The sequence below is a fragment of the Hippichthys cyanospilos genome, chromosome 18 (assembly GCF_059441005.1).
Source record: "Hippichthys cyanospilos isolate Australia breed blue-spotted pipefish chromosome 18, RoL_Hcya_1.0, whole genome shotgun sequence".
NCBI classification, from domain to species: Eukaryota; Metazoa; Chordata; class Actinopteri; order Syngnathiformes; family Syngnathidae; genus Hippichthys; species Hippichthys cyanospilos.
This window is the reverse complement of record NC_142386.1, coordinates 6,549,521-6,653,256: the sequence shown is the minus strand read 5'-3', so window position 1 is coordinate 6,653,256 and position 103,736 is coordinate 6,549,521. Positions and strand designations below refer to the sequence as shown.

Genomic DNA, 103,736 nt, shown 5'->3' with positions numbered 1-103,736 from the left:
TTTAAAACGGCAGCGCCATCATGTGGCAACATAGCAAAATGCACTCGATTTGCAACACTTCAAAGGGTAGACCGGTTTAAAAACAAAAAGGTTCTCTCAAGCGCCACAATCAAGATCTTTTAAAAAGTGTATTTTTTTAAGTAAAAACATTAAAATAAAAATAAACTACCGTAACAGACCCAAAAATTTAAAAAAAATATTTGAACGTTAATTAGTTCGAGTCACCTGAATTTGAGAATCTGTTGATGTAGTCCCGATTCGGGAGATGGTTCCAACTAGTCTTTTGTAGGTGTTTTAGCATGTCATTTATTGTTTAAAAAATGTACACAACCTTTTTAATGTTTAGTTTAAACCAAGTACATTTGAACTTTTACCCAATGGCTGTGTTTACTTCCGCTTTTTCCATGTTGCGTGTTTTACACATTTTTTAGGCAATATTCTGTTCTTTTCTAGCTCTAAAAAACGAAAAAGAACCCATAACACAATAAAAATGAAAACGTCTTACAGCTTATCTATTCTCACTATTCCGAACATCTGAAAATGCTGTGATATGGCGCCTAACATCATACTCCACCGTGGTGATACTTTTGCATACCACGAGAGGGCGCCCACAGTTAGAATTACCGCAGCATCGTATAGTACAGTATTTTCCATTACATGCTTAGGCATCACTTTGGGACAGTCAGTGGAAGGCAGAACAAGCTTCAGTAGGCAATACAATGAGATGAAGACATTTTTATTCTGTTATTAGACATGAACACAATCTTGTCAAACTTCTAAAGAGCTTATGAAATACACTCTGGAGTTAACCTCTCACAAATAAGAAACACTGGCAAATTAAAACACTGCATTGTTTACTGCCATTAAAATAATAAAAAAAGAACATTCAGAGTTAAAAAGCGTCGAGTTGTTGGACTGTACGAGGAAAGATTTGCTCGTGAAGACGCCGAGCTTGCTTTCATACACTTCTGTGTGGAACTCAAAGGCAACCCAGATTGACTGTCACTGATTGTGAAAAGCGAACAGAAAAGCCAGAATACCTCAAGTTAAAAAAAAAAAAAGATGAAAAAATTATCTAAAGCAAAATAATCATCTTAAACAACCATAATGAGTGCGTGATTCATTATGACTGGGCTAAATACTTCCTGAAGCCACATTCAGATGAACTGAGCAAACGCTTGTACAGTATTGCTTTTTCTTACATTATTTTGTGCGTCCGCAATCAATCTCGCCGCCTGCTTTTGAAGGCTCTTAGCTAAGAAATTGAAGCCACATGGAGCAAGCACGTTTACGTCATTAATTAAGTGCTATAAAACCACATCATACCTCGACTAGAGCGATGAACTCATTCAATCCCAAATACTTTCTAGAGACCAGACATTCAATCCCTGGTATATCTTTTCAAGCGGGATTTCATGAGGTATTAAAGTACTAAAGTAACCAATTACTTTTGTGCTTATTACCAAAAATATTTGATTACTTCATGAACTAAAGTAATCAATTGCTTAAGTACTTATTGACAATTACCTTAAGTAATTGATGACTTTAGTACTGAATTCCCTTAATACCATTTTTAGGGGGGGGGGGGGGGGCATAAAAAAAAAAAAAACAACTGTGGTCTGTGATTGAATGAGATCAAATGAAGTCAGATACGATATGGTACGAGCCGCACGCGAGCCGATCAAGTAGCGGTTTGTTTGAGGCCCCGCCTCCGGAGCTGACCGGGGGAAGATGATCCGCGTGTAGATTTCAAGTTGCAAAGCAAAGAGCCTTGCCGGGGCGAGCCAAGAGCCCGCTTCACAGCGAGCGAGCCTTCCCTCATCAGAATCGGCGCCAACAAGCGTGTGTCCTATCATTCCAAAAACTCCAAAAATATACCATCGCACACATTGTGCTTTGACTACACACTGTGTTCGACGCAAATACAAATCTCTCGGTACATTCACGGTTATTTCTCAAGACAAATTTACATGTGCTTTTTTTTTTTGTCTTTTTCATAAAATACTTGTGTAAATATAGCGGGTCACTACATGACGCGAGCGACATGGAAGGGTAAGCGGCCGCTTGATCCACGTGCAAGGGGACGCCACCAGACACTTGCCGCGTATGGCTTTGCTCGACCGACGCCAGCTCCCGCTTCACTCTTTTATTTGGCTTCTTTCTTTCATGAGATTCCATTCTCTGTTATTGCCAATTTTTGAATCTATACCCATCATGGATGAGTCCTGTTTATGTGCATGTCAATTGGCATTTCAATGCTTTAAGGGCACTTTAAGGGGCAGATAGACAATCAATAGCAATCCCAAAGACATACTGCTGGCACACAGCTAACTTGCTGAGTGCAAACCAATGAAAAAAATGAAGCCTACTTCAAACCAAGCACATTACTTACTTTTACTAAGCTAATTTTAATCAATTAGCAGACAAAATGTCATTTCCAATTATTTCAAACCAAATTTATCGGATTTTTCAAAATGGGTCTCAATTGACAGCTGGAACCGTATATATTAGGAATTAGGTGAGAAACTCAACACCATTTTACACTGGTAAATAATATATCATGGTGAGAAAAGCAGAAGCTTTTGTCATGCAAACGTGGGAAACATTGCCCCCTGGTGGTAGGTTGACAAAGTGCTTGATTTCACATGTTCGGTAGCAGGCTTTTTAAATGTTAATGTCGCCGAGGATCAGCTTAATTAATCGTGACCATGATTAAAATTCGATTCATTGTGCAGCCCTAATGAACACGGATGCTTGTTTTTTCTTGACACAAAAGTCTTTATTTTGAAGTTGTTACCGGAAGGTGTTGCGTGCCAACCGCTGGCTTTATACCACACAAGCAGTCTCAATCGCCAATTCAGTGTGTTTGATTGTATGCTGCCTGCTGCCAGCATTCAGTGCAGTTTCTAGCATATATTCTCAAAACTCTCAAAAATGAAGTCCGAATATGTCTTTGGGATTGAAGGAGCTAATAAGAAAGTGGGGGGGTAGAGGCTTTATCCCATTCAATAGCTTCTAACATTGTCGTCCCAACTCCAAGGCACTGCTTAAACTGTAAACATGGCAGATTGATTAAAATAAGCGCAAACACACACACGCCAACAGCCCTGTTGGAAAGGTAGGCCGCGGGCGGCGCACCACAACTAATCAAGACAATCTCTAAAAAGGGGAAAACACTCTTGAAATGGCTTCCATGCACGCTCGAGCTATAGTACATTTCTATTATTTGTACATCTATCGCTTTTGGCTTGACAAGACATAAACATGTTTTCAGCGTCATCGCTCCATCCTTTCAAGACGAAGAATACCCGCCAACCTTTGTGCATGACAAGTGCCGTAAGAGCACCAAAGCTTCCTGCAGTGTTTCTATTTCGAACCAGTGTCTCACAATACAAAGAAGAGAGAAGATCTCGGGACTTTTCTGGGGAGGTTGAGAGTCTTCTCAAGCGACCCAAGTGCCCGTCTTAATCCCCCACGTAGCAGTGTACACAGACAGTCGGTCCCGTTACCTTCGGCCATCCATCAAGAAGCGGAGACGGCGTAAAACCACATCTGGATGTCGCCGGACAAATACTGCAATTCCCCAAATATAAGAAGCGCTTATATTCACACCATTCGAGGAAGATTGATCTGTCACCCACATGAGCAAAAGTTCACGCACACGTGCGTTTTTATAAAATACTAAATACTTACATACAATAACTACCGTAACGACACGAGCTAATGAGCAGACAGGTGGCTGTTAGCAGCAAGTGCATGTTGCAACTAACAGAGGCTAGTCTTAGCCGAGGTTGTCACTGTATTATTTTCAGTAAAAGAAGCGATCATACTGAACCACCGTCCGAGTCCATCCTTGGTCACACACAGGAACATTATTGAATTATTACTGTCGCCAGCTGATTCAATTAAGAGTGGCAAGCTATGCAGCCGTGTGCTCGGGTTAGAGTACACAGATATTCCATTTGACGTATTAATCAGCGGAACACAAAGCGTGCGCGACTTCAAGTATTCATGGTAAAACAAACTCGAGCTGCAGCGCGAGGAAAAGGAAAAACAACTGCTTCGAGCGCATTCAATGTTCCACTGGCGAGGCGTTGACTGACCGCTCACAAATCTGAAATTCTGTTTTGCTATAGTTTTTACATTGTTTCCAAACTCTTGGTGCGTCTAACATAGAAAATACCAGCATTTGACCCTACAATTAAGCGTGCATCCTATATTTGGGGAATTTTGGTATTAGCCGTGACTCCCAGCGGATCTACTCCACAGCTGGAGGATACGTCTGCACTCATCTGAAGTTTATTACATCATCGAGCCGGGCTAGCGCCAGCGTCGGCCACGTGGACCGGTGCGCTTTCCTCAGACAAAGACCGCACAATAACAGCATATATTGCAATGACAGTAGAGCAAAAATCAACAAGACCAGTAATTCAGAATAACTACAACATACAAATATCACATTTCTTGTAAATCTCTGAAAAATGCTCCGTAAATCTCTGAAGAGGCCGACCGAAGAAGAAAGCTAGAAGTTTGACGGTACCGAGCGCTACGCAGTCGGGACGGGTTCGCGCTTTATCAACGGCCAATCCAGACGCAGCTTCCGGCCGGCTGCCAACATTTTCCCCGTAAGCCACTGTGAAATCCTGGCGAGCGCCAAAAAGCCGCACGGCCACGATGGGGCCCGCCGCAATTCACTCCGGCCGGGAACGTACCGTACTCGGCGATGGCGCGACGAGCACTTACGGCTGAGTACGCGTTACCAAGCGCGGGTAATCGAGACAAAGAATAGAAAGGGGGACAGGCGATTTGGAGATGGGGGAGACCTTTTCGTCACGGGGACGGTGAGAAAGGCTTTTTTGGATGGCGGCGCTGATCCGACAGGGTTTTTGGCAATTTTCAAATCGGGGCGTGTGTGCATTTTCAAATGGGCGCCTATCTGGATGTCTGCGTGCGTGTAAACGGCGTGCGAGCGCGTGGGGGAAACTGTCGGCCGCGCTCGGCCTGCCGAGAGGCTTCACCAGTTCATGATGCAGTTTCTGTTCAAGGTCATGAAGTAGACCTGGCTGCTGCCTCCCGATCGCACTGAGGCAAAGAACACCTGAGGACGACACACGCGGGAAAACCTTTGTTGGTATTTTTCATTCACACTTCAACGGAAAATCAAATACAAAAAAATATATATATCTTTATAAGAACTTTCATTGCTGCCTACAAATCTAAATATTATATATGTGCTGGCGACTGAAAATCCAGCTCGGCTAACCACCAATCATCTTTTAGTGGAAGTACACAAGTATATATGTAAAAAAAAAGTTAAAAAAAAAAAAAAATCAAAATAGCCATCAAATTGTGTGTGAGAAACCGTTATCAATCGTACGAGTGCAAAATAATTTGCTCATAGTGAGAAAATACAAACTAATTTAGCTGCTGAAAACGGCGGAAAAATAAAGCTATACTTAAAGCATTTAAGTGACGTATTTCTTGCCTTGTCGTTCCTCTCACAAAGGAACTTGAGCCTCTGAGCTCTCTTGTGCATGAAGACGCCATCCAGATGCCCGGTCTCCACGGAACGGATCTCAATGGCTTTTTCTCCCCAGCCCATGATCTGATTGGAGCAGATGTGAGCTGCGGATCAAAAGGACAGCACGAACTTAGCGACTGGTCAAGCGCAGCTGCTTTGAGTCCACTTTTGCTTTTCGGAGCCATACCGACGGATGTGGGCATTTCTCCCCACTGCAGGACCACGTCCTTGATGATGCGTCCATACGTGTTGACATAGACGCCCTCATCCTCGTAGCACAGAAGCATCTCCATGCCGTCGGATGTGGGCAAGAACACGATGGCGTGCGGGGTCACTTGGCTCTGGATCTGTTTGGGATCCCGAGGCATTTGGCTTTCAAGTCAGCCAAGATGACTCACGCGATGACTCGGCGAGCACTCACGTGGACCGGGACGTAAATGTCGTAGTTGTTTCCAGAGTCCACGTCGATGGCGTGGAAGCCGGCGCAGGAGCCGTAGATGACCTTCAACCTCTGACCCTCCTCCACCGTCAGGTCCACTAGGACGGGCCTGTGCGGCAGATCTGCGAAGGACTGGTGCGCCCGGCGCGGCAAAGCGTAAGTCGCCACAGAGAGATAAACAGGCGACGGACGGCGTGCGAGCGGCTACCTTGAAGGCCATGAATTTGTGATAAGGCTTGGGCGCCCAAGCGTACACTTCCACAGCATTCTTCAGAGCAATCACCAGGAACTTTATCCGCTCGTATTTCACTGGAGGGAACAGGCGCGTTACGGGCGGCGGGATATGGCGCAATCGGTCAAACAAGGCCGCCTTACAACTTGTCGTCGTCACAAGTCAGAAATAAGTTGTGCGGCTCACCGACTTTGTAGTGCACGCAGCCCTCCATCTCCCCCACCGTGGTCCAGCCTTGCTTCTTCTCCACTTCGGGGTCATTGTGGAGGATCTTGTTCCTCAGCCAGGCCAGGTAGTAGACGCGCACCTTGTTTTTCTTGCCTTTGGGTGGAACGGGCGCAGCGTCAGATTTTTTTCTCAAGTCAGTCACATTTGATGAATACTGATAGCACTTATGACTGCAACCTAAGTCCAGGGGGAAAAGAAAAAAACTCTACAAGGCTGGGGGGAAGCCAAATGCATATGTAGTAGCTGTTCTGACACAGTACAAAACATATAAACAAATATTTGATTTGAGAGAAAAAAAAGCACAAATTACTGAAAACACTTTAGAATGCAAAACACTGTCCACGCTCCCAAAATAAAACTAAATTAAAATCAGTCATGTTATGAAATATTGACAGGCCCTAATATAATCATACAACCACACCACTTGGAAAGGTTATTGGGCAAAGTATTACAAAAAAAAGCTTGTATTTTTCATTTTCTCGTGGGGAATGGTTACCAAATGTTAGAAAATGTTATAAATCACAAATTTAGGAAAATTGAGCAGCGTTTCTTAGAGGAGGCGGCCACATTTTCATGTCCTCTCGCATGCAAAAGCAAACGTGGCGAGCCACCTGAAATAGTGATGAGCAGGTTCAGGCCCTCCAAAACGTCCATCTGCTGGAACCTGCGCGAGTTGATGAGCGGATAAACTTTGCCCTGTCCGCTGCGGTCCAGCAACTTCAAACCATTCTCTGTCCCCACCAACAGGTTCACACCTACACACACACACGCACACAAACACACGCACAAATTATAGTTGGCCTTAATGCCATTCGAGGCTACTAAACTATGATGTAAATGTCATCGGAATAAAGCGGCTGTGCATTTGCTGCGTCTTATCAGACCATGAACAATCCTAATCAGGCATCGTCGCCGAGAGAGATGATATTTACGCTAAATGGCTTTTGAGGAAAAAAGGTCAAAAGAGCTTGAATAGATTCGAATGAAAACGTTTGACAATACAAGCTGATGCGCTTTGTTCTCTCAACAAGCGTTTGTTCTTTGTGTCACAGGAGCAGCCACCTAAGATCTCCATTTTTCCAGCTTTGGTTTTTGGTTGCTTTGTGAGCGCCCGCACTAGTGGAGTGATTCCCGCAAAACTTACATATACATATTTTTTTGTATTTATTGAAGGTTTAGGCTTAGCCTTACCCCAAAGAGCCGCACACAGGATCTCAGAGTTGAATCTCTTCTTGTACTTTCGGATCTCGGGTGTGTCTGTAGGAGGGCGTGTGTTGGTGGGATTCACGTTCACCATGGATCCTTTCCTCACCTCCATCTTCAGCTGTTCAAACCTTGAGCCTAAGCATAATTAACAAACAGTGCCTGACTAAGAAACCATTTTGCACTACAGTCGACGGTCTTAAAATGGGGAAAAACATTCGGACTCACTGGCGACAGAGATGTTATCCCCGGTACCTGCCGGTGCCTGGTACATTCCAAGGTCCACAAAGGTGGTGAAGGAGGATTTGCCGGGTGCCTTCACCAAACATCTGGACTGATACTGGAAGGAGAGAGAGCTTGGATGAGTGCTAAAAAAGCATTTTTGTGTAAGTTAACAACATGGACATTATTGTAAGGCCATTTTGCACAAGTCGCATCAAGGTGCACAATTTGTAGAACGTTTGCATTGATAAAGCTCAAATTACCAGCTGTAACCATCAAACTTGCAGGCATTATAGTCTACAGTATGTGAGTGACACGCAAGTATACTGCACAAACAGGCGTCGTACTTACATCGTACATGGAGTCCTTGCCGGGGGAGGAGCGAGCGGCCGAATCCGTGGGGGAGGGGGAGTGGGAGGGCTGGACCACATCTGGTAAATTCGTGTAGCCGTTGTGGCTCCGCTTCTCCGGGCTCTTTAAGATACAAGAAGAATCACCCGCACGTAGCAGAAAAGCAAAACACTAACCCAACATATTGATGCGGAAGACATCTTATTTCCTTGTTAGTCAAGAGGCCTTCTGGCCACCTGGCTCACTTCTGCTTGGCGACTCACCCTTTGTACCAACATGGTCTGATCCCCGTAACCTTCGGCTTGCTCTCCTTCTGCCTCCTCGCCTTCGTCTTCGTGGACCACCATGGTGTTGACCGAATCCGTGTCTGCGTCCCTGTGACCCCTGCGAAAGCCAACGAGGGTGAAGCAAATCTTTTCCCGCGTTGCCCGCGTATTGACCATATTACCGATCGGTGGGGCTCTCCTCCTCTTCTGCTCCCTCTCCGTTGTCGCTCTCCTCACTACTCTCGCTACTCTCCGAGGACGACGAGTAATCATTGGCCTTGACTGGTGGCCTGGGCTGCTCGTCGGCGCGCTCTTTGGCAAAAAGCCCGTGATCCTGCAATACATAAAAAATTATTTGCGCCACATATTTGGTCACTGAAAATTTTGGGAATCATTTGGCAATCATGCTATCATTTTATGACATGGCGCATGCTTCCAGCGGTAGCTGGCAACTAGGTATGTGATCCATGCAGTGAATTTAAACGCAGTGGAAAGAGATACCAAGAAAAAAGTTTCAGTGCATGAAAAATGTTAACAAATGCCTTAGGGTGGGCCTCTTATCAATCTATAAAATCTAATTTATAAAGAATGAATGGGGTGTACAGACAGCTATTTTATTGAATTAAAATGTATGGCCGACCAAGCCACTTGTTTACAAGGTTTAGGCTTCTGTCTTCCATTCTCGCGGTTGCTATATCAACAAATCAAAATGAGTGAAGCTGCCTTGTGTAGAAACATTCTAAGATTTAGCACAAAAAAGGGTGCAGATAAAAATGAGCTCCTTTTAAACTTATGTTATAACACTGAACAAGTATAATATTCTAAGTCATCATTTGCAGTTTCATTTTATTTTCATCAACGCATTGTGACGTTAAAGTCCTTTCCTCAAGTCGATTGTCGGGGCCATGGGCTAAAAAGTCAACGCGTTTCGGACAAACGTTTTGCTTGGTGGTTTCATCCCATTGGCGTATCCCTAATTATTAATAGACTAGTGCAAACATAAAACGATCGCCTGGTATTTCATGATGACATTGAAAACCCCTTTTTTGAAATGTTGAAAGCAACATCATTCAAACACATAAAAACTTCCTTGAAAGTGAGCCAACATGCAAGGCATGCAACTCAATCTTTGCACATTTCCTTCAAGTCAATGCAGATGAATGAAGCCTGAAGACGTCCAGACACCCACACATACACAGTTGATACTGACCTCTCCTATAGCTCTCTTGTAACTCTACAATTGTCAACACACATTTAGGAAGCGGGAGAGCATGATGGGGAACAAGTGGAAAAGGAACGTGAGAGTAAGGAGAAAATATAAGTGTTAATAGGCAGGGCAATTGTGATCAAACGCAAGACATGCAAGTTACTGATCATAATTGTAACATGTTAGAAATGGTATCCCGGCACCAGTGTTAAAAGTAGCGGATTACACCACGACACTTACGGCGGGCCGGCCCGGGCGAGACGACGTGCGAGACTCCCCCGGCTTCTGACGACTATCGCGCGACAGTACGGGCGAATCCATTTTGGAGGAACCTGAAAAGCGTCATGTGCTCAGGACTTGATGAGGTTATGGCTCAAACGCCCTAGTGGAGCTAAGGGGAGTCGGGCCTTCGGGACACGAGTACTGACCGAGGATGCGATGCCTCTCCAACGAGCCCGTCTGCGGCAGATTGGAGACGACGCTGACGCTATCACCTCGTTCCCAGCGATCGTTTCGGCTCAGGTCTGGATTACTGCGCAGAGGACGCCATTTGAGTCATTAACAACCTCTGTTAAATTGCGCATGAATGCGGCTTCACCATCCGAGGCGCGAAAGGTACCTGGCTCTCACTGGATGGCGAATGCCGGACGTCAGGTTGCTGTTGAGCGCCGTAGCGATCGATGCTGTTCTCTGGGGAATCTGAGGGTCGATGTTTAGTCAGAACTTTGACAATTCTTTGGCCTCCTTCAGCAAGAAACAAGAGGAACGCAAGTCACCTTGGGTGGGAGTTCCACATCCGGCAGACGGATCCAGGGGCCGCGCTCCTCCCTGATTGGGTGCCCCAGCGGCCCGGGGGTCTCGGACGTGGGGTCAGAGTTCTGACGCACCAGATCCCTGGAGCGGACGGCTCGGGGCGCGGGGGCCAGGGAGGGCTCCTGGGTAGGGAATGCGGACATGGTCTTAGTGGGCTGGTCGCAGAGAGACTGGGAGCGTGGGACGGGAGCGGCGTAAGGCTTCAGCGGAACCAAGTGAGCCATCTGGAACTTTACGGTGGCGGCGGCGCCAGCGGGAGCGCGGGACGACGGAGAAGGCCCAGAAAGAGAGTGCAAATTCCCAGCGCGGAGGAAAGAAGGAAAACGCGTGTTAAAAGGTAGCAGGAGGCAGGTGGCGGCGGCGCGTTCGGACGCAATCGCCGGCACAGACCTTGCCCTGTCCTCCTTGACGTTCCACGGGCCTCTGCATCGGGGGCGTCTGAGCAGGCTGCGCGGCTCCGGGCTGACCCGCCGAGTCCGAGCGCGACTGGATGGCCGTGTCCGAGACGGCGGTGCAGATTTTGGGAGAGCCCTGTCTGTTGAGCTTACTTCGCTCCTCCACCTGGGGCGCGCGTATGACGGCCAAAGTTAAGGCTATGTTTATTGCGACCTTTGCTCTCTATACTCACTTACACTCTGTTAACCCAAGTGTAGTATTTTGACCATTTGGGGGTTATTTTCTTCAGCATCATTCTCCTTGTATTTTAGCCAAGGGATGGCGTACTCCTGCTAGTGTGAGAATAACTATAAGCGCTCGTGCCATGTGGTCAACACCCGGGTGAAGTTTCAGCTCCCTAGCGTCTTCTGTCAATGCTTTCCCTTTGATGTAAAACGCCGCTGATGCAAAGATCAAAGGATTGGACCAAATACCGCACAAGGGTTAAGTCAAGATATGCAGATTGATTTTGTCGTGCCTGTACCTCACGGGCCCATGTGGGTTTGTTGTTGGGCTCCAAGTTCTTGTTATAGTGGTAGAGTTGGGGCTTCTTTTCCTGTTGCTGTTGCTGCAGAGACACCAGGTAAGCGTGCTCCTGTTGGAGCTGCCTCTGCAGCCGCTCCGACTGACGCTGCTCCTCCAGCTGCTTACGCTTGTACTCCTGGGCCCAGAAATGCAGCGCAGTCAGCATGCCGCCGGACCAAAAACAGCCAATGACACAAACTTCCTATTTTCAATCTACCCGCGCCAGATTTTTACGTGATCATCCAGTATGGATGGTCACACAGTCAATGGGAAGGGGGGAAAAAAAATTAATTGGTTTCACAAGAGCGTAACTGCTTCATATTGGTACTTGACCGTTCATTAGAAGCTTACATGCATCACTCCTATGTTTGACGTCCGTTTCCGCTCGAGAGAAAATGCCAAAGGAATGGAAATGGATTCAACCATGAGGATAATCACATTCATATGCATCCAAAATGCACATGCAATGATTGATATAGGTGACATATTTGAACAATATGCACAACAGCCTTCTTGGTATTTGAACGTCAACTGTCTCATATGGGCCTTGGACATAGTGAGAATACAGGGTAACTTGAGCCATCTACTTTTGGCAACACTAACAACTGCCACCCAACTGCTTTTTTTTTCTTAATGCCCCAGTCTACCCAGCGTTTGCATGCAGGCAAAAAGCATGTGCACTCAATAGTCACCTCTTGATTGTACAAGGTGACGTCAAATTCAAGAGCTGAAGAAAAATTCTGCGTTGGCGACTAGAATCCATCTCAGTTGACAAAAGTGGCCCTTTTTTTAAACAATGTTTGATTGTAGTGTTTAGCTGGCAATGTTGTATAACTGCATTGCATCTTAATGAGATCTATTTCTACCGCCTATGTCAGTAAAAAGGGAGCCGGAATTTAAAACAATATCTTGTCATTTGTAAAAGAATGATTCCTAGTTTGTGTGTAGACTCACAGTAGGAGCCATGCAGGGTTGAAACCAGTATGATCCCGGCGCCCGCTTAATAGGGTACGCGTCAGAAAAAAATGGAAAAGCTAATGGCAGCAACCATTATTATCGCTCAGCATGACAGTTAAAGGCCCCGAAACGGGACAAGAAGGCCAACTTCAAAATAAACCTTTGGGAGTGACAAGGATGGAAAGGCTTAGGAATGAATACGGCACATGTTAGAGGTTTTAGAGGCCAGACTGAGATTGTTCCGACATGTCCACAGGAGTGATTAGCGTACATAGGTAGAAGGATGCTGAGTTTTGACTTGCCAGGCAAAAGGCAGAGAGGAAAAGCAAAGCAGAGGTTTCCAGATGTAGTAAAAGAGGACATGAAGGTAGGTGATGTGAGAGACAATACCAGAGACAAGCTTAGATGGAGGATATCGATCGGCAGCGGGAAAGCATTAGACCAAATATGCAGTATATGGACACGAATCTCGTGTATTTTGAAGTTGTTCCAGACAGCGTGTTACGGCCACAGAGCATGAATTAGCCGCTAGCTAGCATCGCTTGAGAGCTCCATTTGGCTGGACGCATATGACTCAGTCGCCGTTGCTCTTGAAACCATGCCAACTTAAACACACTTTTCACGCTGGCTAATTCATCTCAAAGACCAAAGTTTACGGCGAGAGATTTGGAGGAGCAAGTTAGTGTGCTGCAGGTACTTGACATTTTGATATGAATTTTCTGTAAGCTATCCAAATAGACAAAACGAGGCGTCCGGCGAGTCTGAGGTCTGCTGTACTTGCGACATTGGAAGACCATGAAAAAAAAAAAAAAAAAAAAAGAAAAGCCAATAATAAGGGCAATTTACCATGAGCAGTGCCTGCTCCTGAAGCAGCTGCTGCTGAAGGATTTCGAGCTGCCGCTGCTCTTCTTCTAACTTATGTCTTATAAACTCCTGAGAAAAGGCAAGGAGGCCGGGAGGACAGGAATAAAGGTGTGAAAGGAGAAACAACATGTATGAGAGGAGGGGGGAGGACGCAATCATAGTTATGTAACGTCCATACACTAAGCAAGAAAAGCCACAAGATACGCTATAACAAATTCAACAAATACAAAATCAGCACAATTGCTACTTGGGAATCAAATGAGAAAAACAACATTAAAAAAAAAAAAACATTCGATATGTGATCGTGGCAAAAAACTGAGTCTCAGTTAAAAAAATTAATAAATAAATGAGCAGGATGTGCTAGTGACTGTGATCTGATAGCAGACAGGATCAGACTGGAGACAGGAAACGGCAAGGGGGAAAAAAAAAAACAGGGAGCTCACCCACGGAAAACTCATCTCTGAATAAATAGACTAATTTGAAGCCTTGCTGCTATGGCAACCCACTCATGGAATTTCACCACTTGCAGAGTGCTGCTGTTGGACACGCCCACACTTCACCCCAATTGGCTGAGTGGGCCGCTTCTCCCGCGCGGTTGGTTACCTGCTCTCTTTCAGCCAACCTTCTATCTTCCTCCCGTCTCATATCGTCCAGTCTCCGATGGGGACCTTTTTCTTGCTGCCTCACCATCTCCCTCTCCTTTCTCTGTTGCTGGGATGACGGCAGAGAGAGAAATGAGCGCTTGCACCAGACAATTTATAACACAGGGCCTGCCTATGAGAGAAAGCACCTGCAGACTTGAGAAAGCAACTGAAGAGAACGCAAGAAAGAACACTACAGCTGCACAAAAAAAAAAGACAAAGCGCATTCACCATCTTTGAAACCTCAAAACAAGATCCGTTTTGGACCTGCAGGAAATTTTATGCCGGCAAAACTGTTTATTGCCGACCGTCGGCTATGAGCACCCGGGCCAGACTCGGGTGTCTCGAAAGGCCTGGCTCCCACAGTGTTGCTTTTACCAGAACGCCATCATTTGGAATGTACTCCACTCCTGTGAATGGCGCTCCCCAACTGCGCAAGTACTGTTTCAGTTGCATTTGTTTCCTCCCGGGGCGGTAAGGAAAGAAAAAGGGAGCGCTCGTCACCTCTTCCAGTCGTCGTCGCTGCTCTTTTTGCTCCTCGATGCGTTTCTGTCTGTCATGGAGCAGTTGCCTCTTGTGCTCTTCGGGGTCCCTGCGTTGAGCGGCCAGCTGGGCCTGCTGCCTCTTGTGAGCCTCCGACCGCTCCTTGTTCTCTTGCTGCAGACGCTGGAAGTCCCGGCGCAGGGTGGACTCCCCGGGCACGTTGAGGATTGAGCTGCCGATCCGTCAATGATCAAAATGTCAAATGAGATTGTTTCATTCGCAAACGGGGATGGAATCGTCTTCCATTATGGAAGGCGGGCATCTTGAATGGGAAAATCGCATTGGAGAAGGAAAGAAAAAAAGCCAGAAAACAGAAACCGTCCATAGACGCGTTTGACCCCAAATTCTTTGCCTTGGGCCATTTCACATTATATGTGAAAGGATCTGACAAAAGGGTCAGAAAATGAGCTCTTCATACATTCTAATCCTATATGGAATTTCCTTTAACCCTTTACTGGGCACAGCGCCTGCTTTGGCTCACAGTCTAAACAGGCAAAAACATTATTGGGGACACGTTTTTCTATTAAGTACTAAACGGGCAAGAATTTTCAGGATTTTAGGGCTGCATTGGAATTCAAGCAATGACCGTTAAGGATGCTTTCGGACGTTTTGCCTTTTCAGATTCGGCCGTCCCCGGATAGGTTGAAAATGATATATCATATGTAAAAGTATCTCAAAAACGGATGATGTTACAGCCATTAAAATGTTGCTACTTTTGAGAAAAACACAATTTCAAGTGTTTCAAAGTTCTACAGCAACCGGTACCGTCACAAAAGGAGATTGGCCTCAAACTTTCAGGGACTGTAGATAGACCGCTGAAAAGTCCATTTCAATAGCAGGAAGCCTTTAAAAAGTGAAGTTTGACCGCTCAAAGGAAGATATTGGGCAAAAATGGTGATTTGGCTTCCATCCCAAAACAACTTTGAAGATCCCATTAAGCGCTCGTTTCATCTTCTAATGAACTTAGATCGATACAATCTACCGCTCTCGTAAGGACGACTTACGAGCAGGCAGAAAAAAATGCAATTCAACAACCGCTTAGTGAAAGCTCAACATTTTTTTTCAAATGCCACCACCAAAATCCCATTGATGTTAAATTGAGGAAAAAGGAATACCTTGACTCTCTGTCATCGCTCCGATTTTCATCGTCTTCATCACTGCCGCTGTACTCATATTCTGTCTCCTCTGTGTGGAAAATCACAATAAGGGATAAGAATACATGTGGAATGAAGCCTGTGATTCTGGGCTGTTCCCCATTTGATCGACTGACCTTTCTCCCCCCTTTTTTTGCGCGTGCGGTCAATGTGGTCTTTGAGTTGGATGCGGACCTGCCGCTCTGTCGGCTGGTCCCTGATAAAGGCGTGCTTGAGCAGTTGCTCCGTGGATGGCCGACTGGGATATGTCTTCACAAGGCAGGCCTCGATAAAGTCAATAAATTTCTTGGACCTGGGAGAAATGTCAGTAACAGGCTAAGAGTTAGTTGCGCAAAATGCTGGTACAAGTGGTTCCCAAGTCAATAGCTGCCAAATATGTGTCTTTTTTTTGGCAGAAACATGCAACAAGCAACGAGGTATTTCGCAATTACATAGCTTCCATTCCATGACCATAAGGCTTGCAGAATTATTGCATGACGTACTATGAACTATGTGCTCTTAGCAACCAATCATTTTTTTCCCCTTTTTCCATGTCAAATCCAGTGTTCCTTTGATACCGAACCGAGCCGTTCTTCCCGGCCACAGGTACGACATGCCGACTTTTAAAATGAAAACCATAACATTTCACTCACCACTTTTTGGATTTAAGTTTGGGAGGCGGGTTTCTGGGAATCAGGAAGAGGGCTCTCATTGGATGCATGTCACACAGCGCTACGGAAAGCGAGACAACCCGATTTAAGTTTTATGACGTCATCAATTTGCACGTAAAGTCAAGACAAGGCAAATCAGAATCAATCATTTCTAGCAGACAGCGGCTTGGAAACAATACCGATACTCAATGCAAACATTTCTTTTCGTATCCTCAAACATGGGCACTGGCGGTGTTATCCAATCTTTCCCAATGCCTCAGGCCTATTGTTATAGCGAATGTAAGAGCAAGGCACATGAGTCATGTTCCCAGCGTAGGTAGCTTGCTAAACCTGACTGGTTAGCTTTCAAGTTTCGCAGTAGAGTACAGAAGCTATTATGAGGCAAGAAACGTGCTTGCTGCACAACAGTTCAAGCTAAAGACCAAAGGAAACATTCATTTATGCAATTCAGTGAGACACATTAAAGCTCAGGGATGCGCGCTTGCGAATGTTACACACTGGAATAATTTTAAAACGATTCAGTAGAGCTAGCCCTACTTAACATTAATAGCATGTGCAAAAAACAAAACAAAACTGTTCATACGGTGGCTTGTGTATAGCTTAAAAGTCACAAATGAGTAGTTATCGACTTTGACCTGTCATCCGGCCACATTTTGCCTTTTCAAACTGTCCTTTTTTTCAAATGACAAATTGGAATCAATCGCACGACGTTTGGCGTGAAACGGCAGCCGACTCAAGCGGGCGCGCGCATGCGAAGCAACGGACTCCGACTTTGACGTACGCGGCGCTCCTTCGGCCATTTCGATGGCGGTGATTCCCAGGGACCAGATGTCACTCTGAAAAAGAGGCGGGGCCGCGCTTGAGTCTCGGCCTTTGGCAGAGGGAGCACGCAACCATAAAGAAGCTGGGCGGCCTTACCCTGTAGTCGTAGGTGGAGTCGGGGTTCTCGTCGCAGGCGATGACTTCCGGCGCCATCCAGTAAGGCGTCCCGATGAAGGTGTTTCTGCGCCCCACCGTCCTGTCTAACTGAGCGCTCACTCCAAAATCCACTGGGCACACGCAAGGTGAAGCAAGCGCACTTAAAGGGGAAAACTTTCATTCAGCAGAACCCAGCGCACGCCATTTTGCGCTTTCACGCATACCGAGTTTGACCTCGGCATTCTCCGTGAGCAGAACGTTCTGGCCCTTGATGTCTCGATGGATGACTTTATGGGCGTGGAGGTGGGAAAGGCCCTGAACAAAGACAAGATATAATACAATCACTTTTAATACACGTAGACAACCAACATCAATTCATGTGGAATTGCAATGTGCAATTGACCAAATTATTTTATCTTTATTTGTAAGTGTCAGGACACTTGTGTAAAGAAGTGAAATAAATGTTTGCTATTAAAACAATACCGTAATCCTATCTATAGAATGTAGTGTTTAAAGGGAGTACTGTTTTTGTAATTTTTCGCATGCACCCACGAGGGGTTCAGGGGCATTATGGTAAATGCAGCAATACACACTCCTACAGCTGTCCGTGGCGAGAACAGACACTGTGCCCTCCGGAGGAGTGCCAGGCCCTATGTAATATTATTTAAGGATAAGTAGACCTACGATTATATTTAAAATTAGGTTATTGAAATTCATAATAATTTAATGCATCATTTTTAATGAAAAAAATCTTAGATATTGTCTTTAAGTGTGTTTCTAGATCCTGTTAAAATACTTTTTTCATTTAGGAAGAAAACAAGTCAGACAATGTTGCAGAGTGCATGTTTGACTGCTGCAATAGTCCGGTTCTTGGCCCCTCACCCTTAGGATTTCTCTGCAGATGTACGCTATCCAGTCTTCTTTGAGCGAGCTGCCCTTTGTGTTTTTCACCAAGTCGGTGACTGAGCCAGCCCCGCAGAACTCCATCACCAACTGGAAGCAAAAGCAAGCGTTTCATCGAGCCTGCTCCAATAACAACGCCGCGCAAAAGGGGCAAAGGACGGACCCAAAGCTGGTCATCGTGTCCCGGCGGGCTCTTCTTGACAAAGGCACCGTAATACGTGGCGATGTTGCGGTGGTGGCTGTATTTCTTCAGCATGTTGATTTCGGCTTTGATCTCCTCCTCTTCCTCCTCTGTGACATCCATCACCTTGATGGCCGCTAGCTGGCCCGTCTTCACGTGGCGGCCCTGATTTCAACGGCCAATTTAACGTCACATCTTTTGTTTCTTCTTTTTAACAGTATGATCAATCTATGTCTGTCTGTCAATGGATGTAAACTACCTCTGCTGTTGAAAAGGCGACCTCTAACAATCCGATCTCACCTTGTACACCTGCCCATACGTCCCATTGCCGACCACCTCTACCAGCTCGAAGATTCCGGCGGGATCCTGACAAACGCACAAACACATTCGCATGTCAGGAACCGTTCACAAACGCCAAGACGCTCAAGCATCATTACGGTCACAAATCAAAAGCTCGGGTGTTATTTTGCTTTGGATTTGAATGTGCCTGTTTTATTAAAACGATTCATATGATGGAAAATGGGCTTTATAATTGCCCGTATACAGTCGCGCCTGCTGAGTGCTTGCCTAACCGTGTAGTGTGAAATTAAACAAGCAAGAAAAACATCTATTGTTAGCAGCCAATTTGTGAAAATGAGCCATTTAGAAATTTGCAGCTCATGTCATTGCCATTCAGGGAGGGGGTTACGGTTCAAAATAGGGCCTGACTGGTCCATGTCCATTTAGCGCAAAGAAATTAATGGGGCAATTTATTTTAAAAATGATAACATAGCATTTGTTTCCTCCTAGTGCATTTCAATAGGAGTCAGTTATAGTGAAATTTTCTCACCATTCATCCTGCTACCAGAGTAGCAGGGTTAAAAAAAAACAAAAAACAAAAAAAACACTTTCCTTTTTTGTTCACAAAATGCATTGTGTGGTACTGCAACTCAAGGACATTATTTTTCGTTATGTGGTTGTGTTAATAGTATTTGAATGGGTGTCCTACTTAACACATTTCCTCAATTTATGTTGCAGAATGTATCTTATAAGATCATCAACAAATTTTATTATATACACCATTATTCACGGTTATGGTACGGATTTCTACGTAATGAATAAAGACACCTGTGTCACTTGTATACAATTGCTGTAAACCGTTTACATAATTAGTACATAAAGTTAAAATAATCTGCAAATATCAGCCATCTGAGGCATTATTTTTGGCCAATGCTCGAAGGGCCATCATCAGCCAATAAATTCTTTGGTGGGGTCCTTGTTAAAATGGCTGACGGTGGCTTTCCACAAGCGCCATTTGTTTCTTTTACTTTTCTAGTCATCATCAAATATGTTAAAAAAAAAAAAAAACCCTCACACATCTCTGGAATATTTTTTTTCTGATGACCGCTTACATGGTTGCGGTTGGCTCATAATTATAAAGCTTAACAAATCTCCCTTTGATCGCTTTGTAAAATGGAAATTTAAAAAAAAAGCTGTATCATAATCAGCAATCGGCAAAACGGTTATTTTCGACATCAGCAAGGGTCTAGAAATTCATGGTGCATTTGATGTCAATTTCCTCACCGCCCACCAGCATCGTCCAACCTCCCATCGCTTTAAATAGAGGAGCGCGGCGACAGCACACATCCTAAGTATTGACACATACTACGGTGGCACCCACCCGACATTTTCATGTTCGCTACGTGCAAATTTAAGCGCAAGCGCATCCACTTTCCCATATAAGATGTGTGGGTGCTGAGACTGCTTCTTTCGTCCTATTCCAATGACGACCTCTCTGCTACAACAAGGAAGGTGGGAAAGGGGACAGGAAACATTCATGGGAAAAAAATCCTTTGACAGGCAGCAGGAGAGAAGTGGCGTGACTGACCAACGTGCGACAGCTACAAAGAGGAGGAAGCGCGCAGTCGTAGGTAGAGCGGAGCGACAATTCCAAGCAAAACAGAACGTACTGATTATGGAGTGGGTGGCCAAAGGCAGAGGCGCCGCTCACCCACGTCCGGCACACGGAGAAGAGGAAGGCCTGCACTCACATTCGCACTCAGATGCAAGCAAATGGTGGGCACATACAAAGCGCAATCCTGGAGCTTGATGATCTTAATTTTTGATTTTAATATTTTGAAAATGTGAATTTAGCGCTGCAACTAGTGGGTGACCAAGTCAGGTAGGTCAACTTTAAAAAAACAGGTCAGCGCATTTTTGCTATTTGCCCCCCCCCCCCCCCCCCCAAATTCCAAAAACATGCGATTGATGGACGTTCTCAACGTCATTGTGGACTACAGGCATTAGATCAGGGGCCCCCCGACGTGCTTCCTGGGGGGCCCCAGGTACCACAAAGTTCATTTCGGTATGTATGGTATATTACTTTATTATTTTTGGGACATTTTGTTTGCTGGTGGGTTGTGACATTTTCTTTTTCTGAATGTAACAGTACCTTGGCTCACTTAAAGAAAAGGTTGGCAAACACTTGTCTACATTTAAAAAATGCCATCTGTAAAATTGAAATGTCAGAAGTGCATTTATAACCACATTGTAATATACTAAAATCGGACACACAACCACAGAATTGTGCTTGGTCTTAACATAGTTAACTTATTAATATTGCTGTAGCTTGACTTAAATTTATGGAAAGAAGCATTACATTTATTAAACGAAAGTAAGTAAGAAAGTATTGTGTTGAAAAGGATGCACCCCCAGTTTTTTTGACTCTATAAACAAAGTGCTAGTGCTGCAGCAATGCAAGATGATGATTGGTAAACAACTGTCCTACATGAGAGGTAGAGCTGTTAGACACTGCTTAGTTGTTTTTAGACTGATACCATGAATATAGGACTTTATTCCTGAGTAGTCACTAATACCAAGTGCCAATACAACTAGTACTTTGCTAAATCCATTTCTAGGGGGTGCCCCAAAGCACGTATGATACCAGTATGTATACACAACTCATTAGCCACCCATACCAAGTAAGAATATCACTTTGAGCCCAAATTCCACACATTTTTCTTATAACTTCATCAAATGCATGCAAATTTTGTTTTCTTTTTACTTGTTCTTTCTAGTTAATTATTGTAAAATTGCTCATTGACAATGGTCAATACTTGTATCGGCTGCCAGGTCCAATACTAGGCATATTGATACTTCCCCTTCATCAAAATTAAATAAAACATGTTATCAAATCTAATTATTTGTACTGCCCCAATTCTGATATCGGCTTCGATTGAGGGTAGCGATAGCTTGAAATAAGGCTGCTATCAGTACTCGCTTTTCCCTAATAAGAAATCATGAAGCGTTCCTGGGGAAACAATCCATTTTTCCTCATCACTATCAGTACTATAGCTTGTTCAGCAATCTATGGCAATGACATATATTGGCAGGCGGAATAACTCCAACAGGGCGCCAAGCCTTGCATTATTCTAGGAAGGAGCAACAGAACTTTGTTGCGTGGGCGTGTACTATTTGCGCACTAAAGGTTGTGCTCTGCCTGGGCCTGGCGACCCGGACCATGGCTCAAGCGAACCGTGGTGGAGACAAGTTGCCAGCCTTCCTGCCTGCCTGCCTCCCTCGCCCACTCACTCAGTCAGTCAGTCACCAACTCACCCTCAGGGCTGCCAGGTCGATGTCGTCCAGGCTTCGCGCGGGGGCGTTGTCAGACATGGCCGGTCCAACTCGCAACTTAACCAGATTCAGTTGTCCACAAGACGCACTTTGCGCCTACCGAGGCCGCACCTGCGCTTTTCTCCAACGGCCGCGATCGGCACGTCTCACGCCAGCCGACTCATGGCACTTTGGCTGGACGGAGCACGCCACTCGCGACTCCCTAATGTACCGTCGGAGAGAATACAGCAGCGAAGCGGCGGTCGACGCCGACGACAACACGGATCGGAGACAAACTTTTACGCCTCCGCCGCGGAACGCCTTGCCGCTTTCATTATAGCAAGACGACTTGACTTCAACGTCGTAAACATCCCAGCTGCCTTGTACAATCCATCTCGTGGTCAAAGGGGGTAAATCCTAATCAAATATCACTGATATGTTGTTGTTGATGATGATGACGAAGTAAAAAGAAGGGGGAATGCGCAACGTTTTTAAGCGAACGCAATGACGTGATGGCGCCCGAGTCTTGTCGGAACCGCACTGAATCAAACGCGCAACAGTAGCCAAACGCAAATACCCCCGAGAGTGCCCTCAATTGAGTCCGTGGTTGTTAAACTTCCAAAATAAGGCCACATTCAGTAGGCGCGGCTTTTAGCTATCGCGGCTAAAACAGAGGGCTTAAAACGCTCTCTCCTAGCACGAACTTTCCTCCGCCTTCCATTTACGTGTTGACAGTCGAGCCCAGCGATGCCAGCCAGCCTTTCCGGAAAACCCAAGAAAAAAAAAACTAACAAGACCAAAGACTGGTTAACCCTAACCCTACGCGGGCCCTCGTCGACTCTTTCAAGTTGCGCGTCGCCTTCGAGTGCAGCGTCCAGATTGCAGCAATCGCTAGCTGTAAATCCAACACTGCGGTAAAATCGCGTGGGACGGGGCCCACTTGTTATCTGGCCGCGTTTTGCCGGCAGCCTGCTTGGCGTTCAGCGCAGCCCGAGCATTTGGAGCGTTCGCGAGCTTGTGTCGACGATTGGCTGCGGACGAAACTCCTCCAGGGTTTGTTTGCGTCTCTGTGGGCGGCTACGGCAACTTAGCAGGGACATATGAGGCCCCCCCGCAATCGTCATTCCGGACTTTTATAACGCGTTTATATGACGTCATCACGTCACGCCATTAACTAAACAAATCTTTTACAGGAGTCATTACAGTCTTTTGAGAATTGCAGTCTACTCGAAATCGCGAGTGTTTAGTGACAAACAAGATATTCATTTGGAAAACCAACTATACATTTCATTAACATGCACATAGATGTGCTCCATAACCTCAACGTTTTATACATATGTATGCATATTATTGCATGGAGTGTGCTGCTCAAACAGTAGGCCGCCATGGTTTGCTACCATATTTTAGCTGGTCAGCCAAAGAAGGAAAACTTGGCAAATGGGATTCAAAACCACTTGGAAAGTCATTCGTGTCTTTAGTGTAACAAAGTTTCCCGTTTGTATGAAAATATCAAATACGGTTTTCTTAAACTTAAAATGTGGCACGCACCCTTGTATTTTACCTTATCAGAGCACACCACCAAAATTACAAAAAAAGTTCCAAAAAGTATATCTAGTCCCTAAAAGTAGTTGGAATAGAGGCCGCAGCTGTTCAGCAAGAGTTCATGGAAAAATTCATGTTGATGGGGTGGTTTTCGCTGCTTTGTTAAACATTTGAATTCACCCAACAATGATAATGTTTTACATTCAAAATGCAGGTTTATTAGGTAAAAGGTTAACATACAGTAAGATAATTCATACAGTATATGTGTGAAACCCTGAGCATTAGTGACAATTCATTAGAAGGAATGACCTAAACGTTGGAGATATAAATCCATTAAACACATAAGTACAGTAGTGATACATTTATGAAGTCTATCAGAAAAATTGTGGTTAGTGCAAGAAAATATTCATCACAGAAAACATTTGATAAGGTCACTTGTCAGTACAGTATATCAACAGGCATGTAATGGGGTAGTGTAGACGTATTGTAGACTGAAAGACCGGCGCTTCAGAAACTACGGTTAGTGCGCACCCACTCGAGTCAAAATACGCGCACGCATATTTGGTAAATGATGAAAGGACACGCAAGGGGCAAGTTTGTTTGCTTGAGCTTAACTTTAAGCGGGAAGCAGGCCAGCCCGAGGCATCCGCGTGGACATTGTTGACAAAATCAAGGACAAATACCGTATTTTCCGCACTATAAGGTGCACCTAAAAGCCTTCTGTTTTCTCAAAAACTGACAATGCCCCTTATAATCCGGTGCGCCTTATACAATGAATAAACCTTAAATTTTCATTTTTGACGGATGAAAAAATAAAGTAACTTAATCACCACGTAAATTCTTACATTATGAAAATGAAAATACGTTATGAAAATAGGACATTCAATGGAGGTGCAATTTATAACCCGGTGCGTATTATAGTGCAAAAAATACGGTAAGTTAACCATGATCTTATGATGGACAAAATGAAACAAATAAAAGAAAATGTCTGCTTCTACTGTCATTTTAAAAAGGAGTGGTCAGTTCCATCACAACGATCAAAGCATCACCGAGTGTACCCTCAGTGGAAAGAAGTATTAGTGCTTCAAAACCATCGACTGGAATTTCTCTTGAACTAATGCTGCAAAACATTTGGCCTATGATAGTGTTAAAATAATATGTCAATAACAGGCTTTTGTCTGGCGAAACTTGCATTTTTTAAAAATATTTTTTTGAAGAGCTGTTCACTTTTTTTTTCCCCCAGTCCAGTTATCAGTACCACTAGTGCTTTTGATGGACAACCCCCAGTCCTGAATCATTTTAAAAACCTACCCATTCCAATAAAAATATTCCCCAAAATCTCATGAAATGAATGGCAATTTTCTAGTCTTCTAATTTCTAGTTTGTTATTGTAAAAATGTTCCAAAAGAGTAGTCTCGGCTGCTGTCGTGATTACCAAGTCCGATACATGGTATTGACACCAACCTGGCCTTAACTAATTATCCACCATACAAACGGAAAGTTACTTACAAAGAATATTTACGGCAGTTTAATTGTAATTGTGATTATGACACACTAAACCTCTACTATATGCTGTCACTATCAAAACTCTACAAAGAGTGGTGTGCAGTCAACGTAATGCCCCTACTGTACATACGATATAACATGTCTTCCTACATTGTGCTCAGAGTTCAAAATGGAGATGACACCAAGGCCAAAATGAATTCAACATTTCGGTTAGGGCCCGCGGCCCCTTGGAACACATACAAGTCAATCTGCAAACACCGTAATGAAAATATGATGCCATAAAATGTGCTTGCATAAATGGACATGTCTTATTCCCACTTGTATCACCCAGACTATTTCTCAGTTAATAACCTGCCATTTCTTTGTGTCCGTCACCATAACGACCACACATTTTCTGACAGATTTGCTGGCACCGCAGTGAGAGGCGAAGCCTCAGAGGGAGAGAGAGAGACGGAGAGAAAGAGCCACCCATTGAAGAAACGCGCTCAAATACATGTACAGTACACCGTGTACCCAAATCATGTGAGATGAATGAAGAACAAAGTAAGAACAATGCAAAAGAAACTGGCCAGTTTGCGTCACTCGTCTCACATTGTGTCAGTCATAAAATGAACATTTCGGCGGCTAATTTGAACATTGGATTTTCCTCATCACTGAATTGCAAAGGCTGCCGACCTTCAGCGAGTCTGCTGAAGAGAATGCTGGCGTTACCTCCTAGCGGGAAGGGGCCGCGCTGCGGCTATGTCCACAGGCCGACGGGGGCGATGCCCTCTCGGGTGGCCAGCGGAGGCAGCAGGTTTTCTTCACACAAGAATTTCAAAGGGAAGTGGACCAACAGCCCTCGGACGGCCCCGAGCTCCTCCCTGGCCTTTTCGGGCTCTGTGTCACACAGGCGCGGCTTGCTGGTGTACTCCTTCAGCTCTTGCATATTGTGGACGGAATCGCAAGGTAGGCAGCAGAAGACCTGTAGCCCAGCCGACAATGTTAAGAAGAAGAAGAAAAAAAAAATGTGCCTAGCTCTATTTTTGTACCACAAAATAGTCAATTTGTATGAATAATACTACTGGTTCAATGTAAAGTGTTTCATAAAAATAATCATTCAGCAATGTGTTTTTGATGGCGGTATATTGATATTGCTTCATCAATACCTTGTTGTAAATCGTGGCATTCAGTTTGGCACTCGAATTCCACAGCAAGAAGAAGAGATCATCGCTGACTGGATCGTCAATATTGATGCTGGGGCCTGAAGCAGCTCCAAGAAGAACACTGAACGGAAAGGAAGTACAACTTGGCCGAAGAGCTACAGCTTGTCGTTCGAGCGTTCAAGCACAAGCCGAAAAACTATTGGGCCCCCATCTACTGGGAAAACGGATTGCGACTGACGGCATCAAATCATCAGACCAAGAATGTGAGTGCGCCTAAGCCGACTGACTCCAAACAGTTTTCAGTGCAGGTGTCAAGCTCCCTGCCGCACGGGTGTGTTAACCACGTACTTGTAAAAGGGAAACGGTGATTTGAATTTGGATAAAACTCCAGGAGCATGAAAAAGTGTCCTTACCCGAAGCACTCTTTGCGCAGAGCTAGCGCGAGGGGTCCTGCTTGGTACTCCTCCCCTCCCATGACGGAGGGGATCCTCTCTTCATCCTCCACAAAGACGGCCAGCTCGCTGTCTCGGCTCCCCAGCATGCTGCGATCGTTGATGTTGGCCGATCCTGGCGTACGAGACGCGTTGGGGCGTCAGCGGGTTCCGAGTGCGAAGCGGCCGGTTTCTAGTTGAGCTGCCGACTCGGCCGTCGGGTGCGCGCTTCGCCACGATGTCAAAACGAAGCCCTGACTTCGACTCACCAATGATATAGCAGCGGTCGTCTGCAATGAGGGCCTTGCTGTGAACATAGATGAGCTCGGTGACCAGCGAGCGGGATAGCTCCGCCTTGGTTCTCAGGCCACAGACTGTGATGTACTCTGTCCACCGGTCCTCCACTGGCAAAGCGCCACAAAAGCACATTGACTATTTGACAGGACGTTCAAGCAAATTCCCGCTTGAATACATACTGTATTTAAAAGCCGGTGAAGAATGAAAATGGAGATAGACTGGGCAGATAGCCAAGATCGGTAGAGCCTTCGTTTAAAGGGGGCAAAACCAAAGGAAGCGAGAGAAGGAGGTTACGAGCAGGACAGGTGCACTTTGATGACATGAGACGGATTGAAGAAACCGGAACATAAGATGACAGGAACACTCACGTTCACTGAGTCTCGACAGGATGGACTGCTCGCCTCGGCATATCGTCCTACGACATTCAAGGAGAAGTCAACCCATTTTCATTTTCTATACAACAATATCTTCTATGCGGCAGCACGGTGGAAGAGTGATTAGCATCCCAGCTAGCGTCGGCCTTCCTGAGCACCATTCAGAATGTCGTGTTAAGACTAGCGGGAGTGCATATAACAATCATGTATAGAAGAAGCTGTGGGTTGACATCCCCTTTATGAAGCAGTTCAAAGTAGTGTGGGAATAATCTAAGATGTTAATTGCCCGACTGAGCAAACATTTTTCTCCTCCTTCCACGCGTAGGCTAGATTTACAGGACAATTACAGCAGCATAAGCATAATACTCGATATTTATATGCTATGAAATAAGCATGAAATTTTTAGAACTACTAATTGTAGGCCATATATTACAGGACAGGCTTGAGCTGTTGACTTTAACAATAAACGCGAAGAACGAAAACATCCCTTGCGCGTCATAATTTCCTAAAACGAGCATGTCTGCGAGCGAGTCGAGTGTAGAATTTAAAAGTGAACAAGAGATGACGAGGCTCTTACCTGTAAGTGAAGTGAAGAATGGCTTGGATGGCATTTCCGCTGCCAGTACTGAGGTCTCCCTCAAACCCAGGTAAAAGCGGGATCACCACAAACACTCTATATTTCTTCTGCTCTCTGGTGTAAAAAACAAAACAAGAGTTTCTGCTATCTATGCTTCTTTTATTCAGTAAAACATTGACAAAATACTCCAATTTTTGTGACAGCGGTCAGACCTGAAAGCCCGGAGGATTCTGTTGACAATGGCATCGCCGATTCCATTGTAGACCGTCTTGCCGTCGGCGCAGCTGATGAAGAACTGGTTCTAACGGCAGCGACAAGCAGACGGTGGCTTAGTACGAGGTAGCCACGACCAAAACAGGCAGCGCTAGCTTGCCTTACATTCATAGTCGGAACGTGTCATTATTGGACTCACACGATGTGGCGCTACCATAAAACGAATGAGTAGCAACATTGTGAGCCCGAACAACACGCTTGCACTTCCTAAGGGCCAGCTTCGTGTCAACTAACATGACACGGGAATACCAAAACGCATGCCGTTGGGTTGCGTGAAATATCTGGACAAGTACGACACCCGGCACACATTCCAACAGTGTTGATTCAGCGGTAACAGGAAATTCTTTGTTACCTCAATGTAAACGTAGTGCTGGCTGTTCTCAATGGTATGGATGTAGGCGTTGAGGATTGAGTTCTCACAAGTACCAGTAGACCAACGATCGGCAGAGCGCAACACCTGGCAAAATGAGTTGTCATCATTACACTTTCAAAATATTTCAGTGAAAACATCCAAATGTCTCGCTAATCATCAATTTGAGGAGCAAGAACCTGAGGGCAAGATACAACAGTATGGCAATACAAAGAATTATAATTATTGTTATTACAGTTATTAAGGTTCAATGCATCGATTGTCATTTTTCTGTATGACTTTGAAATGTCAAACTGCACTTGAATGCGCCACACGCCTCGTCCTCATGTCAGCGTCTACGAGCGATTTGGGTGTGTCAAGCGAAATGAAACGCAAGCAGTGCTCAACGGAAAAATGTCAAAATAAAAGCCAAGTAAGGCTATTGCATTGGTGTGTTTATTTTGAACTTGGCTTAGGCAGGCAATTTGGTAGCGTGTTACGTTATGTTGCGTGACGGCTCCTCCTACTCTTTCTCCTCGTTCCCTGACAGCGGATGTGCAACGTCAGCTGAAAACGCAGCATTCACGAGCGCGCAATTTATTTTCTCATGAGCAATAAGCGAACCATGTGCAGCTTGCCGTTTGTTCTGTACCAACGTGGATCAAGTCTAACGAAAGCTGGCACTCTTGAACACAAAATGAAGTGTCTCTTCCAAAACCATTCAAGACTGTTGGCGGGTGCTTGATTCTCAATTTAGCTAGCCCGTTATTTTACATGAGGCGCAAAGTCCAACATTTACAGAGCAAACCTGCTTATTTTGAACCTTGATATACTGGAATTCACATGTTTTCTTCCAGATGATGAAAACTGGAAAATACGAGTGCACCTGAACTGAAGAGCTGAAGGTGCGTTTCTAATGATTGTACTTTCCATTTCCTTCTTCTAACATGAATCGGTTACCGAGCGTTGTTATGTATTGCTGCTGTTATTGCTGTCAGGTTATTTGTTGGCAAGTGTGCAAACAAGCCCTAGCTCAGGGTTACCCAGTCCTGAAAAAAGGTGAAACATTAGCCGAAACCTGTGCCCGATACGCTGCTGCATAATGCGCTTCAAGTTACATACAAAGGCAAACAACGCAATTAGTAACTGACACATGGTGAGCGGCCTATTCTTTTATGGCTACCTGCCTAATTTGGCTGCGAGCGTTACTAAAAAAGTTTCCCATGAACTCGATAGCACGTACAGCAAATCCTGTTGAAAAGTAGATCTACTTCTGGGGCTGATTTTGCGACTGGTCAAACTTTGTTAAGTTCCATTAACTCTGTCACAGCCAGCTCAATTAAAAGTGATCCTTGAATTATATACCGTCAATGGTGGAGAATGAGTTAAATTATTCACCACTGCCTCTTAAAAATAGGATCTTTGACGCAAATTCAAAGTTGCCATACTTGGGACTGTACATTGAAAAATTCCGGTGTGGGAACAAGCTTCACCACATGGCTCCAAGTGATTGTGTGCAGGATAAAGTATGGATTTGTGAGGGCTTAAAAAGCGCAATGCAAAAATAACTGACGCCGGCAGTGATGGGGAGTTACATGTATTAAAAAAAAAAAAAAACGGATGGAGACCCCTTCAACAAAGAGGCCGCTTTGCTTCATTGCTATAAAACATGACACAGCGAGTTTTGTCTTCCAATCCGCTTCAGCTTTCTCAAAAGTTAATATGTGCCTGCAAATACTATACCTGTACTTTGGCCTTCTTGGATCCAGGCACAGTGAAAGGCAGCGTATCAGCAGAACAATGAGATTTGGGCAGAAGGTAGGGGTAAAAATCGTCCTTGTACTTGTTTTTGAAGGTCTGAAAAGACAAAGAAAATACAAAAAATAGCCAGGTCATTTTGACCTTCCTCTCAATCGGGAAGTCAACCCAAAACTGTTCAATGTTTCAATGCGGGCCCACTTCTGATGAGGGGGGCACACAAATAAAAACAGGTGAATTCTATGCTTAAAACATATTGCACACGCAATATTCGTTAGTAAAATTAGTGATGTGTTTTTCCGCCGCTACACATTTTAGCAAACATAATATCTTGCTTACTAGAAATATTCGCAATTATTGCACACAAACTAGGATGAACCTCCTGTATATCATTAAATACATGCTATACCTTCATAAAAAAGTGCAGGATCAAATCCTGTGCAGTGCAACAAAAAGTGCCAGTGCAAAAGGTAGTGTGGAGCTCTGATCATGAGAAAAAATAAATAACTATTGCAGGGGTTGTCTTCCCTTTTCAAATAAGCAACCAAAAGTTGTCTATGTGTACTGAATAGTTAAACAATTATGCACATGATTTGTGCCGCTTCATTGTCAACACTGAACTATTTTCACAACCTTAAGGTCCTAAAAAAAGCACGCATCTCATAATGACTAAAAATGTGTCAGCAACTGAGCTGGGTCACCTGAATATAAAGTGTTCAGTTTATCAAGATGTTTGATAGGGGCGAAGTAAGGTGTCCTAAATCAGACCTTAGTGAAATTCCAACGCTGGATGAAATGGCGAGCCACATCTCTGGCAGCCTTGCCGTGAAGAGCAGCGGACAGATCGCGCCACGGCATGCGGGGAACTGTCGTCCGGTCGATGTTATCTTAAAATGTAAAAACTTCGTTTTATTTTTTTTTCTAGTTCCAGGGAACCACTGTATGTTTCGATTGAGTTTGTAACTTTACCCTCAAACGGTTTGTCCAGCTGGACCCAGTCTTTCTGAATGAAGTTGCTGTAGTCTTTGCCTAGCCACAGTTTGGTGTTGCCTGTCAGGTCCACAACCGCTTGTGTTTGAACGTCAGATGGTTTTGGACCAGTCGAACCATTTTTCTGGAGAACGCGGTCAGAACGGAACGTGCAAAGTCATGCAAGAATCAGAACGGTAAGACCAATCACTACTGAAGCACCAAAGAAGACTCGAAACATTCTTACATCCGTCTCTGCTTGCGGCTCCGGATCCGTCATCTTTTCAGCAGCGTCTGTGGAGCCAAGGTCAACCAGCCGGTACTGGCTGTCGTCCCAGCGCCCAAACGCCAGGTCGATCCCCCCGACAAAGGCTACGCTTTGGTCGATGGCCACCATCTTTTCATGGTGGGCCCAAAGAAACACCACCGATGACACGTGATCGGGATGCCTCATAACCTGTTGGGTAGGGGTAAACAAAACATACATTAAAAACTGTCTTTTAGCTCTTTTTTTCTGAAGTAGACTTGAGCCATTATCGGTTCACAGCGGTTTTAAAAAGTCAAGGTTTCAACAACTATTGATACAGTGTGTTACCACTCGAGCACTTTTCGGAGCGGACATCTAAACAGGGCACAATATAATTCAGTTGTGTAATGATAATGACATGCCAGTCGCCTTTTTTCTCTCTCATTGTTGGCGCACGGAGGAGGAGGACAGGCAGGTTTTAAATACAGCTCACTAGAGATGTGAAACTGTGACTTATTAAAAATCAAAACAACAGAAAAGGGTTGAAATTTATTTACATATATATTTAAACACAACATGGTCAATGGTTCTTCATGTACCACATATTCAATGTTGTGTTTAAAAATAAAATACATGGTGTTCAATGGGAACGGAGTTGTTTTTATGAAGATTGCAAAAACGGACAGTCATGACTTTAATATAGCGATATTTTTGCTCACTATTATTATACCATAAGATTCCAATACTTTTGGAACCCAAGTTTTTTTTGGTAACATAATTAGAGAAAGGGCTAACAGACCTTGATGTTTGGGTGCATATCCATAAGAGTCCTCTTACTGTGCTCGCTGTTGATGCCAAGTGCGAGCTCCACCTCTTTGTAAAGCAGAACACACACTTTGACTCCTTGTTCCTGCATGGGAAGGAAAAAAAAAAAAGAAGAGTAAATGCTCAGAAATGTTGCAGAACTAAAAGCCAGACAGAAACAAAGGGAAGACGAGACAGCATGCAAATTTTAGCAGCTGTCAGCCACCCCCGAAATGCATAAAAACTGATTAATCTTCCTGATTCATATTCCACAAAGGCAATATTAAACAAAATGCTGTGTTTACAGTTGACTAATGGGGCACATAAAAGGTATTTCTGTGAAGAAAAAAATAGAATGTATTTGACTTCATGTGAGAAAGACAACATTTTGGAAAATAGAGATCAATAAAGATAATAAATAGTGCTCACAGCTTTGCGTTTCAGCACGTTATCCAAGCGCCAGACGTTATCAGTCGCCGGTCTTTTCAGGAACACTTCGGGGCTGAGCCTAATGTTATTTAAAACAATATATTTTTGAGTATTATAAACATGTTGGGGGGCAGGTTAACCAAGCACTTACCACCAATCTGTGATAAAGATTTCCTCTTTTGCTTGCTCGAGTGCGTCGGCAAGGTCGGCAAAGTAGTCTCTCCCGTTGACATACCTTGAAAGATGGCAAATCCCAACAAATGATTCTCACGTTGACATGACAAAAGGGCGAATATGGCAAGTTACCATTTAGTTAGTGTGTTGTCCCGTGGAGGGGCAAATCCCTGGAAGCGTTGAACTGTGAGGAAGTGGCAGCTTTCGGCCAGCCGCTTGATTTCATGACTCCACCAGTGCGCTTGTCTGTAGCTACCGCATTTGATGATCAGACTCCTAAAAGCGGCAAACTTGTATCACAAGGTGAACACAAACAAAGGAATGCGAGTCTGATCAGCAAGCAAACGCCTTTACCGAGTGAAGTTCTCGATGCATACTCCGTATTTAGTGGCCGTGTGCGCGCGGCCCACTTTCACATTGAACTCGGGGTCGAACAGCAAGACAAAATTGATGCGACCGTTGTCTCGGTTCATGTACATCAAGAAAGAGTCTTTCACCACCAGCCAGCGCCGCGACCAGCGGTAGCAGAACTGATGATGCCCGATGCAATTCAAACCTTGGATGCGGTGACCCCCTGACCTCTTGAAGATAGGCCCTTCCCTGGAATGACAAAAAAAAAACAAAAAAACCCCCCGAAAAAAACACGGACATCGACAAGTCATTTCCCCGCATGCAATGTCCATGTAAAAAGCACAAATAACTGTCATTTCAGGGATAATCCACTTGTGGGTCATTTTCAGCAGTAAAATGTTCATATTTTGCCTATAGTTGTTTTCATAATGAAACTTTTTTTTCATGTATAATAAATTCCTTCAAAACAACATTTTCCCACTTGCTATTATCATCACATGTGCTCCAGGCTGACAGCTCAGTTTAAAAGTGTCACATCAGCCAGAAAATAGGTAACCTGTTGGTTGTGTGATATTCACAAGCCAAGCGTTGAGCACATGTGATGTCATTTCTTGTCAACAGCATGTGGCAAAAAAATGTTTGAATGGTATTAACACAATTTTTTTTTCCACCAAATCAGTTATTAAGATGTGCTGATGTCCCTATGTGCTCCCTGAACTTAAAATTTGACAACAAAAAATGAAAAACGCCAAAAAGTCTGAAAAAATAAATAACGCAAACCGTTCAACAATCGCATGCTTGTAAGAGTTGAAATAGGCATTTTTCATTTTAATTGGGATGGCAATAATTGTTTTCCTTCTTGAGACAAACGAATAGCGGCTAACAAACGATATCAGCCGGAAAAAGAATAAAAAACATATTGGTCCATCTCTATTAATTCTAGACAAAATATTGGACTTTTTACAGCTGAAAACAACTACGGCTTACTATCCAGCGCTTACAGGCCTTTGGGCCCGAGATCGGCGATGAAGGACAGCGCGCCGACCGAGAGGAACTCCAGCTTGGGAGGAAAAAAGAAGAAGAAAATCACGCCGATGAGTCAACATCACGCACACGATGACGACGCACACGTATTGTTTTCTGGCTTTTACCATGCTGTGGTCGCTCCGAAAGAACTTGCTCTCCAGCAGATCGTTCAGGTACTCTTCAAGATATTTCTGCACAAGAGAAGTAGAAGAAGAAAGTGGGAGTTGAACTGGGAGAATGAAGATCTCAACTCTATTTGGATGAATAAAGACTAGCGCGCTGGACGGAACGGAAGAGGAGTAAGGCCAGTGAAGGAAACACAAGTTGACAAAAAGAATTTGGACTTTGAAGAAAAAAATTCTCACTCACAATTCTGACTATTTTCAGAAATCTGATTTCGAGGTCAGTCATTTCTTACTATTCTCAGAACTGATCACGTGAAAGTCAAAATGCTGACTTTATTCTCACGATTCTTACGTTAAGAGGATGTATTCAGACTTCATTCTGGGGCTTACCATTTTTGCTCATTTTCAGTGCCGAGAATGATCAGAAAAGGCAATTTCTCGAGTACCGGTATTTTTTTTAGCTTTTTAACGCATCTTTCAAGGTCGACAGAATATTGTGTTCCATGTCTATGTAAATATGGGTGGTATCAGATGAAAGTATGATCACTGTTCTTTACTTAGAATCACAAGTATGTATCATTTGTGTAGTATGGCAACACTGCCATCCAGTGGCCACAGTTATCACTACAGTGCTCGATTGGCTAAATATTAGATACGCGCTAGTCAAGGGTGTCAGCTTCAATTAGTCAAAAATGTATTTGACTAGAATGTTATTATTTATTCTTATTTTAAAAGACGCAAATTCTCATTCAGAATTCAGAAAATAGATTCAGAATTCTCACTTTAAAGCCTGAAGATCACTTTCAATTCAGAATTCCAACGTTAAAGAGAGAATTCGGTAAATAAAGTCAGAAGTATGACTTTAAAGTGAGGATTCTGACTGTGAGGTGAAAAATATGAAAAATCTGCATTCAAGTCAATGTTATTTATGTTTTTTGTCTTCACTTTCCCCAATCCTCTTCCATCGTGTTGTGCAGGGAATCTGTTTTTGTCTGATACCATTTTACTGGAAGTCCGCCTGGTCCGTTGCGTCCCACGTAAGCTGGGCATTTCCTCAGACATGGCACTCAGTTGTTGCCTCTCCTTTGCAAATCTGGTAAAGGACAGTAAACAACTTCTGAGCGTTTACGTTTCAAAATAACCGGCAACTCTGTCAAAGTTGATTTGCATAACGAGTTGCGCCGACCTTTTAAAAGGCAGAAGGTGGATCATCATCCGGTGGTTGTAAAGATCTCGATGCAACTCCTGGAAGTGCTTGTACTTTTTCTTTACCGTCCAGTGGAATTGACCGTGAGTTAGCATCACCGTGTAAAGCGTGCCTACGTGCACCTAAAGAAATTCAAGAAACGAACACGTCTTATCAAGAGATATTCTCGCGAGGGATCGTGGGCAGAAGAGGGATTGGTTGGATCCTTAAACGGCTACTTCAATAGGAGGAAAAATCGTCGATTGCATAAACATACTGTGTACTGTACTAGTGTGTGTGTGTGTGTGTGTACCCATCTGTTATTGGATTTTGGATGCATTATAATGTGACCGTTGTTTTATTCGTCATTTTATTATTTGTTTTCTTCTTTCAACAGCACTGAATTTGGTACAATTCTCGAAACAATAACAATAAATCTTAAATTCGATTGAATTCAATCTCTGATGTTAGGTCTTTAGCTCCGGGCACTTCTATTTATTTTGTACCAATTTTCTAAAAGTGCAATACATACTCAAGTTTGAGGTTGAAATTATATCGCCCAAATATTTTGAAAATGTGTTTCTCCTTGCAACAATTGCTGACTTTAGCTCTTTGATTAAACAGTATCGCATGATCGAGTCTCCTCTGACATTTTGTACTAAAAATGAAGAAAAGCATGCATCATTTCAGACGGGCGTCGGACAGTATTCAAGACTGCAATTTTAAGATCATATCAGCGGTGAAAAAGCTGCAGAGTAAAAATGACGGTAAAGTCTGCAGCTCAAGTAAATGAATGTCAGCAGCCATTTTGGGCGTACCTTAGAGCGAGTAGTGTATCTCTCGGTGTTATCCACTTTACATGAGATAGGGACGCCAGGTATTAAAAAGGGTATGCCCTCCTCCTTAAATTCTGGAAGATGATGTATGACGCTAAAGGGACGTCCCTCTGTTTTGAAAAAGCAGGACAATTTAAGCTTCAATTCTTCCGGAGGCATTTATAACTTCGGAAAGCGAGCGAGTAGCTCTTACCGGCGGGGGACAAGAGACTGTCAATCTCATCAGGGCCCAGAATGCGAAGGTCGCGAGAGAAGCGTCTCTTGTCAAGGATTTGGGCTGCGGAGGCCTGCGAGGGTGGCTCAACGTCATCCTCCCAAGCGGCCATTGTGCTTGCGACTATCGGCGATATGGCTGCAAAGACAAGCGGCAAAGGGATTCATCGCACGCGGCAAAATGCACAATTCAGTAGTTCTGCATAAGGGTTGCAAAGGTTTTTGGGGAAGATATAATCTGGCACAAAAATGGATTCCATCAAGAGTTGTTGTACTTCATTTCAGTTTGCTGGACTAAATCTGTCCGCGTCTCCATCTTCTAATGATGAAAGCAGAGCCCGCTCATGAGGTCACTCGAGTTCAGCTTTTTTTTCCAGAGAGCTCAGCGACAACGCCGCTTGAAGACAAAAGGCGTTATCAGCCGCTTGGGTCATCAGTGTTGAGGTTTACAAAAAAGCAATAAGAGTGAATGAGGGAATGTGTGTAAACGCTTTTGTAAAGTGTGTGTGCATGTGCGCGTGGGTGGGTGTCTTTTGAATGTTTCCTGGGAAACGGAAAAAGGCAAGGGAGGGCCACTGTGTATGCGTGAGTGAAAAGAGAGAGCCAGGCAGAGGAAGGCAATCAAAGATTAGGCAAGAAAACGACCGCCTTTCACACAGCATTTCACTGTACTCAAATCATTAATAACTAGGTCCTATTGTGTGAAGGCCTCGTCAGCACGTTCGACACTTTTTAATGCTTTGACAGGAACAGTATTTTTCTTTTCAAATTAAGAGTAAATAAAGTGGAACAGGATACAACGTATTGCTAAATTGTGTTACGGCGACCCCTCTGTAAATGGTTATATGCCTTGATAAGTTTTACACAAATGCGCGTTGTCATGAGGGGTGGTGGATACACTAGCGTACAAAAGCACGATTAGGATTTTGGTTGCCGTTATTGAACTGCACTGATTCACACCGTGACATTTGTATTGCTTGAGTTACACTTAGAATCATGGCAAAAAATCAAAATAAGTGTCAAATGAGGTTGCAATGTATTGCTTGCTTGGAAAAAGAAAAAAAAAAAAAAAAAAATATATATATATATATATATATATATATATATATATATATATATATATATATATATATATATATATATATCACATTAACTTACAATTACAATATGGAAGGAGAGAAAAAAGCGGTGGCATAATTTTCAAGTTCTAAGTTTAGTTAATTGCAACAAAAACTTCCACTGTGCAGGTGTAGCTCAAGAATTGCCCCCTCCCTAGCTCCATTTTTATTCTAGCTCTGCTTTATATTGATTTGATCACTGTTTTACTATTATATTTGTGCCTGATAACTTGTTTTGTATTTTAGTAATGGTGCAGCACTTTGGTCAGCCCTTTGAGGTTGTTTTTTAAAAGTGCTTTATCAATAAACTTGACTTGATCGAAGTTCCCCATCATGCGCAAACTTTTTGGAAAGCAAGGAATTCCAATTTTAGGGCGTAAACGACACATATAGTTGTAGCTGAACTTTCCAAAGTTGCAAATGCGAAACCTGTTATGACGTCTCCACCCAATCTTTTTTTTTTCCGACTAAGTCACGATGCGTCGAATGCGGCAGCGACAAGCGACAAATACGTACTCGGCAATCAAATTTGCAGATTTCATCGGCAAGAAGACAACATACGAATGTCGCGGGTCGCCGAGTTTGGGCCCAGCGATGCCGTCGCTTTGCAATACTCACTTTCAGCTCAAAAGCAAAATGCAGCAAGTCGGCATATTCGACATCCGCGACGAGCTCAACTTGAGCGCGCGTTCACGTTATTTTCTGCCATATAGCCTTTCGTTCGGGACTTCTTCCCCCTGTATCGTCGGTACGTGATGTACACTCTAGTCGCCTCCCATTTGGCATTCGAGTCGCGGGGAGAGCTGGACAAGAGAGAGGAAGAGGAGTTTCCGAAAGAGCGCGAGGGGGACGGGGTTCATGTGTCGGCAGCAGCGCGACTGCGCCGCTGTGCGTTTGCCACTAGCTTACTGTGTCATGCTAGCGTCAGGCGCTAAGCGAGCCACAACTTCACCTTGTTGTGGGCGCAACCACGAGCAGCGCGTGCGCGTGATATGCAAAAACACTGGCGATTAGAAGACGCGTTGAGACAAGCAAGCCGCAACTCGTTTGCTCGGCCAAAGCTGTCACGCTCGCCCCGAGGAATGTGTGATTTATCGAGGGGGAAGATCACGCGAAGGCGCGCCTTGGGAGCGGGCGGCGTAAGTCACGCAAAGTATCACGAGATTTCAGAGACGGCCGCAACCGAGGAAAAGACTGAACATCCGTTCATCGTTTTACGCCGTTTAAATAGTTTGTATCTGGCGGCATTTTCATGTTCGGCCAAAATTGCGAAAAATGCCCCCGTGTGTGACATACAGACGTGCGAGTAAGCCTAGGAGCTATGCTATGTGTTTGTAAATTTCACTGTTAAAATGAGCCATTTCGCTCTCATCTTTCTTGCTACTCAAAATTCATCTACATCATGTGTTCAAAACCGCAAAAAAAAAAAAAAAAAGAGAAGCAAGGCCATCAGGTAATATTTTGCTGTCAGTCACAATTCATTATATTGAGATATTGTGCTCTTCTCGGAATGGTCAAAGCTCGCCATATTTTTTTTTTTAAGGCTCTCGTCACTATACAAAAATTCTGGCATAACAATCCCAATAACGGCGTTTTCTTTTTCTTTCTTTTCTTTTTCGAACCCTTCAGGTTCGAATTCCCTTTGTGACCACCAAGAGGCGCCCAACCTGCGCAAGATCGATAAAAGAAAAACAAATGTTGCACAAATAGTAAATAAATAAAGCGTTCACAATTGTGAGTGTATATATAAAGGTATATCAGCAGGTCATAATGTGTGAATTTAAATATTTATTTTGAAAACACAGCACAATGACTTCAAGACATTAGCTCTCCCAGAGAATGTCCCTGCCCCTATAAAGCATTCTGATAAATAAGAAATCATAACAATAAGGTTTTGATGAATTGGCTGGCTCAAGTTCCACACCTGTTCTTCAAATAAGACATAGTACTGCAAAGAAAAATTCAGTCTTGTTCAGAGATGCTGGCAATGCAGAGCTTAATAAAGGCCCACACAAACAGGGCAAAGTTATGATACAGTCTAAAAAAAAAAGACCCCCGTGTCAATAAATACTTTTCCACTTAATCATGTTCCATCCACCTCATACAACACTCACAATGAATTGCCTTCATACCTCAAAATGTACAACAAAATAACAGCATGATTTGCACGAGGATGACAATGATCAATATTTTTAACGGAACCCGATGCAGTTATTATGTGTCCAACTAAATAACTCACACTGGGGTTGAGGTTGCAAGTCTGCCTGAAAAATCAGAGGCTGTGCTGGTATGAGATGTGATGTTTTACATCTTTGACCTGTGTGGAGATCATCCTCACACCACGGCGCCCAGTTACATCGAACCTTGGGGAAGTCTCAGGCTCAGTAAATGTGCATTTCTTCTTCTATTTTATTTTATTTTTCATTCTGGGGCATATTTTTTGTTCTCTCCAGGAAATGGCCATTCGGGAGCTCTGTTGAAGTGTCCAGTTAGGAAGATGCCCACTGTGCCGATGATGAAGAGGAGAATGGCGGCCCAGAAACACACCTTGTCGATCATCTTCCCGATCAATACCCAGCTTTCAATCTCCTGTTTGGAATCAAAACAGGGGTGCGTAAACGAGAAATCACGCGAGAGAGACATTGACCGACGTGAAAATGACACTTACAGAGCCAATGTCATTCTGTTGCCTTGTGCTCTCTGCAATGAAATTGCAGGCGTCCACGCACTGCTTGATCTCGGGCGCGGCTTGAGCTAAACTCTTGTACAGATTGGCTGTTGTGCTGGCGTCAACGCCATCTACTGGAGGGGGGGAAGGCGTCAGCATTTCAGACGCGCTCGGACGAATGGTGGCGACGAGCGGACGTCTCACCGTTGGCCTGCATCAACCCGTGCTTCTCTTTTTGCTTGTCAAACATCATCTCACTGCGAGGCTGTTTGAGCACGTATTCTTCGGCTCTCTGCATGAGGCCGAAGGAGTCTCGTCTACGATCTCTCGTGCCGTTGGCCTCTGACGTCACCTCGCCGTCGTCCAGCAGAGGCGACATGCCCAGGAAGCGGGGCACCGTCTCCAAAAACATCTGGAAGTCGAGGCTCATGAGCACTTCAGCGTTTCCTTTTCTCAACTTTTTTTTTGTTTTTTACTTTTATTTCCTAGTTGGAAGGCATATCTGTGACTGTACTTTGTCAAAAGAGGCCTATTACTTTTTTTCAACATATGGCAGGAGAAGACAAGGAGAAAGATAACGTCACGTTCTGGAGGAATTTGCGTTAGAATCGGTCCCTATTTTAGCATTTTTCACTTGTCATTACACGTTAACAAAAAGATTGAGAATTGAAAAAAAACAGAGGTAGTGAATGCACATTCATGTCAGGGTTCGTTCAAAGGGCGTCATCGTTTTGAACATGAAAAATTCCCTTGAGACACCAAAACCCATTTAGAGTGTTTCCAAACAATGAAGGACCACTTTAGAATGTCTTAGGAACAGCTTAAGAACAACTGGGAGGTTGGACCAGTTCAGCATTAAAGCACATTCCTTCAAATTTCATGAATGGGAATTTTTTATTCTTGTAATTTAGAATTCTTAATTTCTGGTGGTAAAACTACGAAAAGACAACAGGCGAAACTTGTACCTTCATTGAACCATTACCTTGAAAAGGCCAGTACATGAGGCCAATGATTTATTGTTTTAATTGTTATTTTTGGAAATGAGTGGAAAAAGACGTCAGTTGACCAACATTTTAAACCATTGGCAGCAGAATCAACTTTTGTTTTTTTGAGTGAGATGCTCAGGCAGGGCTCAGGTAACAACCAATCAGCGCGCACCAGTTTACCGAGTTCGATCACGTGACCTTGGCGAGCCGAGCCGTGATCGATTGCTACCCGAGCGCTCCAAAACTCACGTGCTTGATTTGGTGAGACATGGTGTGAGTGCTGGGGCTCCGCAGGGAGAAGTTCAACACCACAATTTGATTGGTAGCAATGAGCGTGGTCACACACATGACAAAGATGATGTACCTGAGGAAAACATCAGAGAAGGACACTGAAAATTGGCGTTTCGGGCTCAAATATCACTTGACACCCGCTTACTGACTCACTTGCCGATGAGGGGGACAGAAAGGGATGTTTCGGGGAGCTTCTGAGCGATAAGGAAGAGGAAGACGGTCTGGGCCAGCAAGACTGAGATGGACACCGTCAGCTTTTGTCCTCCGGCTATGCAGAAGCAATCACATGTCGTTTATACAAAAAAGTCAAGTGCAATGCCGGGAAAGCGGCACAAGTTGGAGCTCAAACTAAATCACAGCGCACTACTCGTTGGTGGCAAATTTTCTCGCTTACCTTGCGCGGGAAGAAAGTATGCTAACACAACCAGCGACGAGATGAGGGAGCAGGGCAGGATGATGTTGATCACATAGAAAAGAGGCTTTCTCTGGATGACCAGATTGAAACTGATCTCCTGATACTCCAGGTCATCAGGGGAGTAGCGCGGGTCTATCATCTTTCTGGCTGGACGATGGACGATGGCCCACTCGCCGTTTTCTAACAGGTAAAAACATCAGCTACGCAAACTACAAATATGCATTTACTACTATATGAGTTTTTACAAAAACAGTCTTGCAGTATGTTGCGGGGATTAGTATTGAATTATTGATCACAAAAATACAACTTTTGACAAGGTCCATTTTGGAATTTCTACAACAACCTCTTTAGGGCCTCAACTTTGGTTTCCAAGCAACCAAAAGATTCAAATTACAATCAAAGTGTATGGAAATTTGGGATTAATAGACGATGCGCACATTTGGAAGATGAACGTGTCAAAACCTAAAACAGGTTTTCCTCCAAACAAGGCATTTCAACTTGGCTATATTCAAATTGTTGTAATGTGGTCATTACTGGTTCTTAAAGTACCTCTTATTATGCGTAATTCAACAACTGGTACTATACACAATTCAAAGGGGAGTTCATTGTAGAAGTAGAATAAACCAAAATATCATTTTTTATTTTTGGAGACAGCAGTTTGATTTTCTGAAAACGCTTCAAATGTAGATAGATTTGCATGCATAACTTACACACTAACACATGTATACATTATACAGTATACAGTATGTATACAGTATATTCGCATACATATGCGTATATAGATATACAGATATGCATACGTATATATTTGGCAGACATACAGCTCACTGGTCCATGCGGTTTTTTTTTGTTTGTTTTTAAAAGAGTGCGCGGGAATCCAGAATGCAAGGCGTTTGGTTACCAGTGAAAGCCTGAGGGTCAATTTCCACCCACTCAATAGTTGTGCCCGTTTCTGCGTCAACAGCTAAAATGAGGTCCACTTCGTTGGCACTGTAGGTCTGCGATCTACCGACATCAGAGACATTCAGATGTGAACGATTCGGTGTGGGGGTTTGCCATTGATCCAGTTGTGACTCGTGTCTTACCTGAATGCCAGCGTGCAGTTTTGATAATCAAAAGGGAAATAGGTGATCTCGATGGCGCACGTGCTGCGATAGATAGCGGGAGGAAGCCAATAGATGGAGCCGTCGTACGAAATCAGGACATTGGCGTAGTAAGCCACATCGAACTTGCCGTCGATGCTGCGGGGTCAAGAACGGAAGTGACGTTTCAAGAAGGCTGCTGAAAGAAGTTCCACGCTGTAGAAACGGAGCGGCTCACTCTTACTTGTTTTCAAGGACGATATCGGGGAGCCACACGGATTTGCAAGGGATGCGGATCACGTCGATGCCGTAGTGCTCGGACGTATTCCACGCGAGGCGATAATCGACCCATTGCTGTAGGGGACATTTTCACATCTTTTGACTTGGCCGAGGGGTGAACAGCACGCCAAGGGAATGGAACGCAAAAGATTCAACTCACTATTTCAATCCACACATTGGTTGTCAGAGTCTCTTCCTTTTCGTTCTATTGAACCAGTCAAGAAACACAGTCGGGATCATTTTTCATTTCATCACACATTGCTCGTTTTCTGCTAGATTAGGGTGACCAGACGTCCTGGGACTGGCTTTTCCCTCAAGGAATTTACTGTCACTTTATAGCGGAACTACACTTGTTTTTTGTGTGCCACTGTGGGCTCATGTTATCTCAGATTGATGAGCAATTCCATTTGCCGTGTTCAAAGATGTGACTTGCATCTTTCAATTTCAGCAAACTTGCCTTAAATTTGCACATGTGGTCACCCTACGCTAGATGCTTTTAGTCCTCCTGTGCAGTCGAGCGAGCGCCTCTCTCACCAGAGAGATGAGGTTGGTGAGAGTCAGCTTGATCTGAACCTGCAATTTGTCCTCAGGATGAACCACCGGACGAATGTTCTTGTTATAGTTCTCGAACAAGCCTCCGATCAACTGCGTCTCTTCATTAGCCCCGACTGCAAAGACCAAGAGAAACAAAGGGAAACATTGTCGGTCGAGTCGCGCCATTATATTTTCATTCGGACGTTGAGAACGCGCCAAAGCAGAAAAGTGCGGCTGAATGCCGCCATCAGTTTGTGTGAAAACGCTATAACATTTCTGTGAAAACAAGTCCAATGTTGGGTGGCATTTACAGACACAGTTGCTTGATTGTGTCATGGAAGCAGCCTCTCAAGTGCTGTTTGACCATGCCCTCATTCACAAAAAGCCCAAATTTCTCCAAATGCCAAAGGAAAGAGCGCCAGAGGTTATTTGTGAGCCATTGCCTCTTCTCTCACAGCTGTCACAATCTTAGCTCAGATTACACCACAGATGAACACTGAAAACCTCACGTGAGAATATCTCAATCTGAATACAAGTGTGGATTGTGTTTATAAAAAAAAAAAAAAAAAGACTTCTAATGTCACCCCCTGCACAGCTCACAGGGCAGCTGCTTAATAAAGTTCTATTTGACGTTTGATTTAATATCAGGTTTGTATGTGCAGCTGCTCCTCTAACTGTACGGAAACTAAATGAGCGACATCTGCTTCAGCTCAAGTTCAACTCGAGAATTCCGCTCAATGTTATGCTCAAGACAGGAAGCTATGTCATCCTCAAGTGTTCATTCTCCTTGGCCTCCTTCCCAGCCCGCTGCTTGAATCCCACTCGCAAATCTCTTCCAATCCTTAAAACAAAAACAAAAAAAACAAAAAAACACGTCCCGCCAATGATATTCAACCACAGAAGCATTCGTGAATTGATTTCAATTGAAATGAATAGTTCAGCGGAAAGTAAAAACGTGTTTATGTTTTGTTTATCTAGTTATGAGAGTAGTACACTATTGAGCTGTTGACAGCAGACATTCCAGTACGACACCATGCCTTCATTCTATAACATGCAATGAAATAAAAATGCATCTGGACCAAAAATATTTCTATAAACAATCAAATGCATTGTTCATTGATTAAATATGTAACAATGTACTTAAAATTGATGAACAAGTGGTTACAGCTAGCGCAACTGTACAATGTTTGTTTTAGAATGGGAGAAGCTAGCATACAGTATGCTAATATTCAAGCTGAGGTGCTACTGATAAGCTAACTTATTGTATGCCCTTAAGCAAAAATGGCAATTAAATGCACAAAAACATATGAAAGTGACAAAATGTAATGATTGCATTTGCATTTTATGCTTGAGTTTGTTGCGGGTTGGACAACAAAAGCCAATCCCACTCTGAAATGGAGGCGAATTTGCTGTCATTGAGTTTGGCAAAACCTGGTAGGCTCCAGTTGTGGGTGGGAGCAAAGTTAGGAAGACGTGGCAATACCGAGTCTAATGAATGGAAAGTTTTTTAAAAATGCCCCGACAGCGCCTTTGATAAAGGTAAAGCGGCATGTGTTCTTTGTAAGAAGACGTTTTCTAGCCACAGATGCAGCTCGAGTTTGGCCTACCGCATCAACGCAAAGCCCCAAGCTGCGACTGATAACAATAGCAACAGAGATGCTAGCCAGAGCAAACACCCCACGTTTGAGCAAATCTGCGACGGACAGAACGGATTTTAATGTTATTTACTGTTTGGCTGGACAACAACAAAATTAAAGGTCGCAATCAGTACTTGTTGGGATTAGTCTCAAATAATGAACAGCAGAATGTAAATGGTTGCAAATGCATTTGTCTTTCAATGAAGTATTGGAATAACATTTTACTAATGACATATTTCAAAATAATTTTTTGAATCTCTTGACAGCAGTACTTTTGTTTGCATTTTCCATTAGCAGTGGCTCGCATGGCTACAATTTGTCGTTAGTGAGGGAGCGATTCCCACTCAAGGGCCATGCCTAATTCCAGTGACTGGCCACCGGTCCAAGAGCTTGGTTGGCTTTGCTTTTTTTTTCCCCCTTCGGTCAGCGCTTTACAAAACAGACGGATGGATTGCTACTCTACTTAAGAGTGCCGTCAAGTTTGCTCCCCGATCCACTCCGACGTGCGCATCGGTGCGACAGCCAACACGGTGAGATATAGTCGCCGTTGCTCTCTGAAACGTCATCTGGAGAGTGCACGTCACGGACGGAAACCTTCACCAACAATCATGAGCTCGCTTACCTTGCAGAAGCGCAGTGGCCAGAAGAAGGCCGATTCCGAGAAATTGTTTCAAAGTGCATGCTGCCATCATGCTGGGGGACCTCCTCTCTGTAGTGAACTGTATTGGAGCATAAAGTGTGACGGGAGGTGGGGTGGGGGGGTCCCCCCCCCCACCAGCAAAGCCTTGGACTGCGCCCACCCCGGCTGTCGCTATCCGCCGACTCAGATTTCGCAACAGCTGTGCGCACTAAAGCAGGATGTCAAGTCACAGTCCAGTCCCCCGCAATAATAATCATTAGGATCATTAGCGGCCAACTATATGGACTGACGCCAACATATTGATTTCAAATTCAAGAGCTCTATTTGAAAATATCACAGAGAGTCGGTTGTGCTGGATGCTGTCAAACTACACTGCATCATATGAAGTTAGCCAACCGGTTACTTTGTTTAGCTATGTTAAACTATTGCAAGTTGCGAGATACAAGGCGGAGCAGTTGCGCTTTTGTTTTCCCGTCGTCCTACTGGACCAGGGGTGCGCAAGCCACGGCTCCAGAGCCGGATGCGGCTCCTTCGTCCTTCTGCCGTGGCGCTTGCTGACTTTGAAAAATAAGGAGTACTTCATTCAAACTGAAACCCTACTGAGGAGAGCCACTGAGGTCAACTATTATTTACCGTTATAATGGTTATTGTTTTTGGTGGGGAAAAAGGTTTAGGCAGCTCTGATTTGATCAAGGAGACTGTGAAAATGTAATGGAAAAAATGAGAATGCTCGAAAACAGCCGGCAGGTCATCTTTCCTTTAACGCATGGCATTAAAAGAGACCTCTGACGTCTACAGTCGTCAATGGCAGTGAATGAGTTAAAAAATATATATACCCAATCCAGATATTTTTATTGCATACAATCACCTGGCAAAACAAAATTTGTTTGGATTCAACACACCCTTTTTTTTAGTGCGATTTGCAAATTAATACTGGAGTCGATGTTTGATATTCAGAATGTTTTCGATTCAACGTAGGCATCCACCCAACTTTTTCTAAGTGTTGCAAGCTTGTTGGTGCCTATCCCATCTGACTTTGGGCAGTAGGCGGGAGACACCCTGAACTGGTTGCCAGCCAATTGCAGGCCACACAGAGACCCAACCACACCTAAGGACAATTTATTATGTGAAATGAAGGAGCAAGACAGAGTGCCCGGAGAGAACCCACGCAGGCTCGGGGAGAACATGCAAACTCCACACAGTATTTTACGTCCTATGTGCTGCCTGCCAACCTCCTCCATTTATAGCAAAGCAGGCAACCGTTGCGAGAACGCCAGTCATTTCTTCAAAACAAACTGTACCATAACTTGGTGGGCTTTTATTTTGAAGTTCCTCTCGATAGTCGACGTGATCGCTTTCGCCTCAAAGGGAGCAAGAAGCTCCGGATTGGGGGGGATTGCGCACCCCTGGCCTACAAGGGACGAGCATGCAAGTGAGCATGATTTCTCTATGGGTCACTTTGGGCTCTCTCGCCCACCAACAAGGCAAGAACGGGCGCGGCGTCCGTGCAGCTGCGCGCCGCGGATAGCCCACGGGCGACGAGGGCCCGCCGGCGTATTGAAATAGACACTCAGGAGCCTGGCCGCTTTGCGAGCGAGTCAGACGCTGTTCGCAGAGCCCAAAAGCAGATGGCTTAAAGAGCTGCAGCTGGAGCTCCTCATCAAGTTACATTTCGTTACTTTGTACGTTATCAACAATTGTAAAGAAGTAGCAAACGTGCACGTAGGAAACTGGCCAGACCTGACGCATTCAGTTCCACAGACCGCACTGGCTATTATAATTAGCGCCGTGAGTAATAAGAGTCGTGTCAGTCACTCTGCGGCTACAAGGGCAAGAGGCTGATTTTTGGAATGTGCCATGTGAGTTGCGCACTATGTGATGTACTTCTAAATATACAATTTGTGCAAGAGAGATGAGCTTCCTTCAGGTCACTGGAGCTGACACAAGGCAAGTGAGAAAAAGCTTGCGTCCATCCAAGCAAACAATAATCTTTCGCAGGGAACACACTTGTTTTCTTGAGGCTGCCAATCCTATCTAAGCTAGCCAACGTGCTACGGACAACGGCATCCGTGAGGCAAAAAATGCGACAATATTATGAATACAATATAAACCTGCCGTTTGGAAAATCCGTGCTGCAATTTTTTTCCTCTTTAGGTGAGACCACTACAATGAAATAAATAACCAAATCAAATGATGCCTCGATTGAGGAATGAGAAGCACAACTTACAGGCTGTTAAAAAAAAAAAAAAAAAAACATGGCGGTTGAATTTAATGAAATGTATTGAGAGGACTTTTGGCTCTATCGCTAAACAGTATTGGAAATATGCCCAAATTTGAGAACTTTGTGTGTTTTCCAGGATGTATTTTTGCAAAGTTATGCAGTTTTTTCTTCAGCAAGAACTAAAACAAGCAGGTCTCTAGCTCAGATCCAAAGTCAGTCACCTTTGACCTCACCAATGCTATCCTGTAGATGACTAGCCACCCCTGAACATCTTGTTCATGGCTTCTCGCTGGGGAGACCAAATTTGAGAACTTTGTGTGTTTTCCAGGATGTTTTTTGCAAAGTTATGCAGTTTTTTTTTCTTCAGCAAGAACTAAAACAAGCAGGTCTCTAGCTCAGATCCAAAGTCAGTCACCTTTGACCTCACCAATGCTATTCTGTAGATGACTAGCCACCCCTGAACATCTTGTTTGAGGCTTCTCGCTGGAGGAAACCAAGTGTGTGTTTCTTTTTTTTCTTAGATCTGATTTCATCTTTTCAACATCTCGTGGTCACTATCTGGTGTCCGTCGTAAAACAATGACGGAGAAAGCCAAGGTGATGCACCCAGCATGTAACTTGTGCTGCAGCGCGCTTAAATGTTTTGAAACTGGAGATGTTTTTCTCACTCGAGTAATGCTGTGCCGCCACAGGGCGGCATAAACCCACTCGGGTGAGCGATTGATGAAACGCCCCCTTTCCCGCTCCTCGGCAATAGGCGAACCTCGGCTAGAAGGCTTTTGGAGCACATTTTCCACGTTTGTTGCATTGCGCAAGGCACAACAGCCGCTTCCTTTTAGCCTTGATGTATAACGTATGTTTATTGCTGATACGGGGCGTAAATCACAGCGGTTGCTAAGCAGAGTCAAAGAGCTGGAGGCTTCTTAGACGGTCACATGTTTCCCGCTGGTCGGGGCCTCCCCGTCGTTTGCGTGGGAGAAAAGGCGCATGAGCGGCCCCTCCCAGCACGCTTTGGCTTTTTTGCCGCTCTTCGCGCCAATGAATGGCATTGTAAGGCCCGTCATGAGGAAGGGGCACGTGCTTCTGCTTGAATGGGTCGAGGTCAGCGCCCGTCTCTTGCATTCCCCAGGGTTAAGGAGGCAAAAGCCGCTCGTGGACAAAATGGCCGTAGGAAGTGAAGCTCCATATCCCCCGTTTGAGGCCACGTCTCACATTGGACCGGCTTCATTGGAGAGGTTCGCTTGGTTGCGCTTAGGGTTACTAAGACCAAAAAAAATCGGCTACATCCGAATGAAACGGCGCCCCAAAATAAAACCTCCAGTTTCTTCAGTCATTCTGGAGTTCTTCCTTTCGGTGCCTTTCTGGGAGCTTGGTTCGGAAGATGCTGTCACGGATTCGCAAAGAGAATCGTTTGCGATTAAGGGCTGTATGCATATTTTTCACTTGAAAGCAGTCACAATTTAGCAAGCCATCAATCAATTTGCTCTTAATTTGAAAATGTGCGATTCCTGTCTCAGCAGTCAAAAGCTTTTAATTTGATAGGCTGATACCTGCAGATAGCCTCTTCACATCTCACCGATAGCCCATTCGCCAACAGCTTCGTTTGATTTGTTATACTGTACAAGATAACGGACACGCAAAGTATTGAAAGTTTAGCTTTCCTACGGGGACTGGTTACGTGTTTCCTGTTGAGCTTCGGACTTAATGTTTTCCACCACGTGATATACGTACGTTGGAGACTGTAGTGCCCTTAATGGTGCGTGTGTGAATGAGCGGGGTGGAGGGGGGAGTAAGAATAGGGAGGGTGGTGGTGGGAGGAGAAGCAGTTAGTGTTTACTCAGGAATATAGCACACACGTACCGAAACGCATGTGGAGCGAGAAGAAGAGCGATGGGGGGGGGGACACACGTCATCTCGGCTTTATCAGCCGAGCGCCGCTGATCTGTGGACCCTCTCGCGTTGATCAAGAGCAGCTCGCTCGACGACTGGGACACAAAGGCGGTGAGGGAGGACACGTGAATGAGAGCAAAGGCAAGTGCGAGTGGCGGCGTCAGAATCGGCACGGGCGCCGGCTGGCTTTGAGCCAGAGCAGAGCTGGAAACAACTTTGGATCGGTCCGAGGCTTTGGGGAGGAGTAGGAAAGGTTGGAGGGCAAAGGGCGGGTGGGGCGGGGGGGCTTGCGAGGCAAAGGGGAGAGCGCGGGGACAAGCACTTGTGCGAGACACCCGAGAGAAAGGACGGCGAAGCGAGCGGACTTGGAGATGGGCGTGAAGAGCAAGGCCGCCTTGGCTGTCTTGGTTCTGCTGCTTTTCTTCGGCACCCTTTGGCTCAGTGAGTCCTTTTCTCCCTCTCTTGTGTATTATGCCTTGGACTCATCAACCCGCGGAAGGAGGGAGGGAATGTTTATGGTCTACTCTGAATCATGAATGTGTCACGTGTGGTAGTGGCTGTGAAGCGCAAGCTCGCCTCGGGGCGTATTTCTTCACAAATAAGCGTTTGATTCAATTGGCGTGCCGGGGGAGAAATGTGCCATGTAGCTTAAGGCCTTTATGGGCCAAGCAATATAATTGGTAACCTCAAAAAGCAGATCCATTTGCCGCCCGCCAACAATTTGTTTATGCGAGTCAAATATCTTTGGCCGGTTTTCAGACACGTGCCAGCTTTGTATTGTGAGAAAATTGTCATTTACGTCGAATTCATTTTTCTTCCGATGTCAAAGGAGACCTTGTGACCTCTTGTTTGAACCGCCCAGTGGTTAAGAAGCAAGAAAAAGCACGAGACGGGTCGGAAGGCTCAATTTTTCGTTCGCGGATGACTCGGCCGATCGATCGAAAGTCAATGGCAGCTTTGTGGCAAAAACTCTTAAGTTGTTTGACATTTGATATCAACTTAGCTCTCCCTTTTTGAAAGCCGCTCAAAACATTGACAGACTATTCTCATTTATTACAAAACTTGAATGATATTGATTGATTGAAAAAAAGGTGTGCATTTTTAGCTCAACATTTTACTATAGGCAAAAAATATTTTTGAAACGAATTAGTCAAAACTGGATATCTTCACTTCAATTCCATACTGTTCGACATCCGGTTGTGATTTACCACATGACATGCGTGAATTACCGTTAAGCAGGCATGTCCAAAGCCGATCCTCGAGGGCCGCCTATCCTGCATGTTTTTGAGGTTTCTATCTTTCCAACACACTGGATTCAAATGGTCACCTCATCAGCAATCTCACCGGAAGTCTGACAACGATACTAATAATTTGAATCAGCTTCAGGGGACGACGAAAACATCAAAAACATGCAGAATTGGCGGCCCTCGAGGATCGGCTTTGAACATGCCTGCAATAAAGAGAGTATACCATGTGTCTGCAACCAATAGTTCCAGTGGCTTGCGAAAAGAAAAAAAGAAAAGAAAAAAAGCTTCCTTCAGACCGACGACGTACGGGTTAAAAAGCGACGCATTTGAATTGGAGCCAACGCAGGTTGCCAGATGGGGCAACAGGGCGACAACTACGACGTGTTTAGAGCGACGCGGGATAGCCAATCAGCTTCGGAAGTGAAACAGAAAACGGAAATATAGCGCGGCCTTTCAGATTAAAAGTATTGTATACATGTCAAAACCTGACACGAGTAAACACAACAAACTAAAACACCTGACGAATTATTAAAACAGAATAAATCTAATCTTTATGCCCTTGGGCGTGAAAAAGTATGGACTCAGACTCAGTCTGCAAGCTGCTTTTATCGAAAACAATGCGGTAACAGCCTCGGTTAACGCGAACACTGCTGAGCTGAATGACGGAGAACGACGTAAACAAGGAAATTGAAATACCTACAGCTTTTCAGATTAAAAGCACACACTTCAAAATAAGATCTTGGTACGTAAACATTGCAGACTTAAGCGCTTGAAGTATTCCTAACAATAAATCTAGTTTATCTCACGTCATCTCATATCTTATCTCCGTATATTTGAAACCGCTGCTTAACCTTTTTGTTACCGAATCAGATGAGCTCACAAATGGCGGCAGCCTAAAAAGTTTTATCGAGGTCTGTAGTGGATAAAAAGTTTGGGGGCCACTGATCTAACCTTTACAAGTTAAGTTTGTTTCTATGCCTGTAGTGAGTCTAATTTAGTTATTTTATTCAGCAGTTGTATTCTACAGGAAAAGAAACCTATTCTCGGATCGTGTGTGTGCGTGTGTGTGTGTGATTTATAATTTAACCCGTCATTGACCATCCAAGTTCAAATTCGTTGCGGTGTTTTTTTGTTTTCCGTGGAAATCGGCTGCCGACGTCCTCGTTGATTTGGCCTGCGGCTAATGCAGACGGGGCTTTGGATTACCACTGGGACGCTTGTCTTAAAGGTTACAATCGAGCAAAGGAGGTACGTGCTCAGTGAGCTGGTAATGACGCTTTCGTTTGATGGGGAGGCATTCAATGTTGCTTGACCTTTGTCATTTGACCCCCCCATCAGCAAGGGCATCCGGCAAACAGCAGCGCCGGGGAAGGGACGGAGGAGTGCCCCGGACAACGCTTCCAGGCGTCTGTGCTGCTTGCCCAGCTGCTGGCGTCGGCCGCCCCGACTTCGGACGTGCTGCTGCAGCCTTACCTGTCCAGCTGGGACGAACTCGTCAAGTAGGAAGATCGGCTCGAGGCCTTAGCGCGGCGTCGCCGGCAACCTTCTCATTCGGGGCGGAAACTAATTGTCGCGCAGGTTTATGGAGGCTCTGGGTCCCATGGTGGGCCTGATATCCAACGAAATCCAGAGCAAAACCTCCATCATCCGGGAACTGGCCCGGGCGGCCGAAGCCGGCCCCGAAGCCGAGGCGGCGGACCGGCGCCCCGGCGCTCGACACGGCGGCGCTTACCGCTCGGTACGCTCCATGATCCGGGCCGAGCTGGAAGAAGGCTCGGTGGACTTTGAGCGACCGACGGACTCGGGCTGCCGCACTCTCCTGCGCCTGCACAGGGCCCTGCTCTGGCTCAGGCTCTTCCTGGACAAGCTGTCGGAGATCCCGGCGGCGGCGGGTCGGCCCGGGAGCCCGTCGGAGCTGTGCCGGCAGGCCTACGAGATCAGCCTGGCCGAACACCACTCGTGGTTCGTGCGCAGGGCCGCCGCGCTGGCCTTCGTGGCCATGCCCGACAGAGGATTCTTCTTCAGGCTGCTGTGTGTGCGCGATCAGGAGGGGCTGAGCAAAGTTCTGCGACGCCTGGTCCGGGCTATCGCCGTCGTCTACGACAGGACGCAGGAAGCTCTGCGAGACAACGGCATGCTGGACTTGCCGTGAAAACCTCCACTTTGCCGCTTTCTGCCCCTCAAAAGAAGGAGCGATCAAACTGACATTAGTGGCGGAGCGGTGGTCTTAAACTCGCAGTGCAGGGGTCATTCCAGGCCTGCCGGATTATATTTTGGGGCCCACTTTTTTTGACAGTCAAATGAGTCAAGTTCAGTGCCGACGCGGTCCCCCTTTTGTCGTTGCTGCGTGGCCGTCACCGTCATGTACTTTTAGAATCAACTAATCGAACATTCGCGTAACCTTATTTCACTCAAGTGTTTTCTCATTTTGAGTTATTATTTATTTTGTATTGTTTAGTGCTAAAAACAAATCAAACATGAAGCCATCTTACACTTACAGTAAGTGATTAATGCTGCACTCACTTGACTTTTTGAAACGGATTCACTCACTGGTTGAGTCATCGTTTTCCAAAAGTGAAATCAAATGTCAAAGCAAAGCAAAAGATAAACAACAGCAGGGACGACTACTGGAATAATTAGATGAGAGGCTGAAATTTGAGGGTTTCAATTGTAACAATAGCTCTAAAAGTTTACCTCGTTATTAAAATGATTGATGCTTTATTTCGTAATTGTTTAGTTGTCGATTAATCGATTGATTTGATTTTGATGGGCTGTAGCTCATGACAGCTTTCAGCAAAACATAATTCACCAATTTTGTGACCCATAGATGTTCTGAATTGTTTGCAACGGCGATTGAGAAGAGTGCGTTTGTAGTGTTTTTTTCTTCTCCTTTTTGTGCAACACTTGATGCAGCACAGACATAAACTGAGTTTGCGAGTCTTTTGAAGGCAGCTAATAATGCAGTGAGAAGCCCACGCAAAGTGCCTTCATATTTCATTCATTCTAACGGCCGGCAGGTGACGCACTTGAGTCGACCGCATGTTTCTCAAGAGCTAACTGAATTTGCTCATTTGCCACTGAGCCACAAGCATTTGAAGGCCCACGTCGTTAGCTTTAAGTCTCGGACCATTTAAAGCGCATCGATTCGGCAGCTGCTAATTTTACTGGACCAAATGTGAAGCAATCTTTATGGCAACTGTGCGCACAGCATACCCATTTCTAAGATGATTGTTTTTTTCCCTCTTTGATGGTGACATTCGAAAAACTATGTGCCTCCCTCCAGCCTGTCTGGAATTGATTCTGCACATTCATTTTTAAAACAGACGACAGCATAGTTTATAGTACAGTCAATGCAGACCGATTAAATAACAATAGCAATATACTAACATGACGTTTATGTATTAGGGGAATTCATCAGGTGCCGTGATCATAGTGTGCGATGAAACTGCCTTGATTATGATTATTTTTTAACTGCAAATGCATTTTTCTGAAAGCTACCTCAAAATGCATCTTTGGTGGATGTTGCTTCGGTAGGGGACCTCTTTGCTGCCTATGAAAGCAACCAGGTGCTTCACAACAACACAGCAGTATTATGCGACCACTTTTTGACCTGAAATGATTGTCAATCAAAATAAAGGTGCCTATTTGCCAACCTATGCTTCTGCATTGTTTGTGGCCAATGCTCTCAATTTGTTGAGGAAAACATGAGCCTAACCAGACAGACGTTGGGATGTGGGAATGATTGAGGAGCAAAGAGATGCTGCCAAAATACTCCAACCAAAAAGAGGCAATAAAAAAATATATTTTTCTAGGTCTGGTAATCGCTTTTTATATTACATGGGGAGTGACACTCAAATGAGGGCAGTCATGTTTCTTTTGGTTATGGAGGGAGGGAGGATGAAAACTGTCGCAAACAAAAGCAACATAGTTATCCTACACATCCACTAAACCCAAACTAAAAATCCAGCAAAAACATCGAAAAACAAGTATTTATCTTACTGTGTCTTCCTTGCATCGCAGATGGCCCGCTGCATGCCTTGTGGTGATTGTTGTTAAGCCTTGTGTACCTGGATCGCCGTCCCGCATTCAACTTGGCAGGTAAGAGTTGTGTTTTCATCTTCTTTATGTCCGCGGAAGCCTGGGGTAACTGATCGGTTTTGACACATTCGCTCACGTTTGTAGGTTCCCGCTTTACTGTATTTGTATTGGCTCGCTCGGCATTTGGTCTCTCTGAGACACCGTAGTGAGCGTGCTATATTCACGTAACACCGGTAAACGGGAACTCTACGTTCTCCACAACGCGTTTTAATCATCCGATTGTGCGCAAGGAGGATTATGGTCATTGAAACGAATTTGTACATGTGTTTACACTCACATAATGATGTTTGTGATCTGGGAGATCCATTTTTTGACAACTTTGCGACTTGAACATCAGCCGAGAGACAGAGGCAACACTTGTCAAATTGGGTTCCCTTAAATGACATTTATTAACGCTCTATCTCGTTTTGCGGTAAACACGAGCAAAAATATACATACATACAGTCAGAGCAAAATATACAAATCCAGAATAATATCATCCGTTTGGGCAACAAAAGTGAGCGCATTCTTCTCTTTGCACTACATTCCAGGAAGGAGGGGATGATTTATATATATACATATATATCTTCTAAAAAAAAACCAACAACAAAAACATCTTTAGTGTACGTCTATCATTATTTTTGGCTGGAGCACACCGTGTCTTTGTCTGGGAAAGGTTTAGTCGAAACCTGACATGTCATTCATTGTAAAGGTGAAAAGTTATTTGCTGGGGCAAAGGTGGGAGTATCGCGCACACATAAAAAATACAAAAACAAACAGGAGAGCTTTGTCAACCAAACATTTGATGAATTAATGATAAAAACCCTCCCTGTGGCACAATCCGAGCCGATACATTCTCTAAAGCTTTCAACAGAAATGCAATTAAACAAAAAAAATCGTTTGTCAAAAATCATTCTCGTTGCCCTTTGACACTGATGTTCTCGCACACTTTTTTTTAAATCTCCGTTTTCCACGAATCCCACACGGGAAAGAAATATATTGCTTTGAAAATACAACAGCAAAGGACATTGACCAAACCGTGATAAGAACGTAACCGAAAGACGGGCAGCAACATGTTACACCTTCCGTCCACCAGGAGGCACGCTTATGTCTTTGTAAAACCCTTGTGTGCGTATGTAAAATGATTATATAAACGTTGCTCTTTATCTATGCCGCCTGTATTATGCGCTCGCGTGAAAACTACAGTACGTCCGCAGCGCACTGTTGCCGAAAGGAAAACTCATGTGGAATGAGGATCTTTGGTTGAAGAACTCATCTTCACATGCAGATGGCTCAAAAAAGAAAGCTTTAGTTAGTCATGCGTCACTTCAATTACAGGGGCAACATTCTGCGCTAAATGCACGGACGAGTCGAGGAAATGAAAGAATGATGCTCGATGCAATTCTTTTGGAGGCGATGGCGAGGAGGAGGAGCAACAAAGTAGGGCAAAGAATTTCCGCGTGTAGGCACTGGATTAGCCCCCCAGATTAAGAGATTATCGTGAAATTAAGAAGCGTTCGTGTGACGACGGGGTTGGGAAAAAAATCAAAGAGATTATATCTAACATTAGGCTTTATTTGCATTTTGTGCGTTAAATGGCTGGATCATATTAGCGTCTGAATTTATTTCCAAAAATGAAGTAAAAAAAGAAAAGGTAGAAGAATACACACGCTAATTTTGCTCGTAATTGAACGGGAAAAGGTCTGATGCCAATTGGTGACAATTGACGCCAATGGATTAACATAATTTCGGACCAAGCAAACTGATGCAATGGCGCTGGAGAGAATCACATCATTTTTTTTTAAAGTCCCTCATTTCTTATGTGGTTTGTGGTAAAAGTCCACTTTGCTCGTTTGAGGCCTTCCCAATAATATGTAAACGGGATGTTTAAGGATGATAAAGGCTACAAACACAAACTCTAACTATGATAACCTCCTCCTCAAAAACTCAAAACAATCATTCAAAACACAGTGAATCAATAAAAAAAAAGAATAACGAAATACATCTATTAATCAATCTAATTTTCATATATATATATATATATATATATATATATATATATATATATATATATATATATATATATATATATATATATATATATATATATATATATATATATATATATGAGGACACTGCAAGCAAAAAATTGACTGGGTGCAAATGTGTTGACAATTATATATTGTGTTGATTGTTGGAGTTACTACTCAAAGGGAGAAAATGTCTTCAATTCATCCAAATTCAAGTATCGTCACACACTAAGCCAAAACGCAAGTCGGGTGAAGCGGAGATAGCGTTAAATTTGCAAATAATGAAAGGAAGACCTGATCAAATGCGATCTCTGCCATCTTGCGGAACTAGTCTTCTGGAAAGGATGGAATGGATCATACAGATAGAATGAATATTGCACGTTGCATGCAAATTCCCGACCCGGGCATGAAAGGTGTGAAGGTATTGAACATACAGGCAAAGGCTCAAGCCACAAACACGCACTGACAGGTGTTCAACTCTTATTCAAATCATCAGCTGTCTCACAAAAGCGTTCCCTCCCACCGGAGCAAAAATATGGGGACGGGGGACTCCTACCCTCTTAGCACACTAGAGACAATGCACACATGCAAAATGGCTTGATTGGCTAGGCCACGAGATATATATACACACACATCTATATATATATATATATATATATATATATATATATATATATATATATATATATATGTATATATATGTATATATATATATATATATATATATATATATATATATATATATGTGTGTCTGTGTGTGGTCGTGACGTGTTGGGCTTAGGGATGGGCATAGTTGACTGTTAACTTTCACACGTGGGAGCATCCGTTGAAAAACGACTGCGGCGCTGTCCACTGGCTTCTAATGAGAACGCGTTCCCGTATCCTACCGAAGAAAACTATCAGAACGGACTGTCAATCAAGCAGACGTCAGCATATGCCCATCCCGAGTCCGGCTCCGAAGGGAAGCTATTATGGAGATTAACATTGCGCATGTTGTATTGGCTCTGTATTGAGGCAGTGCGCGGCGGCCTTAGCGCTCCTTGCAAACGTTCAAAAAGACGAGTTATATCCTTCGCGGCCCCGTTTTGTCATGCAGTATAAATAGAGGTCACCTCAAATGAAGTTACAGCAACACATTTCTCCCCGAGCTCACAGACAGAAAGCGAGAGTGACAGGATTAGCACCCTTTCCTCAGGTCACACACCCCGGTGTGCCATGCGTCAACAAAAAGGGTGGAAACACTCGCCGCACTCGCTTTCTGCGCACGCGCAACCTCGCCGGGCGTGACCTTTTCCGAGGCGGGCAAACAGCCTAGTTGAGGGTGTTGATCCTCAGCTTGAAAGACACCCGTCCGGCGAACTTGTCTCTTTCGCTCCCGCCGGGGAGGTTGTTGGCGTGCACCTTGCACTCGATGTTGACGTCTTCGTTGACGGTGATGTTGAGGAACTTGACGGCCACCAAGGGCTGGGAGTAGTTCACCTGCGACCACGCGGCGGCAACATTCAAACACGCCATCCCGTCCCGCACGCCCAATCGGAACAGAAAGGAGATTTGGCCTACCTGAGCTTTCTTGCCGTAGTACGGGAAGTACATGAGGTTGAAGGTGCCGTTGGGAGGAAAGTACATCATTTCGCCAATTTTTTCCGTGTCTTCTCTCTGTGGAGGCCAAACAAGTTCATGGCAAGCGGCTCAAACGCGCCTCCTAATGTATGGAGGTCAACCTCGTTCGTCTTCCACTTTTCTGCAAATCTCATTCATGGCTGGGATCGGGTCTCTTTCCACAGAAAGTAAACATACGTACGCAGAGGTCGCTAGCCCCCCTGCGTCAATTTGGGCCTTTGACCTTGGTACGTCTGACGGAAAAAAAAAACTCAACTATAGACTAGCAAAACAGGCAGTGGTTCGAAACTGCATGATGCCTTCATTGCTAAATGCTAGCAAATGGGATCTTTTTTGACTGCAAATTTGACACTGGGGACCCGTAGGACACCCGGGGGTCAGCTAGACATTCTAACAGCACTACTAATGCAATTTTCCGGTATGTTTAAGGCAGCGCTTCTCAATTTTATTTTGTAAAGCCCCCTCAGGAAAGAGAGAACCTTTCGCCATCCCATCATCGCAACGAATATAACAAAAAAAATGATAAAAATTGTATGATTACACCCAAAACTGTATCATTTTTAACCTTAACAAAACAAGAAAGGAATATGAGTTCACTTTCAACTGCTTTTTACAGCGTTTATACATGTTACAAGTTCGTCTAAAAATGAAAAAAATAACCCATTAGATCAAACTGAATGAAAAAACAAAAAAATGCCAATCCCTATTTAATTGCAACTACATTTCACATGGGAGGACCTACCTAATCGGGTCTCAATATTCCACGAAAAGACATTTTGCGGCTACTACAGTCGAGGGCTGCACGATTATGTCCAAAATAATAATCATGATTTTTTTGGTCTATATTGAAATCACGATTATTAATCACAATTATTCATCACATTTGATCAAACATCTATTTATTGCCCTTTTTTTAAACAAGCAGTATATAAACAAGGCTTTAAGGCTTGATGCTTACGAATAAAAATGATAAACTAAAACAAATAAATTGACCCAAGACATGTCAAAAACCTGGCACACGGGGCAACACAGCTAACTGACGTAGCATGCAAACCACTGAAAAAAATGAAGCCTACTTAGAAGCAAGTACATGATTTACTTTTAAGCAAATCTTAATCAATTAGCAGTCAAAATGTAATTTTCAGTTATTTTAAACCGAATTCATCAGCTTTTTCAAAATACAGTAGGTCTTAATTGACAGCTAGCGCCGTACATATTAGGAATCAGATTAGAAACTCAACGTCATTTCACACATGTAAATAATATATTAGGTTGACAATTTACGGTAGCCGGCTTCTTAAATGTTAATATCGCCGATGATCAGTTTAATTAATGGTGGCAGCCACCACCGTGATCGCGATTAAAATTCGATTACTAATTGTGCAGCCCCACCACAGTCTAATGCTAGGGAGCTAAGCAGGAGTACCGCTACGCGCGCGCCCAACTTGATCTTACCCATTCATTTTTGCCAACTTTGTACCTCTGAAAGAGCAGAAAGAGCAGGGCGTGTTTGTGGCTGCCGCGGCGCCGGCGTAAGCAGCGAGTGAGCGTGCGAGTTCCTCCGACTTACCTTGGCGCCGCAGGTGATGAAAGGTGCCTGGCCGTCCTTCCCCGGCAACATGCCAATCACCTGCAGGGAGCAAAACACGAGCCCCGTTTAAAGCAAAGCCGGCGTCGGCCTTTTGGGAAGCGGCGCTCGCCGTTCGGTCGCAGGCGCCACGCGTCTCCTAGCAACACCGTCCCCTTCGTACCCGATTCATCTTGATGATGATGCACGGCTTGCCGTGCTGGTATCCATAGTAACGGTCATCCAGGCCCGAGCAGTTCTGCAGAAAGTCCCGTTTGAATTGGCAGGAGCGCTTGGGGTTGTTCTTCACGTCGCCGCTGTCCTCCTGCAAGAAGTAGCGGTCGGCTATGCACTGGTCGTTTTTCTGCTCCTGGACATCGCTGCTGTAGGCTGCCCGGGAGAAACGGCACACACGCGGTCACGTTTGCGCACGCCATCTCACTCCGTCCGAAAACAGGTGCCTTATCAGCCGTACGTTCCAGGAACTTGTCCAGGGCCTGAGTGTACGTGTCCCAGCTTTCCGTTTTCTGGATGTTGTAGACGATCTCAAACGTCTCGTCCGATTTGGGTCGAATCACCATCCCTGCCGGGGAGAGCGAGAGCGATCAGCGCGGCGCCGGCGCCGGCGCCGGCCCACCCGTCCCGTCCGCTTGCCTGGCGTGCGCAGCCTGTCTTGCCAGGTGGGCTTGTGCTCATCCAACGTCTGCAGCATCACGTACATGGTCAGCGCAAACAGGCCGGCCAGGAAGATGTAGAAGACCAAATAGAAGAGAAGGATGAGGCCTGCGGGAGATGACGGCAGACGTTCAACAAAACGCGCATTCCATCGCGTGAGATTTTCATCGAGGCTCAGAAGGAGGCGTTTACCGTTTCGAAGAAAAGAAAAAAAAGGGGGATTCTTTTATGAACGCATTTCATCTTACTAAAACTGTTTTTTATAGTTCCCATGTGATAAAGTAGCCGGCTAACCTAACCCTTTCAACCCCTGGGTGTTTGAGCCAACTCTGGCTTTTTGGTGTTTTTCATGTGCGACATCAAAGGAAAAGCACGCCAAAAAAAAAGATTATATTGCGTAATTTGTCAAAACATGAGGACTTTCAATATGCCACCGTGCCGTCCTTTCGAAATGCTTGTAAGCGGGAGGTGGAGAGGTGCACAAAGGTGTCAAATTTAGCCCGTGTTGGGCTTATTTACTGCCAATCAAATTTATGACATTTGAAGCCTTTCAATGACTTCATTGATTTGCTTAGCCCGGATTCCCATAATGCAAAAGTCTTCAAAAGTCTTCACCAAATCTGAGCCAGATAAAGCCCTTTCCCCTTGCTGAAAACGCCAGCTGTTTCTCATTCCATTCATCATACCGATGCCTCCGATCGGCAAAAAGAAGGATGCAAATTTCTGATTGCTACTCCTCGTAAACAGGAATGCAATAGTTGCGCCGCTGCACTTTGCGGGGAAGGCAAAACGCTATGCGAGGAGAAAGCAATAATTCAGCAGAAAGCGAATAGATGGCACCGATCAAATTACAATGTATGGATAATGCAGAGCGATGTTTGACGCCATGCCTTCCTCTTTTCTCCTCCTCTGGCTCCCCGAGCATCTGTCTGCGAGCGAGCTTAAAAATAGCCATCAGCGCGGCCCTTCCCCCGTTTGGAGATGCGACACCTGGGGTCCGCGCTGGCTCGCAGCTGTGAAGAGAAAAGGTCGAGGAAAGGATGCTCGATGGGGGGGGGGGGGGGGGGGGGGGGGGGGGGGGGGGCATTGGCCCGTTGGGCTCAGCCGTTGGGTTCGTAGTAGCTTGTGTGCAGCGCTGTCTATTTTGCACTTGAAAGCAAGGAGCTCCATCATCTTTTCATGATTGCTGCTCGCCGGCCCTTTTAAGGGGCTGATCAAACAAGCGAAACAAGGCCTTCACATGTCACGCTTCTCATATGCTTTCTTTAAGCAAAAAAAAAAAAAAAAAAAACGAACCCCATTTCGTCCGCTTTTGATAATGCATACGCTCTCTGCCTGCCATTAATGGGGAGCAGCTGCAAAATTCATTCACAAGGAGCAGTGGTTGTCAACCACCGGTCCGCGGACCGATACCTGTCCGTGGATCAACTGGTACCGGGCCGCGTAGGCTGCACCCGAAATAATGTTTTGGAGATGATTTAGTTTAACAGTTCATACGTTTGTGCTTGATCTTTGTTTTTTTTGGCGCCTCTTCTGGCCGCTGTTGATATTACATACATAGTGACAAGGATGATGTGGTTTTCAGAGCAGCCAGCAGCCAGCACTCCCCCCTAATTTCAAAACTAGGTATTGATGAACACTTTAAATTTATTTAACAGTCACACTGGCCCTCTGACATAAACTGTAACTACAATGTAATCCACTATAAAAATGAATTTGACCCGCTGACATAGAGGATGGTGCTTCAGCACCAACAACAACATCCCGATTGGAATTGGAATCGAGGGATCATTTGAGTACTCAGTTCTTGAATAGTCACCGATATGATACTGATATCAAAACACCAATTATGGGTAAACAAAAGTGTGCAGACCCAATATTTGATCAATTTGACCCAATTTTTTGCACGGATGGCCGCGCAAAAAGAAGAAGGCAGTTGAGAGGAATTGAATGAAACATGTGCGTGCGCAGAAGCGGGCCAAAGGGTGAAAAGCTAAGTGTGGGTGCGCTCCGTGTAGTAGCCAACTACAGAAATAGCTCAATTAGGCGGCCTTAAGCGAACAGGGCTTAAAAAGGCCTCCAGACCTTAAAGCGCCCGCATGGAACACACTGAGCTGGATTAACTGGCACGGCGCCGGAAAAAACGCAACCTCGGGCGATGCCTGGATTGAGTTGATTGTCCGATCAGGTTTTGCCATCAACAAAGGCATTCTTATTCGACACTTTTAACGGCTCTTGTCATTATCGAAGAGAGAAGGAAAGAAAGAAAAAGAAAATCCCAGAGTGATTCCGGCAGTCATTAGATTAGGTTTAAATCCCTCACACTGGGCCGGGTCAAAGCGGAGGAAGATACAAATAGCATTTGGCGCCTGGCTTTACTCAGATTATCATTTTCCAATGTCATTCCAATGCAGACTTCATTCAGGCTGCCCTTATCCTTTCTTACTTTCAATGAACTTTTGCCATCGGTCACCTCAACCCGAGCGTGAAATTGAGAGTCGGAGGGACTTTTTCAGGGCGTTAACCTGCCGGCTGGTGACAGGCGTCCGTACGGGTCAGGGGGCTCCAAACCGGGTCCCCCATCCGCATGTTTCCCAGGTTTCAACTGACCAAACCTGACCGAACCTGATCAAACCGTCAACGGGCTCGTGACCATTCCGATCATTTGGATCGGCCGTAGAGGGGGAAGGAACCCGGCCAGTAGAGCCCGGCCCCTGTCCGACTTCCTCCGGCCCAGAGCCAGGCTTCCCCAAAGGGACGGCTCCGCGCGCGCTCTGCGGCGAGGCTATCGAGCGGAAGCGCCGGCGGGCCTCCGCCCTTGCGCTCGGCGCATTGCGCAACGGCGGGAGCCGCTGAAAAACGCAAAGCAGCAAGCGCGGCAGTCGGGCGCGTTAGCGTCACACTCAGCCCGCTTGTCCAACTTGCGGTAGTGAAAGACGCAGTTTGCTGCGTTGCCGTCAGGGAGGGGAGAGCGCTCACCCCAGCTGCTGGCCGTCCTGCCCAGAAACTCCCTGGTCCTCGGGTTCCAGATGTACTCCTTCCACTGGCCTTTGTCGGCGTCCTTTGCCATTTTGCTCCGCGAGATGAGAGCCCTGCAAAGTGTGGAAAAAGCGCTCGCTACTGCAAAGGGAATCCAATTAGCCAATGGGGATAGAGGAGGGAGCCCTTTCTCTCTCTCTCCCTCTCTCTCTCTCTCTCTCTCTCTCTCTCCGGCGCTGGGGAAGAGAATCCCGTCTAAGGACGGAGAAGGGCAGAGCAAAAGTAAGAGGAAGCCCGGTCCGAGTGAGTGCCCTCCCCCCCGGCTCTCGTCTTCATGCCGCAGAGTTTTGACGAGTGCTGCAGAAACCTAGCGAGACTGCGGTAAAGCGCACCCCCGCCCTCTTCTCTCAGTCTCCCGATCGCCTGCGCCGCCCCCTCCCCGCTGCCGGAAAGACGAGCCTACTGCTGATTGGTCAGCTCTCATCCGTCCCCAGAAAAAGAATGCGCCGGACCCCCCTGTTTGCGGATTCACCTGCTCACACGTTTTTTTCTCTCTATATATTTTTTAAAGGGCAAGTCGATAGAAAAAGTCTTCACATTCATATGCTCCTAAGACCCGGCCTCGTGACTCGCGTCCACTCTGGTGGACACTTTTGAGCTACAGAGGTGTCCATCCACTAAAGAAAACTGCAGTTTTAGAATCAATAGAAAATGTCCCCAAAATTCATCTTACACATTGAAAACAACCATTAAACAAATGTAGCTACACCAGAGGGAGAGGCAATGACATGTCGCATGCCAACCACAGAATAAACGCCTCAATAATAATACATGAAGTTGCTGGGCTTCACTCTCCGAAGTGGACACCGATTGGCTGTCATGGTGATTTCCACAAGCTGATAGGCTGCAGTGTGGGTGTTAGAGCAAGTTCATGAGCAGAAGACGTGAACGCCGTCGGTTTGATGAATGGGAAATATCAATTTTGATATTTGTAAAAAGGAGTTTACGGCTCAAGTTTAGCTTACCGCATCAATGCAAAGCACCTGGGTGCGACTGCAGCCGCAGCTAATGATAGCAAAAATGACACACGTTTAGTTTGCCGAACCAAACTCAAAAACGAGTGATTCTGGAACAGACAGACTGGAGGCTATTTCGTTCTTAGGTTATTTTGTAATTATCTGAGGACTGACAAAAGAAAACAGGAACGTTCCTCCTGATGGTCGAAAGTAGAGGTTGCTGCCAGCGCTTGGGACTAATCGCAATTACAGTGCAAGGTAGATAAAAAGACTGAAGCTAATTTTTAGTTGTTGTATATCAATCTATTGATCAACTTGTCACGTGCCATCTCTCGTTACCTGTCAGGTTAATCATTTGTTTTTGTGAACAGATCCCTATCATTCCAAAAGAGGACACTTTGAGTTGAAAAATTTTCTGTGAACAAATACTTTATAATTTTCTTCTTGGGAACAGGTTTGACAATTTATGTTGACTATTTTGTGCGGGACAAATATTTCTAATTAAGTTGACTTATTTTTGTGAAGAGACCTCGACTGTAACCCAAAAACAGGACGCTTTATGTTTAATATTTGTCCGTGGACAAATATTTATTTATATAAATATATTCTTAGAACAGGTCCGACACTTTATATTGATTATTTGTTGTGGAATAATATCTATTAATAATTAAGTTATTTCTTTTCGTCTCTGATCCAAAAGCGGACACTTCAGGTTCATTATTTTTTTGTGGACCAATACAAATGAAAGGGTCCAGATTTGAATAAATCAGACACTGATGGCATGTTTTAAGTCTTCTTTTTTTAAACGCAGAATGCTTTGCACTGGTGAACTGGTACTCGGCTGAAAAGATATTTCAATTTGGGTACATGGAGGAAAAAAAAATAGCGAGATCTCGGAATAGTTTTGCGAGCTCTCGCAATAGTACTGCGGGATGCCGCAATAATTATTGCGAGCTCTCGCAATACTGGTAGTGTTAAAGAACCACTGCTCTTTGAGCATTGCAGTGTATATTGCGCTCTCACTTGGACGATTTGGGTACTGCAGCCATGCAGGACAACCCAACGTCCACCCATCCATTTTCTAGAGCCGCTTGTCCTCAGAAGGGTCGCAGGCTTGCTGCTGTCCACACTCAAATCACCCTATAAAAGGGAGCAAAAGATGTATAGCAAAAAAAAAAAATCCATTTTGTTGTGCAAAGTTCATTATATAAAATTTATTTGAATGACAATATCAATGCAAATATAGCACTACAGTGATTTCCAAGGTACACCGTATCTTACCATAGCAATATAGTATGGCACTCATATAATGGCCACTGATTTAGTAGACACACAAAACCAACATCTTCTGTAAACTAGTTTTGGAAACGGTCCCTAGGTTCATTATTAGTCCGTGAAAAAGGAACCATAGTAAGGTGATTTGTTGGTATTAGGAATCAAATCGGGCATGGTGTTGAAGATCATAAACGTTTTTTTTTTTTTTTTTAAGTGTAAAGAGTCTCTGCATGCATTGCACTTGCCCATTTCCTTCGACCTGGCTTTGTTTTTGTTTCAAAATGGATGCCAATTGTCCAAAAACAAACAAATAAATAAATAAAACATGCGCAGGCGAAACTAAATCAAAAGGCCAAGCAGTGACTCTCCAACACTTTAGGTAGGTCTTCTTCTCACAAGGGTGGGTACATTTTGGTGCTAACTATCAGAAACAACAACCATCAAGAGACATTCAAACGCCTTTTGTACTGTTACAGGACTCACTTTTCAAAAAGTCCGGTTCACGTGGCTTTCCCAGCGACAATACGCACACGAATTTTGGCGACACCGCGTATAAGTGAATGAACATCGGGAGTTTGAGATAGCAGCAAGGTGAAGGTTCTGGTAATCAATAAAAAAAAATGCATAAGTGAAACTGATCTTAAAGGGAATGCTGCGTAAAATAAGTGTTGGGCTGCACCCCTAATTGAAGGGCTTTTACTCTTTATTAGAACTCTAAGTAATGCAAGCTGATAAAATACTCCTAAAAAAATCCAACAACAAGTGAACAAAGTTTGTACATGTATATGCTACATAATATGTATTGATTACAAGTATGAAAATGGAAATAATTGCTACATTTTCAAGACACTATTTACAGTACATTAGGGTATGATTCCTGGCAAACGTTGTGCAGATTGTTCCAGCATTCTGTTTGACTTGATCCGCGCTCACCGTCTTTTGAGTTTGTCGGACACGGGTCACTTTCAGTGAGCGTTTTTTTTTTGTTTGTTTTTCTTACCCTTTCATATGAACCGAAACGCGGTTTAAAAAAAGCAAAAAGGCAAAAAAAAAAAAATTCTTAGTACAAGCACACGTTGCGATAGTAAAGACGATCATCTCTACAGGCTATTTGTACAGGACCGCGTGTCTCTTGCGACATGCAGAGGACGAGGCAGTAAATATGACTGCTTCAAGTCTGGAGATATGTACGTTTATAGGCTAGAAGTGGACGCCTTCCCATATTGCTAGAAAAATTGCAAAAAAAAAAAAAAAAACAACACATAGGGGAAGTAACTCCATCGACAAAGATTATGCGTCTATTAGGTAGCTTGTACAGCCCGGCCACGATTTGCGTCCACGACAACAATCGATCCATACCGAGACATCTGATTACGCGTTGACAAAATTGAGTCCTACGTGTACTCACCCACACAACGTGACAAGTGGGACTCGTGCCGCCCTCCTCTGACTGCTGCCTTCATGTAATTCCTCTGCGCACCGGGGAGAGAGAGAAAAAATATCTATGTGTCAAGTAGGCAGGAGGAAATTTGGCAAATCTATCGGCCCTCATCCTGGGGAGTGAGAAAAATGGCGGGATTGTTGGCGATTGGAACTAGACGGAACCAAGCGAGGGGGACATTTTATTTATTTGATTAGGCCAAATGAAGATCAAGACTGCACGTGTGTGGTGGAGCACTCCAAGGTTTGTTCCCAGCAGTGCTTCTCGATCCTCTCTCAACCATGTTCTTCCCGTTTGACTTTTTGGAATGGGTTCGGGGAACGTTGAATGTTATTAACTCTTTCAGTGCCACGGACGAACATGTTCGTCTTTAAAACAGTAATAATAAAAATAATAAAATTCTCATCAAATATGTTTTTTTATGGAGGGTTGCTGACACCCTTGACTGATGATTACCTACTACAAGCAATTGAGCACTGTAGTGATAACTGTGACCATTGGATGGCAGTGTTTTCATACATATGATGATGAAGAGTGATTTTTGAACTTCGGATGAAGTGGGGAGCCTACGTGACTTGGCTGATGGCCACAGTTGCATATGGTTATATAACCGGTGGAGGTTGGTCCATATATGGTCAGGTCTGTTGTTCAGTGACATCTTGCCATTATAATGGAATGCCTGTTTTGAATGTGTTTGACCCATGTTGCTATGCAAACTATGTAAAGGAAAGCTGCAAAATACTGCACCTAATCCAAGTAACTTCTACAATGACACGGATATCACCTACGTGCAACTGAAGGATGGAAGTCAATTTATCAATGGCAGCGCCCATATTTACATAGACATAGCACAGAATATTCTGTCGGTCTTGAAAGGTGAGCGAAAACGCCAAATATACTGGCCCTCTACAGATTTCCTTTTCCAATGACGCTTGGCACTGAAAGAGTTAACTGATTCGCCGCCATTGATGGCGAACGATGTCAAAGATTCCTTTTTACTGGGCTGGCAGTGAATAAGTTAATTATTCTGCTTGTCGCTGTAAGTGGCTGGCATGTGTAGAGGAATTCAAAAGGCATGACTTAAATATGTGACAACCATCTTTTTGGCAAGTTCTTCACTTCACTGGGTGCCGATGAGGGCTATAGACGCCAACCAATGCGTCGGATTCGACAAAAAGCACGGGCGGAAGGATGCGACGAGGGCGGACTGGCGGAGGATGACGGGCCGAAAGGGAGAGGAGGAGGAGGAGGAGGAGGAGAAGAAGATGGCAATCCCTGTTTCGTTTGGACCGCCGCGTGAGGCAAAAGGCCGAGCCGGCGGCCGGTCCCGCCTCGCGCTCACCGGCCGCTCGACGTGGTCCCGCCCGCCGTCAGATGGCCGTGTCCCACACCACGGCCTGCGGCCTCTGGCAGGGCGGCGTGCCGCTTTTGCGGGGCTCGGGCGTCCGCCTCCAGCTGGGGAGGATGGGCATGCTGTCCTGCTTGCACAGGCTTTTGTCCGGGCGGCGGTGGGCCTTGATCTCCTTGCACAGGCAGCGTTTGCGTTCGATGACTTCCAGCAACTTGCCGTCCCTCTGGCTGTGCGCGGCCGGCGAGGCGCCGGCGGCCGGCTGACCCTGCGCCAGCTGGGCCAGCTGCTGGAAGTGCAGCTGCAGGTGCTGCTGTTGATGAAGCTGCTGGAGCTGCTGCTGCTGAAGCTGCTGGAGCTGCTGCTTCAACTGCTGCTGCTGCTGGCGGGACGGGCCGGCTCCGCCGGGGCTGCCGGGGCCGCACGAGGCTTGGGGTTGCGCCAGGCCGTGCAGCTAATCCGACGACGGCAAGAGGAAAGGATTAGTCGGGTGTATTTCGGTCAAAACTGCTCGGTGCGTTTTTACGAAAACGGCTGAGGTCGGGGTTCGTTCGAGGTTGCAAATGCTGAACAAACCTTTGCCACTATCGCGGGAAAATGGTCAGCAAAAATGGATTTTTTTTTAAACTCGTTCAATCCCAAAGACGTATTTTGACTTTTTACTTCTTCTAAACGTTTGGTCCTGGGTACTTTGTCTTTTTCACAGTTTTTTTCTTTAACCTATCATGTCGATTTCGACAGAATTTGGGTTATTAATCTACAACGGTGTTGTCTTCTCTTTTCTTTCCTCCTAGCAGAGGAAATGTTATTTTCAATAGCATTTACTGGAGCTGCAATAGAAGGACCAAGAAATGAAGGATTCCTTGAAAAAGCCAGGTGGCGCAGTTCCCGCTAAAATCCGGCAGGGTGCAGCAGCACTTGTTGGGCCGGAGGAGCCGAGCAAGTAAGAGTATGCTGCTGCAAGAAAAGAAAAGCGCGCTCCCGCCACCCCAGCGGTACGCTTAGGCCTGCGTCACGCGCCCGCTCTTATTGTTCTGTGCCAGGCCAGAAGGTTATTCTGCTCAGTGGGCATATATCTCCGAGCTATAGATAGCCCCGCGGGTAATAACGAGGACGATGTTCGCGCTCACTCTCCCTGAACCAAGTGAACAGAGTGGCCAGGCGGGCGCACCTGATTGAGGGCTTCTCGCGCCGGTAGACTGCTCTGCCTCTGGACGTCCGCTCCGCCCACCTGTCTCGCGCCGGCAGCAGAGGAGGAACGGCCCAGCCGCCCCACTTCTGCAAACACACATGCAAAGCCTACAGATAAATTTAATAGATACTTATCTTACGCACTTACTGTTTGAGAGTCAAAGAATACCTTACGTCTCCTCATCAACTATCAGTTTAAACAATATTGTTTATTTGTTGTTATTGTTATTAATATCCAATTATTTTTTTCATCTCAAATTGTCCGGATGCTTGGAATTTCAGCTTCTCAACAGTAAATATCACAGCAGTTAATCCAAAACTGTTCAGTCACTTTACGACGTGCCCAGTGGTTACTTGAATGCTGTCATCTCAACTATGTGCAAGCGATTTATTCATTCAAATCACTTTTAAAAAGCAAAATAGCACAAAACTCTCTTCATACCTAATTCCAAACATCGCTTTTGACTCTGGGCCTGTACAATGACTGCGTTGAGCCAGATTGTGTAGAGCCTTTTGGTTCATGACAGCACGACTCAAAACCCAGCGACTCTAAAAAGCGCTCTGTGCCATTCAGGACGGGGCTCAAAACGACAGTACCCACCTCCGTTGCGACAGGCAGGGAAGGTCTGACAGGGAAGAGGCATCCCCGTTCTGGGCAGGGCTCGGAATCCCGGGTTGGCGTCTGCGCCCCCCGCCGGCTCGCAGTGACCCGGGGCACGACCGGCGCCGCCGCCGTAGTGCGCCGGGATGCTTGAGGCTCCCGACCCTCGGAATCCCACTCCCGACTCTTCCTTATCCGTCCTCAATAAGGCGTCGGCGCTGCCGTTCCAACTTCGTCCTTCTTCTTCTGACGTAAGATAGAAGAAGAGTGTCTGTTACACCGTACATACAGTACAATACAAAATGACGGGAGCTGGACACATGCCTTTAAGGGGTGCGGTCTCAGTAATGACGGCTACAGTCGGCTTAAGCGAAGTGCAGTTCAATTCATAACAAATGAAAATGTACCTTTTCTTAAACCCCAAATTTGTATTTTACACAAACACTTTGAATGTAACTAAACACAAACATTCTGATTAAAACTGTGTTAAGAGACAATGAATTAAGCGGCAAAGTGACGTCATTCCACAGTTATTTTCACAGGTGAAAAACAGCACGTTTGCGACACAAAGCATTAAAATGCCAAAGGCGTGTAACTCGTAACATGTCATTTGTAAGACAAGCTAGCACGGTGTATAAAATGAGCCTCTGACTTACTTTCGCGCTCCCTGCTCCCGTGGCTGAAGGATAATTTCCTCTGCAGGGGCCAGGAAGCACCTTCATCGCCGGCAAAGCTGGCAGCGCCGTCCCAGGGCACGAAGCCAGCTTTGGAGCGGAGCGACGAAGATCCTTCGCCGCCCTTGGGCTCGCCGAGGGCCGCGTGGCCGGATGGAATCTGGGAGCTTCCTCGTAAGCTCTCGTAAGCGGGCGGTCTACGGAAGCCCCCGGAGGGGTACGTCCACAGCAGGGGACTGTCCGAGGAGGGCGGCTTGTAGGCCGGCAGGCCGTGAGGGGTGTGAGAGCGCGAATGAGGACGGGAATGAGGACGGTGGGACGAGGACACGGGCGTCGGGGTTGAGCCGGTGGCGCCTTGAGATGTTTGACCACTCGTGGCGGGAAGGAGATCCAGTTGCAATGAGTGAGGGCCGCCATCCCGATCGCGCTCTCTGTCCTTGTCTCGCTCCCTCTCCTTGTCCCGACCTCTGTCCCTGTCTCGGTCCCTCTCCTTGTCTCTGTCTCTGTCCTTCTCCTTCTCCCCTTTGTCTGCCTTCAAGAGGAAGCTAACGGACTTCCCTTCCTTGCCCGCACTTGAAGTTTGGGTCTGCACGGTGTTCTGGCTGGAAGTCTGAGAGCCGCTCTTGAGCGGAGCTGGAGAGTCCCCCCTCTCGGGCTTGCGGTAGTGATGGTAGTGGGAGGGCCGATGGTGCGGGTGGTGGTGGTGGTGGTGATGGGAGAAAGGCGACGTGGATTTGGAGGACGGCGGCAACGGCGTGGAGTGACTGCGGGCTCGGAGTCCGGGCGCGGGTCCCAACTGGGCGTCTCGGCTGTGCTTTTCTTGCGGCGTCACGCTTCCCCCCGACGGCTCTTTGGAGCCCGACGTCGGGACGTTGGAGGACGCGGACGAGGAGGACGCGCCGGCTTGGGCGCTGGACGTCTGAGTCCCGATTTTGGAAGAAGCCGAGGAACCCTTGCTTTGCACCCCCACCCCGCTGGATGCCGCCGCCGGTTGAGGGAAAGCCAGCAGCGGGGGACGGTGCTGCAGAAGATTCGGGAACGGGGCGGGGATCTTGGTGTTGGATTCCGGTTCACATTTGCTCCCTTGCAGCAGGTAGGGAGTCGGCGCTCGTGGGGTGTGGGGGCTGGTGGATAGGACCTGGGGGACGGGGGTGGAGGACGCCGAGGAAGGTAGAGGGGAGGAATGAGAAATAGAAACGGTGGCTTTGGGTTTGGAATAGGAGGGAGAGGAAGAGGAGGGTCTCGGCAGTGACGAAGAGCTGCTGGAGGTTGAGGGGTTGGCGTGGTAATGCTTGGAACTCTTCATCTTCTCGTGCTTGGAGGGCAGGTGTTTCTGAGACTCGCGGTTCTCCTGCAGCGGGTATTTCATCTCTTCGTAGATGGCCTCGCTCTGGTCCGAGTCGGAATCGGGCGTGGTGGCCGCCGGCGCCGCGGGGTGGGGGGTGCCCGTCTGGCTCTCTCGGGTGAACACTTGACCCACCATCTCGATATAGACCGGCTCGTCGTCACCGCCCAAGCTTTGGATCTGAGAGTCGGTTCCCTGGAACGGCAGGGATGCGGCAGAATGAGGCACACGTGGAGGAAGTGGCTCCAAGGAAAGCTGAGTGCTGGGACTTCTTTTGGGTTTTAAAGGAGGCACCTTTTTCGAGCCAATGTCTCCAGAGTCGGATTTCTTCATGGCTGCAAGGGTAGGAGAACATGTTATGAGAAAAAAAATCCCATTCGGCGACTACCGCGCACCAAGCCCCGCTTCAAACCGTTTTTCTTCTCTGAGTGTTTGGCCTGCGAGTGGGAGGGCGGCGGCGTCTCGGGAGGTCCTCTGCTGTCGGCCGACGAGGAGCTGAGGCGGGTGCTCGGGTGGCGCTTGGGTTTGACCGGCGGGCATCGACCGCCGTGCTGGGACTGGGTGTCGGAGTGGTCTCCGTTCTCAAGACTTGCGTCGCCGGCACCGACCGCGTGGCAGGACTGCGAGCGCGGCGCCATGGCCGAGGCACACGAGTGAGGGGAAAGGTCCTGGGAGGCCGGCATGGTCATGAAGCCCATTCGGAAGTGGCGACGGAACGAGGCCAAGTCTCGGACTTTGCCCACCGTCGCTGAGGGGTCGTTCTGTGACGACCTGGGGGGGTAGAAACGTGGTTTTACTCTACTTTATTTTCTCGACTCCGCGCCTAGCTGCTCTTCCGACAACAGCTTAGCCTGCGGGGCTTTTTCGGCAAAAGAAGGAACACCCTGGAGTCCCCGCCATATTTCACACTCATGTCTTTTTCCATCTCCTCCTCTCCGCGTTTACTTCGCTCTCAAATGCACTTAATTAGGAAATCAATTCCCCTGTCAAAACAGGCTACTCTAAGTGAATAGCGGACTGATGGAATTTACACGCTCTTCCCTTTATGCTCTCAACCCACATCTGTTTTCTGCTCTCAGCTGTTACCATGGAAACCATTGTTGCACGTTTGATGGTTTCTCTCTGAAATCGGAGAATCGTTACTGGCGCAAGCTCCCCAAACAATAAATACGAGTCAGTGCGATCAGACAAAGAGTGCAATGGCAGCTGCTTGTTGCTTTTTAACTGACAGCACCGGCTTCTGCCGCTGCACATATATATATATATATATATATATATATATATATATATATATATATATATATATATATATATATATATATACACGTATATATATGTATATATATATATATATATATATATATATATATATATATATATATATATATATATATATATATATATATATATATATATATATATATATATATACGTGTGTGTGTGTGTGTGTGTGTGTGCAGCGGCACGAGGGGCACATCTGTATGTTGAGCTCAAATGAGCAGTGGTTACAAGGTGATGTATGGATTTATGGATCGGGGTCGCACAAAGTCCAGCCATCCCAGTAACGCGGTGAAGCGCAGAAGAAGACAAGCGGAGCTTACAGCGTGCAGTGGGACACAGCGCGGGCAACCTGAGCCACTTTCCGGTTAGAACACAACTTTCTCATGCATCGCAACGGGGCTACAGCGCGGGATTTGCCCCCTGGACTTCTGTGTACTTCTACATACTTGCGGTTCTTCACATGAGACAAAGATACTGTACTACAAGGGCCAAATTTAGAATGGCGGCTGAGCCATTCCTTCAAGCGCTGTCAAGCATTTTTTTTTTTTTTTTGCTGTTGTTGTTCTTCAAAAGAAGCCTCCAACATTTGCAATGCGAGTCATGCTGTGAGATAATTGAGTGTACAGTAAGGGTAACTCAAAATGTGGTTCCCCCTAAACGCCTGTGTTCTGAACCAACTCAGAGTCTTGAGCACCTGACTTCATTTACATTCGTAAACTCCATTTCGCAGTTTTTACGCTTAAATGGCAGGTGAGCCTGTCCACTCTCCTTGCGAGACAAAAGTTTGTTGTCTTCCTTCTGCTTTGTTGCTTATTAAATGTTCTCGGTTGCCTGAACCTGCCATAAACAGCGATGAAGTGAGTATGAGATATCACCGCATCATTCATGAGAAGGCAAGTGTATATCAACACTCAACACTCAACTCACCTTTTCTTGCTTCCATCTTGGTCCCGCTGCCTCCAGTCCAAACGACTCTTCCGATACAACAGGTTCATGTCGCTGCGGGGTCCTTCCACCTCGCAGCCAATCACGGCGCAGTGTAGCCGCTTACTCCGCCTCTCTATGTCACGCAGGAAATGCTCCACTGCCACATCCTGGCCAGAGCCAGAGCTCATGGTACGCAAGGCGGCCCCAGGTGGTGGGACGTGGCGTACCTGAGGAAGAAACTGAAGAAATTTCTATCTTGCGAAATGTGAGCTCACAAGACTCTCATAAGACATTTAAAAAAAAAAAAACGGCTGTTCAGAATGAGGTGAATCACCCTAATATATCATAAAGAGGAATTAAAAAGCGTGTTGAATTTGTCGATTTGATCAGATATCCCGTTTTAACCAGGACAGTCCTGATTTTCAGCCTTGAGGCTTTGTGTCCCGAGTCCTGACAGATGTTGCTAGTCGAATTGTTTTATGCAGATTTTACATTGGTCTCAGTCCAGTAAAAAATGCCTGGGAATGATTGTCTTGGACTTAAAAATACCTAAAAATAAAAATATAGCTCTGCGATCAAATAGATTAAAAACATAATTCAGATTCTACACGTTCCTTCCTGCTTCCGTGTCAAAGAATCATGGGCAGTGTTGTCTGGTCAGTTGAGAGTGTCTGGATAAACATGTTTTTACCAAAAAAATAATCAAATGAGTACGTTTGATGGTTTAAAATTGTCAAAGGACACATCTTTTGCCCAGAAAACAGCTTTGCACATCTTCTCAGTTGTTTGAGACCATTTGAATTTGAAGGCATCTGCAGACGTTCGACCTTAGCTGACATTTTGTTTTTAGTCGGGAGTCACTGACTAAAAGGCTCCGCTCTCCATGGTGTGAGCACGCCGCTACCTGGGCCAGCAAGCCCGCTGACTTTTGTTGTTGTGTCTAATTCTTTTTGTCAAGGCCCGGTGGGTCACGCGGCGCGTCGGTGCGACGTCTGCTATTCTTGTACGCCTACACCCCCCCTCGGCCAAAGCGCAACCCCGCCGCTACGCTTGCTGACTCAGAGTTAATTAGGTTAGGAAACTGCAACTGAAGGTTTCTCTTTTGTTAAAGGGGGTTTGATTTGGATTTCTGGGATGGCGGCCCTGCGATCGGAGCTGCTCCATGCCATTGAGCGATGAGACCGATTAAAGGATCAGCACTAAATGGAAAAAAAAAGGGGGGGGGGCGCTACTGTATGTGAGACATACTGTACAAAAATCCCTGCAATAGCTTTGATCATTATTTTCAGGGCATCTGCAGGGTCAGGAGATGCTTGAAGTCCTCTGATTAGAACCAGATGGCATCATGATTCATACAAGTGGAGCTGCATGCGATTCGGCAGACGACTCATTCATGCACATAAGCAATCAGATCACATGCACACGCGCGCTCACACACAAATCACAAATATTTGTCAAGCGTATATGCACAGCAAGAGACACTAAAGCTGACTTCACCAGAATGAAAGTGCAATCATTGAAATATATATATATATATATATATATATATATACATATATATATATATATATATATATATATATATATATATATATACTGTATATATATATACATATATATATATGTATATATATATACTGTGTGTATATATATATATACTGTGTGTATATATATATATATATATATATATATATATATATATATATATATATATATATATATATATATATATATATATATATATATATATATATATATATATATGCATGCACATTCACACACTCTTTCCCTCTGGGCCGGGAAATAAGACTCACGCTTTTATTGGGCTCAAGTGTTTATTACCTCGCGAGACATTTCATGTTCACCTTCAGCAGCGGTGGAAAGTAATTAGCAAATAAATGTAATGAAATGATTGCTTTTCTTGGGGAAGTTTATTGGGGATGTAACGGGAGAACTATTCCTGCCGTATGTCCTCGTATAACGGCAGGGCGTTAACTTTGTTTAGTGCATGGAGCAGCGGGCATCAATTAGGTGCAAGACATTTATTAGGAAGGTGGCAAATGTATTGCGCTAACAATCCCTCCATAGTGTTTGCTAGTTAATTGTGGGGCGTGGTAGCACCTATGAAGCATTAAGACTGGTCTTCACATGTACTGTATGTTATTTTGGGGGGTAGGAAATACGTATGCTCCTGTAGTCGACCTCAGGAAAACCGTTGATTGTTGCCACTTTAGGGCAGGGCAGTCCAAACTTTCTCCTCCACTTCTGTGGGGTTTTCAGGTGATTAGCAAACTAGCTTAGTGGTGCATTAGCGTGTACTGCCGAGCAGGGTCTGAATCATTCCCAAAATGTTGCTCCTTTCTCAAGGAGATTCTCACAGATGTATTTCTTTAAAGGTTAATCATCACCAGCAAGAAAAATCATGGCGGGTCCAAGTTTGGACATCTTGCTGCAGGACTACAATGTCATGTTACTAAAATAATACAGTAGCCATGACACTTTATTTTTATTATTGTTGCATGCCAATAAGTATCCAGCCGATTAGTCCAAAGCCTTGAAGAAAAACTCTCCTCAAAGTGCACTGTCGCAGACTGCAACTTGTGTCAGGCTGCAATCACGTACCGCCAAACTGGCCCGAGCCAGACACAACGCCGAGACACAGTCTGGAGTTTTAACCGAAGGGGGGGGGGGGACGGAGAGGATGCGGAAGCGTTTGTGAGAAGAGCGAGCGGCTTAGAAGCCACAGCCCAAAGCTGCGGGGAAGGAAAGGGAGGGCTGGAAAATTGTGGGCGAACCAATAAACACGGGAGCCACCGGGGCAAACAATGCAGATTAGGTTTAAAATGACGAGACTGAAGGGAATATTGAGAGGGGATATGTGAGGAGGAATAAGCAAATAGGAATCTAGCGAAAGGCAAGCAGCCTACAAGAATGGGGGAGGGAGGTGCAATGGCGCTAGTCGCAGCATAGTGTGTGGTCTCTTAGCAACAATGTCAGCCATGCATCTCCTTGCCCGCCACTCAATATGCGCAAAGCGGGACGTCGCCATCCTCGTACATTGTGATGGCAAGGGAAAAACTTCCACCATTTGCATCTGATCAGCCTCGGAAAGAAAAAAAAAAACACCGTAAGGGGAGGAAAAAAAAGATAATCTGCCGATAGCATCTGTAACCCATAGCAACCGCTAGCTCACGGTTAATGACTACTCAGCTATGTCGAAGGCACCACCTGTGCATACGTTGAAAAAATAAACTGGAAAAAAACAATGCATGCAAACTGTATGTCACCGCATTGTCCCAATATGAAATATGACCCTGCTGAAAATGAGCTTTTAGAGCTAAATCACTTGAATTCTAAAGCGGCTGAGCCGTCTTCTAAAGGTTGAAATTGTTCATTGCAAACGTGAAGGTTTGCACTCACTGGCTATTTAATACCAATGTTTTTTTTTCTTCTTTTAGTCCAATGCCAATTTTTGAATTAAAGCGCATTGATTTCTTCCTAATGCATTTTAAAAGGTGTAAATTACTGTAATATCCCAAATATATGCCTTTTTTTTCCCCAAAAAATTAAGGCCAAAACTATTGTGTTTTAATCATCTGCTGGAAATTTCAGCTCCCAGTCTTTTTTTCCCCATTGATTCTTTTATGATATCATAAAAAAACAAAGTAATTTCCATAATTTGTAACAAATTCCACAAGAGCTTACATTGTACATCAAGCTAAAGTGTCTTTAAAAATACTTCAACCATTAAGCCTTCAATAGCGCTGATAAGATCCACATTTTATGAATAGAAAAAGAAACCACCCCAAACATAAAATAGAAGAGAAAGCTGAGCGGTGGCATATAAACAAATCTGACGCCTCCATTGACTTTTATGTGCCGCATGCAGATCAATCACGACCAAGACGAGAGCGTAAGAGTGTTTTTTTTCTTCCTAACCTACAAGGGAATCCTACAAAAGGCTTTAATGCTCAAACCTGCTAAGTCATATTTAGTCAATGGACAAGTGAACACGGCGCAAAATCTTCAATGGCCGCCGCTAGCTGCATTGTACTAAAGTTAAAGCTGCACTCTCCATTGTTTAACGAAAGTCTAATGACGTCTTGCCTGCCACATGCTGAGCCGTCAAATGAGGACAGACAAGCTAGGACGCGAAAAAACAAAAAGAAAAAAAAAAGTAACAAGGTGGATGCACTTTCATGAAAGCGCCGAATTTATGGGCGCAGCATTGGTATACTTGGATAGTCTAATGGAAGCAAGCTAGCAAAAAAAAAGGACTTTTTTTCTCTTGGTTTCCTGTATCTTGCCCCTCTCATGAATGCAGTTCAATCGCCGTAAAGTTGCCTGCATAGTAAGCAGTAGAAAACTGATTGATGGGTGGATTTCAGCCGGAGTAAATGTATTCCGCTTTGGCATTTCTATAAAAGGAGAGGCTATATTCGAATTGAAATCGGTCTATAAATGTGTCTGGTGTGTGTCACTTTGACTTTTGAAATGCCTTTGATATCACATTAGTGACATTCAGATGGAGGAAAAACTACAGGAAGCGTGCCAAGAGGAACGGAGTTGACAAATCTCAATCATTAAAGTGCTTTGCATTGGCATAAAACAACTTGGATTTTTACAATGACAAAATGCAGCCTGTTAATGTATAAGCTGTCAATAAACATATCCTGATACATTGATTACTTTATTCCAACAATCAATTTCAGGTTTGGAGTCAGACTGATCACTACAGTTGACAGTTAGAGGTGCAACCTAAATGGGTACCTGTGCTATGTGCAATAAGAAGAAAAAAGAAGAAAGAATTGTGAAGCTGAGAGAGGGATGCATCCATCAAGGACAAAAAAACATTTTACGAGTCATAAAAAATAACCAACTCTTACTCATCAAACCGGTAAATTCGGTGACGCCGGCGTGATCACCACATTCGTATTTAACCCTTTTGCACACTTTGCAAACGATACACATTGCATTTGTTTCCCTAATTCTGTAAATGCTTTTAAAGGCGAAATAATGAAAGTTATTTATGAATATTTTTGTCCAACGACTCATATTGTGCAGTGGCATAAGTTCTATCCATACATAAGTAGGTTACATTTTTTAACACCCAAAAAAAAAGGAAAAATGGTATGGTCTGTCTTTGCAGCCTGTGAAGTGATGATGACACTTTAACTGGTCTCTACCGCCACCTACTGTCATGAGGTGAAACACAAGTCAACAAAGAATTTTCTGTTTGCTGACATAGTTTGACCGCCGCTCAATGAAAAGCTGCAAAAACCGCAGGAAAATCAATGTCATAAATCCTATTAAATTTCATGGTCCAAAATTTGGACAAAAATGTATTTTGTACACAAAATCTCACACATCCAGCTGCAATCATATGGAAATGTCAGCATCGTTGCATTTTGAAATTTTAAATGTTTTAATCATTTGCTGGAAATGTCAACTTCCTAGTGTGTTTTCCTCATTGATTCTTTTAAGATACCATAAAAAAATCCACGGAATTTTCATAATTTGTAACATAATGCCACTTGAATGAAAGTTTTGTACCATGTCCAAAAATAAAACTTCAGATTGTGACTCGACTTTGGAATTTTGCACCTTGTCAAGAGCAGTACAATTCAACAGTTTTCACAAAGTCAAAGCACCCGTGTGTATTGTACCCCCAGACAAAACTTTCGATACGACTCAGCCACACAGACAGGGCGAGCCACTAAAGGAGAGAAATTGGTCTTAAAATGTCAGTACCTGACACATATCTGTCTTAGGTCCATCACACGCCCGCCCATCTTTGCACACGGGCGAGGGTTTTTATTTGTCCTCCAGCGTATCAATTTGTTCTTCCAAGCTGCCACTGCCACTGTCAGTGTTCGCCTATCTCAGGAGGCCACATGAAAGAACCGGGCCATCGTGGCTTCTGGATCTTAACTTCAGAGACACAAAAAGAGCGCCTGACTAGTAGTAAAACGTTTGCTCTGTTTGTAGCTTCTTTGAAAGTCATGTGCCCGACGTTATGCCATTTGGGGTTCCGTTGAAATCTTCTTACATTGCAAACACGTTTGAATCAACGGTAAAAATATTGTTGTTGACTAATCTCCTTGTTCTAGCCATTCAACCCCTGACATGTAAAACAAGGGTGTGTAGACTTCTTATATCCACTGTACCTCCAGAAAACGGGGAGTTCTTCAAGTAAACAAAGCTTGAACTAACTGTGTGAAATTGAATGCAAAACCTCAGGCAACCTGAAAGTACTTCAAAGAAGATATTGGGAGTTACGCAACTTTTGTTTTATCAGCTTGCCAAAATTGGGAGTTTTGTTTTGTTTTGTTATGACCAACAGCAGTTGATATTTGGCATACGAGTCGGACTGGTCAATCGCTCGAGCACAATTTGGTCTCACGTCGACCAACGAGCCATTTCACAATTCATTTGTCTGTCGTTTCAGATCCAAACCCGTAAGATTCAAAACATGTATGCATGTTAAATTTGGCTTTTTATGGATACAGATGATTGTAATTTACTGTGGTTAAATAATACGTGGGGAGAGGACCATGAAAAATAATAGCACATGACAAAACGGCAATAACGATGACAAATTTGTAATTTGTTTATTTTGGATGGAAAATGCTGTTGACATTTTCCACTTTCGCACGGTAAATCGTCAAGGACGCCAGTATTGGATATATGGCACCTCCCTTGACGCATCTCCATATTCACCGGACTTCCCTCAGCCTCCCGGCTCCAAAAGCACACGTGGCAACACGGCCTGCCCTCAGTGACCCCCCGCTCCCAATAACACGCCGGACGGCGCCCGCCCGGACGCAAACACATCCCAGTTTATCTGAGCCTAATTATATTCAGCCCCAAGGTCAAAGTGAGAGTGAAGAATCCAAGATGCCCGAGTCCCCCTGCTGTCATATTCCAAAGTGATTCGCCAATGTGTACAGTCAAGCAAATGAAATGTCCACTTGGCTGAGGTAAAAATCAGCTTCGCGGATTTTAGACAGATAAAATACAAGGGAGGGGACTTTTACTTAGGCTGTGGTCAACAATCACATCAGTGACACACGCACGCGCGCCACAAGGCTTTATATCGTCGGAAGTTGGCGCTTATAAATCTAAATGTTACGCTCATGCGGACGCGCGCGCACAATCGTTATCACGACCAGCGTGATTTCGCAGCCATACGCAAAACAACATCCCGTCATGCTTAGCTCATGCGTAAACATGCAGATGTTGGCCGTGGCGGGCCTTGCAGTGAGCCGAGTGCGTGCACGCGCGCAGGCTGCTTGGCGTTTGAGTCGTAGCGGCGTGCACGCTCGGGCATCACCGCTCAGCTGACGGAGGGAGCTTGTTTTGACTGAAATATTTATGGGGGGGGGGGGCTGTCACGACTTGGCTTCTTTAAAGCGCGCGCCTCTGGGGCTACACATGCTTCATCTGTTTTGGTAAAAAAAAAAAAAAAAGAAAAGAAGCGGTGCGGGTCAAAATAAAGGCCGGATCTTCACCGTGGCGGGCTTCAAGGTTGACTAGCACGCGGACTAGCTCGCTGTCAAGCTGGCGTTTGCGTCTAAATGGCTTGAAAACAAGAGCGAAATAATCACGCAAAGGACACGAGGCCCCCGTTGCGACGCTTCCGCCGCCGCAGCAGCCTGCGCACGCACACGCCCGCGCGCGCGCACGCCATGTTCCCCGCCGATGAATAAGGCGCATTTCGGGCGACGACATCACGCGAGGCGCAAATGCACATGGCGTGACCGAAAGGGAGCCCTACCTTGGTGGTCAAGCCGACGGCCGGCCGCGAGCCGAGCCGAGCGGCTGCCTGAGGAGACGACAACAAAACCACGCCGCTTGTTGATGACACAGCCGTCCTGCTAAGGCGGCGCTCGGTTTGGAAAGGGGAGGGGGCGGGTGGGGGGCTCTCCAGATGTGTCAACCGTGCCTGCCTTCAAAAACGGCCGATTTCCAAGGAGATCTCCCGACCGACGCCTTGCTCTTCCATTTTGGGAGGAGAAAGAGCGCGGCTCGGCGCAGCCTCCCGGTTGCCAAGCATCGCGCAATTCAATGCGACGTCGGAGGGAGAGCTGGGAAGAAAGATCCGGGAAAAAAAAAAAAAGAAGAGGAAAAACACGCGTCCTTCAGTGGAAACGCGCTTTGCGGGCTGGGGAGACGAGGGGGGGTTAAGACGTCAAAACAAAATACAACCAAATCAAAAATGCCGTTGGTTCCTCGCTCTGCTCCACATCATCATCATCAACATCATCATCATCGTCGTCATCGCGCTCATGAGAGCTTGCTTACACGAGTCGATGTTCTGGGATCAACTGCTTATTATTGAGGAAAACTTTATTATTATCGTTGTGTTATTTTCAAGTGAAAAACAAACTCATTTCATGGTGTGTTAGGGGAGTGTCATGTCAGCAATGAATATAGATAACATAGAAATGTGTAAACACGTCAGTGCATGGTAGTGGAGGACACGCCCCCTAAAGCCAATCCGAGAAATACACGACTCCCACGAGACAATTTGATGAAATTCAACGAAAGAGCTATTTTTGACAGTATAGTCACGTGGATACACGTACAAAACCTACACACATCATTTTGTTTTAAGTCGGCAAAAGCTTATAGAACAGCCTAAAGCTTCTCTGGGTTAATCACAGCCACTTGGTGCGCCCCAAAAAACGGTGGGGGGAGGGAGGGAGGGAGAGCGGATGCATGAGGCGCAAGTGCGAGTACATGAACTCTCGTTCATTGAATTCAGAAGACCACCGTTGTGTGTATTGAAGCAGGGCGCTAACTTCGAAATTAAACAAATGCAGCGTGGTGAACTCCTGCCATCTTGTTTTTTCAGCTATGGGCACCATTTTGGATGACGTGCGATGGCCGCTAACTTGAGGGCGACTCCGGCCCCAGAAAAAGGATCTCCCCTGTGTCTACAGAGTACGGTCAAGGGAGGAGAAGAGGAACAGAAAACACGGGCCAAGCCTTCCAAAATCGGTCCAGTATGGTAGCAAGGGAGCAGGGCTCGGGACTGCAGCGCCTCAGGGAGATTCAGCGGCTGCTCGCCACGCTCTGGTGTACTGTGTGTCGTAAAGAAGATAAAGTTTGTGGCCACGAAGACACACATGCTCATTCAGCTTCCGTATTATGCTTAGGAGAACGCTGGGCGTGGGGAAGAAAGGGAGGCAAGCTTATATCAAAACACAATTCATACGCACACTATCCTTAAGGGGCAAAAAAGCTACTTTGAAGCTTTCACTATTTGCAGGGCGATTCAGTCCCCATGATTCCAGCTAAATGACGCATAACTGCATGTAAAAACACACACACATCTGTATATACGAACACAAGCACACTGTATATACTTACACATATAATAGTTATATGCATATCTAGACTATATATATATATATATATATATATATATATATATATATATATATATATATATATATATATATATATATATATAGACTATATATATACATATATATATACATATATATATATATATATATATACATATATATATATATAGACTATATATATACATATATACATATATATATATATATATACATATATATATACATATATATATATACATATATATATACATATATATATATACATATATATATACATATATATATATATATATATATATATATATATATATATATATATATATATATATATATATATATATATTACACACACACACACATACAATAAAGACATAATATAGGTTGAAATTACGAATATGTACATATAAATAAACACGTGTGTGTGTGTGTGTGTGTGTGTGTGTGTGTGTGTGTGTGTGTGGACACACGAGATACAGTAAAAACATACATATTTTATTGTTTTGTTTTCATACTCCGGAACCCTAACCCTAATCCTTCCATTAAGATCAGAATGGGGTCGACTAATCTTTTGCCCATGATTTGGGGGGGCTGTCCGTGGTCCTGAAAATGGGGGCCACAATTGGAAGCTTATTGAACTTTCCGAAAGATGTGCAAATATGTTGCAAAAATGTTTCTCCATGTAAGGGAGCAAATCAGAGCCAAGCCGCTCAAGTCCCATTTGTCATCGCGGCAAAAATAATTGTTGACAATGACAGCACTTGTATTTTGAACACGGCGTCTGGCAGGGAGGCAGAAGAAGCTGCTAGCTTCTTTTACTATTTGATGTGGTTTAAAGTGAGCCCGCCCTAAAGCGTTCGGCGCGCAAAGACAAAAGTGCTCTGTTTGTAAGGGAGTCAAGATCAAAGCGTGCGCGCAGGTCGAGGCAACCTCCGCACCACGGGACACTGAACGCAACACTTCAACCGGCTCGCTCCGACCCGATACGCCGACACGGACAGAACGAGGAGCGAAGTATTTATCTGCTATCTGGCGCTAGCTTTGTGTGACAAAGTACCCGGGGCGTGCGGAATCCTTATCTGGAGCGCCGCCCGGTCAAAGTGCATGGCGTCATTTTGCTGCAGTGTTCCACGAAAGGAGCGCGCAAGCAGTCAGCAGGTAAAATTGTTCACTTTGGCGACGTGCTTTTGTCTTCTTAGAACGTATGGCTGAAAGTTTTCTTTTGGCCCGTGAGCTTACTCGCGGTGGGAAATCCGTTGACGGCGCCTTTGTCTTCAAAATACGCAGCCCTTGCTACTGCAGAGGCAGACGCGTGTCACAAGCTTCTTTTGTCTTTAATCTATAGAAACTTTTTTTTTTTTAAAGTCACACTCTGTGATAAGGAGCGCACATTATCTTTTATGAAATGAAAGCCGGCAAGAACTTTGCAGTAAATCTTTAAGCTCATTTCTAGTTTTTATTTGAAGTCATTCATAATCTATTGAGGCAAAAAAAAAAAAATCATTGCAAAACATGTATTTTCAAAGAATTCTTTTGAATTTTAATAGCGGTACACAGAAGTGATTTTTTTTCTGATGACGTCGATTTTTGTTGAATGTTTTCCCAAATAACATACTAAATTTGGTTGTATCCCAAGTGCTTGAATGCTGTTTGATCTTATGAAACCCAAAGTTGATTTTGATTTTAAAAGGTGACAAACAAATAATACGGCCCAGGGGTTGCCGGCATGTCGACGCCCAAACCTCCGAAGGACTTTATCGAGGCCTTAAGCGTCCTACAATGGGTACTGACCTTTCTCTTTCTGGGTACGTTGAGCACGTCGCCGTGGCTTGGTGCCGTCCCGCTCCACGCCGCTTGTAAACTTGCGGTTCGCAGGGGTTACTTGCATCATTGTGATGGTGGCGCTGATGTTTACGTCTCTGTGGCTGCTTCCCACTCTCTACTTCATATGGCTTGTGATTGACTGGCAAACACCCGAGAAAGGTAAACGAAACAATTATTCAGCTACATTTTCCTTTTGGTTTTGTTATTCAAAACAAACAATTTTTTGGTTTTCTTTCAGGCACTTTGATGCACTTAGGTTATTTTTTTCTGTTTTAGACTAAGTTGTAACCCGTACAGACGCTGTAAAAAATAATTCACGGTTGTAAGTTTATTTATGTTACTTTTTTCTCTTTTGTTAATGTCAAAGAGAATGTAGGTTTATGTATACTTGGACAATTGGGTTCAATAAAGTTCAATAAAAAAAGCAAGTCGCGTTTGGCTGATGTAAAATGAGATTTCCCACATAACTCATTTTCAATGTGTGCTGTCCCCCAAACAAAACTATGTTGTCATTTTGGCAATATATTACATTTCGAAGCTATGACAATTTAAACAATGGGTTTAGCCTGATAATATACAAGTTGTGTCTGTTTTGTTTTTTTTTTTACAGTGAGTATTTCGAATATTTTCCAAAGCAGCTCATTGGCACGGTAGCAGGATATATTGGGCACTGCGATCAGCTCTTTTTTTCCCCTGGCAACTTTTAGCGCTCAGCATTTAGATGGAATTTCTGATTGGTTGCTTCCAATCTCCAACTCCATTAAACTGCCAAAATAAAAGCACGTGGTCGTAGCAGGCTGTTCCGGTCATTCTTAACAATCTTTAATTTCAGCAAACTTTAGTAACACAGCGTTTGTCTATTAGGCGGCAGGAGAAAAGCTTCCGTGAGAAGGTGGAAGGTTTGGGAGCACTACAGAAACTACTTTCCAATCAAGGTGAATCTCCCCTGTGCAATTTTCAGTGCGCTGCTCTCTGCTCCCGACCAATGCTAACGCCAATTAAATCTACTTCAATTAGCTGGTGAAGACGGCCGAGCTGAACCCAAAGAAGAACTACATCCTGGGCTGCCACCCGCACGGTATCATGAGCATCGGAGCTTTTGGCTGCTTCAGCATCGAATGCTGCGGCTTTTCCGATGCTTTTCCTGGGATGTACGTGTCCCTGGCCATACTGGCCGGACTCTTCCGGATCCCGCTCTTTAGGGACTACATCATGGCCGCGGGTGCTCGCCGCCGCCATTGATCGCGCCTGCTGTCAAGGACGTGCGAAGTCTTACTTGTGTTTGAACAGGTCTGTGCCCGGTCAGCAAGCCGAGCCTCGGCCACCTCCTGTCCAAGAGCGGTACGGGAAACGCTGTGGTCATTGTCATAGGGGGCGCTGCTGAGTCGCTGGCGTCCCATCCTGGAGTACAAACGGTCCTGGTGAAGCAGAGGAAAGGCTTTGTCCGACTAGCGCTGGAGTACGGGTGAGACGGGGGGGCCGGTGAGAGATGCTGGCACTCACTGGTTTTAATCGCCCGTGCGCTCCTCTTCCCCAGGGCCGACTTGGTGCCCGTTTACTCGTTCGGGGAAACTGAGCTCTTCCAGCAAGTCACCTTCTCCGAGGGCTCGTTTGCTCGAAAGCTCCAGGACCTGTTCAAAAAGATTATGGGTTTCGCCCCTTGTCTGTTCGTGGGTGAGCGCTGGGCAGTGCTCCCCTCCAGAACTCCCATCACCACAGTGGGTGAGTGACCCCCCCCCCCCCCCAAAAAAAAAAAAGTCATACGCTTCACTGCGAACCCTCGTCTCGGTTTCCTTGCAGTGGGAAGTCCCATCCCCGTGCCCCAGCGCATCACAGCCACCGAGGAGGAGGTCGACCACTATCACAAACTCTACATGGACGCCCTGTCAAATTTATTCCACGCGCACAAGGTCAGCTGTGGACTTTCAGAGAGTCATAAGCTTTGTTTAATTTAGTGGTTTTACTCTCGTCACCGGCTTCAATGCAAAAGTGGTCACGCGAGTGGCTTCAAAACGAATAATGAGCATCCTTTCGCAGTATCGGTGTGAATTTCCGCACGGCCGCTGTACATAGGCTGTCCCAAAACTGTTTCCAACACAGGGTATCCACAATTGCAGTTTACCTCAAGTATGGTCATGATGTACTTCATGCGATTAATGGTGTCCATTTAGAAGTCTATTTTGTGTGTGTGGAGTAGTTTTTCTTCTGTATACTTATACATTGCGACAAGGACACGTAGCCGCAGTTCATATTTGACCCAGTAGATGGCACTCTCTCTTCACTACAGCATTGCTAGCGGGTTTACAGAGTTCACCAAACGTATCGACCGCATGTGGGAAAAAAAAGTTTCACGTACAAGACAATACCTCATTAAAAAGAACCATTTACCAAATCTTGTCTTGACTTACTCAAAGATCTAATGCTTCGTAGTTGACTTTTGATGTTCCCGCGCGCGGCTTGAGGCCTTGAATGCAGATGCGTGTTTGGAGATGAGAGCTTTATTGAGTAGCAGGTGTACATCAGTCATTCTGCTTGCACAATCATTATAACAAGATGAAACACGAAAAATAAAAATACTACAGTGCACTTGGGCAAGAAATGAGGACTAACAGGGTCATGGGAACCTTCTAAAAGAAGTCCATATCATCCGGCGCATCCAGGTCGCGATATTCAATGATGTTTCGTGGATCGCCTCGTGACATTCTAAATTCAGGAAGTGGGAGGAGGAAAAAAAAAACAGAAATAAATGAAGATAGGGGATTCAACGGTTTAAGGGTTTCAGAGCGCCGGTCTGACCTGATGTTGCGCGGCTTCCCAAGATATCCGCCTTGTCCACGGAAGTTGTCGTAGTTTCCTCGCCCCCCTCCAAAATGGTTTGGGGGGTAAGGGGCTACACCTGCAATTAAGTGTCACTCTCCACAAATAGAAAAACAAAATTGGCTAGTCGTATCATTTGACGGAAGCGCATACCTCCATAACCCATAAGTGGGGGGCGTGGCTGAGCAAAGCCCATTGGGCCCTGGGGTGCTTGAGGAGAAAACGGCACCGGAGAAAGTAATCCTGCAGTTAAAAGAAGAACGAGGGCAAGGGAAGAAAATGCTTTCATTGTTGGAAGATTGTCAGATGATCCTTTCATTCAGTCCCCCCCTTACAAACACCATTGTAAAGGGGGGGGGATCAGTCAACTGCTGACAGCCCACCTTGGCCCGGAGCGGGAAGAGGAGGAAGCTTCATCTCCGGCAGAGATGGCCTCTTGGCATCCATCAGGAAATTGTTGAAAAACACCACCTCCTTTTTCACCTCTTCTATTTTGTCTGCGTGCTTGTTCAGAATGTGCTTTCGCACAAACTCCGGACCCTGAACCAGTCAAAACATGAACGCTGTTATTACCGTATGGACTAAATCACAGGTGGGTCAATTTGTGTGGTCCGGGGCTACATTTGATGACATGGAAGATGGGCTAACTCACTCCCCATATGGTCTTCCAAAAAATATATATATATATATATATATATATATATATATATATAACTCCTTAGATAAGAGTGTGACTGATGCTCCCTCTAGTGGTAGAAGAGAGAATCACTGAATAAAATGTTATGACTAACAATACCGTATAAACCGTATTATCAAAACAAAGTGTGGTCAATGTAGGTCGCAACGTAGCGAGCTGAGCTTTTTGTGCACGCTACTTGGTGTAAAACAATGAAACAGCCACATGCTGGTTCCAAAGAAACCGTTGCAAGACATTGAAACAACGCCGTTACCTTGAACTTCTTGCCGCTAAGAGGACAGAGCCACTTGTCCTTTCCGAGCTCTTGCGTGTTGGCAGAAATAAACTTCTCCACCTCTTCGGTGGGGTCTTTACGGCCCATCTTGACAGCCTCTTCCTCGGACAGGGTCTCTTTTGTACTGTACAAAGTGCTGAGCTTCTCCTCCAACACCTTCTGCCATTGTTGCACTAGTTGAGACAAGAAGAAGATTTGCCTCATTGTCAAGCACCCGCCGTTTAAGCCGCTACGTAGTAAATGAAACGCGCAAACAATGTGGACGCGGGTGACGAAGCACTATAAATCCAATGTGTCCCACTGGGATACACTTAAGATAAAAAGGTTAGGCAGTTAATGCGTTTGAGCGCATAAAGCCAGAGGGAAATCAATCTTTCCCAGCATCCGCAAGGCACCGACCTTCCCCATGAGATATGCGGTTCGGGGGGACGGGCCCGCGAACGTGGATCATGCCGCAGCGGTTTGGCATCTCATCCTCGCTCGGGTATTCGCAGGCGTTGTAGTAATCGATGGAATGCACAATGCGCAGGTACAGAATCAAACGGTCCAAAACCTGAGCAAAAGAGAAATGCCAAAAGGCATAAGAAACAAAACAAAACAAATGTCGCAAAGCAGACCTTGGCTAGTTTCTCGTCCTTTTCCACGGTCATCTCCGTCGCGTGGCCCTCTTTGACATTCTCGTCTTGTTCCGTCCCACCAGTGGAGCCCAGGAGCTCTTCTTCTTCGGCGCTCACTTCTTCTATCAGGTAATCCGTAATATTTTTCAAGATGGGATTTGGAGTCTTCTGAATGGATAAACAAAAAGTTTAAACAATTACTGAGGCAATCTGCAATTGAAAAAAAACAAAAAAAACAAAACGTGACTTACTTCTGTGCTTTGGCTCTCCTCCTGGGGAGGGTGGCACCAAAGCTCTCCCTTCTCATCCAGGGAGTGAATAAGCTTGGCGGCCATTTTGATGTCGTTGCGAAGCACCTGCTTATGCTGAGTGATGCCATTCACATTGCGCACTCTCCGAACAAGGTCCCTGTTCACGCTGGGGGCCAACTCGCAGTCACGCGGCTGTGAAGGGGAAGGTTTCAAATAAAGACTAATATGCATGCGCAACAAAACAAAAGGAACGGCGTTCAATCCACTCACGCGGATGTTCTGAAGATTCCAGCAAACCTCTTTGATGTTGACGCTGCGGTCAAAAGTCACCCAGCAGCGTCTGTAAAACCTGCAAAAGCATTTAGTTTGGTAGTACCTTTTTATTTTGCTTGGGGTTCAGGTTACTAAGTTGAGCTACAAGGAAGAACTAACCTGCGCTCTGGATGGGGGTCTGCCAAGCATACGCGCAGGAAGCCAGGGTAGCGGCGACACAGCTAATAGTGGATTAAAAGAAGAAAAAAAAAAAGTTAGTAAGAGTATGCAGAAAGGAAAAGTAGAGAGTGAACAGCAATGTACGCTGCAAGGAGAGATCAACTCACAGCTACAATCTCAGCTTTGGAAATTGTGGGGGCGATGCTCCTCATGAAGAGCGAGCAAGTCTTGTGGAGAGGCCGCGGTCGAGGAGTGTCATCTTTGACCTTTTTCTCCACTTTCTCCTCTTCAACATTCTGCTTCGGTTGCTCCTCTACACCGTTAAACGAGACCCCACAAATTGTCGTGAGTTAGCGCCTCGCATCAATCGTACGAAGCTTCTCACTAAATCAGACTTCTCACTTGCACCTTCCTCCTCCTTGTCTTCCCCCTCTTCTTTCTTCAGTGACTTTTCGGAGCAAACGGAGTTTGAATCGGAGTCGGAGTCTGAGTCGCTTTCGGAAGCGCTGGCTTCGTCGTCGCTGTCTCCGCTGCGCTTCCTCTTTCCCCTCGGCTGAGGAATTCATGGTAAAAGGGTGCCGGCGAGTGTGAGGCGCATGTGGGACTCTCACGTTCTAAAAAGTTAGTGCAGGTGACACAAACCTTCTTTGGTTCAGCTATGTCTTCTTTGGCTGCTTCTTTCTCCGCCTCCTGTTTGACATCATCACCTCCTGCCGTCATCTTCTCAGTGGCGTTGGAATTGCTCTCATCCTGAGAAAAGTTAATAGGCGGTAGGCATCACGATTTTGAAACGCTAATGCATTTCTATAATTGCCCTTCTGCTATTTACATTTTTCGACCTGTAAGGTGCACTGGATTATAAGGCAGTCTCAATAAACAGGTGTATTATTCCAGATATAAAGTGCACAGGAGTATAAAGCACGAGGAAAAATACAAATCAATACAGCAAATTTATTCAACCTAAGTTTGACATAAGGTGCACCTGATTATATGTGCATTGTCGTGTTTTGATAAAGTATTTTAAGTGCGCCTTCTAGACAAGAAAATACAGTGGATCATATTTCTTTGAGGCGGCCAGAAAACTTACTATCAATTTGCTAAGTGTTTATGTTAAGTAAAAGACGAAAAACACAAAATGAAAAAGTCTAGTGGAAAACTACCAAAACCAAACCTACTTTCTCTTTCTTGTCTTTGGCCACCGAAGGTTTATTGTCGCCATCCATGTTCTTGTGATGGTCACTCTTGGGAGGTTCACCTCCACCGGAAGCCGATTTCTCCCTTTCTTCCTCCTCTTCGGAAGGCAATTCCAAGACGCGCAGATCATGGTCTGTCCCCCCTTCCATCTTAATCACAGCTGCCAGCAGGCAAGAGGGGAAATGGTGCAGCTCCCAAGACTCCCAAAACAAAATTGTCATCCGACAAAACACTTGCCGTGAACTACTCACCTGCATCTAGGACCTTAATGATTGCTGGTGTCTGTTCAATGTCCAAAGAAAGGTTATCAAACCAGCCGTTCTCCAACAGAAACATGAAGACATTCAGACGATTGTTCAGGGATCTCAATGCCTCTGACTTGAGTCGACTGGCCTCTTCTGGATGGTACTTGGACCGGAACCTGCGTCCAGGGTTGCGGGTCCACAAACGGCAGGGAGGGAATGGCGAGGGGCGGGATGCAGAAATTTGAAAGCACAGTTACACTCAAATTAATATGATACAATTGCAAATAATTATTTAGCATTAGAATTCAATATGGTTTCATTTTTTTTTTTTGCCGGAAAATTTGAAAATGCAACAAATGAGCAGAGGATAGAAATATACATGATTTAATGCAATCCTGGTTTAAAGTCTTACATGTTCAGGCTGTGATCATCATGGCTTATTGTTAACCATAAGAAAAGTTGAAGATCAACTCACCACAACAGAAGAAAATTACAGCACAAAAAAAGTAGAAAATATTCACATATTGAAATGTCCATTGAGCGGACTACAGTTACCTTGTGTTCTGCCACTTTATTAACAAAATAAATACAGAGCGGTCTCCTCTGTAAGAATGGGCTCCACTTCACCTCATGGGTGTTTCTGTGTACGCGTATTGAGATTCAATTTGTTCCAAATCGAAAAAGAAAATGGCGAAAACAAGAAAACTCCTAGCGCGGCGACAAGTTGACCTATCTGTCTAAAAGCTGGTACTGTGCGTCTAAGTGCAACTGCATTGTGCGCAGTGCGTGCCCTTGCTATCTAAGTTGGATTCTTGCAGACTTCCACTTTTTCTTGACAAAAGACTGAGATGCCGTGGGAGCGGGGATGAAGGGAGGAAAATGGTTATGTCAAAACAGAACACATTTGCATGAGGCCTGTGAAACAAGTATAATATGCATTAACGAGACAAAACTTGAAAATATTGAAAATCAACCCAAGGGCTGTTAGCAATGATGTATTCAACGTAGAACGTTTCGCAACTTGTTTGAAAATACTAGGAGGGAATTTGCCGAAGCTTATGTGAATTTTTGGAGCACCAACTGCAACTAGATGTCAAATTTGGGTTGATTTTCACACAAGTCAACATTTAAAATGTGTGCCTTAGTCCTACAACCTGGTTGCAACAACACTTCTAGTTAAAACTGAACTTGGGCTGGGCAATAAACCCTCCCCTCGATTCCGATGTACAGTATTAAACCCAAATAAGATATCTAAAGGTTTCGTATATTAAGTAAATAGTCCAGTGCAAAATGGTCAGCCAAGATGTACTGATTTTTAAATCAGATTTAACATAAACTGAAAGTTCATAGGTTGTGCATAACAATTGAAGCGTTAGTTGCTAAACACGTCTTGTAAAACACGGATCCAGGATCCCGCCACTTGTGCAAAACCTTTACATCAGTATCTAGCTACCTATGAAATCGTTGATTTTTAAAATGACAACGTAATCAAATCAATTTTACTCAATGCCCAGACCTATACTGAACAAATAAATGCTATTGAAGAACTCGGTGCTACTTTACAGTATGCAACCACTGCAGGACAAGGACCACACATTTGATATAAATCGTATTAATGAGTGTTGATCAGAGTTAGGACACTCTAAAAACAGCTGGGTTCAAAAGAATCCAAATGTGGGTAAAAAAAAATAAATAAATAAAAGACCAACCAAATATTTGGGGCAATTTGACCCAACTTTCTGCTTTGTTTTGTACAAAATGACCCCAAACTCTGGGTAGTTGTAAAGCGACCCAGAGAGCTGGGTAAAACTGACATAAATATCAAGTCTGTCTTTTTTTCTTTTTTTTTACCCACAATTGGCTTCGTTGTAGATGCATCTCCTTTTAGAGTGCAGACTTAAGCAGATTCTAACCAATGTAATATATCAACTACAATTCAATCCAAGACTGACAATTAAAGCACTGAAAGGTGAGATAATTCAGACCGTACCACTCTTCATCTTTATGAGCCAAAAAGAAGTCCTGCATCTGCTGGCGGCGGTAATCGAGCTTGTACTCATTGTAGCGCTTGACCGCTTCGGTCTCATCTACAGAATCATCCAGCGTAATCAGGAACTCCTTAAAACTCTTCATGATAGGTGGAGGAGGACCAAAATCTATTTCATGGAGGTTCCCGAGCCTATGGAAAAAAAAAAGAGGAACATCTGAGTGGTTTAATGGACAGAATAGCAAATCTTGTAGCTCTATTCACCATTTAGTAATTATGTGACAAAAGATTTGTCACACAACAGCTGCACATGATTATTTTAGCAGTAAAAGGGTGCACCCAAACCAAGCAGTAGATTTAGTCTAGGTCTCCTAATCTGACCGGATTTGAGCGTTCTGTCAGTAAAATTTGAAACTCTCACCTAGCCTGAATGGGAATACCATGATGAGGCTGCATGAGATGCATGTCCGGATGCCCCCACTGCTGTGGTGGACCATAACTAGGTCCCCCTCCTCCGTATCCCATGTCGTACCCGCCACGATAGGGATCTCCACCATGATCATCCCTGCCAGGTGAAAATCATTCAGGAGTCTCAAAAAAAAGCCAAATGTGAATGAGCAGTGAGAACCCAGGCGCAGCTAAACTCACCAGTCTCTTCTCATGCGTTTCTGCTGGGGACTCATATCGTGTCTGGGAGGAGTGAATCTCTCCCGGCGACCTCTGTCATAATCCCGGTACTCTCCGCGGCTTCTGCGGTCTCTGCCCCTGTCCCACTCTCTTGCAAATACATGTCAACATGAGGAATAAAAAAAAGAAAAAATTAAAAAAGGGGAGTGTTAAGAGGGAGTCAAAACCACAATTGCTAACACAAAATCATGGATGTGAAGAGAAGGTAAATTATAATTCTGGTATCTTGAGTCCAAAATTTAACAGGCGCCTTGTCAGAAACTATTTTGAATGAGTCCTCAAATATATTTGACCTACCTGTCATTCCACTCATCTCTATGTCTGTCTTCTCTCTCTCTGGAGCGATCGTAGTCACTCCTTTCCCGTCTGAATTTGTCCCTTCTTCTGCGATCGTACTCGTCGTCACTGTCTCCCATCTCCATTATGAGGAAAAGCAAAATAACTTAAATGATTAAACGAAGCGTGAATCGAGGTACCAGCACAAATACATCAACTAGTCAGACGTCATAGTAGCTAAATTAGCATGCTATGCTAACACATAGCCTATTGTCATTTAGCAACGTGTTAAATTTCCTGTTAGAATTTTGATACCTATTATCGTAAACGTAAAGGCAGTAATCAACAAATAGATCACATCTGAAAATACACAAAATTTCTAAGTGAGGATAGTTATTTTTAAATAGTTTTCATAAAGTATTTCGTAGTGTTGGCTAATAGGGAGCATGAACACAAACGCTGCATTTCCCGAAAATCAAGCATTTCATTTGAAGACGACCATTCAAATTAGATGTGAAAGTGTTATTCAAAATAATACAACGATTATAATAATAATACCTTTTCAAATGTAATATTTTGTATTCTTGCTCACGCTCGGTGTCTTTAAGTTTCTAACTGTCGGTTTCTGCAAGGGCTTCCTTTAGATTGTGAGAAAAAAAGAGAAAGGAACAGCAGCAAGTTAAACATTATCGCCACCTGCTGCCTGGAGTGTAAACTGCCGTTCTGTATTGTCCATTCAGTCATGTTTTGGCCAATACATTTAGGCGATTTTTTTCCTCAGACAGCTCGAAGAAACGCAATATTAATATTAAAAGCACTTGTTGCAGCAATTAAATATGGAAAAAGTAGCACACAAAAGACCAGGGTTCAAAAAAATTGTTTGATGATAACTTGTAAAAAAATACTCACATTCAAGTTGAAAACCACATTTTTCAAGTTACACGCTTATTCCACCTTATTCAGCAATGAATTTGCATAATCTGACAAATTAATCCGTTATTATAATTGTTACTGTCAGACCTACGGCAGATTTTAAAAAATGAACACAATCACACTGGAAATAGTACACATTTTCAATTTAATCAGGCATTAAATCACTGCTTCCCATTGACTGTGACATCCTCAGCATCATAACATTTTCCTCATATACTGTACTTATACTCGACATTTTAACTGTATCAAAGTCTGACAAGTATACATTGTAAAAGACAGGAAGGTAGGATTAGAAGATCCATGTTAAAATTTACGTGTAATAAGAGAGCGGCTATACTAATGACCAAGCCTAAAGAAGAAACAAGAATGTCAGAAATTACGTTGTAGAAAATTAAACTGGAACACGACATGATCGGAAAAATATTCAAAAGTGTCAGACTCAAATGAAAAAAACATCACTTTCACCAACTTTTTAAAAGAGGAACAAACAAAAATATAGCTAAGCAACAAAAATGAAATTAAATAAACACCCCTCTTAAAACATATTCCAGCTGTGACTATGCTCTCTGAAAGTGCAAAAAGCATACACTAAGAAGTGGACCATTCTCAAAGTGTTAAAATATAGTATTTACTTCTAATATTCATATCATAAACAGCGTACATCCGAACCAATGGAGAGGATCACGATACTCGATGCTTGTGTGTGCAAATTAGGTATGACTAACTCTAGCCATTACTCACTAAGGAAGCCAAGGACCTCTACTTCATCAAAAAAAGTTAAAAGAAAATATACAAGACAAAAACTAGGAGTGTGACCCTTCTGTTTCCCAACACAAAAATCATGTACATGTAGAGTACATGAAGGCCAAATTAAGGCAATGTGTTAGTCCTGTGCTAATGCTGCTAACTTAAAATAGTTCTTCAATTTGAACTTCACACCACACTGGAATTACAAAAAGAGCATGCGGTGGCCGCATTCGAAGAGGCCGCACCCATGGAAAAATGTTGCCATACGTGTTACGGTTACAGTATTCCTATCTATCATGACGCACAAGGGACATCAGTTTTCTTTGCAAGTGAGCAGCTTTTGCTTTTCCTCTCGTGTTCGAAATATGCAGCACAGTGACATACAACAACTTACTTTATAATGTCCAAAAAGTCTGAAATTAGGCAAACTCCAAAGAAGTGAATCATTGAAACATTTTGGGGGTAAAAACAAACAAAATAAAAGGGGGGAAAATGGCTATTTTTATCAATAACTCGACACTTTGCAACAAGCCATCAACCCTGACCACAAGATCTAGTTTACAAACGAAATGGAATATGTTTAAAGCTAAATGATACTTTAAGCTCTTTTGATATTTAACAACATAACTACACATGGTGCACACTTTCCGTGCGACAAGAAAATCTATCGTATGCAAGAAAAGACAAGACAGGATGGCCTAATCGCAAAAGTGTCAGTCCAACTGATCAATTGTTGTGACGTGTATGTGGAGGTGATTCTTAGTAGTGTGCCAAACTACATTTACAGCAGAAAGGCCCCCGTCAAGTTAAGTTAATCACGTGGACGTTCCAGCCCTCAGATGCGCACTGCGCCCCCGGCCATCAGGCGAGCCGCGTCACCGTCGGCCGGGTGCCGCTCGTCCTCCGTGTCTTCGCTTTCCGAGTTCGTGTCCTCCTGGGGCGAATAGTAGCCTTCGTAACTCAAAACCGGGGAGCCGGCCACGCACTGGGCGGCGGTCACCGTGGTGGCGGAGTAGCCCCCCGAAGCCCCAGAGGGGGAGCCCCGGCCGGACGGGCGGAGCAGAGGGGTGCGCTCCGAGTGCGCGCCGCCCTCCGATCCGTCGTCTTCCGCCCGGCCGCCGGCTTCCTCCTCGGAATCGGACTCCTCCGAGTGCTCGGGGTTGCTGCGGGTGACTCGCTGCTTGCACACGGGGCAGGTCTTCTTGGTCTGGGTCAGCCACGGGTCCACGCACTTGCAGTGGTACGCTTAAGAGAAACCGTCAAGAGATTTGACACAAGCTTGCATGACGGCATCGCTGTCCTAAGTCAACCACTGCATTTCACACTTACGCTGACTTAATTGACCTTGAATGAGGATTAACCATATACTGTTGGGCTATTTGTTTAACTAATTAGCAGATTTTAAGAATATTCGTTAGTTACAGCCCTAGTTCATATTTTTTAATATGACAGTAACAAATGATCTTTACCATGTGAGCAGGGTAGAACACGTAGCTTGTCTCCTTCTTCATACTCGTCTAAGCATATGGCACACACGTCGTAGTCATCCCCTGGAAAAAGAAACGGGAAAATATTAGACCTTATCAGAGAATAATAAAACATTTCCTTTTTTTTTTTTTTTACCTTTAGTGTATTTGTGAGTTGGAATCCGCCTCAGTTGTTCCTTGGACAAACGGTTTTTCCTCAGCCTTTTTCTGTGCTGTGCACAGCGTATAACCTGAAAAGCGACATTTGACAGCAGAAATGGGACGTTTTGCGTTTAGCAGGGGGAGTGACGGGCAAAGCCTGTGAGTGTGCACGGCTTGTTTACGTCAAATGTGTATTACTCAAACTATCAAGATCAAGAAAATGCTGAAAATGTCATTTGTGCACATCCTCTCTATATTAAGTTTCATGTAACATACATCATGAAGTAATGCTTGTGAAATCACTCACCAAAATAATAAACATCACGAGGATGATCATGCCAACCACTCCGGTGAAGGGAATAAGGTAGTACGAGAGTGGGAACGCAAACTCGGGCTTGAGAATCACATAGGCTCTGCAATTTATAGCAAAAGCAGAGACTGATCAGAAACTTTACTGGCACAAATTTGCCTCTCATAAATGAGACCTTTGCAACAATACTTAATAGCAATGCATTTTTGCGATCTGTACCCTTGCTCCGGAATGATGAAATTCTTGAGAACTTGGGAGGCATAGTAGCTGGTAAACACCGAGGGGATGTCAATCTCCTCTGCGACGGTATCTAAAAACACCAAACAGAACAAAAGATTGGCCAATAATATTTGAATACAAGAAGCCTATCAATCCGTTAACGACTTACCATTGCTGTAGTTCATATTGAGCAAGGAATCGGAGTACATGTTGTGAACGATTGCGGCGCTGTAGCCGGCTTGCTGTGCATGCAGGACCTTTAAAATGCGTCCGTCACATCAAATCAACTTGGAAAGATCCGAACGCCTGCGTGCAAAGCCGGAACCATTACTGACCTTGCGATCGAAATTGCAATCATAGCGTCTGATGAGAGCTATAAATTTGGTGACGTTGGCGTCATAAAATGGTGGCAGTGGAGGAGGAGGGTCAATTGTTGCGCAGCCATTAAGTGGACGGGACACCACGAGGACTCCCTAGGAGAGGAATATCATTGCAATTGCTTTATGTCTGGCAGGACACAATTATCGCTCGTTGTATTAAACTACTGCACACACTGCATACAGTCTATTGTTCTCCACATTTCCTCACCATAATTCCTTCCTTAGGAAGTGGTGATCCAAACAATGCGGGTAGATCTTCAAAGAGCATGGTCATATTTCTATAATGCTGCCAAAACACAAGATTACATTTGAGTACTTTTACTTAATCCCACATAGGCAACAATCTGGCATGACTTACAGCGTGGATGTATGCATGTGCGGGCAAGGGCGCTATGCAGCAGAAAGAGATGGAAAGGAGAGTTAAAGGCACCCCCATCCACCACCCGCCTTGCCGGAGCATCCTTGGATGGTTATAGATGCACTAAAAACAAACCCAAAAAAGGGAGGGGGGGGGGGGGTATTTCAGGGAATGGACGAATACATACAAGAAGCAAAAAATGTTCACCCCACTCTTTCCTTCTATTAAAATATCTGTGCATCAAATTACACTGAAACATGTGAGTAGCTGCACATTTTAATATCAATATGCCTAACTCATGGCAAGATGGTACACAACAGACGAAGACAAACCAGCTGTTTCATACGTAGGCGTTATTCATTCGTCGTTAGACAATTACATATGCCACTACTTGACGTCATGCGTGTTTGGCTGTCAACGGGGAGTGCCGTGCTCCCTGCAAAACCACTTTACTTCATTTCAGTATTGAACTCGCCAGGTTGAAGGTTCTGCAAAAAAATCGCTCGGACATTTGCACAACTCGTATCTATTTGTGCTACCTCACTCAAACACGGGAAGTGCATAGCATTGTGGCTTGTTAGCTACTTACCTCGAGAAAGTGATAATGACGCGACAACGTTCAGATGGCTCCCAGATTTCACGTTTGTTTGCTCACATGTCAATGTGCTAAATCGGCGTCACTTCATTGTCTAGCAGCTGAGATCTCGTCCGTGTTTGGGGAAAGGGCAGCCGAAAAGAAGGATTAGCGCTAGCTGCGCGACTTGTTTTGCTAAATGTTCGATTACAGCTAAATCCGCGACGTGACAAGATGGCTTACGGCTAAAATGCGAAAACGCCTGGGCAAGTACCGAAGGACGTTTTGTTAAATTGTCGTAAAGACGTCAAGAATGCTCACTTGGCTAAAGTTGCCTTCCCTTTGCTACAAGCGCTGTTTGTTATTGCGGGTTCGCTGCCTTGGCTCTTCTTTTTGTCAACAACAACAAGTTGGCTCACTTTGGCATTGTGCACTACAGCGCCACTAGCGGATGTATGTTGAATCTGTAGGACTGTTTGAAAGGCGGACTTTTCGGCAACAGGAAAAAAAAAGTCATTGTTTAGACTAATTAATACCTTTAAAAACACACTTGACTTGACACTTGCCCTTGACTGAAAATGACATTCGCATGCGCTACATTGTGCACAATAACTATAAACAATTATAAAATGAATCTGAAGCTAGCTCGGGTAACAGCCAATCACGGCTCACGTCTTTTCTGATTTTGATCATGTGACGTCCGAACACTGAGCCACTGTTATCTGAGGATTAAATATATGTGATGTCATGTTCACTCAAGGGTCTAATGGGAAAAAGTGATTTCAAACGTATTCTTTCTCCACGAAAAAGAAATATCAAATTATTTATTATTTGATTTAATTATTAATTATTATAGCATTTTTCCTCAGTTTTTCATGGGAAGCATATAGTAAATGGTGTCAGCATTTTGGTGTCCATTATACGCCACTTTTTTTTTCAATGTGGCATAGTCCTTATCCCTTAAGAACACTTGTGGGTCAACAGTAAAATGTTATGTAACTCAGTATTTCATTCAATTCTGTTGGACATATATTTTAAAGGCAACTCTTTTGACAGAGGGCTTTAATTGTATTTCATTTTGTATAATATCAATGAGTGTTCATTCTAAGGATAATTACTGTCACATTTTATTGCTGATTATCCAAAAGAACACAATTAAATGAAGCAAGCAGTGATGATCAATATCACATTTTAATCCATGTCAACATCTTGAGCCATGAAAAAGCAGCAGCAGATCATAATTCAGCAAACGTTCCCCACATTACAGACGAGGAAATCAAAGAACAATGATCCACGCAGCCTGGTTTTGTTACATTTTTCATGCTTGATGTTCTCTTCATGGATTGTACGGCTCGCATTCAGCGCTCATAGAAAATGAGACACACAGCATCTAGAAGTTCCGAAAAAATAATAGTTACCTTTCATGCAGAGGCCCTTTCTTATGTGATTGTAAATTCATGACTTACAGGAAGCCTTTCCCGCAACCCAGAGGTCCAAAGAAGAGCTCTGTTGGGAGACAAACTTTTCGACAAACTCCTTTCAAGGTGGGGCACGACCATGGGAAGGAGGCAGCCTCATTATGAACAACTGAAATCACACACAATACAAAATACTAATCACCTTTTTAAAAATGTCAAAAGCAAACCAATAGGAGGAAGCACTCACCATTTAGCAGTAAAACAAGCAAGAGCGTCCAAATTATCACACGAGACCTGGACATTGTTCTTTCCTGTTTCTGCCACTCCAAAATGAACATTTGTCAGGGTTTGGTCATATTTTGGTCGAAGGGGAGGAACGAGAGTAATGAGAAGCAGCAAACTGACCATTTGAGGGAATCGCGGGCATCCCTTGCAACATACTTTTCTTAATCAAATTTAACAAAACAAGATAACCGCAGCCAACTTGTGACTAAATGTCATGAGGCAAACATTATCATAGGTGTTTTTTTTCAGACAAGCGTAACAGATTCTGGCCATGAAACCATGTACGGTATAACAAAGAAATCAAAGAAAGTTATTTGTCATTTTCCTTGGTTTGCAGATCACTGGTCTTCGGAGACAGTGTCATCCATGTTACATCAGTCTTCTCCAAAGGGAGCCGAACTTTGTTTTCAACCCGTCCGTCATCTTTACTCCCTAGGCAATGTCTAACACACTGGGGACTAATTGCCTCCGAAGAGAATGAAAACAAAGTGGACTAATAGGCTCTAATGAGCATGTGGAAACTGTATCACTCCTGCAGGAAATAACATGTACTTTATCCGTAGAAATGTGTGTTTGTGTGTGTGTGCGTGTGTGTTTGTGTAAAAGTGTTAACTTTGGAGTTTGATTTAAATGATATAAAGTGTTTATTCAGTTAACCCATTTTGCTTATTTTGCAACAAATCTTGGAAAAAAGATTTGCTC

The 103,736-nt window shown here is 44.6% G+C and overlaps 9 protein-coding genes and 1 long non-coding RNA gene across 25 annotated transcripts; 3 read left to right on the top strand and 7 right to left on the bottom strand.

Annotated features, from left to right (window-relative positions):
- Nucleotides 1-720: 720 nt before the first annotated feature.
- On the bottom strand, nt 721-22,901 carry mink1 (misshapen-like kinase 1). Of its 3 annotated transcripts, XM_088441229.1 has the most exons (32): nt 21,848-22,901; nt 18,554-18,619; nt 18,236-18,418; nt 18,052-18,162; nt 17,394-17,484; nt 17,170-17,300; nt 17,033-17,087; nt 16,234-16,312; nt 15,718-15,893; nt 15,563-15,632; nt 14,409-14,619; nt 13,867-13,974; nt 13,246-13,332; nt 11,402-11,578; nt 10,873-11,043; nt 10,446-10,712; nt 10,289-10,368; nt 10,098-10,201; nt 9,910-10,001; nt 9,673-9,696; nt 8,645-8,796; nt 8,460-8,580; nt 8,197-8,319; nt 7,852-7,963; nt 7,612-7,761; nt 7,032-7,175; nt 6,379-6,513; nt 6,169-6,269; nt 5,943-6,092; nt 5,709-5,868; nt 5,486-5,625; nt 721-5,098 (listed from the first exon to the last, which is right to left on the bottom strand). In XM_088441229.1, the coding sequence occupies exons 1-32, from the start codon at nt 21,902-21,904 to the stop codon at nt 5,015-5,017; spliced, it is 3,912 nt and encodes a 1,303-aa protein (XP_088297355.1). In that variant the 5' UTR covers nt 21,905-22,901; the 3' UTR covers nt 721-5,014. The 3 variants fall into 3 exon arrangements, with proteins under 3 accessions (XP_088297355.1, XP_088297356.1, XP_088297357.1); XM_088441230.1 differs by lacking the exon at nt 9,673-9,696; XM_088441231.1 differs by lacking the exons at nt 9,673-9,696; nt 13,246-13,332.
- A 680-nt stretch (nt 22,902-23,581) lies between these two features.
- pld2 (phospholipase D2) lies at nt 23,582-38,489 on the bottom strand. Its single transcript, XM_088440268.1, has 24 exons — nt 38,193-38,489; nt 36,437-36,595; nt 36,226-36,353; nt 35,408-35,550; nt 35,221-35,314; nt 34,222-34,287; nt 34,072-34,130; nt 33,074-33,319; nt 32,852-32,995; nt 32,697-32,780; nt 32,546-32,624; nt 32,112-32,222; nt 31,313-31,522; nt 31,066-31,210; nt 30,865-30,983; nt 30,082-30,195; nt 28,342-28,446; nt 27,929-28,017; nt 27,717-27,830; nt 27,134-27,180; nt 26,738-26,872; nt 26,451-26,604; nt 26,041-26,158; nt 23,582-25,856 (listed from the first exon to the last, which is right to left on the bottom strand). Exons 2-24 carry the CDS (start codon nt 36,567-36,569, stop codon nt 25,632-25,634), a joined length of 2,862 nt encoding a protein of 953 aa, XP_088296394.1. The 5' UTR covers nt 36,570-36,595; nt 38,193-38,489; the 3' UTR covers nt 23,582-25,631.
- Nucleotides 24,710-28,687, top strand: LOC148408711 (uncharacterized). The gene is made up of 3 exons (XR_015868537.1): nt 24,710-25,840; nt 26,086-26,300; nt 27,920-28,687. It is a non-coding gene; the product is annotated as an uncharacterized LOC148408711 (long non-coding RNA).
- Nucleotides 38,490-39,367: 878 nt separating the features above from the next.
- chrne (cholinergic receptor, nicotinic, epsilon) lies at nt 39,368-55,672 on the bottom strand. 3 transcript variants are annotated; one of them, XM_088440269.1, is made up of 12 exons: nt 55,463-55,672; nt 43,830-43,963; nt 43,456-43,500; nt 43,261-43,370; nt 43,020-43,175; nt 42,836-42,939; nt 41,914-42,114; nt 41,673-41,787; nt 41,478-41,592; nt 40,447-40,654; nt 40,243-40,376; nt 39,368-40,163 (listed from the first exon to the last, which is right to left on the bottom strand). In XM_088440269.1, the coding sequence occupies exons 1-12, from the start codon at nt 55,578-55,580 to the stop codon at nt 39,996-39,998; spliced, it is 1,608 nt and encodes a 535-aa protein (XP_088296395.1). In that variant the 5' UTR covers nt 55,581-55,672; the 3' UTR covers nt 39,368-39,995. The 3 variants fall into 3 exon arrangements, with proteins under 3 accessions (XP_088296395.1, XP_088296396.1, XP_088296397.1); XM_088440270.1 differs by having other exon boundaries at nt 40,243-40,373; nt 55,463-55,671; XM_088440271.1 differs by lacking the exon at nt 55,463-55,672 and adding an exon at nt 46,089-46,183.
- Nucleotides 50,182-55,115, top strand: gltpd2b (glycolipid transfer protein domain containing 2b). Of its 2 annotated transcripts, XM_088440273.1 has the most exons (5): nt 50,182-50,657; nt 52,653-52,711; nt 52,802-52,962; nt 53,042-53,425; nt 53,489-55,115. In XM_088440273.1, the coding sequence occupies exons 1-5, from the start codon at nt 50,588-50,590 to the stop codon at nt 53,613-53,615; spliced, it is 801 nt and encodes a 266-aa protein (XP_088296399.1). In that variant the 5' UTR covers nt 50,182-50,587; the 3' UTR covers nt 53,616-55,115. The 2 variants fall into 2 exon arrangements, with proteins under 2 accessions (XP_088296399.1, XP_088296398.1); XM_088440272.1 differs by having other exon boundaries at nt 53,042-55,115.
- Nucleotides 55,673-55,926: 254 nt separating the features above from the next.
- atp1b2b (ATPase Na+/K+ transporting subunit beta 2b) lies at nt 55,927-64,794 on the bottom strand. Of its 2 annotated transcripts, XM_088440778.1 has the most exons (8): nt 64,412-64,794; nt 61,412-61,540; nt 61,233-61,340; nt 60,942-61,147; nt 60,761-60,820; nt 60,646-60,672; nt 59,131-59,226; nt 55,927-59,049 (listed from the first exon to the last, which is right to left on the bottom strand). In XM_088440778.1, the coding sequence occupies exons 1-8, from the start codon at nt 64,500-64,502 to the stop codon at nt 58,882-58,884; spliced, it is 885 nt and encodes a 294-aa protein (XP_088296904.1). In that variant the 5' UTR covers nt 64,503-64,794; the 3' UTR covers nt 55,927-58,881. The 2 variants fall into 2 exon arrangements, with proteins under 2 accessions (XP_088296904.1, XP_088296905.1); XM_088440779.1 differs by lacking the exon at nt 60,646-60,672 and having other exon boundaries at nt 64,412-64,793.
- Nucleotides 64,795-66,626: 1,832 nt separating this feature from the next.
- nyap1 (neuronal tyrosine phosphorylated phosphoinositide-3-kinase adaptor 1) lies at nt 66,627-83,736 on the bottom strand. 6 transcript variants are annotated; one of them, XM_088440183.1, is made up of 8 exons: nt 83,288-83,736; nt 75,511-75,737; nt 73,715-74,073; nt 73,597-73,637; nt 71,940-73,497; nt 71,284-71,529; nt 70,663-70,790; nt 66,627-69,945 (listed from the first exon to the last, which is right to left on the bottom strand). In XM_088440183.1, the coding sequence occupies exons 2-8, from the start codon at nt 75,696-75,698 to the stop codon at nt 69,514-69,516; spliced, it is 2,952 nt and encodes a 983-aa protein (XP_088296309.1). In that variant the 5' UTR covers nt 75,699-75,737; nt 83,288-83,736; the 3' UTR covers nt 66,627-69,513. The 6 variants fall into 6 exon arrangements, with proteins under 6 accessions (XP_088296309.1, XP_088296310.1, XP_088296307.1 ...); XM_088440184.1 differs by having other exon boundaries at nt 71,940-73,637; nt 73,715-73,922; nt 74,046-74,073; XM_088440181.1 differs by having other exon boundaries at nt 71,940-73,637; nt 75,511-75,749.
- A 2,015-nt stretch (nt 83,737-85,751) lies between these two features.
- mogat3b (monoacylglycerol O-acyltransferase 3b) lies at nt 85,752-89,097 on the top strand. Of its 3 annotated transcripts, none has more exons than XM_088440189.1 (8): nt 85,752-86,039; nt 86,597-86,686; nt 86,757-86,864; nt 87,570-87,640; nt 87,723-87,927; nt 87,996-88,170; nt 88,243-88,427; nt 88,506-89,097. In XM_088440189.1, exons 2-8 carry the CDS (start codon nt 86,608-86,610, stop codon nt 88,658-88,660), a joined length of 978 nt encoding a protein of 325 aa, XP_088296315.1. In that variant the 5' UTR covers nt 85,752-86,039; nt 86,597-86,607; the 3' UTR covers nt 88,661-89,097. The 3 variants fall into 3 exon arrangements, with proteins under 3 accessions (XP_088296315.1, XP_088296313.1, XP_088296314.1); XM_088440187.1 differs by having other exon boundaries at nt 86,572-86,686; XM_088440188.1 differs by lacking the exon at nt 85,752-86,039 and having other exon boundaries at nt 86,115-86,686.
- An 86-nt stretch (nt 89,098-89,183) lies between these two features.
- On the bottom strand, nt 89,184-96,841 carry srrt (serrate RNA effector molecule homolog (Arabidopsis)). 2 transcript variants are annotated; one of them, XM_088440185.1, is made up of 20 exons: nt 96,741-96,841; nt 96,204-96,322; nt 95,868-95,996; nt 95,641-95,784; nt 95,223-95,411; nt 93,239-93,408; nt 92,969-93,147; nt 92,436-92,543; nt 92,196-92,346; nt 91,961-92,106; nt 91,794-91,855; nt 91,632-91,710; nt 91,362-91,553; nt 91,111-91,278; nt 90,893-91,046; nt 90,473-90,666; nt 89,906-90,062; nt 89,676-89,765; nt 89,502-89,601; nt 89,184-89,408 (listed from the first exon to the last, which is right to left on the bottom strand). In XM_088440185.1, the coding sequence occupies exons 2-20, from the start codon at nt 96,320-96,322 to the stop codon at nt 89,333-89,335; spliced, it is 2,607 nt and encodes an 868-aa protein (XP_088296311.1). In that variant the 5' UTR covers nt 96,741-96,841; the 3' UTR covers nt 89,184-89,332. The 2 variants fall into 2 exon arrangements, with proteins under 2 accessions (XP_088296311.1, XP_088296312.1); XM_088440186.1 differs by having other exon boundaries at nt 92,202-92,346.
- Nucleotides 96,842-97,243: 402 nt separating this feature from the next.
- On the bottom strand, nt 97,244-101,756 carry rnf167 (ring finger protein 167). Of its 2 annotated transcripts, none has more exons than XM_088441658.1 (10): nt 101,653-101,756; nt 100,758-100,880; nt 100,608-100,685; nt 100,355-100,492; nt 100,189-100,276; nt 100,020-100,110; nt 99,798-99,903; nt 99,486-99,579; nt 99,332-99,412; nt 97,244-99,107 (listed from the first exon to the last, which is right to left on the bottom strand). In XM_088441658.1, the coding sequence occupies exons 2-10, from the start codon at nt 100,857-100,859 to the stop codon at nt 98,698-98,700; spliced, it is 1,188 nt and encodes a 395-aa protein (XP_088297784.1). In that variant the 5' UTR covers nt 100,860-100,880; nt 101,653-101,756; the 3' UTR covers nt 97,244-98,697. The 2 variants fall into 2 exon arrangements, with proteins under 2 accessions (XP_088297784.1, XP_088297783.1); XM_088441657.1 differs by having other exon boundaries at nt 101,347-101,739.
- Between the last annotated feature and the right edge of the window lie 1,980 nt (nt 101,757-103,736).

Coding starts and splice junctions, on each gene's coding strand:
- mink1 (XM_088441229.1), bottom strand. CDS start 21,904: ATGTCTGACAACGCCCCCGCGCGAAGCCTGGACGACATCGACCTGGCA. Junction 6,514..7,031: donor CCTGCTCATCACTATTTCAG/GTGGCTCGCCAC, acceptor TTCCACCCAAAG/GCAAGAAAAACAAGGTGCGC. Junction 6,093..6,168: donor ACAAATTCATGGCCTTCAAG/GTAGCCGCTCGC, acceptor CGGGCGCACCAG/TCCTTCGCAGATCTGCCGCA.
- pld2 (XM_088440268.1), bottom strand. CDS start 36,569: ATGGCCGCTTGGGAGGATGACGTTGAGCCACCCTCGCAGGCCTCCGCA. Junction 35,315..35,407: donor CACCTTCTGCCTTTTAAAAG/GTCGGCGCAACT, acceptor GTCCTTTACCAG/ATTTGCAAAGGAGAGGCAAC. Junction 30,196..30,864: donor AGCGTTGGAATTTCACTAAG/GTCTGATTTAGG, acceptor TTGTCTTTTCAG/ACCTTCAAAAACAAGTACAA.
- gltpd2b (XM_088440272.1), top strand. CDS start 50,588: ATGGGCGTGAAGAGCAAGGCCGCCTTGGCTGTCTTGGTTCTGCTGCTT. Junction 50,658..52,652: donor CTTCGGCACCCTTTGGCTCA/GTGAGTCCTTTT, acceptor CGGCTAATGCAG/ACGGGGCTTTGGATTACCAC. Junction 52,712..52,801: donor GTTACAATCGAGCAAAGGAG/GTACGTGCTCAG, acceptor CCCCCCCATCAG/CAAGGGCATCCGGCAAACAG.
- chrne (XM_088440269.1), bottom strand. CDS start 55,580: ATGAAAACACAACTCTTACCTGCCAAGTTGAATGCGGGACGGCGATCC. Junction 42,940..43,019: donor AACTGCACGCTGGCATTCAG/GTAAGACACGAG, acceptor TGATGTCGGTAG/ATCGCAGACCTACAGTGCCA. Junction 40,377..40,446: donor CGGGTTGATGCAGGCCAACG/GTGAGACGTCCG, acceptor CCCCCCCTCCAG/TAGATGGCGTTGACGCCAGC.
- atp1b2b (XM_088440778.1), bottom strand. CDS start 64,502: ATGGCAAAGGACGCCGACAAAGGCCAGTGGAAGGAGTACATCTGGAAC. Junction 61,341..61,411: donor AGACAGGCTGCGCACGCCAG/GCAAGCGGACGG, acceptor TCTCCCCGGCAG/GGATGGTGATTCGACCCAAA. Junction 60,821..60,941: donor TCATCATCAAGATGAATCGG/GTACGAAGGGGA, acceptor TGCTCCCTGCAG/GTGATTGGCATGTTGCCGGG.
- nyap1 (XM_088440181.1), bottom strand. CDS start 75,698: ATGAGCTCTGGCTCTGGCCAGGATGTGGCAGTGGAGCATTTCCTGCGT. Junction 70,791..71,283: donor CCCTGCCTGTCGCAACGGAG/GTGGGTACTGTC, acceptor ATTTATCTGTAG/GCTTTGCATGTGTGTTTGCA. Junction 69,946..70,662: donor CGCGAGAAGCCCTCAATCAG/GTGCGCCCGCCT, acceptor TCGTCGGATTAG/CTGCACGGCCTGGCGCAACC.
- mogat3b (XM_088440189.1), top strand. CDS start 86,608: ATGTCGACGCCCAAACCTCCGAAGGACTTTATCGAGGCCTTAAGCGTC. Junction 88,171..88,242: donor CGACTAGCGCTGGAGTACGG/GTGAGACGGGGG, acceptor CCTCTTCCCCAG/GGCCGACTTGGTGCCCGTTT. Junction 88,428..88,505: donor AACTCCCATCACCACAGTGG/GTGAGTGACCCC, acceptor GTTTCCTTGCAG/TGGGAAGTCCCATCCCCGTG.
- srrt (XM_088440185.1), bottom strand. CDS start 96,322: ATGGGAGACAGTGACGACGAGTACGATCGCAGAAGAAGGGACAAATTC. Junction 93,409..95,222: donor GCTCATAAAGATGAAGAGTG/GTACGGTCTGAA, acceptor CCCTGGACGCAG/GTTCCGGTCCAAGTACCATC. Junction 92,347..92,435: donor ACATAGCTGAACCAAAGAAG/GTTTGTGTCACC, acceptor TGAATTCCTCAG/CCGAGGGGAAAGAGGAAGCG.
- rnf167 (XM_088441658.1), bottom strand. CDS start 100,859: ATGCTCCGGCAAGGCGGGTGGTGGATGGGGGTGCCTTTAACTCTCCTT. Junction 99,904..100,019: donor TTCATCATTCCGGAGCAAGG/GTACAGATCGCA, acceptor TATAAATTGCAG/AGCCTATGTGATTCTCAAGC. Junction 99,413..99,485: donor AACTCACAAATACACTAAAG/GTAAAAAAAAAA, acceptor TTCTTTTTCCAG/GGGATGACTACGACGTGTGT.